Genomic DNA, 141748 nt, shown 5'->3' with positions numbered 1-141748 from the left:
CTACACATGGTCCCTGCATTCCTATTGCTTCTCCTTGATTCCATCTGCTTTAGCCTCACAAATCTTTCTGTTTCTTGAACAGCCAAGCCCTATCCCACTTGCTGTTCCCTTTGCCTGGAATGTTCCCCGCCCCCCCCCCCCACCTGAGTGCCTTATTCTCATCCTTTAAGTCTTTGTTCAAATATCCTTCCTCAGAGGTGTCTTTCCTGACCACTCTCCCAGTACCTTCCTATCTTATCCCTTGTTTATTTCCTACAGAGTGCCTATCACAATTTGTAATGATCTATCTTACACACTTACTTGTTTATTGTTGCTAGAATGTAAGCTGCTCGTGAGGACCCTGTCTTGTTTAAACTGTGTCCCGGCTTATAATTAGGCTCAATAAACATTTGTTCAATCAACACCCAAGAGCTGCTCAGCAACCTGAAACCCTTAGGGACGTATTGCCAGAGCGCCACCCAGTGGTGGGATGAGGTCTGGCATGGAGGTCAGTGGATCTCCACAGTCACTGGCATGCCTTTCAACATGGGTCTCAATCATCCACCCCAGTCAGCTACTGGGAAGGGAAGGCCAGGCAGTTGGGATCATGTTATCGTGCTCTGCTCTGGCCAAACACAGCACAGCTTCAGTAGCAACAGCTTCACTTGAGAGCTTGTTAGAAATGCAGAATCTTGGCCCCACCCCAGACCTCCTCAACCAGTCTGCACTTAACAAGATTCCAGGTGGTGGTTTGCACCTTATGGTTTCAGAAACCAGGCTCTCTACCACCTTGACATGCACTGCCAGCACTGAAATCTGAAAGTCTCTGATCCAGGAAGCTTCCTCATGCACTGTATGAATTTAAGCAGTTTGTTTAACCTTTTTATGCCTTAGTTTCTCAATTACTTATAAGACCTGACCCTATTATCTTATAAACGAGATCATGGTAATAAAACAAAAAGCCTTGGGCTGAGGATCTCCTGCTGAGGTCTATGATCTTTGGCATTTGGGGAATTAGTAACAGAAAGATGAGAGCAAGCTATAGGACAAGATGGAGGTGAAGGAAAAAAAATGTGTGTGAATGTGTGTATGTATTAATATACATCTGTGCACATATATCAATATGCATGTGTATATATTACATATGCACATGTGTGTATGGTAATATGCATATGTCATGTACATGTGTGTATATATTATATGCATATTTGTATATATGTGTGTATATATACTAATATGCCTATGTGTGTAGTATGTTATGTGTGCACATATAACAGGAGAGAATGGCCTCAGAGATGACTCAGAGTAAATCTCAGCTAAATCACTCTTTGTAAAATGGGATATCCATAACACCCTCCCCCGTCAATGGTTCTTAATCTTGGTTGCGCATTAGGATCACCTGGGAGCTTTTAAAAGTCTCAAGACCAGCCAGTTCTTCAGACCGATTACATCATTGTCTCTGTGGGAGAGACCCAGACATCCGCAGTCTGTAAAGCTCCACCATGCTTCCCAAGCTCTAAGTGCACACAAATTACACTTGGTGGGGGGGGTTGTTGAAAAGCATATTTGGATTCAGGAGGTCTGGGGTGGGGCCTGAGAGTCTACATTTCTAACAAGCACTTGGGTAAAACTGATGTCTCTGATCCAGGGACCACACTTTGATGAATCACCAAGCCCCAGATGATTCAAATGTGCAGACAAGTGTGAGACCTATGTTTCTGAGGATGTGTGGGAAATTAAATGAGGTAGTAGGTTTGATTCATGTTGCATATAATCGTCGCACAGTCATCATAATTTTCCTGAGTGTACCCCTTTGTTGAGTGACTAATAAGAAAAATCAGGGGATAGCAGGGAATAGCTGAAAGGTCCCTGACAGAGGGAATCTAATATTTGTTGACCATCCACTGCGTGCCATGTGCTTTAAATTATGCCACCCTGGTGAGTCCATTTTGGTGGAAGTGGAACAATTTAGCGATAAGAACCTTGATCCAACTTGGTCACACACTGAATAAAAGGCAAATCCTGGATTCATGCCTAGGTCTCTCCAATACTCAAACTTTACTGCTTTTCAAGCTGCCTTGCTGCCTCGCACCTAGAAGAGCAAAGGACTTGCATGCGTTTCAACAGCTGCAGAGGGAAGGGCAGCTGGGCTGAGGAGCCCTTGCAGGGAGACAATGGAGGCCATTGTAGGAGCAGCTGGATGGATGGAGGAAAGAACAGGTGGACAGTGTCGGGGCCAGGGAACAGCTTAAGGGGGAAACAGCAAATTACCTCAACCCAGAGGAGAGAGAACATTTAGGGATTGTGGTTTTGGCCTTCACGCAAGGCTTTTCCAGCACTCGTTACCTTAGAAACATTACCATCACCAATTGCCATTTACAGCACATTTGCTGAGGCCTGAGCTGCTTCTCTGGGCATAGAAATTGTGAGTTATTGTGAGAAATTATGATAAGACAGAGGCAAAACCTCGAGCGAGACCTCTTAACCAAATCCTATGTGCAGGAAGACTTTGGAGGTCTACATTTGCTAGACTCCCAGTCACTGTTCTGTAAGCAAAGAAAAGGGGAATTCTGCTAGGGCCATCTGGGCGCGCTCTGGCCAACAGGCATGAAATTTCTTTTCCTTCAAGGAGAGATGTGGAATCATATCATCATTTGAGGTAGAAAACAGCTACACATCAGGCTTCGGTACCAAGAGCAGAAAAGGAAGCTTGCCTGAGATCCTGCAGGAATCAAGAATTCACCCACGTGGCCTCACCAGGAAACTCCCAGGCTCTTCAGAAAGGCACCTCCAGGGCTGCCGGGCAGGATCAATTTATCATTGAGTTAGCACTGCCACCTTGTGGTAGAAGCTAAGCACTGCGCTGTCCTAACCTGCCCAGGATTTATGCATATCAGATCTTTGCTTTTTTTCCCCGCCCTCCTTTTCCTTTCATTTAGCTTATATGACAGGACAGATAGTAATGATATTTACAGAGATAGGGAAAATAATACTGGAGGCAGTTTGGTGGGAGGGAGAGTAAGCTTGTATTTGAGCAAATTGAACTAGGAGTGTCTCTAACAGGGAAAACAACAGAAATCCTATCGATTCCATGGCAAGGAGAAAGATATACATAAACTAGGCCTGTTACCTTGCTATTGAATTTATTTCTCTTTGTAGAAAATTTGCAAAAATCCCCTTACTTTTGAGCAAAAATATAGACCATAGTTTAGGCTATAATCATATTTCCTTTTTTACTAATCAAATCAGGCACACAGTCCCTCTCCTCCCCAGAAAAAAAAATGGTCCCAGTGAGGACTTTGAGGGAGGAGACCAGAGACTGTACATTCCTATACCTCAGAGATAACTTGCTATTTTGTTTGTGACTTTAATGTAAGTCCATTTGTCAGGAGGCAGAGCCATCTTTCCCAGATGGGGTGGGTTGGGGGATATTATTCTACTGTACTTATATTCCTTTGCAAAAATAAACTCAAATAAATGGATCTGAGAATGGAGATGATCTTAGAAAACAAATTTTGTGCCTTATAAATTGAGTTTCATACAATTCCAGGTTCTGCAGAAGTGAGACTGGGTGAGTACTCTGGGTGTTGGGGAGCAGTGGCACCAGCCAGGCACTCCATCCCCTCTGCTGTCATCTGTTTCCAACAATGAGCTTTCTTGCAACATTGTATTAGTCTGCTATAGCTGCTGTAACAAAATACCACTGGCCGAGAGGCTTAAGCAACAGCAATTTATTGTCTCATAGTTCTGGAGGTAGAAGTCCAAGGTCAAAGTGTCATCAGGGCTGGTGTCTGGTGAGAGCTCCCCACTAGCCATGCGGACCTCCATCTTCTCACTGTGTCCTCACACGGCCTCTCCTTGATGCATGTGCTCAGAGGAGAGAGGAGAGAGAAAAATCTCTGGTATCTCTTCTTACAAAGACACTAGTCCTGTTAGATCAGGGCCCCACCCTTATGACCTCAGTTAATCATGTCTGTGAAGACTATCTCCAGATATAGTCACGTTGGGGGCTAGGGGCGGCTTCAACATATGAATTTTAGGGAGGACCAAAAACATAGGATCCTTAACACGATCTTGTTTGAAAAAGAGACTTTGGACAGTGTCTGAAAATATTCTGCCCTTGTCAGAGCCTGCTCAAATTGAGAAGATTGGAACGGATAGGCCAGAGAGGGCTCGTGATTGACCCAGGGCCACCCAGGGAGGGGATGGCAGGGCTGGAGCCTTGTCACCACACACGAGGGCACGCATGTGGCTCTCCTCCCCTGTAGGTTACATTTTAAAAATAATGGTGGCACGTGGGTTACCAAGTCAAGCCACAGAAACTTAGAAAATACGGAATGCGGCTGAAATGCTCCCCATTTCAATTCTGTTGAAACACATGATTAAACCACGTGTACAGTGACACTCAGAGGACATGTTTAATTTGTCTAGAATGAGGGAAAAGAGTTTAGTTTTGACATAGAGACTTGCAGAGATTCTGAGAAAAACTTCTGGGTGATGTTGGGAATGCTTATTACTGTGTCTGATTCCACTTACTTGGACACAGCGGGGCCCTAATCTCTACTTTGACATCTTAGCCACATTAGCACAGGTTTTACTCACAAAGGCCAGGAAGAGATATGAGGGCTGAGGTGACTGGAAAGGATCTCAGGCCCAAATCACTCCATTAGCACAGTGTCTGACTCATACACAATGTCTCCTTGCCCTTGTTTCCCTTGCCACCATGGGGTCCGGTTCCCCTGGTATGCGGGAACTTGGGGACAGCATGATGGCACCAGTGGTGGATGGTGTGGGTTGGGGGACCAGGCTGGCATGTCCCGCAAAGCCCATGGTGTCTGTGTGGGGGGAGCAGGGCACTGTCCCTACGAGTGGCAACAGGGGCCACATAAGTGAACAGAGGAAAGAGACCTGGGGTAGACACTGCTCAACGGAGCCTGAGGGGGCAGGAGAGCGAAGGGGGTGGGGAAGGACTCTCACCAAAATCAACGACCGGAAGGGGCCAGGAAACAAACACTTCAAGGAGACAAAAGTAACTGCTTTCTTCGTATGTTTTCCTGATAGTAAAAGTGACACATGGTCACCCTAGAAAATCAGCAGACAGTCTGGGGGCTGTGAATGGGCCTGGGTGGGGGCCAGGCAGAGTGAAAGGAGCCTCGGGAGGTTCCAGGGCGTTAGGGGCTGTGCTCTAACATTTTTAAGGCGCTGACCGCCTTCTGGGCCTGGCTCTGATTCCTCTCCCAGTGGCGGTGCCAGGGGCTTGCAGGGAAATGGGCGTGAGGCAGGACCTACCTCCCTTGTCCTTCTGGTCCCTGAGGGCAGGATGCTGGAGGGTGGTGGCAAGGAGGGCAGAGGACAGGCTCTGCACGCAGGGTCCACCAGGACTCGAGACCCTGAAAGTGCTCTGGGACATGGGCAAAAAAGCTCAAAGGTGACAAAGCTCCCTAAACCCATTCCGTGAGTGAGAGGCTCGGGTGTGGGTGGACTTGGGGCTTTGGTCATTCCCCATGGGTTGCTGCTTCAGCCCTGCCATCTCCCGCCAGCCCAGTGCAGGGTGGAGAGGCCCTGAGCCCACCTTTCCCCCTCTACACAGGCTCGGGATGCAGGGTTTGAGCTACAGGTGTCCTTGACTGTGCCCATCCAACCTGCATTCCTCCCCTGCTCTTTGAGCACAGGTGGGACAGGATCTGTTTGGGGACACTGGCCAGTCTTGCTGGGCACCCTCAGCCTCTTTGTCTTCCTTCTCTCTCTGAATCTGGGAGTCACCTCCCTTCTCTTCTGTGTTCCCTTGTCCCACCTTACAAGGTGTGGAGTGAAGAGCGGGTCCCCAGTAAAGACAATTTAAGGATCCATGGGCTGTGGGGGCAGGGTCAGAATCTCTGGGCTCTGGACACGATCACTTTTGCGGCCACCCGCTCAGCCTGTGTGTGAGCACAGCTCAGGCCCCAGGATTTCCCCTGTCAGTCCCCACTCTGGGGCCGATGACAGGGATCCCGACTGGTCGCTGGAATGAGGCTGAGTGGCATCTTGTCTCTACAGCACTGGGCACAGGGCGTGGTCTAGGAAACAGTGCTGTGGGCAGGCTGCTTCCCTCCCCACTCCACCTGGTTTCACAACAGACCGAACTGGCCTCCGTTTGGAGCAGACTTCTTGTGAGTTATGTTTATGTGGTCTGATCTCCTGCATCTGCAGAGCTGAGAGGCACGTCCTGGTGCACAGGGACCCCAGATGTTGTTCTCATGACCACTCTATCCCCCACCCCTCCACCCCCACCCCGGGAACCTGTCCCTTCCCTGCTCAGCATCCGGAGGTGGAGCTTTCGTCCTTCCTGCATCCGAGGCGCCTGGGGCAGCTGGCTCTCCATCATCAGACCTTCTGTAGAGCCCACCGTCGCCCTGCCAACCTTCTCCACTTCCCTCTAAGACAACGGGTTCCACCTGGGTCTGCGCACCTGCCACACCTTGTCCCTGAAATGCTGACTCTGCTGGAGGTGCAGATGTACATCCACGGAGGGGACCCCGGCATCACTGTCACAGGCCCAGATGCCTGCAGGCTCTGCAGGGAATATAAAGCTACAGTTGGTGGAAGGGAACGAACCCTGGGCACCGGGACAGAGCTGCCCTGAGCTCTACAAACTGTCACCATGGAGCCTCCTCCAGGTTGGTGGGGCCTCATCTTCGGACATCTGGACTTTTAAATGAATTGTCTTGAATTGTAATGTTGGCAACTAAGTAACCTGCAGCTAGCTGTCTCTGACTGGCAGGTGCTGGTGGCTAACTCTCAGCGAGCCCTGAATGTGCCAGGTAACATTCCGGTGCTTTCTGCATGGTGAAGTCACCATTTCTGTCATCACATCTTACAAGTTGGGAAGCAGATGCACAGACAGACTCAGTCACTGGCACCAGATCTCAATTTAATAAGCAGCATTTGAACGCAGACAGCCTGGGTTGCCCTCCCACAAGCGACTTGGCGCTCTCACCCCTTTCTATGTAAGACTCTGAGCCCCGACAGCTGTTTCGATGAGCTTCTGTGTGCATGGTGAGTACACATTATCTTGCTTAAGCCTCACAGCAGCCCCATGGAGGCCTTATGTTCTAGGTCAGGAAGCTCAGTTCAGAGGAAGTGACTTTCCCAAGGTCTCTCGGCCTCTGTCTCAAGGGCTGTGACGGAAACTCGGGTCTGGCTGGCTCCGAAGTCCCAGCTCCTCCCACGCGGCCTGGTTGCTCTCTGAATCCCTGGTGTCCGACCTAGGGCCAGGCCCAACAGAGCCGTCGGGGCAGTCAGCAGGCAAGTGTGTGGAGCTTAGCTTCTGAGGCTACCGGGCAGGATCCCAGGGCAGCCTTGTCACACCGGGCTCAGTCCGGGGTGTCAGGGGTGGGCCTGGGTCTGAGCAGCTCCATGGAGAACCTCACCGGGCTCGGTCCAGCCCACTTCCCTGAGGTGAGAGGCACTGCCAAATCCCCCTGTGGACCATCTCGCCGCCCAGGGCATAGTTGATAGCATTGATCGTGGGCACCGTTTTGGCAACAAGGGCCGGCACCTGCGTGACAGAAAAGTTCAGGGAAGAAGCTTCACAGCCTCGGCTCCTCTCCCTGGTCCCACGTGGCGACCCTGGCCCTGCCCCGCCCTTCCCCCCACCCCCACTCCACTGCAGCCACCGGTCCTCTGTCCATGGCTTGATTCTGCAATTCCTAAGGCTTCCTTGACCAGAGGGCGGGTGGTGCATGCAAACGCCCTCCTTCCCGAGCACCGGTCTCAGCCTTGGTCCCAGAGTCTGGCTGCCCCCGTCATCTCACATGAGGCCTAAGCAATGTCAAGCAGCAGCCCCGTGTGACCCAGGAGACAAGCAAATTCCCGATGCATTATGAGTGTTCAAAGGAAGAGAGAAAGAGACTAGCGGAAGGCCATAAAGCAGGAGGGAGAGATGGAGCATGACAGAGACACAGACATGGAGAGAGTTCTAACTTGGGGTGTGGGAGGTGTCTGTACCATTTGCAGCTTGGGGGAGATGGAGCTCACATCCGCGATGGTGGCATATAGGTACAGGAGGGCATAGGGGCCCCAACCAAACAGCAGTGTCCTGGCCGGCAGAGTGGTGTTCACCTGGGGAGAGAGTGTCATGGGAGGGAGGCATTGACTTGCTTCAGGCGACTGCAGCCCCACACGCCTAGGGACCAGGCGGGCACTCAGCAGGGCGGGGCCGTGTGATCAGGCTGTGGGGCCACATGGACCTCTCTGGCGTGCAAGCTGTGGGACCCTAAGCCTGTCATCTAAGCAAGTAAGCTTTGACCTCATTTGCCTTTTCTGTAAAATGGCTTGATCATGCTTGACTTACCTGGAGGCAGGGGACTAGGGGACAGATAATGAGTTTCCTTTCTGGTCTGCACTCCTTCTGAGGAACCCCGGGCTCTGGGAGTGTGGATGTGTGAAGGAGGCTCCCCATATGAGCTGCCCCCATACCTCAGTCCCAGAACCACCTCCCATCAGCCATCAGCAGCTGCAGCCACCTGGTGTGCCAACCTGTCCTGGGTTCAAAGCGGCTTTCCAAGGTGTGAGACACAACCAGGGAGCAGGGCCTGTGTTGCCACCTCTGGCCACAGGGAGGCGCACGACTTGCGATCGAACTTCAGGAGGAAAGTTGCGTGCTTCCCACATACACTCAGGTGTTAAAAAGCTGAAGCTCAAAATCAGTGCCTATTTTCTCTTTGACCGTGTCTCCCTTTAAGAAAGGAGGTGACTTAAGTTGAAAGAGGACACTTTTTTTCATGGAATAAAAATATGTTAGTTGGGAGACATTTTTTCTCTTGAATTGCCCCCCATTAAAAAAAAGGGGGGGAAGGGAAGGAAAGGAAACGAAAGGAAAGGAACGAAAGGAAAGGAAAAAAGAAAAGAGAAACAGTCCTCCTGGGGCGGGGCCGAGGCGGAGACAGTGTCACTTGGAAACTGCTCTGCTCTTGGCTGAAGTCCCTGGGCCCATGCACAGAGACCTCTGCTGATGCTTCCTGAACTGATGGTTTCAAGTCAAGCCAGAAAAAAGAAAATGGGTGTGGCAGCCCTGTCTCTTGGCCCATTGAACCTCGGATAAACGTGGCAACTTTGAGCACCCAGGCAAGGCTTGGGCGGGCAGTGTGAAGGATAGCCTGGAGGAGGTGAGGGCAGGGGAGCAACAGCCCAGAGCCAGAATCCTGGTCCCCCCTCAGTCCTCCTCCTCCTCCTGCTGACTGGGGGCAACTTAGATCTCTGGCTAAAATCGATTTGTACAGTCCTTTTCCAATTCACAGGGGGAAAAAAAATCAGGGCAGATTGAGTGTCTCAACAAAGATTGAGTGTTTCTTGTGCACTCTATGACCACTTGGATCATGGAGTCCCAGACCCGGGTTTGATCCAACTCTGTTATTACTAGTTACGGAGCTTGTGGCTACTTACTTAACAGACTCTCACAGCCTCAATTTTCCACCCTGTGACATAGTGATAACAAAACCTTCCTTTGAGAGTGGTTGCAAAGATGGAATGGCAGAATGCACAGAAAAATAGTATTAGTATCTGATTTTTTTCTGAAATTTCAGTGCTTGTTAAGGCTCATCTGCTAGAGGTTGTCCAGGTGACAAAAGAAAATTGTGGAAAGGGAATATTAATGCAGAGATTCAGAAATGGCCAGGAGAGCTTATTTTGAAGAATTATTTTTCTTGGAAAAATGTGCTTGCAGGTGTGATTTTATGTTGTGGGTAAATTAGACATCTTGGGAGCAATTTAAAAGAAGCTTTTGAAAAACATGTAACTTTGTGCCAACCCTCAAATCCTTGGAAAGAACAAAAGGTGACAGCATGGATGGTGTCCAACAGGGTGACCCGGTTCAAGGTTATGGGGTCTGGTGAGTCCAAGCAGTCCTGACCCTTCCTCCCAGGTTTTGACGATGCCCAGCAATGGGGAGGGTACATTCCTGCTCTAACCCCCGCAAAGCTCTGAGAAAGCTGAATTTTCTCCTGATCACTGAAAACACAGAAAAGCCCTCACTACTGTCTCTCACATCACTCATGTTCCCTGAGAGAGACAAAGAGATTTCTTTTGCTCTGGGAATTGGTCCTTACCTGGAGGTGGCCAGTCTTCCTGAGTTTCTGTTCCATGAGCCGATAGGATATGAATGTGATGAAGAGAGGCACAAAGAAGTTGAAAAAGGCCATGGTAAAGAGGAAGCTGGTGAAGTTTCTGCAGGCAGAGTAGGTAGAGGAGTCAGGACCATCTCTCAGGGAAGGCTCATCAGTGTTTGTGCTAGACAGTCACAGGTAGGGAACTGCTCTCATCAGACAAGTGCTCAGAGTATGGTTGTTCCCGGGTCCCAGGTTGACTCCCCTTAGAGACAGGGAGCCACTGGGCCCTCCTTGAACTTGCCTCTAGGAGCTAGAGAGCTGAAATGAGGGAGAGTCCTCCTTCAACTTGCTGTTGGGCAGTTCAAGTGCTCAGTCGTGTTCACATTATGTGCCCCAAGCATGGAAAATGGAAAATGTGTTTACCAAATGGAAGATACGTCAATGGACCAAGAGGAAGGATCATTCAAAGAGTGTTCCTGGCAGAGGGATTTGAAAGGGGTCTACAAATAAGAAAGAGACTGGATGCTGTGTCATTGAAGAAAACATTGAAGGATTGCCAGGAGAGCCTGGTGTCCTAGGTAGGGTCATGGGGAGGTGGGAGGGCTGACCAGGAACAGGTGGGAGTCACAAGGAGGTAGATTCCCATTCTGTGAAGGGGAGAAATGTTACCCATTCTGTGTGCTGCCCACTAAGGAGGGGTAGGAGGAAAGGCTGCCAGAGGACTGGATACTGGCTGGGGAGATATCTGTAGGGAGCACCCTGGAGAGACACTTGGGCCAGACCTAGGGTCCTCAAGTACATTTCACCTGGAAAGACTGTCACCAGGGGCAGATGCTTCATGAGTAAACATAGTAAACGTGGAAAGCAGATGAATGCGACATGACCCTAGTAGAAGCAAGAGGGGGGCTGGAGCCCACTGGACCCTTCCCCAAGTTGTCCCCTAAAGGGTGTAAGCCCTGGTGTCCCCAGAGCCTTGTGGATGGGGCAGTACTAGACGTATGCTCCATGATGGTGGAGGCCATCGTGCATCAATTTTGTCTCCTAGGACTAGGTCCAAGGTTTTGTTCACAGTAGATGCTCAGGAAATTCCAAGAACTGAGCTCTATGCCAAGGAGGTCCCTCCCAATGCAAAGACATTTTTGAATCTATTGAACAAAGGACATGGCGGGGCGCCTGGGTGGCTTGGTCGGTTAAGCGTCCAACTTCGGCTCAGGTCATGAGCTCACTGTCCGTGAGTTCGAGCCCCGCGTCGGGCTCTGTGCTGACAGCTCAGAGCCTGGAGCCTGTTTCAGATTCTGTGTCTCCCTCTCTCTCTGCTCCTCCCCTGTTCATGCTCTGTCTCTCTCTGTCTCAAAAATAAATAAACATTAAAAAAAAAAAATTAAAAAAAAAAAAAAAAAGGACATGGCTCACCCTAGAAACTGATCAGGTCAGAGCTGGGACAACTAACCATGAAGAAGATGGCAAAGGGGTCACGGGCTCAGTTGCTGTTGTAACTGACACAGGTCAACAGCTCACTGGGTAATGCCCCTTCTTGGGACAACTCTACACCCCAGCTTGTATAACATGCCCATCACTTGGTCAGTCTTCAGAATGCACTTTCCCCAGTCCCATTGTCCACTTGCAAGTGGATGTCATAACTAAGGAGTTGAGATTGACTGGCAAATGTTGACATTTCCCCACTTGGATTTTCAGCTGTGACACTGTTGTTGAAAGGACTCACAGAAAGGTTCCCAAGGAAGGGAGATTTGTAGCTGCTCCTCCCACCTCACCTGTCCCCCCTGGAGTAGTCCAGGGTGCAGCACGTCCCCAGCGGCTCATAGTCATAGTGGCCCCAGCCCAGGAGGGGCAGTGCTGCCCAGAAGGCAGAAGACAGCCACACACAGATCACCAAGGAGATGGCAGTATTCCAGGCCAGTTGGCTGCCTGAATGGGAGAGAGGAGGAGGGTTGAGAGGAGGTAATAGCTAGGCAAAATGAAAAACAATGGACTTCATGATCACACAGAATATTCCTAAATCCTGGCTCTGAAGGTCGATAGCTTAGTGCCTCGGGCAAGTTAAAAGTTTCTCTGAGCCTCCATTTGCTCCTCCACAAAATGGGAATGATAATCCCCTACCTCAGAGGATTGTTATGGAGAATAAAAGAGATAATGGGTGGTGAAGATCTCCTGGCAGACTCTCTTTTCCATCTTTTTTGGGGACAGAAAAGGAGGGAGTAGCAAAGAAGTAGGTGTGTTTTCCAAAACCAACTTAGTAAAGAAGCATAGGTAGTGGTTCAGATGAGGGTTATGAGGGAGGGAGGCAGAAGGCTGGATGTATCACCGTGCTTAGCTGTTACTCAGAAGCAGGCTACTGTCTCTGCTTCCAAGATACCCTAAGAGGGCTCTTGACCTGGGCCTTAGGGTCCTATCTCAGTGCCAATAACTGCACTTGGTCCTGGCAGCATATTTTGCCATGACCAGTCCCACTGACCTGACCTCCTCCATGTCCCTTCTCTGTGGCAGCCTGATCCAGCCCTTCCCATCCAGTGCTTCCTCCTGGACCTAGCTTCAGAATGCCTTCCCCAGGTGCCTCCTTATATGGCTTATTTGTCATGTTCTTTTGTAGACAAGACCCCAGGGCAGAAGGCAGGACTCCAGGTGGGGTTTGATCAGCAGAGAACAGATCTACAACCACCCTCATCTTGACACTTCACTTCCATTGATACAGCCCCAGATGCAATGTGCTTGAGTGTCATCCCCTGCTGTGGACTGAATGTTCCCACCAAATTCATATGGGGGAAGCCCTCATCCCCGGGAGATGGTATTTGGAGGTGGAGCCTTTGGAAGGTAATTAGGTCATGAGGGTGGAGCCCCCATGATGGGATTATTTCCCTTAAGAGAGAAGACAAAGAGAGATGATCTCTCTTCTCCATGTGATGACTCACCAAGAAGGCAACTGTCTGCAAGCCGGGAAGATGGCTCTCACTGGAACCCAACTGTGCTGGCGCCCTGATCTCTGACTCCCAGCATCCAGAAATGGTGAGAAATATACTTCTGTTGTTTAAGCATCCAGTATATGGTATTTTGTCATGGCAGCCTGAGCTAAAACGCCACTCCCCTTAACTGTGGACATAATAATTAATATCTACCATGACCCATGTGTCACTTTTTTGGCTTTGGAAACAGATGACCAAGGTGACGTGCCCAGGGTCACCCAGTATGGAGTAGGTAAATTCCAACACCCTCCTTTCCCCTTCCCTATTTCCATAGTGCTCCAGGGTGCCCTCCAGCACAGGAAAGGCTTTTCTCTAGGGACCCCTGGATAGGGACTAACTGCTCTATGTTGGGGTGGAGAAGCCTGTTGCTGTCTGAGAAGGTACGCATTGTGTATGTGCACATGTGTGAGTGCATGTATGTGTATGCATGTGCACACATGATGGCCCGAGGGAGCTTTGGGGGCTGGGCTGGGATAGGAGTGGTCCTGGAGGAGCTCCATGGTCAGCTGGGGCAGGTGGGGCTAACCTGCCACTAGAAATGATAAGAACAAAGGCAGTTTTTTGGCCTGGAGAGAGGTGTGTGACTTTGCCAAGGGCAGGGGGCTATGTGTGTGTGGCGAGAGCAGATCTGCAGATTCCAAAGGGGCCATGCCCCATGCTTCGGGCCATGCTGGCCACGGACACCACAGTAGCCCCCATGCCAGTCAGAGCTACAGCTCAGAACTTGGGGCCCAGGAGACAAAGGGTGTGACCCCCCCTGGGAGGCATCCAGGCCATACCCAATCCCAGCTCGGCCTCTACTAGCTGTGTGACTTTGGGAAAGCTACTTAACTTCCCTGAGCCTCCGCTTCCCAGTCTGCAAGTTGGGGGTTTACAACGAGGGTTAGCTGAGTCACAGCTCCCCAAAGTATGTTCACATATCCCTGGAGGTGAGTGGGATTCTAGATGGTCTGTGGGTGAACATGTTTTTTGTGTGCTAAAATTATAAGAACATCAAAGTTGTCATTTCACAGATATTGTTGAGGATGAAACTAAAGCAGGTGTTTAAATTTTTCAAAGTGAATCACTTTTAAGAAAAAAAAATTGAGTTAATAACAGAGCAGGTGGTACATGGATGTGGCCAATTATGAAGGTGGTATTTGACAATACAGCTTGGGAAATCCAGAGCCAGACTAGGCTTCATGACGCCCTGGCATGGCAGAGGCCCTAGGGAAGTGTGAGGTGCAGGGACACATGCCCAGCTACACACACACACACACACACACACACACACACACACACTGCCTCTCTGCCCCCAACAGGGCCTGTCTGCAAGAGCATTTTCTGTATCCATGATCTCATCTGATATCCAAAAACTGGGAGGTTGGTTACAAAAATCTGCTCTTAGAGGAGACTAAGGTTCAGAGAGGACTCCTGACTTGCCTGAGGCTGCATTGAGGGCACAGGCAGCTTTTCCGGCAGGTGCCTCAGCTCCTTTCAAGTCCACTCTCCCAGCCTCCCTCCTTTCCTGAATGCCCACACCACACACTCACAGACAGACACCCACCCACACTCCCCTGGACTGGGTAACACAGTGTAGACCTTTGTCCTGACCACCCTCACTGTGTAGATGTCCCTTCAGTCCAGGAACCCAAAGACGTACGCGAGCAGTAGTGGTGATAGCGCCCCCAGGCGATGGCTGCGCTGCTGCAGATGCTGGCCAACGCCGTCATGAAGCCCTGGAAGCCATGAGCCTGGCAGCCGTTGGAGCCATAGGGCCAGCGCCTGTGGGAGACACTGGGACCAGTGACCCCTTCCCTCTGTCCCTGCCCTTCTCCCACTCCTGCCCCTCAGAAGCTTGGAGGGCACCTTCCTGAATGTTGGCTCAGCTCCCCAGAAGAGGGCTTCATGATCTGTTTTTCCTAGAGGAAACAGCAGCCTCAGAGGTCAAGTCCCCAAGGTGAATGGGTGGAGCCCAGTGCAAATACCCTGGGCTCAGTGTCTTTTGCTGCTCCTCAGTAGGACCCAAGGGTCTCTCTGTGTGGCCAGAAGCCTCCAGCATGGGAAATGGAACATCGTAGTCAGGAGGAAAGCCCATGCCTTTATTCTATAGATAGGAAAACTGAGGCTCAGAGAGGAAAAGGTACTGAACCAAGGTCAGACAGCAGATGAAGACTAAGCCAGAGGGTAGACCCGAGGGCTCCAGCTCTTAGCTCCATGGGCCAAGCAACCAAAACAGCTTCTGTTGCTCTCCTCCCTAAGCCTGGGAAGGGGCAGGCGGAGATCAGGATAAGGAATTGTCACTGATTCAGACCCCACAGACTGGTCAGCCCTGAGCGTCACACTCAGGTGTGCTCCAGCCTCTATTTGAATGCCTGAAACCAGAGCAGAAATGTTCAGTTCGCTTAAGAAAACAATCTTGGAAACACCTGACACCATACTGAAAGATCATGGTTTGCACATAAGGTTTTAGACACTTGTCAAAATCCTGTTTGCTTTTACGAACACTTAGGTAGGGCTTCCTAGGTGCCACGCATCATTTAAGTTACTTCCACATAATAACAAGTTAATACTTCCAGCCGCTGTACGAGTTAGGCAATAATATTCAACTTCTAGAAGAAGCCAAGAGATAGAAACACTGAAGCCAGGACTCAAATCTGGGCAGCCTGGTTATAGGGCCCATGCTCTTAATCCCGACAGTCATCCAGCTCTGTTGGTGGGGTTTGAGCAACTCTAGAAATCAGCCCTGGTTCTTCAGGGATAGTCTGGAACTCGGATTTAGCCTTGTGCTGCCTGCCCACCCTTTCCCCTACAGTGTTCTATAGATGGGAAAAATGCCTCTGTCCTGGCTGTCCGACACCCAGCTCAGGCTGGGCCCCTGAGCTCAGAGACTGGGGTGGGGGTGGGGGCTGGTACCGGAGGAGGCTGGATGTGGCTGCCACGAGAGCATTCAGGCTGATCCCACTGTCCGCCAGAGCCAGGCTCAGCACCAGCAGGTGGGTGGGGGTCCGCAGCTCCGGGGTCTTGCAGAAAGACAGGATGGTGAGGCTATTGAGGCAGAGGCCGGTGAGAGCTGAAAAGAAGGGATGGCTGACGTCAGGGCTGGAGAGGCTGCCTGGGGTCAGAACAGGGGGCCTGGGGTGGGTGGAGCCTCAGCAACCTTACTGGTGCAGCTTGTCAGACATCGCTGGCTCTCGGACCCTAAAGGCCATAAGATGTACATCCTGCCCCACCCCAACTCAAAGATAAGGAAGAAACCAATAAGGTACAGCATGATTCATGCTGGAACAGTCACAGTTACCAACAGCTGCTGACACTTGTAGGCTGGGCATGAGGCCGAGCACTTTCTGTGGATCCTCCCATTCAGTCTTCACCTGGATGCTGTCCTCCCCGTGTACAGCTGGGAAGCAAGCTTAGGGACACTAACTAACCTGCCCTAAGCACACAGCTGGAGTGGCAGAGCCGGACTCAGACTCAGGTCTGTTTTTTTTTTTTTTTTTTAATTTTTTTTTTCAACGTTTTTTATTTATTTTTGGGACAGAGAGAGACAGAGCATGAACGGGGGAGGGGCAGAGAGAGAGGGAGACACAGAATCTGAAGCAGGCTCCAGGCTCCGAGCCGTCAGCCCAGAGCCTGACGTGGGGCTCGAACTCACGGACCGCGAGATCGTGACCTGGCTGAAGTCGGACGCTTAACCGACTGCGCCACCCAGGCGCCCCTCAGGTCTGTTTAATTCCAAAATGCCACTCTGAGGCTGTTCAGCAATGTCAGGGAGAGCCTGGGAGAGGTGGGTTGAGGGGAGATCTGGGAGCTTCCTGGAGGAGCAGGCAATGAGGTGAGTCTGAGAGGGTGACCTCAGGCAGACCAGATCTCTAGTTTTAGCCTGGTCACCCACTTGCTGCTCTCTGAACCCTGCCTCCCCACTGAAAGGGAGGAGTTGGGGAGAATCCTGTCTTCAAAATTGCAAGTGTTTACTAGGAGAGCAGGGTGTGGAAGAACATTCTAGAAAAAGGGAACAGCATGTGCAAAGATTTAATGTGGTAAAATTTCCAGGTCCATTTAAGGACTGAGAGGCATGCTAGATTGTAGGGTTCCCAGAAGAGAGGAAAAGGGGCAGGGTCCCCAGCCAATGGTGTCCCAAACTTCCAGGACCAGCCTGGTGGCTGCCCCTCCCTCTCCATCATCAGCTCTCATTGGGTGAGGAAATGGGCTGATTATTTCTCTGGATCTGCTGTGAAAAGGGCCGCATTCCCTAATAACTTAGTCGTGGACTGACCCAGCACCATGGTCTCCAGTCCTAACTCTGGCCTCAGGGAGCATCTCAGGGATTCTGGGCTGAGGCAGGCACCTTGTGGCCCCTGGAATGGAAATGCGTAGGGCTGGGAACAGAGATGGCAGGAGTACTGTGGAGCTGGAGAGGATGGGGGCAAATGAACTTAAATCCTGAGTGTCTATCTAGGCCAGCGCTTCACACCCATGGCCCCATCTAACCTTCACCACCACCCACTTGGGGTCAGAGAACCCAGCTGAATTGGGTTATAGTCACACAAAGAGGAGGTGACAGAGCTGTCTGTCTCCAGAGCCTACCAGAGGCCTGAGCTTATATGAGATTCTTAGCAGGATTTCTGGGGAGTGGATTAAATTTTTTCCCGGCCGGTGGGACATGAAAAGGCCTGAATTCTGGTTCTTGGTCATGTTCTGGGCAGATGTCCCTCACTCCCTGGGCCTTGCTCTCTCTCATCTCCCAGACCGCGGCCTGCATCCTACAGGTGCACCCATCAGAAGCCCCATGGGTGGAGGCACAGAGGAGCAGGGTTTGGGGACCTCTCCTTGTCAGCTCCATGGCTGTGACCTGAGTTCTGGGAGCCCACTGGGTGCCCGCTCCACCCCAGGTCCTTCCTGGCTCACCTTCTACCAGCAGCACCATCCCCACAGCCAGCACCTCCAGCTCCCCGAAGCCGGTGGGCAAGGACCCAGATTCTGCCATGCTCGGCCCTTCTCCCTGCCAGCCTGGCTCTTCTCTGGTGCACCAAAACCAAGCTCCACCTTTTAAAGGGCCATTTCACGTGCTGGCACAAGCAGGTGATTATGCTAGACCTTGGGCTCCTTCTTGCCGCCCCCTGCCCTAAACTGTGCTTTTGGCCCCAAAAGAAGGAACCCATTCACCAGTTGGACAGTGCAGCCTTTGTGAAGCAGGAATGGAAGCCTGTCTCATTCATTTCAGCCCCATCAGGCAGGATTAAAGTCCTGGAATCCAAATGGTGTGTGGCTGAGAGCCAAATTAGAAAAGAGTTGCATAACCAAGGGAAGGGTGGGGAGCAGAAAAAGGGATTTGAGTGGCAGCTGTGCTTGAGACTGGGTCAGGAGCCAGGTCCTTCCATGCGTGTGCTCACAAGCGACTGGGAAAAGGATGATGCTTGGCAGGTCAGCTGTTGTCACAGAAAGAATCCCAACTGGGACTAGAGACTGAGGTCGTGTTTCAGAACCTGACATTAACCAGCTATCAGGACTGGGGTGGGACCATTGGGGTCTTCTCAGTTTCCTTCTTTGCAATGGAAATATCCTTTCTAAGTCTCAGAAAAATACATCATGGATATGGCCTCCAGGCTGCACTGCCCAACTCCCACAGGGCATTTAAGCTATAGGAGCATAAAAATCTCCCAAAGGCATTAGCTTGGGACAGAGGGACTGCTGTCTTTGTGGCCCAGGACCCCGCTAAGAGCTTTGGCTTCTACAATGAGGTCCTGTTATCAAGTTACACTGGCCAATGGTGTAACATTTGGAAACACTAGTCTAGAGTGATTTAACTCCTTTTCTGATAAAGAAACCAAGGCCCAGAGCTCTATCAGCAATATAGTTAATGTTAAGACCCCACTAAGAGCCAGGCACTATGCTAACTGACCTTATGACGACTCCTACAGCAATTCCATGAACTAGATACCATCATCCTTTGCATTTCGTGTGAGGGAACAGGCTCAAAGCAGTTTAGAATTGACCTGAGGTCATGTAGTAATTTGTGAGTTCAGCTGAAAGAGAAGCCTGGTCTCCTGTCCCCTGGGATCCGGTCAAGCGGCTCATTCTATTCCGTAAATGTTAATTTCCCATGCCTTTCCTCCGTTGGACCCCACCCCCATCTAATCAAGCCTAACCACCTCACAGTGCTTGCCCACATCCTCTTGGAAAACTTTCTTGATAAACGGTTACCCCTTTTCCTAATTTCTACCTTGCATTACTGGTTCATACATGTGTCAAGTTTTTTTCATGCCTGCAAGACTGCAGAAGACTTCAAGGGAGACAGGAAAGCAGGAATCAAGCAGGGCCAGGAATCAAGACCAGAGCTCGGTTAGGCCAAACAGAGATGAGAAGGCATCTCCAACAGAAGGAGGAAAAGGCAGAGATGTGGGAATGGTCGCCCTTTTTGGCTTGGGGAGGAGAAGGGACAGGTGGCAAGCATTGAGAAAACCAATGGATTGGAAGAGAGGAAGAGATGGGAACCAACATTTCCTAGAAGCCAAGATTGTCAAAACTGGCCTGGCACAGAGCTAGGCATTTCATGTGTGCGCTGGGGCCCTAGGTATCTGCCTTGGTCACTGAAAGGGCGGGCCTACGCCGGCCGACTCCATCTTGTTCTGTGTCCTTCACCTAGACCATGCCTCCTCCCCTTGAGTAACCTCCCCCTCACCAGTTCAAACTTCCTGATCAAAACACGCCCAGCGACCTGCGTAACAGGACTCCGACCCTTCCCCAGCCAATCAGCTGAGGCCACAGCCATTACCTCACCAACTGCCCCTAGACCCCTATAAAACCTTTGTGCTTTTGAAACTCACTCTCTCTCCCTGGTATCTCACTGCTGCGTCGGTGCAGGTAGGGGATTGAACTCCAGCTAGCTCGAATAAAGGCTCTTTTGCTTTTGCATCGGACTCGGCTCCCTGGCGGTATTTGGGGATCACGAATTCTGGGCATAACAGTCACACCTCACTGGTCTAGGTCTGCCTACGTCTATAAGCACCAGGCACTAGGGAACCTTCTAGAAAAGCTGAAGGAGCTAGGTAGGGCATGCTGGACAAGAGAGCAGAGGCTGGGGGTCAAACGTATCAAGTATCCGAATCTTTCCAGTTCCTTTAAGAGCATGTGACTTTAAGTGCCAGTGAAATTGTGCGCTTACTACTTAGGAGGGAGCTTCTATTACCACAGGCCATCAACAACTGGGAAACTTGGGTGGTTTAATTTTCATAAACACCCTGATTACAGTAATATTACTTCCCTTTTCAAATGAGGAGGATACATAGTCCAAGAGAGACCGTGTAACTTATTCAGGGTCACAGCCTATAAATGGAAGAGCTGGGATTTGAACCCAGGCTGGCCTGGTCCTTGAGCTTGGTCTCTTTCTAGTGTCTTTATCACCTTCATCTCATTGCTTTTCCCCTATAAAACAGTGTCACAGGAGACAATTTCCAATGGCCTTCATCAGAGGCCAGGTCTGTCTTCATCCTCTCTGAGCCCAGGCACCCTGGCAGGGTCCATGTAGCCCACAGCCTAGCTGGCATGAGGTGACTTCGCAGGTGGACAGCCAAGCTGGCCAGTGCAGGAGCCACTTGCCCCTCACCTCACCACACCTTGCCACACCCTGGCCTCACCTTGCCACACCCTGGCCTCTCTGGGTCTGGGGCTGTTGCCACGGAAGAGGATCCTCCACCCTCTCCCTTAGGACTGGGTGATTCCAGGAGTAATAAGCGGCTGAGTGCTGTGGCCAGGGCTCCCCTCCCTAATCCCCAGTCTGTCTGTGTTTATCCCATGGCCTCAGGTGGGGGCGGGGGGAGCTGATGAGCCAGTGGGCAGCTGCTGGGCTTCCTGAGCTGGGATGACAGAGCAGTCCAGGGACAGGCCCCTGCCTGGGCTACAGAGGAGCCAGGAGCCATGAGGGTGGCAGTGGGCATGCTCTGGCTCCTGGCCCTCTGGGGGCATCCCCCAGCCCACGGCTCCTGCCCATCTCAATGCAGCTGCAGCCTCCACATCCTGGGTGATGGCAGCAAGGCCAGGTATGTCACCAGGTGTGTGGGATGGGTAGCCCGCCGCTTCCCTCTAGCAGCTTGGCTGGGTTGGGAGGGCTGTATGCAGGGCCCTCAGAACATGGCTGGGTGAGACCTCTATCTTCCAGGCCCTTGAGGCCCAAGTGTCCTAGGGGGCTGGTCTGCTTTGCATTGTCTTCCAGCCAGCAGGGCATGAGAAGTACCAAGTCCCTTTCTTTACACGTGGGGGCAGGGGTGGGACAGTGTGCCCACTCCAGGAGATCCATCCTGAGTCCTCCTCCAGGATCCTGGTGGAGGGAAACCCTCCAAAGGGCATGAGAAGTCTCTCTGTTACCTCTTTCTTTTCCTCTCCTTTCTTCCTTCCTTCCTTCCTTCCTTTCTTCCTTCCTTCCTTCCTTCCGTTCTATTCCACCATTCTCTCTATATCTCCCTAGCCCCTTTTCTCCCAGGCCTCTTCCATTCTCTTGCCTCAGCTTCTGGGGTTACCCAGTACAGCCCAGGTATTTCTTACCACCCCACCCAGAATGTGACCACCTGCCTCCTCATGTTTTTCCCACTTTGGGGCACCTCTGGCCCATCCCCCAGGAGCCTCGGCCTCAACATATTTCTATGGGTTTTCCAAAAGCCCAGGAGTGCCCATTCCATTGCAAGCAAGCACCCCTATATCCTCAGCCTTTTCTTTGACTTTCCCCAAGCCCTACCTGAGCTCTGAGAGCACCTCCATCCTCTCCTCCTCCCTTCCATGGGATGTTCCAAAGCCACTGTGATTTGTGGACCCTTGCTCTCCCACCATGGCCCCCTCTCCTTTTCTCTTTGGCAGTCTTTAGACTATCTTTTCTCTGACATCTTCAACTTATCCACTAGTGACCATTGCATTTCCCAACTTGCTTAGGAATTTCAGTCCTTGGCTCAGGGCCTTTCCTACCATCTTTTTAACATTTTAGAATTCCATTCTCCCTTTCTCCCTTGTCTTAGATGGGTGCTGGGAGCCACTGATGATTTCTGATCAGGGCAGCAGTGTTATCAGTGTGACACTTACAATGATCCTGGCAATGGGTGTTGGGTTGATCGGGTGTGAGGGGATGCAAAGAATGGAGAGTCACCCCCCACGAAAGGATACCCTGTGTGGTCTGGAAAACAAGAACTCCGTTTTTGACCCAAGTCTCTGATGGTCCAATTCATATGGATCATCAGAGGTAAGGATTCTCTCCTCAAGAAAAGCCAGGGCTAAGCCCTGAGCCAGCCAGGAAATAGCCTCTGGCCAAGGACAGTGTGACTAGGGTGATGAAGAGCCTCTCCTGCTACTTACAGAAAGCACAGGGCTGAGAGTCACACAGCATCAGTGACAGACCTGGTCCTAGAACCCACGGCTTTAGTTCCATTTCCAGATTTCTTCTCAACTGGTAATTCTGTCATGGGCAGGGACCAGGGGAGGGCTTGTGATACCAGGTTAGCCTTAAGATAGAAAATAAAATTCCAAGGTCAGTTTCCAGGGCTCTAATGTCAGCCAGTAGCCATCTTTCCTCTGAAGCCAGAGCTCTTACCATCAGTTCCACCTGCCTGACAGTCCCATGACTGATAGGCACCAGCCCATCTGCATGGAGCGTCCTATGAGGGCAACGATGCCAGGAAAGGCTATAGGAGGCCCTGAGGTCCCCAATGGCCACAAGCAGATAGCAAAGTCAGACGGAGGCTTCCTCCTCATCCCAGATGCCTTCCTCAGCCCACCTCCAACCAGGGACTGTCAGAGGGTTCCATCCTTACATCTGGATAGCCTGGGTGACCTGCCTATGCTCCATGCTCCCATAATCATGAACTTGTGGGTACTTGTGGATACTGGGGTTTCCTTGGGGGGCCCAGTCTGGGCACCTGGACAGAAGTGTTCCCATGTTCTTTATGCCCAGTTTGCCCCACCAGATGTGCTGTTGGCTCCTGCTGGCTTCTTAGTGGTTTCTTTGATCCCTCCCTTGGTGAATTTCAGGGCATGTTTCTGGTCAACTGCCTTCCTCCCTCCTACATCCAGACCTTCCTCTTTGCAACAGTCAAACTTCCATTATCATTGAAAATATCACTGCCCCCAGTGATATCTTCCTTAGCTGGATTGTAAGCTATTGTATAGGGACAGGGGCTATGAGTCTGATATTCTTCTGAATCTCCACAGCACCCATCCCTCAGTAGGGGCGTCCATGTATACCTGAAGAATGTGAGTGGGTGGGAGCCCCTGTGCCACTGACAAGGAAAAGCAAGTCAAGTTCAGCCAGTCAACTCTGAATAGAGTATTCAGGCTGAACTGATGGAGGCTGTCAGAGTGTGTGTTACATCAGGAAGGCCTGATATGAGCAGTACAAAAAGAACAAGGTCCCCTAGCAAAGCAAAACGTGACCACTGCCCCCACCTGCTCCAGTGTGAGCAGAGAAGCCCTCTAGATGAAATAGGCTGCACAAGGGCTGGGTCCCTCTGGTCTAGCCTCCAAGTTTTATCTTCTTGAGAATCTTTCCCTTTTTACCTTATGTGAGTGTGCTGCTCTCTCCGAGATGGCACGTGACACAGCCTTGAACTGTAGGTTCTTGGACGGCAAGGCCTGCTTCTTTTTATCTCTCTATCCTCTGTTTTAGTGCCAAACTTAATAGAACAAAGTTTAGGAGGTCACTGTCTGGGCAGAGGGATCACTGCAAGGAGCTTTGCAGCGCTGGGATGCAGGAATTTTTGATAGTGGTCAATAAATAGCATTGCACACCTCCAGATGACAGGTCTGCAGAACTGGTACACAGCAGGACCTCACCTAAACCCTGAAACCACCCCGGGGAGGTGGAGTCTGTTGTGGGAAACTGAGGACAATAGAAGTTATATAATATACTCAAGGACACACAACCAGCAAGCAGAGAGCCCAGATATGAATCCAACTGCAGGGGCCAAGTCCTAGCTCTTAAACACCTTAATCACCTCATGGTCCCTCCGGGTCAGGGGAGGCTTGAGGCACCCAGTGAGTGTATGGCTTCGTTTCTGATGCCCAAGTTATATATATAATTGTATGATATGATATTACATATATTATATGTCATATAAGTAATATCACAAAAACTGAGGTATAATTTAACAAAGGAACACTTTTAACACATATATGCAGTGCTGCAGTGCTCAAAATGATCTCAAGATTTATGAATACCATTCATTCTTAATGCACTGTAGGTGGTGTGAGTTGTAAGGGGACACAGAGGTCCTTCAGCCAGGGACAGGACCAAATGGCCCTCTGGGACCCCTGCGAAAGGCTCTCAAAGCAAGAACCCCTCAAAGGGAAATCCGGGGTCTGCTCGTCTGCGGCGCCACTCCAGGGCCCACCTCAGCCTGGAGCCTGGATTTGGCGGTCCCGGTTCCCGTGCAGACCGGGAGGCCTCCTGAAGGAAGGTCCGGGAGGGAGCGGGGTAGGATCGCGGACCCGACAGGACCCTCGCTCAAATGTCCCCCATTTCTGTGACCAGGACGGTGGTGTGCAGCGACCCCGACATGACCCTGCCCCCCGCGTCCGTCCCTCCGGACACCTCCAGACTGCGCCTGGAGCGGACGGCCATTCGCAAGGTGCCCGGAGAGGCCTTCAGGCCGCTGGGCCGCCTGGAGCAGCTGTGGCTGCCCTACAACGCCCTCAGCGAGCTCAGCGGCCTCATGCTGAGGGGCCTGCGCCGCCTGCGCGAGCTGCGCCTGCCCGGGAACCGCTTGGCCGCCTTCCCCTGGGCGGCGCTCAGGGACGCCCCCCAGCTGCGGCTGCTGGACCTGCAGGCCAACCGCCTTTCGGCCGTGCCGCCCGAGGCCGCGCGCTTCCTGGGGAACCTCACCTTCCTCGACCTCTCCAGCAACCAGCTGCTGAGGCTCCCGCAGGAGCTGCTGGCCACCTGGGCTCACCTGCAGACCGGGCCCTTCCTTCCCGGCCACCACACCAGGCTGGTGCTAGGTAAGGGGTGGTATCCTTCACTTGGAGCCAGCTTGGGGAGCTTGGGGGTCTTAGGCAAGTTATTGATCCTCTCTGAGTCTTGATTCTTTACCCGAAAAATAGAAATCACGCCTGCCTTCTGGATCTGAGTGAAGACTGAGAGGCACACACTGGCAGGTTTGGAGCTCAAGCTGCTGCCAGTTCAAATCCCAGCGCTGCTTCTTACTAGCTGTGTGTCCCCGGGGTAAATTGCTTAGCTTCTCTGTGCCTTGGTTCCCCTTCTGTAAAGAGAGAATGGCAATAACATCTATCTCAAAAGGTTGGAGTTGCAAGTAAAAGACAGTTCTTAGGACACAGTAGGTACATGTGGCAGGCACAGTGGTGTGCCACCTGGGTCCCTGTCAAAGTAGAGCTGGCTGCCCAGGTTTTGAGGGCACTGTCAGCAGTGGCCTTCAGCTGCCAGCCCTGTCAGGGACAACCTTAGCTGCAGAGCAGCCTTGCCCAAAGCCACCCATCCTTTCCGGACACAGCCCCTATCCAAAGACCTGTCAGGTGGGAGTCTAAGGACCCAGCTGCTTGGCATGACTCTGATGGGTTATTTCAGCTCCCGAGTCCCCCAGGGATTCACCAGGCCCACTTCTCAGCTCTGTGTCTCCCCCTTCCTTCCTTCCTTCCTTCCTTCCTTCCTTCCTTTCCTCCTTAATGAACATGCTGCACATGTTCATCTCAGAGTCTGCTTCCGGGAAACCCAACTTCCAACAATCTTCAAAACATGTGAACACCCCCACCCCCTTGACAGTCTCCTCTAAGCACTAGGTACTCATACATGGATGGAAGGTGGTCCTAACTCTTTGCTAACTGGTCAGTCCTTACTGGCCATCTGCATTAGTGTGGCACTGAAGCTTCCCTAAGTTTCTTGCTCCCTCACAGAACTTGACCCTCACCATATCCCAGGGGGTAGATAGTGCAAGTATAATGTCCTTTGTTTTACAGATGAACAAACACAACCTGAGGTTTAGTAAGTAGTGGTTTGGGCCCAAGGCTCATGTCAGATAGACTGATTCTCTTTCCTCTGTCCTGTGAGGGGATGGGGAGTTGTGGCAGAGGGTGGGTAGTGGGGAGTGGGTGGATAGTATCAGAAGAGAGCCCTCCTAGCAGCATGTGCCTAGAACATACCTTGGCTCATATAGGGTCCAGCACCAGGGGCTGGAGCAGTCTCAGAATGGTTTGGGGCAGCTCCTGCCCTAAGGCCCGGGAAAGTCTCTCAAGGAGGGAATATTTAGAAGCCTCACTGCCTGCAAACAGGGCAGGGAACAGCAAGCCCCATTCCAGCTCTCTGCAGACTTTCTCATCTGATAAAGGATAATATATAGGATAGTACTCACAGGGAAAAAAATTGTTTATTTGAAAATAACATTTAACTGAATGCCCTTTTCAATATATGTATGCTATATAAATTTCATATATATATATGAAATATCTGATAACTTTACTGCAATGACCATGTCAGGCAGCCAGGGCAAGGAGTGTTCACCCAGTATTACAAATAAGGAAAATGAAGTACAAGCGATCTTCCAGGTCATGCAGCCAGGAAAAGGCCCCCTGTGACTCAGTTTCCCAAAGCAGAGTTGAATGGTTATACTAGCTGACCCCCTCTCTTTGATTCCTTCTTGTTTGTAATAAACCAATGTCTTAACAGGTGAACCATCTCTTTTCCTGCCTAAAACTCATACCTAGCCGTGAGGGTGACAGGTGGCATAATTCATTACAGAAAATTAATATTAATTTTAATTACATAACTCACACATGATTATATGTAAACATTTAAAATATTACAGAAAAAGCTGGGGTGCCTGGGTGGCTCAGTCAGTTAAGCGTCAAACTTCAGCTCAGGTCATGATCTCACAGTCCTGGAGCCTCAGAGCTTGGAGCCTGCTTCGGATTCTGTGTCTCCCTCTCTCTCTGCCCCTCCTCTGCTCATGCTCTCTTTCTGTCTCAAAAATAAATAAAAACATTACAAAAAATTAAAATATTATAGAAAAAGCTAAAGACCCTTTTGTTCCCTCTTCTGATCCCGAATCCTTCTCCCCCTTCTAACAGGTAGCCACTGTTACGTTCATTTGCATGTTCTCTTTTTGAATGCATTTGCAGGGGTGCCTGTGTGGCTCAGTCAGTTACGCGTCCAACTCTTGATCTCAACTCAGGTCTTGATCTCAGGGTTGTGAGTTCAAGCCCTGCGCTGGGCTCTGCACTGGGTGTGAAGCCTCCTTAAAAATAATACATTTATGGGGCTCCTGGGTGGCTCAGTCTGTTGAGCATCCGACTTTGGCTCAGGTCATGATCTCGCGGTTTGTGAGTTCAAGCCCCACGTCGGGCCCTGGTGCTGACAGCTCAGAGCCTGGAGCCTGCTTTGGATTCTGTGTCCCCCTTTCTCACCACCCCACCCCTGCTTGTGCTCTGTCTCTCTCTGTCTTTCAAAAATGAATATACATTAAAAAAATTTTTTTTAATAAAAAAATAAAAAATAAAATTAAAAAATGCATTTACATACACATACATATATAAACATACATACACATAGAAATTTTATCTGTGTTTTACATAAAGTTTCATATTGTATATATCATATTGTTTATATCAACCAGCACTAACTTCTTCACTCAACAATAGGTCTTGGAAGTCTTTGTAAGTTGCTACAAATGGATCAGCTTCATTATTTATAAACTACTGTATAATTTTTAATAGTATCGTTATACTACAGTTAATTTAGCCATTCTCCCTTTACTGGCCCCTTAGATCATTTCCATTATTTTATTAACAGCTATGATGATACAGAGAACATTCTTGACAATGCATTCTTGTGCATGTAGACAAATGTTTCTCTAGGATAGGAACTGAAAAATGGAATAGGTCATGGAGTGTGCACATTAGACAGTTTAATATCAGTCTAATAGTCTCCAAGTGGCTGGGCCAATTCTCACCTCACACCTGTGCTGTGTGAGACCACAAATGCAGGTGTTCACTCTGCAAGTTTATTTGAGTGCCTATCAGTGTGGAAGCTTGGTTCTAGGTGCTGGGGATATAGCAGGGAAGAAGAGAGATGAAAATCTATTCCCTCATGAGGCTAATAATTTAAATGGTTGGAAGATTTAACTTCTGCCAGTCTTAGGGGTAAAAGTTTCCCTGTCATTTAACTTTGCTATTTGCATTCATTCTTTGGGGGCTCAATTGTAAGAAGTGAAAGCCAGGCAGCTCACCACCAGAGCTGGGCGCTCATGATTCTTGGGGTGCAGATGTATCATTAAATGCATTTAACCAGTGACACAGGGTAGCGGTTATGAGAGGGATGGAGTGAAGATGGATGGAAGAAGGTACTGGTATCCTCCCAACTGGTGTTCAGAAGGACCTGAGAGTCACGTGTTACAAGCAGATGTATATGCAACCTCCTCAAACCTTACATTTCCCCTTCCAAATATATCAAATATATGCATGCAAATAAATAATCAAATATATCAAATATATGCATGCAAATAAATAATATGCCATTGATTATTAGACATACTATCAAATTTAATAACAATCTTTGGGGGTAAAAAGACACCACATGAAATGAATTCATTCCATATTTCAGAAATGCAAACATGTAAAAAGGAATTGTGCTTTAGGAATGAACACACATGATACGCCTGTATCTGTAGAAGGTTCTTGGATGTAGAAGGGTGGGTGCAGTGACCTACTGTCATCTTTATAAATAAGTCCAATTTTAAAGTAAAGAGGGCTGGGGATATGACATAGGATTTGATTTCCTGGCCTCCTCACTCCTCCCCTTTTGAGCTTGTATCAAAGGGACCAATGTCAGAGCCACCCTCCTTACTGGGGTGATGCTGAGAGTTCCACACTGAACTGAGAGGACAGGGATCAAGAGTCAGGGGTCACAAAGAATTTTGAGAAATTTATTTTGGCATATTGCAGGTATTGCTGAAATCCTTGCTGCCTGACCAGTAGCCTGAAAGGGTCAGTCCAGGAATGGCAGCAGTAATTGCCAATTTTGTCAGTATGCTGTATGGCTTACCCAAATGCTTAACAGGATTTGTTTTTATTTATGCCTATAGCAACGCTGAAAGGGAAGTACTGCTATCATTCAAGTTGAAGAACCAGCCTTAAAATTGCACAGCTAGAGAGGCAAGGAGCTGGACCTGGAGGCCAGGTCTGCTGACTCTGAGCTCAGGATATGCCTTGTCCTCCCTGACGGGGCAGGGGGGCTGGGCATGGGGATATGAATATCGGGGGCTCACCTCTTACTTGCCCTCTCATCCCTGCAGGGCTGCAGGACAACCCCTGGGTATGTGACTGCCGCCTCTATGACCTAGCCCGTTTCCTGGAAGGCTGGGCCCCAAACCTGGCTTTCATAGAGGCCAGGCTGAAGTGTGCCAGCCCGCGCAGCCTGGCCGGAGTAGCCCTCAGCCAGCTGGAACTGAGGAAGTGCCAGAGTCCGGAGATCCGTCCAGGGGTAGCCAGCCTCAGGTCCCCTCTGGGCAGTGCAGTATTGCTACGTTGTGGGGCCACCGGGGTCCCTGGGCCGGAGATGAGCTGGAGGAGAGCCAACGGGTATGCGCTCAACGGCACAGGTTTGTGAGCTACAGGGACTGTGGTGCTGAGATTGCAGACTGGGTGCGGGGGCGGGGAGTGGGGGGTGGGGGAGGGTGGGGATGTCAGCATCTTTGGTGGGAGGTCAGGTCTGCCGAGGAGAGGGAGGTCAGCTGAGCGAGGCTGTTTACTCCTGTTGTGGCTGAGTGGAGGTAGACAGGCTCTGCCCAGACAGAACATGGGACAGTGGCTTCCATGATGACAATAGCTGTCAACCTGCCCTACATATTCCAGAAGACACTCTGATCAGGGCCCACCCTGGGAGGAACAAAATGCTGCCATTTTGGTGGAAGATACTCTTAGTGTATTGATATTTATAGTAAGTTTCCAAGTTGTGAATGTTAAGCCAGTTTCACTAGGAGTGATTAACAATATGAGTTACCATCTATTGAGCTCCTCAGGTGTTGAGTACATTATGTGCATAATGTCACTGAACTTTAAAGAACAACCTGATTATCCTTTTTGTTTTGTAAGTCAACCGACTCTGAGAGGCTAAAAGCTTGGCCTACAGCACACAGCCTCCCATGTTATTTTTGCTGTGTAGACAGAGATGGTTTATCTCTGGCACAGGATGGTGGGGTTTACCAGAGTCACAGCCTACCTGCGTGCAGACAAGGGGTTGAGGAGGGATCGTTTCTTAGTGCATGACCAGAAAACCGCATGTCCTCGCAGCTCTCTTCGGGGTCTCCTTCAACTAGGCTGGCGAGTGTTGCTCTGGGATTGTGGGTTTGAAATCAATTGACAAACAAACATTGTATAAGGAGCTTCATTATGTAAAACACAAAGTCGAAGACGCTCTGATGGAGGTGGCAGTGTGTCTGGGCAGGGTGGCAGTGTGCTTCCGGCTAGGCCTCTGTCTCGTGTTCACCCTGACCCACCTTCCCCCACAGAGCACAGCCTGCTTCCCTAAGGAGTCCGTTCTATAGGATTCCAGGGCCCTGAAGAATACAGATTTAGAAGGCAGATCATCCTGAGACTCAGCCTGAGCCTAGGTCTCCCCAAATTTGAGCCCAGGTGATCTTGATCCCCTTGGCTAGTCTAAGAAAAGTTGAGTAACTCCCAGTGGTTTCTCAGGATGAAAAGGTCTCCTATGTATACAAGAGCATACACAGTCCAGGGGCCGTGAACTTGACCCTAGGAGGAAGTTTGGGGCAGATGGGCCCACTCATTTTCCTGCTTTATGCCTCTTTCCCCTCAGTGCACCAGGAAGTTGCCAGCGATGGCAAGAGTTGGACGCTGCTGGGCCTGCCTGCTGTGTCCCACCTTGACTCAGGAGACTACATATGCCAGGCCAAGAACTTCCTGGGAGTCTCTGAGACTGTCATCTCCCTGGCCATCACTGAGCCCCAGGCTTCCACAGAACATGGTGGGAGCCCAGGGGCACTGTGGGCAAGGACAGGTGAGGGGGCAGAAGCTGCCGCGTACAACAAGATGGTGGCCAGGCATGTCCCTGACATTCCTGGGCCTGCTGTCCTGGCCACTGGGCCCCCTGTGTCCAACATGAAGGAGGAGCTGACCCTCCAGCACTTCCAGATGGGGATCCCAGGAGAACGCTCAAACGGGCAGGCGGGACGCCAGGAGACCCAGATGGTGAGGTCTCTCAAGGTGGTGGGAGACACTTACCAGAGTGTGACCTTGGTGTGGAAGGCCCCCCAGGCTGGGAGCATAACTACCTTCAGTGTCCTCTATGCTGTCTTTGGGCAGCGCAGCATGCGGAGGGTGGTTGTGCCGCCTGGAAAGACCAGCATCACCATCCGTGGGCTGGTGCCCAAGACCAAGTACGTGGCATGTGTCTGTGTGCGGGACCTGCTGCCCCAGAAGGAGCAGTGTGTCATCTTCTCCACGGACAAGGTGGTAGACGCCGAGGCCACCCAGCGGCTCATCAATGTGGTGGTGATCAGCGTGGCTGTTGTCATCGCCCTGCCCCTCACCCTGCTTGTCTGCTGCGGTGCTCTGCGAAGGCGCTGCCGGAAGTGCCGTTCTGGGGGCTCCGCCGAGGCCTACGTCAACCTGGAGAGGCTGGGCCACAGCGAGGATGGCTCTGAGGAGCTGTCCCAGCACAGCCTCAGTGAGGCCGACAGGCTCCTCTCGGCCCGTTCCAGCCTGGACTCTCAGGTCTTGGTGGGCAGGGGGGGCAGACGGATCAATGAGTACTTCTGCTGAGGGGGGTGCTCCCCTCCAGGTGCCCACACACCTGCCACGTCCACTTTCTGTCTTCTACTCTCACCTGCTTACTCTGACACCTGAGCCCACACTCACCCACTCTTGCCCACTTGGGTTCCTGCTTACTCATACGTGTGCACACAGTGACAGCAGCTAACACTTATTAAGCACTTACTATGTGCCAGGAAGTGTTCTAAGTGCTTTACATACACTGACTTGTTTAATTCTTATAACAACCCTTTGCAGAAGGCCTTCCCATTTTCCTGGAGAAGAAACGGGGATTGACTGACTTGCTTGTATCAGTCAGTTTTTCCCATGTAACAAATAAAAGCAAAATCTCAGGGGTATGTAGCAACAGGCACTATTTTCACCCAACCTACAGGTCTGTGGGTTGACCAGGGTGTCTCTGCTTCATGAGTTCTATTTGGGGCCCAGGATGAAGAGTCAGTGGCTACTTGGGGCAGTCTTTCTAGGAGAGGTCAGATGATATCAGAGGAATGAACAAAGATAGGCAATGTCTCTTAAGTGCTTGGCTTTAGAGCTGGCACATTGCCATTTCTGCCCATATTCTCTCTGCCAAAGCCAAGTCCCATGGCCAAACCCAACTTTCACGTGGCATCAAAGGACAGCTCTGCCAGGGAGGTGATGGGGGGCAGGAAATAGTTTGCTGAGCAGTGATCTAATTCACTCTATTGCCCACAATGTATACACAACTAGAAGGTGGCAGTTCTGGAGTCAGGATCAGGCAGTTGGTTCCAGGGTTGACAGTCCTTACCATGCCCCTCTTCTGCATCTTGATTACATTTATGCTAACTCATAGGCACTCACACATGCAGTCCCTTGATGCATTAGCCAAATTTGTATAGTCACACACACACACACACACACACAGACCCACGCTGTGCCCTCACTGTGTACACTTACGGGTTCTAACCTTTTTTTTATGGGTGCCATTCTGCCTAGAGATAATCGTTCAATTTCAATAAATTCAGTGAATTTCAATAAATTTGGTTTGGATGATGCTCAAGAGACCACTGCTTATTTACTCTCAGATGTCAGGCTGGAGGAATCTGAGAGACCCTCCGTGGTAGGCGACACAGTGCACCCAATGCTGTCTGGCACACAGCTCACCTCTGTTTCCACGTAGCAGTCTTTGTTAGGATTACTGACATTACCTGCATTCCTGAGGGTGTCTCAGGGCTTTCCCAGTTACTCAGTGAGCCACTTCAAGGTGGGATTCCTGTTCCATTTGCCTCAAGTTGGGAAGCCTCTGAGACACCTCTGTGAACAGGTGAAGATGAATGTTTCCAGCAGAAGGGTCAATGTCTTGTACACAAGTCCGGGCTTTCATAAGGGGAGAATTCAGGGTGTTTGGTACCAAGGCCTTTAGACAACAACGGAGAAAATTTGGGTACAGCAAGCAATCCCAGGGAACTATCCTGCTGGTATCGCCTAAAGTTACTGTACTCCCTCTCACATTTACAAAAGACCTTACAACATCTGACCTTACAACATATTTCCTTGCTTTCTCTTATTTGATTTTTACAACAACCCATTATGGAGGATGAGCTGCTTGATTTTACAGATGAAAAAAACTGAAGCCCAAAGAGTTGACTGATTTGTAGAGGGTAGTGATCAATTTTCTTGGAGGATCTAAGTCTTTGATAACTTTCTGGCCAAGCTGAAGGTCACTATTCAGTGTTGATCTCTACAACGTGATCTACAGCAAGTTCATTATGGGAATGGATTTTTTCAAGTCATTGAAAACTGTAGGAACCATAAGACCACCAGTACACATGAGTATGGAATTTCCATATGTGGATATTTTCTGCCCATCTACTCAGAGGGTACATCTGACTATAACTTATGGGCCATAGCCATTGGTAAGAGAAATTATTTGGTTGGAAGATGACAAAACCATTGTCTACAGCATGGGTCAACAAACATATTCTGTAAAGAAAGCCAGATAGTAAATATTTTAGGCTCTGTCACTACTACTCAGCTCTTCTGATGGAGTGTGAAAGCAGCCACAGACAATATGTAAGTTATGGGCATGGATGTGTTCCAATAAAATGTTATTTACAAAAACAAGTGGCAGGTTGGATTTGGCTCTCAGGCTGTAGCTTTCCAAACCCCAACGTAGATTCATTAAGACATTTCTGCTATTGAGACCCAAGACTCAATTCTGATTGTTTGATATATGAGACTGATAGGCACTCCCCAAATCAGAACAAATTAAGTGGATGAAAGCAGCCATCTACTGAAATGATTAAGATGTTTTCTCTAAATGATTGGCTGAGCCAATTAAGATTGAACAATTATTGGCCCAAAGACAATAAACATCCAGTCAGTTTTATTAAACCTTGTTTGAAGAAAATTCAGGAACTTGAAAGCAAGAATTTGTTAGTATTTATTCAACATCATGTGAATGTGTGTGTGTGTGTGTGTGTGTGTGTGTGTGTGTGAGAGAGAGAGAGAGAGAGAGAGAGAGAGAGAGAGAATTCAAACTTATCAATAATTCATTAAGACCTGCTTTAGTGGGTCTGGAAGGAATGACTCCAAAGATAGTCAGCCGCCAATTTCCATCTTGTCAGTCTTCCTTTGTGTGTTCTGTCTTCCCTGGTTTGTTCTTGTAGAGGGGAACCATCCTGGATTATGTTCATAAATATTCACGTAACTGGAAAAAAATTAATTCCCGCTCTAAAAAATAAACTGATGTCTGGTTTATATATTGATCTTTTGGTATATGAGTCTGATTAGTATAAGTTGGTCCCTGAAAACCTTTTAGAGGGCAGGGAAAATAATTTCTTGTCTCCCAGTGATGAAGACCAACCTACACCAGGGTGGTCCCACAGCATGGTATCCTTGGAAGCCTTGTTTGGAGGTTGAATGAGATTGTGGCATCTCCATCATGTCTTTTTCTAACTACAACATAATTATTTCTTTTAACCTAAGCAGGGCGTATGTCCAATGTCACTTATCTCAAGTAGCATGTGTAAGTTGCAAGGTATAAAAGGCAAGTAACAGAAAATGTATCCTAGAAAGTTGATGTAGGGTATTGAAATTACTCAGTGACCAGTGCCTTTAAAGATCCTAGAGCTGGAAATGTTTGCTTTAACTATCATATAATCCAGTGGAGACAAAAACAAACTTAAGAGTACTTGAACATGTTATTTGATTGCAAAGGTATTGTAGTCAGGATAGGTTAGGCTTATGCTATGCTAACAATTCCCAAATTTCAGTGGCTTAATATAGAAAGGTTTATCCCTGCCTTTACAGAGTCTCTTGAGTCTGTGGTAAATGTGGATGGAGGGTAGGCTCTGCTCCATTTATTCACTCAGGGGCCCGGGCTAATGAAGACTCCACCACCTGGAATGTTAACACTTGCTGTACCAAGGGAGAAGAGAACCTGGAGAGTCATGTAGGGGCTTTTAAAACATTATTTCCTCTAAAATTCCATTAGCCAGAATTTTAGTTGGATAGCCCACCTATTCAAGGGAGCTTGGGAATGTAGTCATTTGTATGTCCATCACAGGCATGCCATTAGCATGGGTAGCCAGGAAGACATCTCAGATGGGGTTGGCAGCAGATGGAAGACTGAGAGCACTAGGTTGAAAAGAGGGAAAACAGCATGCCTGCTTCTGGATATGTCACCTAGTTCTCTGTCTGAGCCATCCCAAAGTTCTACTAACATCAGGGTGCCATTTTCCAAATGAATAGATAGAAAACTCTCTTATTAAGGTTCTATTAAGACTGGCCAGGGAGCCACCACACAGAGGCTATTTATATCTAATTATTTCATAAACAGAATGTCTCTTCTCTCATGACTATCTCTACTAATAATTCTAACAGCCAAGTTCCTGAACACATCCTACTGGAAGGGAGATGAGGGTGTCATATTCTCAAACTCCTTCCCCTTGTGGTTAATTCTCTTGAGTTTTAGGGACACCACTTAACCACTAGTAATTTAAGGTAAATGACATAACCCAGCTTTAATTGCCCCAGTCTCTTGCCTTAACTGAAAACATAGGTGTTCCCTGTGCCCATATGCCAAATAAGGAAACCAGGAGATGAAGGGGTCAGGAGAGGAGAAGGAGCAGTGCAGAAGTGGCCTGCATGAATCCAGAAATGACATGCCAGGGGATACTCTTCTCAAGCTTTCATCAAACCACTAAAAAGTTAGGTTCAGCTGGATTCATTTGAAGAGGATAGCATGGGATGAACAGGGAAGAAATTGTGGGGGATGAAGATTTCTTTAGGCCCTTACATTTTGAGGTGAGAAAAGAATTCACTAGTGGGTTGTGATGCAGTGAATTGAATCACATTTTTTTTTTCAAAAAACAAGCTTGAAAAAATTTTGGCCAGCCTGGTACAAGTTCTCTGGAGTGAGAATCAGAATTGTCTGCCATCAGGCCAAACTGGCTGGGCCCTTGGGCACCCCACCCTCAGTTGCTATATGTGGTTTTCTTTGGGAAGGGCATGACCTCATGCAAGCAATCCTTGCAGCTGAGCATCAACTTATTCCTTGAAGGGGCTCTAGGCAGCACATCTCCATGTCTAGCACAAGTTTTGCACCCATTTCACTCTCTTTGTTTTGATTTCTACCTTGAGAGGAACTTCAGAGATCTATCCAGATTGTAGAGCTAGACAAAAAACTCAAGCAAATATATCTGGCTTGGATAGAAAGCCTGGAGTGTAATCAGCTTAGTTGGTGACCCATTTCCCCCCTCACTGGTTAACTGCTAAGCGGATTTTCTTCCTTGAGGCCTTTTGTAGGGTACAATGTATATCATGAGTCTTAAGGGAACTCATGGAATTTCAATATTCACCAGAAAATACCCCAAGTAATAGGAAAGTAGACTTTTCTGCTTTTCAAGAGTCTGTTGGTGTGGGAAGGGAATCAATATATCTACTGTATGTTAGGTACTTTATTCTATATAACCTCAAATTTTCCTAGAAATGTTATGACGTGTTTATTAATTTCCCTATTTTTCAGAGGAGAAACTGAGATTCATGGAGCTTAGTGACTTTCCAAAGATCTCAAGACAAGGAAGCATAAGCTAGAGAGAAGATCCCACAGGGTCTATGAAGTTTTGTCCACCAGTGAATTCCTGACACCTAGAAATTGTGTGGTTTAGAGCACATGGCCAATGTTTGTTGAATGATTACTGAGTAACGAAGTACCCCAAATCACACATATCTCACCTTAAAATGTAAGCCTTTATCATGTGACACACACAGCATTCAGGATCCAGGATAAGAAACACACTTTGGTTTAATCAGAAAACACAATCTTGTGGTTTAACCTCTGCATCATGATGCTTCTCTGACTCTGGTCATCCAAGTGGTAAGAACAGCTGCCTTAATACAGTAGAGGAATGAATCCATCACACCAGGTGTGGAGAGAAAGCCAGAGATGGGAGTGGTCACATCTTTGTTACCCACCATGCATTCACTTCTAGAGAGTTGTTGAAAATTCTAGCTTTCAGGAGCCAATTGTGATGAAGTATTGGATGGATTCTGGCCAAATAACTTGAACCATAGTGCTCAGGATAGTATTACTTGCTGGTTTCTTGGATCTTTTTGTAAGAAACTGAGGAAAGACAGTATCAGTGCTGAATAGGACAACTGGCTTAGAGTTTGCTTTCTAGACTTGAGAACTAGAAAAAGGATAAATTTTGTGACCTTAGTTAAGACACATAGCTCTCTCTTCATGAGTTCTTATTGAGCTTGTGATCTGGGCCATAACAGACCTCAGAGCATCCAGGGACTTTGCCACTGCTGTGCTGACCTACATCACCATGGATTACCGATAATAGGATTTGCCACTCGGAAGCTTGGACTATACTTGCTCAAAACTTGCAAGGTAGTTTCTTACAGAGGAATATGGCTTCAGTTTCTCACTATTGCCTGCTAGTTCTGGTCTTTCTGGATTCACATGCAGCTCAGCCATCCTGTCTACCAGGATGTACCTGCTCAGAGGACAGTTTCGGCAGGTGCGCTGTGCTAACAAGATGCCAGAAGGTTGTAGGGGATGGGTTTTATTTGGGGAAGTTGTGGAGTGGGAACAGGCCTAGATTTGGCAGGAAATCAGCAAATCTCTAGTTGGTGCTGAACTTTGGAGAATTGTGCACTTTTACCAAAATGGGTCTCTTTTATTTCAAGTGAATGGCATATATATTTTTTCTTCTAATTCATACATCTAATGCCAGAATAAACCTGATCTCACTTCCCTGATGTTCGTCTTAAAGATATTGTGGTTTCTTGTACAGGGCTCTGCAGTGCATGTCTACCTCTTTGGGAATGATCCCAAGGAAACTTCCTGAAGAGTTAAAGCGGTTGAGAATTGAAAATTCACCCTTATTCGAACTGCCCCAAGGGTCCTTCATCAACATGAGCACGTTGGAATACCTTTGGCTTAATTTTAACAACATCACTGTGATACACCTAGGAGCCCTGGAGCACCTGTCAGAACTGAAAGAGCTGAGACTGGAGGGGAACAAACTTCGTTCAGTGCCATGGACAGCATTCCAAGCCACCCCTCTTCTGAGGGTCTTAGATCTCAAACACAACAGGATTGATGTGCTCCCTGAGCTGGCTCTTCAGTTCTTGGTCAATCTGACCTACCTTGACCTATCCTCCAATAGGCTTACAGTTGTATCCAAGGGCATCTTCTCGAACTGGCTGGCCTACCAGAAACCCCATCAGCCTGGCTGCGGAGCCAGGATTCACTCCGGTTTGGTGCTGGCACTGCACGACAACCCCTGGCTATGTGACTGTCGCCTGAGGGGACTTGTCCAATTTGTAAAGTCCAACAGCATTCCGGTCATCCTGGTGAATTCCTACCTGGTGTGCCAACACCCTCTCTCCAAAGCAGGGCAGCTTTTTCATGAAACTGAGCTCAGTGTTTGCATGAAGCCACAGATCTCAACCTCCAATGCCAGTGTCACCATCCAGATGGGACAGAATGTGACCCTGAGATGCCTGGCACAGGCCAGTCCCTCACCAACCATTGTATGGACTTATCCTCTGAGCGTGTGGAGAGAATTTGATGGTAAGCCACATGGACCCTCTCAATGTGTCTTGGGAAAGACTGAGGTCTACAGCAACCCTATCCTCAGTAGAGAGGTTCTAAACTGGGTCAATCATGAAATAAGGGTGTGGGGAAGATTGGGATAGCCTTAAATTATACTCACCACAACAGGAAAGTTTCCAAGATATAGTTCCGCTATTGGCATGATTTTAAGTGATTGCATACAGATCCCTATAGGATATACATGTATATATGTAACTATATGTATTGGAGCTGGCTTAACATATTATATAAATATTATAAAATTATACATGAACAAATATATTCTCTGAGAGTCTTCTAGATGCAAAATATGATGCTATGTATTTTTAAATCATAGAATTTCTGACTAGGACTCATTCTAGAGACTATTACTTATTTCTTAAATTTGCTGGAGCAGACTTATCTGGGGTATTTGTTTGAAATAAGATTTCCAGGCTCCTGCCCTGGAGATTCAGATTTACTGTGTCCAGGGGAGGACCTAAGAATAATGTAAATTAACAAGAGTTCCCTCTTCTCCCCTCTTTCTTTCCCCAACTAATTCTTACCATTTGGCAAGGTTGGAAATTCCTACATATAGACTGAATTTTACACTTCCCACCACTGTGTTGTTCAGACCTTATCGGCTTAAAGTTGTACTACTGGGACCCTGGATGAGGAAGTGACCTCCATGGGCCTCACAACTGGGATTCAAACCTGCCTCTCATTTTCTGAAATTATATGGTCTGCTTTCATACATTAGATGGAATCACCTTTAATGCTACCCTGCATCACTGGGACATATCACAGGCCAGAGGTGGCTTCCCTACGGATATCCTGAAGTCTAGAAGACAACTAGAAATATCTGAGTAAAACTTGAGAAATATAGTCAGTTATCCAGATATTTGTTATGCATAGTGAAAAACCACTGGAAGATTAAAAAATACCTAACTAACTGAACGGTTGATTTTTTCCCATCATTTTGATCACATCTTATTGGCTTGAGGTTAAATACCAATGAAGGAGAAATGTAGGGTTTATTGTTGTAGCCTTTTTAAGAGCCGTGAGATGCATGCATGTCGTTTTTAATGCTTTGAAGTCAGTTTCTTTGGTACCATATTATACGTATCCTCTCAGTAATAACAACAGCTAGCACTAAGCACTTAGTATCAAACCTACATAAAGGATACTATTATCATCCCGTTTTACTGATGAGAAAATTGAAGGCAAGAGAATCTTAGCAACTTGTCCAAGACCATATACTTATTAAGGGATAGAACCCAGGCATTTGGCTCCAGACTCTGAGCCTCTCTATACCTGGCAGGCAAAAAAGACCCTTCTTGAAGCTCACAGTATCACATGGTGGCAAGAGATCTCCCAGAAACCATGCTGTTGGCTCAGTGAGGCTTCTAGTAGTTTGGTGGGAGCAGCTAGTGAAGTTGACAATGTGGTTTCCGTAGGCAGAAGAGCAAGGTTCCAGATCAGTCACTACCTCTGATCATTTCTCACAAGGGGCAAGTTGCTTAATCACTCCAATCCTCAACTTCTTATGTGTAAAAATGGGGTACTTACCTTACAGGGGTGCTGAGAGGCAAACACCTGGCACCAAACATATGCTTAATAAATCATCACCTTCAGCTCAGAAAAATAATAATAATTAGCATTGCTGAACGCTGTCCAGCTTTCTATCAGAGAAATATTTATTGGAACTGTTTTGCTCTCTCCCCACCCAGTGTTGACCTCATCTACTGCAGAAGATACTGCTCTGTCGGAGCTGGTCATACCTGCTGCCCACCTGGTGGACAGGGGTAATTATACCTGTGTGGCCTCCAACTCCATCGGCAGGAGCACCCTTGTCATCTCCCTCCAAGTCCAGCCTGCCCAGACCCTGTCTGTGCCCCATTCTGCCTTTTTCCCCTCAGATGGCAATGCCTATGTTGACCTGAGGGTCGTCAAGCAGACAGTGCATGGGATTCTGCTGGAGTGGTTTGCAGTGGCTGACACCCCTGAGGAGAAATGGTTCACCCTCTACATTGCATCAGATGAAACACTCAAGAAGGAGGTGGTCCACATCGGCCCCGGGATCAACACGTACGCCGTGGATGACCTCCTTCCCAGCACAAAGTATGAGGCATGCCTCAGCCTGGGGGGCCAGCCCCCACGCAGGGGCCGGTGTGTGGTTTTTGTGACAGGCAGAGACCATGGCGAGCTGGAGGGACGGGAGCGCCTCCTGCACATTACAGTGGTCCTGTGCGCTGTGTTGCTGGCGGTGCCTGTGGGCGCCTACGTCTGGGCAGCCCAGGCCCCCTGCAGCTGCAGGGAGTGGGGGCTGCACTGCTGTCCTCACCGCAGGAAGGCTCCCAGGTGCCCCCGTGCTGTGCCACAGCACAGGGACTGCTCCTATAGAGAGCACATAGCTGTCTGTGAGGACCGCCTGGGGCACAGAGACGATGAAGGGGATGAAGAGAAAGATGAAAAGGAAGACAGGGGCTGAACAGCTCAGGCTGGGGGCAGGGGGTGGGGGGAAGCATGGTCCTTTAATCCCTAAACCCACCCTCTGTGGCAACTCTACTTGGCTTGACCCATTCATTCAATAGTATTTATTGAGCACCTACTCTGTTCCAGGCACCAAACTTGACACAATTCTTCACAGAAGGGATGGCAATGGAGCTTTGTCCTGTCCAAATAGTTATCTTATTATACATGGTGACTGGAAATCAATAAATGTTACTCTTTCCATATATATAGCTCCGTAACATTTACACATAACATTTCACATGTGTTATCCTACTGGAGAAAGGTAGAATTCTACCCCCCCTTTTTTTTCACAGGTGAAGAAGCTGAAGCCCAGAAAGTTACTTGTGTACCATCACCCATCTAGCTGCTGGTGGAGGCACCCCCTGACGGGAGCTCGAATGCCATTGTTTCCTCTAAATGTCTATTTTGCAATATTCTTGTGTCTTCCATTGTTCAGAAAGTATTATTCTTCCTCTTACTGGAAAACTCCCAATGAGATCACATAGGTTTGATATTCCAAAGATCTGCCCTTTGGGGCAGTGAGAGCCCGGTGGGTGATGTGACTCTCTATTTGTGGGTGCCTGTGCTCCTGTGACCAGTCCTTTGGTGTTCGTGAGAGCCTGGGGCCATCAGCACTGAGGAACAGGAAACTGGCTGTAGCCCAAGGCTCATGCTCCAGTGATTGTTAGAAAGTAGAGTTGTAGTCCCAGAAGGAATAGAACCTATGTAAAAATCATATGACTATATAATTATTATTATTGTCATCATTTACAAAGGGAGGCTACAGACTCCCGATTTGTACCTAGTCTGTGACATCCTGAGTTTCAGGCTTGTTTTTTTAGCCCCGTGTCCCTAGCATCTCAGCGCTGAGCACAACAAATGTTTGCTACATGAGTGATGACATAACCCCCACTCCCTTCCCCTATTGTTTCAAGCTCTCCTGTTAAAGCCCTGAGAGCTGATTGTCTCCTCTTATCTGGGTGTACGTGGGGTAGAGGGTTCCCCGTGAACCCCAGAGATAGCTCATTGTCCCTCTGGGCAGCCCTGCTGTTGCTAATCTTTCCCAGGGTTTGAACCCACATCTGTCTTTTGCAGCTTTTCCACTAGCCACAGGAAAATCCCCTGGAGCCTGTTGAGTATAAACTGGCCTCCCTGTGACATCCCTAGAAATATTTCCTCCCTCCTTCCCACCTTCCTCACCAATTCTTACTCTTTCTTCCAGGTCCATTTCGAGTATCACTTCCTCCAAGCCTTCAAAAAACATAACTACAAAGACATTATCACACCTAAGAACATATATTTTAAAATTATATATGTGCATATATAGTTATATATACATAGGTATATAAACAACACATTCATACATGTAATGCAGAAGAGAATTTGTTCATGAGAAATTTCCCGTGATAAATTTTGAAGAAAAGTGGTTAGAGCAAAAGGCAAGAGCTTGTACTTCTGTTGGCCTCTGTGTGTTTTCTTCCAACAGCATCAGAGGCTGTCCACAGGTCTGGAGGGTACAGCAATTATGAAGGAGCCTGGGGCTACCATGAAGGCAGCAGTAGGTGTTCTGGCCTCCACTCCTAGCAAAGAAAGCTTCATGGCAGGCACAGGACAGAAGGGAGAGGAAGGGGGAAGGGGCCATGGAGGACAAGTATAATACAGCAGTGAGAATCAGGAGTACCTCAGTGAGCAGGGCCAGTGTTCATTCAGCCACTCCTATGAACATGGAAATTTAGGGAGAGGGAACAAGGTCTAGAGAGGATTTCTGGGAATCTGATTAGTTTAACAGCCTTAGAGAGACCTTTTAAAAATTCCGAGGGTAAAGATGCATATTATTCAGATCAATCAGGCGATGTGACAGCGGAAGGGGGACACGTTAAGGCACAGACCATGGAACTCAGTTTCCTGGGCTTAAATTCTTACCGGCTTTGTGATGTTACGCAAGTTACTCTCTTTTTCTGTGCGTTACTGTCCTCATTTGTAAATTGGGAATAATAATACTACCTACCTCATAGGGGTAGTATTTCCCAATGATTAATGACTTTTCACATGGAAAGCTCTCAGAACAATGTCTGGCACACAATAAATGTCATCACAATAAACATTAACACCATTGAAAGCATCCGTGTCCGTCTGTGTTCTCTTTCAATGTGACTCAATATACAGACTGGGCCATTTGGAACATCAGATCTTACTAGGATTATGTGTGTGTGTATATGTATAAATATATATGTAATAATACGATATCTATGCTAATACCCTTCACATTCTGTTCAATTAATGTTTAACTAGTGTTCTTTTCTGTTTAATGTTTAAAAGATGCTATCGTTTCAGATTCATTTGTTATGCTCTTGGGAATATTATCTATTTAGAGCTTAGGCCAAATAATTTTAAGGTGAGTGCCTTTGGATCAGAAGTCATTTGTAAGCAGGGTGACTTACTTTTAGAATGAAGCCTTTGCTCGCCCCAGGCATCTGCTATTGTCAACCTGAGGAAGGGATTTTGTCCTTTTTCTTGTTTCTTCCTTTCTTCTGGTATGTTGGAGCCTGTACACCTAACACCCGGCCTGGCACCGACAGTATGCTCAGAACAAGTGTTATTAAAAGAATGATTGAGTAAATTATTGATAAGTAAATAAATGGCTGGACCTCGTTCAGCTAAAAACATGCATTTGCACAATTTCATAATGTCACACAGATGACCCCAACATCACCAGCCTGTTGCTACAAAATAAAGTTGCTTACTTTATTAATCAATTTATGGTTGGTGAAGTCAACCACTTTATTCTGGAAACTAGGCCCTTCACAGCACCACCCCCCCAACCCCACCCCACCCAGTTATTTCTGTGAATCTCCTAAGGGACCCTCCCTGTGTCCACATGGCAGCCTGGCAGCTTTACTCCTCGATGGCATCTTCCCCATGCTCCCCATCCATCCTCCCATGGCCAGGGCCCTTGAAGACTATCAGAGAAGCATTACCATTGCCAACAGATGCCAACATCCATGCTAGGTGGGCTGACCCCGGCTTCTTTCAAAGCTTCCAGGCTTCAGAATAGCAGAATTGCAGAAATCCTTATAGAAGCAGGAGACTCTCGCTGTGCCCCAGCTCTTGCCACATTTTACCAGCTGGGTTCTGAGGGACAGCTGTTCAGTACAGAGTCCCCCGGGTTCTCTTAGGGACAGTCTTATCAGTTCCTAACTCCTTCAGAACGCAGATGCTCAGCTGCACAGGTCACAGAGCTATTGCGTCTGCCCTGCCATCCTCCACTTCTCTCCAAGTCCACTCTCCTCTCTTCTCCTAGTGTGGAGGAGAGGCTCCCACGCCTAGCAGTGGGCAGAAGCAACCTGGGGGTAAGCATGCGCAGGAGTCCTCGCCTCCAGGATATGGTGTTCTAGCATGTGGACATCCTCCAACGTCCTCTAGTACCTCTAGGACAGAGTCTATCTTCTGAGCTCGTATCAGCGCATACAAAGCTGGTGCGAGGTGCTTTACATAGATTAGCCCTTGGCAACTTCATAGCAATCATTTTTCACACCATGTATTGATGAGGGAAGTGAGGCCCAGGGAGGCTTGGTCTCTTGCCCAAAGTCACACTTAAGTGGCAGAGCCAGGATTCAGACTCAGGGCTGTCAGATTGTAAAGCGCCATGTTATTTCGTACAATTAAAAAGTCTGACCTCAACCATAGGAAAAACACACGCTGTTCTGAAGATTCCTTGGAGACACATCTGCTGAACGTCCACTCCGTTTTTTAGGGCCCAGAAGTGGGAAGGCCTGCCTAATCTGTCACCCCTTGCCTCCCAGTTCATTAGCTGGAGGCTTAAAATTGTGCCGGCTTGTAGTCCAGGTCTGTCCCCTGTGGCTGGGCAGGCAATCCCTTGGCCCCCATCACTCCCTAATGCAGTAGAACTTGGCCCAGCTCACTCCCACTGGCTGGGGGTCACTTCCAGTATCTCCACATTTGCTGGAACCTTAGGTTTAGCCACACCTTCCTATTCATTCTCAGTATGGCTCTTGCCAGCAACTAGGTACTTTCCCCATACTTCCCAGTGCAGGAGGTTGCCCACAGGTGCAGTTTCCAAGAGTGCCTCTACCTTGGTTCAAGCTTTGGATTTGTCCAGGAGCCCATGGCCTCCCAGAGCCTGAATGCTGGCCTGACCTTCTAGCCCAGAGGCTTTCCTGACTGTTGTCCCAGAGACTATACTTCTTCCCAGGCCTTCACATCCACACCAGGCCCAATCCCTGCCTTCTCTGGGCTGGACTGAGGGATAAATTAGTTCTAGCTCCAGAGCCCATTCCTTTCCAAGCAGCCCTGCTGGGGCTTTTGCTGCTCAGGAGAAAAGCCCATTCCAGGCCCATGATGGGGCATGATTAGATAGACAAACCCTGTAAATGTATTACCACTAGAGGTATATGCATGGCCATTTGGACAAACTTTTGCAGCCCCCCAGAGAGTCAGATCTGGGGGTTAGAGGCTGGATGGATTCACCCACTGAAGGAGCCAGGAGGCAGGCCGAGCTAGGCTGCCAGGGAGACTGGTCTCTATGAGTCAGCTAATGTCCATGTAAGCAGGGAACAGGAGGTCAGCTGGGCCCTTGCTTAACAGACTTTATTCACCATTTACAAAAGAGGTTGATTGCATGCAAAATGTAAAGATGGTGTATTCCCTGTGGAGAGAAAACATAAGCCAGCACAGCCCTCTCCTGAAATATAGGCTGCAAAATGCTTGTTGGTTCAGTCTGGGCTCCCAGCTTGTTAGCAATCACCTCTTAATACACTCTGGGTTGGGGACTGCAGAAAGCCCAGCAAGGAGCTTACACACCAGCGTAACTGAGTAACACCTCAAAACACAGACTCAGAAATCAAGAAAACCACATGTGCATATAGTCTGTTTAAATAAAATCACTGACGATACTCTAGAGCGGTTGTTAGTGAGGGGAGCAAGATGCAAAGAATCGCTCTACTTCCCCCTCCCTGCACACGTCTAGATTCCTCATAGAGCAGCTTTCCTTAAAGTTGGGCGGAACTTCTCTGCATTAAACATAGAGGCTTGCATGTCTTCTCTCCTGGGGGAGGTTGTCACAAGTTGACGAGGTGTGCCTGGCCAAAGGAAAATGTCAAGGAGTCAGGAGCCCTCAGACCAGGTCTCTGCTACTAACCAGCTGTGTGGCCTCCAGCACTGCTCCTGTCATGGAAGCTCATTTTTGTCATTTTGGCAAAATGGATGTACCGCCCGGCTTTGGTCCTTTCTGACTGGCTGGCTAGGGCTGCATGGGGTGTGGTGGGGCATAACTGGACGGGAGGAGCCTGAGTCAAGGGCAATGACATCATCCAGCTCTGGCTGCCACAGGTCAGGGGCTGTACTCAAACCCTGCACAGGACCTCCTGGGGGTGCTTGGCAGAATGGCGTGAAGGGCTCCTAATACTTTCTGGAGGAGCTGCAGCCCAGAGAACTGGCCTGCAGAAAAATACTCTGCATTTGTGCTGCTTTGCACTTGTTTAAAGCCCTTGTCACCACATATTTATTTCAGTCCTCATCTTGGACTTGTGAGTGAGTCAGCCAGGACTTGATTTCTTCATTTTACAAATGAGGAAGGAAGTGATCAGGGAATTTAAACAGCTTTCCCAAGGTTATACCACATGAGCAAAAGAGCTGGATAAAAACAAAAGTCTCTCCAGATCTCAGCTCTGCACTGTCTCTTCAAGGGCTCCTGGGTGGTGGGGGGCAGGGGCAGCACCTTGAGGAGGGGTCTTGAGGCTCTTCCAGATGCCTCTAGGACTACCACCGTGGTGCCAGCTTGGACATTTCTGGGCCTGCCTGGGACAGCTCTGGCTGGGGCCATCCCATACCTTTGTGTCTCTGGTCCCACACATGTATAGCAGGGGCCCACGGTCTTTACTCAGACACCTTCCTACATCTTTCCAATGACTTTGAGGAATAGCCCCACAGTCAGCATCAGTTTTCAGTGCATCACCACTCTGCCCTGAGGCATTTGCTCTCCTACAGCCTGCAAGGGTCAACTGATCACAACCTTAGCCAGAACTGAACCTCCTTTTCCTGCTCCTGTTCTTAGCTGGGGGCTTCAGGATCCAGATTCTGGTTGGCCTTGTCACATGTGGCCAGGGCCCTCTTCCTCAACTGAGGATGCTAATGCCCCAGGAGGACCTGAGGGACTGTGAGGTCTGAGGTTGGTGAGTAGTAGACACCTTAGAGTTGGCTCTTTGTCTATTCCCAGTCTCTGTGGAATGGGGAGCATCATAGCTGTGCCAACAATCTGGGTGATGAGGAAGTATTTGCCAGTTGCATCCCATAAACAGAGAAATCCCTTGTCCAAAGCATGTCCAGAGCCGTGGATATGGGGCTTACATCATTGTACAAAACACAGGTGACCCTAGGGAGCAGATAGTGGGGAGCATGGCCCAAGTAGTGGGATAGTTGGGGTTGGGAAATTAGGGCCCACAAGACACATGCTAGAAGTAAGCCTTATTACCCACACTCTTCTTCTCAAACTTTTGCCTGAGCTCAGAGACCAGAGCTGATTGGATGGGGCTTCCCACTTTGGGTTTTGGTGACCGTTGGGGTTGCTGAGGGGTGAGTGAGCCGGAGACTGTAGGCACAGTCCAGTGGGCTGTGCCCATGTTGGGCGCCATTGTGGGTGGTGGAGGGGGAGCTGGGGCTTTGGGGGGCAGTGTGTTTCCTAGGCTGTTGTTGTTGCAGTTCTCATTGGGAGGATCCTCTTTGAGCACAAACTTGGCAGCAGCCTTGGTCCTTCTGAACTTGAGCCATTCGATGCGGATGGCACGGGGTGCTGGGCTGGGCCGCTTACGGAGCACGCGCCGCACTGGCAGGACCTTGTTAGACTTCTTATTGCGCCAGAAGGTGGCGGTGGAGATGAGAACGGTTATGGCCACAATGATGGCCATGATGCCAGCCAGGACACCCACAGCCTTCATGGGGTTGTCTTTGGTCTGCATCAGGAAGGCGGCCATGGGGCTCCGGGACAGCATCTGGAAGAGAGAAGCCCCCCTAACTGCATTCTGCTGTTCCTTCCTGGTCCCTGGAGGACAGAGCAAGGGTCATGAGCTCCCTTAAGCCTGATGGTGTGTAAACTTTCTGGGGTCAAGCATCTCTTGAGAATCTGATGAACACCATGGGTTTCATTCCAGAAAAAATGCACCCAGAGAAAATGCGATGCATACAGCTCTCCAGAAAAATGCACAGAGAGAGAGCATAATGCAAACAACCTCTTTCAGATTTAAAACTCCTACATTAGCTGGACTCTGTACTTGAGAGATTAGGGTATGGCTTACCTTTAGTTATGGAGGGCTTCATCTGCCCAAATATATCAGGAACCCCTTAATGATGACTTTCTGCCAGATACTGAGCTGAGAACTACACATAATGATTTTACTTATGCCTTTTAACCCCTATGTGAAGGAACCATCACTCTTCCCATTTTGTAGGAAAGGAAGTGGAGGCTTGGCAAAGCCCAAAGTCACACTGTTAATAAGTGTTGAAACTAGGCTTTCAACTTGATTCCAAAGCTTATGTGCCTGATGGCACAGGCAGCCTTTGCTAGCGTTGAGTGCATTTTGGAGGAAGGCTGCAGATGGTCCCTTCTTCCTCTAACCATGTTTCAGCAAGGCCTGAGCTGGTCTTCTGACCCTCTTCTGACCCAGACTTGGTACTCACCTCTGTGTCTGTGATGTCAATCTTGAGTAAGGCCGTGGTGCTGAAGGATGGGGAGCCACGGTCCTTGGCCTGCACCTCTAGGGACCACGTGAAGTCCCCACCAGGTGTAATGTTGTGCAGGGCATCAAGGGAACGGATGGAGTTCTTGAGACGGATCTCCCCTGTGTGCGTGTCAATGTCGAACACGTTGGTTGGCTCCGCGTGGGTGATGGAATAGTCCACCAAGTTGTTGGGCTCGTCTGCATCCTGGTCCGTGGCCTGCATGTGAGGAGGGACAGACAGAGTTGGGACTCGAGAATGATACTTGTGTGCCATGGTTAACCCAGTGTGTCTTATTTGGCTTGCTGGGTTGATGGGAAATGGTCCTAACCCTACTGTGAGTGGACTGGAGTTGGGGGAAGTACTGAATGACCCAGGGTCTGTGCCGGGCCCTCTACATGCATTAGTACATTCCACTCTCAGATCAAGCCTGGGCAGTAGGTATTGTTAAAAAACAAAAGCTTGAATGATAGGTGACCTGTCTAAGGATGGATACATCAAAGGAGGGGAAGCTCAAAGTCAAGTATGTTGGGTTTCAGAGTTCAAGTTTTTTCCATACTGGGAAGACAGTGCAGCATAGCACTGCTTTGAAAGCAGGCTGACCAGCTGTGTGAACAAAGGCAAGCCAAACAGTTAAGCTGCCTGAGCCTTGGGGCACCTGGGTGGCTCAGTAAGTTAAGTGTCTGACTATGGATTTTGGCTCAGGTCATGATCTCACTGTATATGAGTGCAAGCCCCGTGTCTGGCTCTGAGCTGACAGTATGGAGCCTGCTTGGGATTCTCTCTCTCTCTCTCTCTCTCTCTCTCTCTCTCTGCCTCTCCCCAATCATGCTCACATGCTCTCTCTCTTTCAAAATAAATAAATAAACTTAAAAAAAAACCTGCCTGAGCCTCAATTATTTCTTTTGTAAAGTGGCAATAATATCTTTTTTCTTAGAGGTTATTTCTGGATTGAGGTGGGGATGGGGATATATAAGGTACCTTAATATCCCCTGCTCACAGGGGGAAGCCAATTAAGTTTATTTTACTTTTTAAACTTTACTCTTGAGACAGAGAGAGAGAGAGAGTAAGGGAGGGGCAGAGACAGAGGGAGACACAGAATCCGAAGCAGGTTCCAGACTCTCAGCTGTCAGTGCAGAGCCCAATGCAGAGCTTGAACTCATGAACCATGAGATCATGACCTGAGCCAAAGTCGGACACTTAACCAACTGAGCTACCCAGGTGCCCCTAAAGTTTATTTAAATTAAATAAATTAAAATAAATTCTTACACCACAGTGTCTCTTGCAACAGCTAGAACAAGGCTTTTAGGGAAGCTTAGTTGCCTTCAAAGCTCACCTCAATTTTCACTGGGGTCCCCAGCACCATGGTCTTCTCCTGGAAACTCTTTCCAAACTGAGGGTAGTGGTCATTGACATCCAGCAGAGTGACAAACACCTCGGCCAGACTGTATTTGCCCTCCATGTCCTCTGCCTTCACATAAAAGTTGTACCTGGCAGTGGCCTCAGCATCCAGGCTGGCCCAGGGCTGGGTGTAGATGATCCCGGTGGATGGGTGGATCAGGAAGCTGCAGGGCATAGGGAGCTCGGCGTGAGTATGCATAAGCGCGCGCACACACACACACACACACACACACACAGAGTGGACTGCAGGAATGAGCTGCCTTCGATGCACTATGCAGCTTCTCCAAGGTGGCCCACCTGTTCCTCTCCTCCACCTTGCCTTCTGACTGAGGGTGCTGACCCACCCATCTACTCATCCACCTATTAACCCTGAACTTAACCCGACTCACAGCCCTTCCCTCTCCTCCCAGGGCCTGCCCTCCCTAGCTCCAGGCCATCATGATGACCCTTTTTCTCTCAGATCCCAGAACTTCTGCCCCAGGCTCTCCACTGCTTCCCTTCACCCATGGCCCTCCTGCTCATTTCTCCAACCCAGGTCCTGTCCTTTCCTGCCTTCCACACAGATCCCCTCTGCCCCCCCTGCCTCCCAAATCCCTTGCCCGAGGCCCTGTTCAGCATTCTGGATGTACTTACGGGTCTGCCCCGGACCCATAAATGGAGTATTTGACTTCACCCCACGGACCTGTGTCTGGATCTACAGCCTGGAAGAGAGAGAGCTCCAAGTGGCACCTGCTCTTTGTCAGGGCATATTGGCAGCTCATGTGCCTGAGGGTTGCTTTCAATGGCAACACAAGGGAACTGGGGTTTATCCAGCTGGGGAGAAACTGATCTGGAGGTCTGCTCTGGAGCCCTAGTTATCTGCCCAGGAAATCAACTATTGAAGGAAACAAAAGGTTTAGATCTGGAAGACATGTATCCCTTCTTTGTAAATGAGGATAGAGAAGGAGATGAATCCTGTGCCCTGAGCTGGGGGTTTATGCCTATGTCCTCCTTATAATCCTGGGTATTGTTGTCCCCATTGTACAGGAGTGGAAACTGAGCCTCAGAGAGTTCAGGTAGCTTGTCCAAGGACACAGTTAATGAGTTTGGGCTTTGCGATTCAAACTGGAACCCAGGTTTGTCTGATTTCATCAGGCCCCCTTCAGTGGGGACTCCCCACCCCAGACCCAATCCCTGGGCCAGTCCCCAACCCACTGTGACAGCCACCACGTTGGAGCCCCCTGGGGCATTCTCAGGGATCCTGGCAATGTAGTAGTGGGAGGTAAACTTGGGGACATTGTCGTTGGTGTCCAGGAGCTGGATCACAACATCTGCTGTAGAGCTGAATTTCTCCGGAGTGTTCACTTCAATGGCCAGGAGCTGGGAAAGGAAGGAAAACAAGGACCTGTCTGGGTGGCAGTCAGTGGGCAGAAAGCCTTCCCACTTCCTGTCTCAGCACTGGTCCTGCACCCACCTGCCTGGCCCTGCCTTACTCTCAGCCGCCAGCCTGCGACGCCTGACATCACCTGTAGGGGCGCCTCTAAGGACCACTGTCTTGAAAAGCCTGCTTTCTTGAAGTTCTTATAGTTGTATTTGGGCCAATTTCTTTTGTCCCATTGATTTGCATATTCCTTTTTAGTTTCAAGTTCAAAAATTACTTTGTTTTATAATATAATTTAATATTTGTTAGGGAAGTTCCTGCCTCATATTCTTTCTTTCTGTTTTCCTGATTATTCTTAGAAATTTATTCCTCCAGATAAAAACCCATGTAATTATATCAAACCTTCTCGCCACCTGAAAGGAAATTCCAGGTAAGACTTAGTTGGAACGACATTGGATTCTTTATTCACTTGATGAGAATTTGCATTTTTTAAACAGGGTGCACCTTTACATATCTTGCCTTCTTTATATCCCTTTGTTTAATTCTTGTGTTCATTATCATTTAGGTGCTGTGTATTTCCTGTTTGCCTAATTCCTAGGAATTTTATCTTTTCGTTGTTATTATAAAGGAGAAACTTATATTCCATTATTCTCTTTGCTATTATTCATATGTAGGAACACTCTTCAATTTTGTGTATTAAGTTTGTAATCAATCACATTAGCAGCTTTGATGTTTTCTGTTTTTCAAACATTTCTTAGATTTGTTTAAGCAAACAATAACACCACCTACAAATAATGATAATTTTGTCCCTTCCTTTCTAATACTCACACCTTTTATTTCCTTTCTTTATTCAGGAATAATATTACTCCAGGAATAGTACTAAATAATGGTGGTGGTAGCAGGCATCCATGTTTTGTTTCTGACTTCACACACTGGTTTTAGAACATAAAGCATCATGTTGGCTATAGAGTTATGTGTGTATAATTATAAGTAATTATAACAGTTTAGATATCAAAGAGGTATCTGTTTTTCATTTTTATTAATATATATTATTTATATAGTTATATATAATATGCATTAGTTATATATGTGTATCATTTTAAATAATCACAGATACAAAGGAGGCTTTTTTTCATCTGCTAAAATGTTTATCAGAGTTGGTGACAGATGTTCAATGCATATGAGGAATATGTTTATCTTGATAATCAAATAGTTTTTCTCTCTCAATCTATGAACAGGACACATTGAACACCTTTGCATTCCTTTGGACAGTCGTAATTTAGAACCAGGAACGCGGTGAGTCTGTGTGAGCAGTGGGAGCAGTGTCTTGCACCTTCTTCTCCCACACTCCTGCTCCCTCAGTCAGCAAGAAGGGCAGAGGGGCTGAGGGAAACTGGAGGGCCAGGAAGGGCAGGGGGTGACAGGGACCCCTCAGGAATGAATCCAGGAGCTGCTATGAGCTCCTAGGACCACCCCCTGCCCCCCATTCAGGACAGTACAAAGTATCACCTACCTTGAAGGTTAGCACTTTGAACTTTTCATAGTCAATGGCAGCTGAGTTCTCCACAATGATAGTGACTTGGGCTTCATTCAGGACTGTCAGTGGGACCACTCGGAAGATGCCCCCAGGTCCCACCAGCCGCAGGTTGAATTTGGCATTGGCTCCCTGGGCAATAGTGTTTGGAGAGAGGAAACAGGGAAGATGAATGAGAATAGAAACTCATTAGATAGTCATGTTAAGCAAGAAACCTTCATATGCCCTTAGCCCTGGGAGGTGAGTATTATTATTTCTTTCTATAGGTCAGGCCATTAAGGATCAGAAGGATTTAGCAGACTATGAGAACTAAGCAAGGTCCCAAACACTGACAGCCTGGCCCTCTGCTGCGCATAGGAGGTGACAGGATGCATTCACAAATGCCTTTCTACAAGATCAGATATAGAGGGGCTTTTATATGACTGGTTTTACTTTTTAATTGATTATAAATGTCTTTAGGCTAACCTAAAGGTCTTTGGTTAGCTACTCTCCCACATCTCTTTCTTGGTTACACCATCATTTCATTCATTTTAACACCTGCAAGGCCCCTGGGACATAAGCGGTGAAGACTGGTGCACTCTCTCAGCTTTGGCTTCTTGGAAGACAGGGTGGAGGGCAGGACCACACACCTGGTCTGAGTCGTTGACAGTGATCTTAAGGCCCCGCAGGATCTCTCCCTGAGGTGGGTGTTCATACATAGACAGCTCAAATCTGTTCTGGGGTCCACTCTCTCCATAGAACGTAGGCGGATGGTTGTTGAGGTCCACGATCCTGATGGTGACTGGGACCATGGCCTGGGCAGCTGGGATCCCTGCAGAGCTGACCTCAGTCACCTGGGGTAGGGACAGGTGGCTATTGCTGTGTGGCAGGCAACTCCAAATGGCCCCATGGATTCGCAGCTTGAGGTATTCATGCCTTTGTGTAATTCCCTCTCATTAAGTATGGCCTGCCCTAGCAACTTGCTTCTGATATCACATGGCAAAGGTGATGAGATATACTTGGTGATTAGACCACAAAGACTGTAACTTCTGTTTTCTAGCAGACTCTCTCCCTTGCTGGCTCTGATTAAACAAGCAGCTATGTTGTAGAGGCTCATGTTTCAAGGAGCTAATCATCACCTCTAGCCAACAGCCCACTAGGAACTCCATCCTGCCAATAACCATGTAAGCCTGGAAGACAATCCTACCCCAGTCAAGCCTTCAGATGAGAATCCAGTCCCAGCTGACAGTTTGATGGCAGCTACAACGAGAGACCTTGAATCTGAGGACCCAACTACGCCGAGCCTGGAATCCTGACCCACAGCAATTGTGAGATATGAATGTGTGTTGTTTTAAGACACTAAGCTTGTGGTAATGTTACAACAGCCATAGGCAACAATATAGTGCTGTTACTAATCCTATTTCGCAGATGAGGCACAGAGGGGTGAAGCAGTCACCTGGGGCCACACACTAGTGAGTGGCAGAACTGGACTAGGAAGAACTCAGGTGTGTCTGATTTCTTAATCAGCAGTCTCTCCATCTCACCATAGTGGCCCTTCTTTATAGCCAGACAGATCTGGGTTCAAACCCCAGTTCTGCCACATTCTGTCCTGGTGTCCATTTGGCCAGAGGTGGAGGCTGCAAAGAGGGGAGGTTTGGAGATGTAGCAACAGATAACTAATACAGGCTGCAAAGCCAGGGCTGAGAATCCACAGGCTCTGTGTGAACCACTCCATGTGACAGAGACAATCAAGAACCTCCCTTCCCTTGTTCTAGAAGCATGCTCTGGTCTCACTATGCTCCCCGGACACCACTCATCACACCCCAGCTGCTACCATGACTCCCTTCTCAGAAGCCTACACCTGCTGTCTCCATTTCCTAATTCCCACTCAGCTCTCAGCCCATCCCCAACGGAGACACTTCACACTAATTTCCATGCTGCGTGTAGCACTGTCACTTTCTTTTGCCTTCCTGAGTGTTCTAGCCCTCTGCTAATGGGACTCTGCTTTCTGCAGGCTCCCCTCCACCTCTCTGATCTCTCCTAGGTTTCTTTCACCTGCTCCTGCCTCACTCAGCCTCTGATGCTCCCACAGCTATGTTCTTGGCCAGTGATTCCTCTGTCCCCACAGCCATCCATTCCCCAATTCCCCCTAGGTGATTCCATCCCCCAAACCCATTCTTCCACAGCTACCTGTATGCAGACACTGTCTCCCCAGGTTCCACACCTGTATACACAAGTTTGTGTGTTTCAATCTGAGCATCCCAGAGACAGCAGAATGCCCCATGTCTGTCCGACCCAACTTGCCTCCTTTCCTGCACCCCTGATAGCACGGTACCACCCCAGATCCCTCATCCTTCTCCTTTCCTGACAGTCACTACAGTCACTCCTTTTCCTTACAGTCACATTCTGTGGAGTCTGCCTCCTCCATATTTTGCAGTTTGTCTCCTTATGCCACTCCACCTCCCCTCATCTGCACAGGTCCCCCCATTTATCACCTTGACGAATGGCTCTGCCTCCCTGCCTCTCACCCAGTTCCCTCCAAACTCAAGTTGGGAGCAGTGTTCTCAAACCCTCTCCTGGGACTGTACCAGAATCACCTGGGGGCTCACAACATGCAGAGTCTTGCATTTCTCCAGGACACACCAATTTCCCGTTGCCAGGACTAGGTCCTGGAAATCTTTGTTTGCCAAACTCTCTAAATCTGAGAATCATCCTGGTCTAAAGAAGCCAGAGTGAGCTTTTCTCTGATCCTGCTCAAAACCCTTCAATGGCTCTTTACTGCTCTTGGGCAGGACCAGCTACATAACGTGCAGTGAAAAATGAAAATATGGGGCCCCTTGTTAAAAAATTATTAAGAATTTCAAGACAGCAAGAGGAGAGCCTTACACCCAGCATGGAACTCTTCTAACGGTGGTCCCTGTGTAACTGCACAGGCCACATGCCCACAAAGCTGGCTCTGTTCTGGGGAGAAACCTATATTTCGTATCTGGGGCCTTTGCTCCTCCAGTCCCAGCCTGGGATCCAACCATTTTCTCTGTCTACATGTAGTCTAAACACTTTGCCGCCGTCCCATGACTCCTTGCTGCTTCCCCAGTACATCATGTGCACATCACCTTCAGCCTCATCTCACAGGGCTTCCTAGTCCACAGTGCCTGCACTCTGCCCCCATTCCCACCAGCGATGCCCTCCTCCAGTGTCCACTGCTGGGTCTTACCCATACTCAAGGCATTGCTGCTTCAGTCCTACTTCCTTGTGAATTCATGTCTCCCCTTTCCAGAGACTTTGTGTGTGTCCGCTGCAGCCTTCACGCAGGCTATGTGACGTGGGTGCTCTTTGGAGCAACATCTAGCTCCCTCCCTGGGTGGAGGGTGGGCTGGTGGTGGGGATACTGGTTCGCATCATCATGGCCGGAGGGCAGGAGGAAAGGCCAAGCTAGAGGGAGGGTACCTGTACATGCAGCTCATACACCTCCCTCCTGAGCTGGGCAGGACTCTGCATGACGGAGATCACTCCAGACGTCTCATTAATTTCAAAGGCTCCGTCACTCCCTGTCAAGGAGGAAAGATGTGTCCTGCAGTTCCACACATGGCCAGGGAAGGCGCAGGGGAGCCATGCCAGGCAGCCGGCCCTGTGCTCCTCGGGCATTACCTCACTGAAGTCTCTATAGGACGTAATTCTATCATCTGTATTTTGCCAATGAGGAAACTGAATCTCAGAAGGGCTAAGTAACTTGTCTAAGATTACACAGCGAGTGTAGATCTGGGACTTAAACTCACTTCTGAGTCTGGTTTCAGGTTCCATAGAACTTTCCTTCTCTTCTGTGCTGTGTGTTTGCACATGTGTGTGTATGTGATAGAAAGAGAAAGGGAGAAACGGATACAGAGTAAGGGAAATAAGGAAGGGGAGAGAGAGGAGAGAAAGGGAGGGATGGAAGAAAGAGGCCAGAGGCTACAGGATAAAGAGCAGAAGAGGGAGAGAAGAGAAGAGATGGGGGTGGGGGTGGGGGGTGCTTGGTAATTGTGTAAAGGCTGCAGAAGTGGAGGGGAGGGGGCAGAAGGCAGTCAAGGGTCCACGTGCCTGGGGAAAGGAGACTGTGTATGATGGTGGCATGTTCAGGCATGCTGGAGGGAGTGTGTGCACCAGGCATATCCTAAGGGAAAGGGTTGGGAAGGCAATGGTGTCTGAGTGAGAACAGAGAGACATATGCATGTCTGCAATCAGGCACCAGGCATGATGATCCCACCAAGGGGCCTGGTGCTGCAGGGACCAGCTACCAGGGGCTATAGAGCCCACCTGGGCCGGCTTGACCTGTTCCGTTGCTGCTCAGTTGTGCAAAGAGCACAGACTTGGAGCCAGAAGACTTAGGTTCAAGTCCAGTGGGAATGTGGGATGGCCCTTTAGCTTCTCTGAGCCTCAATCTGCTCATCCATATACAGAGCTAGTTAGTAGGAAATACCATATCATCGTTGCATTTAATTCTTTTAATTCAACTATATGCTCTAGGCCAGAAGTTTTAAAGTATGACAATAAAAAACACAGTAACTTAAAAGTGTAAGAAATGTTGCCACTCCCCCTTGTTAATCAGCATGTGCTTAGGATGAAGGGACATGAGTTGGTACCTCACAGTGTTGCTCTCAGTCCCCCAATCCAACCCCATGTTTCTCCTTGTTGCTGGACAGAGTGATAAGGCAGGGTCTGGAGCACATGCCCAAGGAGACTCATCACCTCCTAGATGGACCCAGCCCGTCTCATGCATCTTGAACTTCTGGTTCTATAGATGAGGAAACAGGGACCAGAGAGGTCTGGAAAGCTCACTCTGGTCGCCCAGGGAGTAGAAGCCACAGCCCAGTGATGGGCCTGTCCCCAAAGCTTCCCCAGACTCACCATTCAAGAGGCTGTAAAGAATTTGGTTGGGTTTGCCCCGATCTCCATCCATGGCAACCACCATCAGTACCTCCGAGCCCTTGAGGGAACAGAAGCAGCTGCCTGAGGTCGCTGGGTGATGATAGGGCTCCCCCCTCCCCAGATACTTGCCCCCATAAGAGAGGAGGCCCCACTGCCACCCAAGAAAAGGGCCAGGCCTCTGTGTGGCCCCACACCTGCTCTGCAGAGAGATCATAGCACCCACTGACCTCCCCAGGCTGGAGGGAGAGACAGCCCAAGCCCTGTTTCTCCCCTCCACATAGGGTAGCACACGGCTGCCCAGGGATACTCAGGCCTCCTGAGTGGGCCTCCTCCTCATACCCTTTCTTTCCTACATGCCACACTCAAGTCTGGTTTCTACTGTCCTACCTTTGAGCCTCACCCTCCCTGCCTCCTTCACTTTTTGCCTGCAGAGGTACATGGTGGGGAGAGGTCAGAGACAGGTGAGAGAGGAGCCGGGCACAGAGGGGTCCAATGCAAAGCCCCCAGAAACCAGGATGCTCTCCTGTGGCCCTGGCTGGAGTGCCATTTGCCAGATTTGGGCAGCGATGCCACAGCCAGCAAGCCTATTCCATCTCAGCCAGCCGCCCCCTTCTAAGCCTCCTCCTCAGGCACTTCTCCTCGGCCTGTCCACACTCATGGCTGCTTCCTGACTGCCACATGCCGCCTGCTCTCCCTGAGCAATGCTGTCCACCCTTAGATTCCAGCAGGACAGCTGGCCTCCCCCTGGCCTGTCTTCGGCGCCCCCCTAGAGGAGCCCGGCATTTCTCCCTCCACTCTGTGCTCATCTCTACTACTCGGCTGCCAGCTTCGGGAGCAGCGGTATCCTAGCTTGGGCCCAGTGCGTGAGGGGTCCTCAGTGAGCATCTGCATTGTCTCATAGATCCTAGAATACTCAGAGCCTGGGGAGGAAAAATTCAGACTGCAATTCAGTTCCAGAGTCCTTGAGCTGCGGTTGTATGGGGTTTAGCCCCAACCTGGTCTCTGCCTACAGGTAGCTCATGGTCTGGCTGAGCTGAGGGGGCATGTAAATACATGCAGGTACCCCAAGGAGGGGTGTGCATCCCCCAGAGAAGGGGAGCTCCCATCTCGACCAAAGATGTCAGGGAAAGCAGCGCCTGGGCTGACCTGAGAAAGGCGGGGTGTATTGGGTCTGCAGGCACATTTCAGGCAGAGGGCTAAGGGCACAGTGGGGAGATGGGCTGGGTGCTGGGGGGCTGGTGAGGGCTCAGGGGTGGAGGGGATGCCGGGCATCAGGTGCCAGGCCCAGGGGGAGTGCCATTCCTAAGAGACCCAAAGACAAGCATAGTAGCCCAAACACCAGGGACAAAGACTGCACTGAGGGGGAGGAAGCTGAGGCTGGCCTTGGAGCCTGGCTTGCGGGACAAGCCACACCTGTGGATGACATTTGACAAGGGTTGTGGGAGCTCGGCATCAAACTGTGGGAGAACTACTGGTCTGAGGGACCCGAAGCTATGGGCTTTGAGTTGGGGAGGCACAAAGGAATCTCACCCCCCCCCCCACTGCCCCTACAAGGTGTAGAAAAGGCTCCACCCAAACCACAGCCATGGGCCACCTGTCAGCCTCTCTTCTCAGCCTTTTTGAGGGGCTGAACCTTTGCAGCCGGGTTTGAGTAAGTTTGAATGAGTGAAGAAATGGCGTGGCACAGTTTTGGCTCCTGGCAGGTGCTCTACACACTGCCCCTGCTTCTTCCCCCCTACACTCCCACAGGCAAAAGGACATGTTCATGGGCTGAGCTTGAGTCAGTCCAGAGCCATCCATGTGAAGAGGGTGACCCAGGGCCAAGCCACAGGGGATCCACGGGTAGTGGCATCTGGAGGGGACACTGGGATGAGGGGACAGCCACCCACCGGAAGGGTGTCCTCATACACATAGCCATAGTAGGGTGTGCCCACGAAGACAGGGGCCATGTCCTGCACGTCCTCCACATTGACTGTGACCGTGGTGGTGGCTGAGAACACCACATCAGCCCCTCGAAGCCTCCCTCCACCATCCTGGGAAAGAAGCAGAGAGTGAAGAGAGGTTGGGCTCTGGACTCCTGGTACAATCTGGTTTCTGTCTCTTACTGGCCTCCGGACCAGCTGCCCTCTCTGATTTCTGTTTGCTCCTGTATCACCTGGAGACAATTCCCCCTCATAAGGGGATCATTTAAATCAGATGATGCATGGAGGTCTTTAGTCAGTGCCTGGTATGCACTAGGCACTCAAAAGTGTTCCTTTGGAAAAGAGAGTTCTTTCTCCAGGGAAATCATGTCCGACAAATGGCAGAAGAGGAGGGGGGTCAGAGCCAAATTCCCCCTCCCACCAGGAACCAAGCCTCCAACACCTAAGGACCTACTAAGACACGATTTGGGCCCGTGCCTGAGTCTACATGATGAAGGTGTGTGCCCAGTGAGCCCAGCCCTCGGTGGAGTATTGGGCAGGTGGTGCAGGCTGCAGTGGGATGGCCTGTAGCCAATATGTGACCAGCAGGGGCCTTTCCTTTCCTGGAAAAGAAAATGCTGGGTCTAGAGGGACAGCTAGGGTTTCCTGCTCTCAGGGGACAGAGCAGCCACTTTGGCTGAGCACCTGCCGACTTGCAGGTCCCACACCATGCACTTTAGAAGTATGAGAAACTCAGTTAAGCCTCATGGGTGGGCAGATGAGGAAACCGAGGCTCATGAAGGGTCACTGATCACACAAAGAGGAACAGGTGAGGTGAGCAAGCCCAGGCAGAGAGAGGGAAGTGCCTAGAGGCCAGGTCATGGGAGATGTGAGGGAGCATGGGTGTCCAGGCCATGGCCACCTAGTCCTCCAGAGGGGACCCTGGCTCGTCAGTCCTGATGGGGCATACACCCTCTTCCAGGAGGGAATATGCCCTCTGCAACCCGAAGACTCCAGCCTCCCTGGAGACTATGTCCCTGTCTGGGCAGGGTCCACTCAACAGAGGCTTTGAGCAGCCGCACCCCTACCCCATCCCCATCCTACCTTCAGCCCTCCAAACCTCCCCCACTCCCTCATAGGACCCAACTCTTCCAATCCAAGGGCAGCTTCCTCTGACAAAGGTTGAAGAAAAACCAGATGCTCCCTAGTCCGCCCTGTTACCTTGGCAACCACTGTGACAAAATGGGCCTGGGCCTTCTCGTAGTCCAGGGTGGCCCCAGCCCGGAGGCGCAGCACACCGCTGTGGCGGTCCATGGCAAATTTGGTGGCGTGCATATTCTGTAAGAGTGAAGGGAAGGCTGGTCCTCGGAGAGGGACCCAGGCCGCCCCAGAAGTGCCTGTTTTGCTTTACCGAAAGGGTGTCTTCATTGGCCTTCGTCACAGGAACTCTGGCCTTGGGGCTGAGGTTAACCTCCAGGGTACTCAGCCTTTCTGGCCCCTAGGGTCCCCCTCCTGCCCCTCAGCATGCTTCCAGCAGCACCTTAGCACTTCTTGCTGCTCAGCTTCCAGCTAGGCTCTGGCCTGGAGGTTCCAGCAGGTAGAAATGGCCAGCAGAGTGCTGTAACCTAGAGGAAGTGGGGCTCAGAAGCCACCGTGATGGAGAGGGCCTTCAGGATCTTTCAACCCCAGCAAATAAGTGACAATGGGCCAGTTCCAGGAAGCTTGGGGTGGGGGTGGGGTGGGGGTTGAAGGTGGGTGGGGACAAGAGATGATCCTCACTCTGGAAAAGGGTTACTGTGTGTCAAAGGCTATTTATCAGAGCTGTGCGCGTATTTAGTCCTCACAAGAATCCACGAAGATGTGCTTTCGTCTTTCGAATTCTACACATGAGGAAAGTGAGCTCGGAGGGTTAGATAACAGGCTGAAGAGCCCATGAGGAGGCAGTGGGATCTCTCCAGTACATGTGGAGCCCAGGGGATTTCTCAAGTACCCGTGTTGTTAGCCACCAAGGTGTACTGCCTTGACAATTGTGAGAGCAAGTGACTAAATGTGGAAAGAAGAGGAACAGTTACAGAAGGAGCGGCTGTGTGGAGGACAGCTGGTTCCTGTGGAACCCAGGGAGAAGGAGGAGGTTCAGGAAGGGGTCTCTGCCTTTGGTGGGGTGGAGGGGTGATGGATAGAGGTGGGATGGGGGGGGTCACAGCTCAGATTTCCACAGTTCTAGGCCCAGGCAGGTTTCTTCCACCCCGTGTGGGTGCAGTGTGCCCAGTGCCTCTCCTGGGGAAGAGGTTGAGGGTGGAGAGCTGAGGGTCCCGGAGGTCCCTCAGGGACAGGGTGGCAGGGGAACTCAGAGGGAGCCAGCGTGGGCCGGTCAGGGGAAGATGGCTCCCACTCAGGCCCCTCTCATGTCCTTGTGAGTCTGATGTGACTTCTCTGACAATCTTTGGGGAATAGTGGAGACCCGGACCTAAGTGCTTTGGTGAGAGAGGCAGTGGCCATCCAGGTGTCCCCCTCTAGTCCAGGCCTCTGGTTATGACCAGTATGCCCCTCCTTACCTGCAAGAAGTAGGTGACACTCCCTCCAGAACCTGTGTCCTTGTCTACCGCATGGACCTTAATGATACTGCTCCCAGTAGGTATGTCCTGAGGGGTCACAGTGATTGGGGGGGGGGGGGGGGGTCAGTCCCGAGGCAGTGACAGAATGCTCAGGGGACTGAGGGTAAAGGAGCCATGGAAAGGTGCAATTAGGGCATGAAGGGCTAAAAAGAGGTGAAAAGGTGATGATTAACCAGAGAGCACCCATGGAGAAGACAGGCCAAAGTCCAAGTGAGTGCAGGAAAGAAGGAAGGGGAGAAGGCAAGCAAACATCGTCCAAAACTAAGACTCCAAACAGACAAAGGGCTTAAATACAAAATGGGGAAATGGTTAATAGAGACATTCAGCATTACCAGGGATCACATATATATCATTTAGAGCCAAAATGAAATATCTTCCTCCTACTGAATTAGCAAACATTAAAAAAATTGGAGAATCCCCAGTGTTGGTGAGGGATGGGGAGACAAACCCTCTCCCACAGCCTAGGGGAGAGAGAGCAAATACATGCCATTCTGGAAAGGCAATCTGGCAGCCAGAACTTCCCAGGTTCTCCTGCTTTCAACCTAGGCATTTCAAATCTTGGGCCATTTCTTAAGGAAATCATTCTAATTATCTATATGGACGTTTTATGTTCAGAATTTGATGTTTCTTATGACAACAAAACTTTAAAGCATCTTAAATATCCAAACATAAAGGAATACTTTGGTAAACGATGGAATGTGCACTAAATGGAAACTATTAAAATGATAGTTACCTACACTTTACAATTACTGAGGAAAGGCTTATGTTGTAAATTAAGTGAGAAACAGTATACAGAAAGCGTATGTTTAATAGAGTCACAGTGATGTAAATAAAGCAAACAAAATAAATCCAATAAGCACAAAATGACTAGGAAGAACTGCACCAAAATTTAACAATGTTGTCTCAAGCTAGAGGGATTGAGGGTGATTTCTGAGACTTTGTTTTCTACTTTTCTACATATTTCACATTCCTACAATAAATGTACGTTATGATTATAATGGAAAATGGTTAATGGACATTCCTTGGGATAAAAATAAATGTGGGAGGGATGGCAACAGAGGTGGGGGGACATGTAGAGGAAGTGTTCTCCAGAAGGTAGGGAGCAATGGGTGCTCTTCACTCGGGGGCCGGGTCCCCCTGGTCAGGTCACAGGGCAGCCCAAAGGGCAGGCCACGGATCTGGGGTGGGAGTGCATTGGCCTTGCCTCGGGGCCCCTTGCTTACCTCAGGAACCTGGACAACATAGGGCTCCTGGATGAAACTGGGGGCCTCGTCATTGGCATCAGTCACCAGGATGGTGACTTTTTCTGCCACCTGAGAAGAGACAAAAGGGACAGGAACTGGGGCAGTTGAGACTTTCTGGGCAATAAAGGGACAGTGGCCTCTAATGCCCCAGGTGTATGTCTCTGCCCGTTGTCTCTCCTTCACCTCCCCCTCTCTCCCTTCCTCCCCTTCTTCCTCCCCTCCTTCCTTCCTGCTTTTATTCATTCTTGTAACAAATATTATTAAGCAACCACGTGGTCCCAAGCACTGTGTTCCATCCCAGAGGGAGAAGACACAGTCTGATGGTGTGTGTTTTGCAGGATGTGATGGCAGGGCAAAATTCATATTAAAAAGAAAGGTGGTGATCTTGTTCAGGGTGATAACAGTGGCATGCCAGGTACTGTAGGCAGGGCCCATGCATTATGTGACTCTGGAGGCAACATGTACACCATGGCCTAGGTAAATGCCCCCCCCCCTTTTTTGTGGGGTTGTGGGTGCATGGTATAGGAGGGTGACCCCAGAGGCCCTGAAAAGAGGGCATCTAGCTCAGCCTGTGGTAGGGGACAGCAGGGAGGCTTCACTTCACGTCAGCAGGAGTGAGATTTAAACTCTGCAACAGTTTGTCAGGTGAGAGGGAAAGAGGTGGAAAAGTATGTCAGGAAGAAGGAACAACACATACAAAGGCAAAGAGTTCAGAGAATATAAGCAGATTTATGGCTAGATGGTTGGGAGGGTGAATGTGGTAGAGAAGGTGGGCGAGGCAGACAGTGCCTGATGGAGAGACCCTGCATGCGAGACTGGGGCTTGGATTTCATCCTGAGGGTAGTGGCCTACTGTTAGTGCTTCCCGAGTGGGGCTGTGGCCAGGTCTAACATTTCACAGTGATAGCTCTGGCTGAAATTCAGACATGGACTGGGGTCAGGTAGCCTGGAAGCTGAGAAACCCCTGTGATCATCTTGGCAGGCACTGGTGAGGGCTGGGCAAAAGTGACGGCTGAGGGGAAGGAGGTGAGTGAGAAGCTAGAGTCTGGGTACCCAGGTGTTAATCCTGGGTGAATGGGCAGGAGCTGGTTGGAAGAGGCAGATGGGAAAGCCTCCCCACTGGCCTCACTCGGTGAAGCCCTGTCTTGTGGGCTTGGGATTGCCAGAGAGCCCTTAGGAGACTGGAGGGGGGAACGGTGGTCAAGCCCAGGGTGCTAGTGCTGATGGGGGTGGGGGTGGGGCAGCTCGGGGGCACCTACCAGATTCAGACCGTCAGAAATGCTGATGATGGCTTCAATCTCATCCTGTCTCTGTAAAGCATAGAGATTAAGTGAGTGTATGGGAATCTGATGTATCTGGGGACCCTGAGGCTGGGGGGAGCTCTCCCTGCCCCCACTGAGCCAACCAGAGCAGACCTGGGCATTTCAAGGGAGTCCTGGTGCAAGGCAGGGTGGCCAAAAGCTGCCTCTGGCCATGCTTGAGACCTTGTTTCAGGTCTTGGCACATCAGGGGTTCTCCTAAACCCTCAGTATTATTGAGGCACCAAGAGAGAATGCTCCCCTGCTAGACTGAGGACAGATGCTAGTGTGCTGGAAGTTCCAGGGAGCTGATGTTTCCATTTTCTTTTCTTTCTTCCCCTTATCTTCTACACCTCTCCATATTCTACAGCCCAGGTCTGCAGTGTCTCAAGCACTCCTGAGTCCATGGTGGGACCTGAGTGAGGAAGAATGTTGAGGTCACTAGGTCCCCAGGGATGCAAGGGAGGGGTGCACTGTCATACCTCCACCTCTGTGTCCCTGCAGAAGTCTCTGAGACCAACCTTTCTGTTCTCTACCCTGGCCTGTGGCTGGTGGAGTCTGCCATTGGACCGCAGCTGGCAGTAACCCCACGGTGGAGGTCCAGTTATGTGGTCAGCTAGGCCCACCAGCCAGGTGAGGGGTCTCAAAAGAGAAAGGGAGGTCATGCCCTGGCACCTGTAGGTTCAGAACGATGCAGAGGGGTGGAGGGGTAGAGTTTTACCCAACTCAGACCCACTCTCTAAACCACTCTTTCCAGGCTGGTTCAGTCAGTAGTGCATGCGACTCTTGATTTCAGGGTCATGCCCATGTTGGGCATAAAGTTTACACTAAAAACCAAACCAAAACACTCTTTCCAGTCCTGATGTGCTGTCAATTTTCTGCGGCTTACAAGACCGCTCCAGGAATGAGCTCAAGGGAACCTTCTAGCCCACAGAGGTTTGTCTGCACACCTGGCAGGCATCACTTCTCACACCTCCCCATACCTCTCTGTCCAGCTCTTCAACCAAGGTGATATTTCCAAAATTGGGGTCAACAGAAAAGACGCTTCTAGCGCTGGGGTCAAAGCTGATGTGGTAGGAGATGGGGTCTCCCTCAGGGTCTGTCCCGTTTAGGGTGTATACATGAGAACCTGGAAAGAGACACAGAAGAGGAGACTAGAATCTGGGACCCAACTCTTGCTAAAAGCGGCATCTATTCAGGCCCAAGGATTCAACTGTTTATAAAGTGGATATTCAATTCAGTGCCAAAGGTACTGCCCTGAAGTGAGCATTTGCTGCAGGCCTCACCCCTGCTGGCTGCTTCCCACTCTTTATGATAATTCTTTATAACTGTCGGTGAGTATCAGCCACTGTGCAGGTTGTAATCTATAATACAGATGACACAGGAGCTTCAGGTCTGCTGTGCCTAACTCCAGGGCCTCTGCCTGGTAGTGATGACTGGGCCAGCAGCCAAGATTGGGGTTCCCTGGGTATGGCGAATGGGAGAAAAGGGAGAAGCCATTAAGGCAGGACTGTGCAGCACTGTGCCCCCACGCCTGGATTAGCTCTTCGGGGATTTCTGAATAGGTGCCTCTTTCACACTGCTATCCTTTTGCTCAGAGTTCTCGGCCCTGACAGAGAGAGAGAGAGAGAAGGGAGAATCTCCTCTTTCCGCTTTTCCCCCTTTCCCATGAGTATCCCAGCAAGTTGGATGTTCTTAGGCCTCTTTAAAGCCTAAAGATCTGAGGCTCGGGGAGGTAAGTATATTTGCTCAAGGTCACGCAGTGAGTCAGGGGCAGTGCTGTGGCCAACCCCAGGGGTTATCATCACGCTACCAACTACTGCCTGCTGTCTGGGGCAGCCCTGTCTCTGGGCCTGCAGCCGGGCCTCTAGGACTGGACTGGCTTAGGTCTCCATGACAGCCGTGACCTCCTTTCCTGCAACTGCCCTGGGGAGTTCGGAGCACAAACAGGGTGCCCCAGGAGGGCCCACAGCCTGGCACTGGGTGTCTCCACAGGCACAGAGGAATCATGGGTTCAGTCCTTGTGTCCAGGGGAACGCGGGCCACCCTCCGGGAGACCAACAGGGGGCTGGCGCCAGGGCTCCTCACCTACAGGGGTGTCCTCCGGGAGGCTGAACAGGGCCATGTTTCCGTTGGTGCTGCCCACCCCGTTGTCGAAGAAGTGCGGGGCAAAATTGGCCTGGGCTAGGAAGACAACAGACAGGAGAACAGACACACGGAAGGGAGGGTTCGCACCAGTGTGGTCACCCGTCTGGTCCCAGTCTGGGCAGGCTGGTAGTCTTTTCCCCAATGGCAGCACGCCTACAGACTGGGGCTGGGGAGCTCCGGAGAGCGCCACCGCCACCTCCCTCCCGCCCAGGGTTTGCTCTGGCTTGTCAGGGACGCGCACCATCGCGGGCACTTAGAACCCAGGCAGCGGCCAATCTCAACCCATCAAGGGACAGACGGGGAACCCGCGCCCAGAGAGGAACGGTGCCCTGGCCAAGGTCACACTGGGAGCTGGGACACCTTCCCCTGCCCCAGCAGCCTTCAGAGAAGCCGCCAAACCTCCCACCCTGCTCTGAAAAAGCCGAGGGCAGCGGGGGTCCTTGCCCCAAGTCTGCGTTCTCCAGACGACCTGCCGAGCCCGGGCAGCTGGAAGGATCATCCCACCCCACCGGGTCCCGTAGCCCGAGTCCCACTGTGGAAGTGAGCGGCCCGGAGCTCGGTCTCGGCGCCCACCCGGGCAGTGCCAGTACCCACGCCTCGCCCCCCACCCCGGGCGCGGGGCCCCGAGCCCACTCACCCAGCCAGAGGCGCAGCAGCCCCAGCGCCAGGGCGGCCCGCGGGCCGCGCCTCATGTTTCCGCGGGCAGAGAGTGTCGCGAGCCGCAGCCGGGCCGGGCGCGGGAGCGCGGAGCATTCCCCCGGCCGCGCGGAGTGCAGAGACGACGGTGGGGGCGGCGGCGGGAGGGGCGCGGGGCGGGCGCGCTGGGTGGCGCGAGGGCGCTAAGCGGATGACACCGCTCGGCCCCGCGCAGCTGGAGCGCTCCCGCCGCCGCCAGAAGAGACCAATTAGTGCGCGCTAAGCTCAGGGTACCGGTTTCCAGCCGCCGGCGGGCCGGGAGGGGTTACTGCCAACTCCTCTTCCTACCACGCCCCCCTCGCCCAGGTCTGGAGCGCAGGCGCCAAGGGGTCCCCAGCTCTGTAGCTAGGAGTACTGGGGAAGGGGCCAGGTCTTTGCCCTGAGCACGGCACTGGAAGCTGGGGCTTCTCGCGGTCCCCAAGTTCTGGAGGGCCTGGGCTCTGTTGGAGTTATCCCTTTTCCTGAACTTGCACTGTGACTTTGAGGAGGTTTGCCACTCTCTGAACCTGAGCGTTCCAGGCTGTAGAACAGCGGCGGGCAAGGAACAGCCCAGCCTGAGACCAGAGGGTTCCCTCCCAAGAGGAGGAAGGAGCAGGGAAGAAAAGGTGGTGTATCGGCTAGGGGGCAGGTTTGCCCTCCAGGGGCAAACGGATTCCTAGGATGGTGCCCCTGAAGACTTGGGGTGGGGTGAGATGAAAAACAAAGAGGAGGGTTGTGGTAGGGAGGGGAGGCAGATGCGGAGGGGTTATCAGCCCCACCTTTCTGGGATCTCAAATCTTTCCTGCCCTCTCCCCCAGGCCAGGCCAGGCCAGCTGTCCCAGCGGGTGGGGTCACTAGTGTGAACACTAGTGGGGGTCCGTATATGTGGTAAGCAGCACGGAGGGCATACAAGTCTCCACTAAGGTGGGAGGCAGAAGTTACCAGATAGCAGGCTGGCCTCACTCCCTGTCCCCATGGGTGACCATGGAGAAACGGCAGACCCATTCAAGCCTTGTAAGGAAGGGTGGACAGCTTGAAGACAGAATCAAGCCCCATCCTGGACAGACTTGCTAACACAGCTGGCCAGCACAGGTATGGACGGCCCCAGGAGTAGCAAGCCCCGTATCCCTGAAGGACATTTAGACAAAGCAGGGCACTGCTATGAGGGCCCTGGATGCTGATAAGTAGGAAAAGCAGGGAAACTCAGGAGCCTTCTTGTTGGGAGATTTCCCTAGGCTGGACCCTCATTCTCTTGCTCTGACATTGGACTTCAGTTAGAGAAGGTGCCTGTCCCCCTTCTATTCATGGGGGGTACAGGGAGGTCACGTTAGACCCAAGCTTCGTCACTCCCCAGGATGGCCTTGGAGGGGTATATCTACAGAAATAGGAGACCCCTTTGTGTGCTTCCTGGAGAGGCCTCCATGGCTGGGGTCTCAATATTTCTCCCCAGGGACCTTCATAGGAGCAGAACATCCCCCACCTCCAAGGCCAGACCTCCTTGATCCACAGGTAGCAAGAGTTAGGGATTCAGGACAAGAAGATAAATCAGTAGTCCCAGAGTATTGGGCTATTTTCAGGCCCAGTTAACCAGAACTCCTCTTGTTGAATTCCCTCAGGCTTGGCCCTTGGCTGGAAAATGCACTTTAAATTTCACAGGTATTTCTGCATCTTTCTGTCTCAAAATGCTGGGACAAGGCCAAGGTGGGCCATTCTACAAATCCTACATACAGATGAGGGGACTGGGGCTTTTTTTAGATCACCTAGTGTGCTGGAGGCAGAGCCAGGGTTTCCTGGGGCAAACATCTTGCCAGTGTGCTGAGAAAAACCAGCTTTCCGTGTCCTGTCTGCCTATCTCCTCATCACGTGGTTCTGGTGCCTTGACTTCTTTCTCCTCAGTTCACTCAGTCAACAGACTTGCACCGGAGAGGGATAGTGAAGGAATCCCCTCCTATGCTGTAGTGTGTGTGCGTGTGTGTGTGTGTGGTCACCCATATTATCTTGTGTAACCAACACAACTTCTGGTGTGATTGTCCCTGCTTTAGAAAGGAAGAAGTAAAGCACAGAGAGGGCAAGTCACTTGCCCAACCTCACACAGCCAGGGAAGGACAGGGCCTAGAGTCACATCCAGTTTCGGCTGGCTCCAAAAAAAGCTGAAACATTCTGTAACAGAGGAAGATGACCTTGAAGCTACTGACGCTTCAGCTCCGGGCCCCTTGCTCACATGTCCCTTCCGTAGCCTTAATTTTGTGTTTGTAGTTTACATATATATATTTTTTTCCTTAAAGAGGCCACCCCCCCTCTTCAGTTATACAGGCTCAGATCTGCTAGAATGACTAGCTGTCCTGGTTTGCCTGGGACTGAGGGGGTTTCCAGGGATGTGGGACATTCAGTGGTAAAACTAAGAAGGTCTGGGATGAACTGGGACAAGCTGGTCGCATTAGATCTGCCCTTGTCCTCAAAGCATTTGAGAACTTGGGAAAAGAACAGTTCCTCATGGAGGTTCTCACCATGGACCCTGATCTTGACCTTTAGTATGGAGGAATGGGAGGCTATGTGAAAGGCTCAGTTTATCATAGCTGGGAAGGGCTCGCCTGCTGTGAGACAGAGGGGTTGACCCTCACCTGCAGACCCTGGGCAGCCCCGGACACACGTCACCTTGTCTTCCACATGTCTATCACCCCTGCAGGGTGATGAGCTCCCTCTCTTCTAGAGCCTCCTCACCATGGCACCTGCTGTGAAATACCAAATCCGTTTCATCTCAAGGTTAAGTCCTGACAGCATTTCCTCAGGTAGATGTACAGCAGCTGGTCCAGCTGTCAGTAAATGCGGATTCAGGTGTTAGCTGCCTTCCTGGGCATGCAAGTATGTTCTAGCTCTCTGCCAGCACACCAACCCAGGCTTTTGTAACCTCTTTGCCCCCATCTGATATACCTGAATGGGCTAACCCACGGTGCCTTGTTTCCATGCACACATGTTTACACAGATGCCCCCCCCAACCAAGTTCTGTTCCCATTTGCATACACATGCATGTGTACCCTGTATGTGTGAATCCATTCCCATCTCCTTGTATAAACACACATGCCCAACACATGCACACCTACACCGAGAGAGGTTGGGCAAGCAGCTCTCCAGGCTCCTCCCAGGGCTGAGGGTGCGGTGAAGAGCAGTTGTCTGCTATTCGGGCTCACCTTCCTAAGGACCCTGACCTAGGAGGGGGGAAAGGACTGGTCCTAGCACCCTGCTTCCACCCTAGCTGTCTGTGATAAGACCATCTTGCAGACTGACCTCTGCCCACCTATTGGGCATCCTGAGCTGTTCGGTCCTATTGCTGAATTCCAGAACAATGACTGTTCATGATAGGGAAGCCCTTGTCCAGGGCAGAATTTGGTACTGAGCATGAAGGCATAGGGCCCAGGGATCCTAGTAGGCCTGGATGTACTCTCTCTGGACATGACTGTGAGGCCCTATTTATCCCAGCCCAGGGGAGGTCCTGATGACTGTCCTCTGTGGTTGTGGGCCAGGGTGGACCCACCTGGCTGGAAGTTGGGAGTCCGTTCCCACAGCAGCGGGCTCTGGGGTTAGCAGGCTTGGGGAGCCCGGGACACCACCTACTCTGAAATGTGTCCCCTTCACTTGTCCCCTTGCTGTGTCCAGGCCATGTGTAAGATGGCTGTCTCTGTCTCCTCTGATATGGATCTGGGATTCCTCCCCTGTCTGTCTAAGGCCCTGCCTGTCCCCCTAACTGAGGTACTATGCAGGAGTCTGGGGCTGTCACCTGTTCCCCAGTACCCATCTAGTTGGTACTAGTACCCACTGAATCAACCTCCTGGGTTGCAATGCTGGCTCTTGGTCACTGCGGCACCCACACAAGTGGGCAGAAGCTCTAACCCTGATGTTGCCTGTTTTTCACCCTGCAGTGCTCTCCTTTGCTATCCAGCCTGCCTCATGGTTGAGTCTAGGTAGATGACACAGCAATAATATCTTCTCCTCCGGAATGTTTTCCTTTTTTTTTTTCTGGCATCTTCTGCCCCCAGGCAGAATTGGTCCCTACTTGAGACCTTGACAGGATCCTTAAAAGACTTTAGTACTATAATCTGTCTGCTTTGGTGTCTCCCCCAGAGTGCTGTGAACCACTTAAGGAAGAGACCATTTCATGCATAGGTTTCTTCAGTATTTACACAGGACCAGTCACATAGAAGGTCCTCAATGGGTAGTTGTTGACCAGCTGAATGGATGAATGAATGAAGAGGTACCTGATGATGACATAAGTCTTGGTTCCTGGTCATGGTCAACAACTAATCCTCTTCATGCCTTGACATGTGCTTCCCCACTCCATCCATCCTTAAGTTGATAGACTGGAGTAGCCCGGGGGTATAAGCTGAAATGCCCGCTGAGCCAGGTGGCAGGCTGATTTGAACAAACAAAATGGCTGCATTTTGATGTGAAAGAGAACTTTTTTTTCTGTTTCGATATCTTGTAATTTGACACTTCCCACCTTTTGGTTCACACTTTGCAAATCCTGAGGGGCAGTGCAGTTTGACAGATTAAACAGCAGACGAGTCAAAGACTATTTCCAGAGATGGGGCTGTTGATAACAAGTCTGCCGGTTGCCTCTGGACCTGTCCGCCTGTTACAAGGCTGCTAGTAAACAGACAAGGTGCAGCCACTGCTTGGGAGACCAGGTCAGAGCCCTGGACACATTCACACCCTAGAAGTTTTATGACGCGTCCAAGGCAGGGAAAATGGCTGCGGAGCCAGTCAGGGGAGTCATGTGTGGGATCCTGTGTGAACTAACCAGTTAGGGCATGGCCCTGTAAGGCTCCAGAAAGTGGTCTACTCTGGACAGTTTACCCAAAAATAAGCTCAGAGACGAATCAGCAGAATGGGTGAGTCCACGAGGCTGTAAAGTGCTTGTGGTGCCCAACTGGAGGTTCGATGATAGCTGGAGATGAAATGGGTCCAGGGGGACCTAATCTTGAGTGGGGTTGGGGAGCGGGGAGACACCTGGATCTGTCTAATGTGCTGGAAACAGACCTGTGACCACCATTTGACTTCTATTTCAGAGCCAGGCCCTTCTCATTGTCTCATTTAGTCTCCCTAATAGCCCTCTGTGACAGCCTCATTTTACAGGTGGGGAATCTGGGGCTCTGAGAGGTCACCTGACCTCCCTAATGTCACACAACAGGCATATGACAGAACCCTCATTTGAACCCAAATCTGTGAAGCTTGTGCACTGTCAATGATACCACATGTCCCACCTAGTCAGAGTGTGAGCCCCTTTAGTTGCCATGGGGACTGCACACTTTCTCTAATGACACTAGTGTAAACTGTCAATCAGTCTAGGTTCTTAAGGAGTCAAGTAAGGGCAAAATAAGAATTAAAGTTTTATAAATTGAAGTCCCTTGTGGATGTTTGGAATCCTCATGGGATCCCCGGTAGCCTTGAATCACCTTATTTGTCAGACTTTCCCTGAAGGCTCAGTCTACCCTTTGAGAGTGAAGTTCTTCCACCAAATTTAAAATCTTATGTTGCAACTTCTGGAGGTGACATCCCACAGGTGAGTGGGAAGGAAAGAGTTTGGCCTTTGACCAGCCTCTAGCTCTGCACAGGAATCTCTGGGAACCAGTCTCAGGCTTTCCCTTACTTCCCCTTACTTTCCAGAGTCAGGGAGGGTGGGAACAGAGTCCTCAGCTCCCTTTTGTGCCTCCCACCTTTGGTCTGGGCTGCTCTGAGGGGCTGGCATCCCTGGAAGGTCCCATGGGGTCACTGCCCTACCTACCCAAGGCTGGTCTCCTGCACGCCAGTGGCTCAGAGCCATGGGCACTGCATTCCTGCCCCACAGAGACAGCCTCCTCTTTCTCCCAACATTCTACTGTGTCCTTTTAATTGTGTACATTAAGTGACTGGTCTTTCCTACCTGAAAAAGAAGCTGAGGCTCCTGGCATTTGTGCTTTCCTGAGCAGAAGGCTAGACTTGGTTCAGTGGCCAGACACATGGCCTCTGAATTGTTTTTCCTGTTGACTTTCAAGTACATGTGTTTAGTTATATGTCAGTGTTTTCTTTACCTTGTGTGTGTGTGTGTGTGTGTGTGTGTGTGTGTGTGTGTGTGTTAGGGGGCAGGAGTTTGGTGGTGATGGAGAGGGGTAGGATTGGGAACAAGGATGTTGAATGGTCAGCTGTCACAGTGCTAGTAGCTGAGTGGTTCACCTCGCCAAGGGCGTTCCCAGTGAGGGTCTGACATAGCACAGGAATGTCCACCGTGGACTTGTCTCCATAGCCCCAGCTACCGAGTCTATAAGGCCACACCACTGCTGCTCAGAAACCCCTCAAATTCCTCTTCTGTGCCTTGCCCTCGGCCCTGCCTTAGTTCCGGCTCATTCCACCTCCTCCTAATAGCCCTTCCTCCCTGCATTCCCTGCAGGGGAAACCCTCAAGTCTTCTGCCTGGCCTTCGCTGCTCCTTTTCTTCATCCAGACACACACACACATGCATGTACGCACGCACACATATGCTTGCACGCTCACACACATATCCCTTCTCCAGCTGGAATGCTCCCATAATTCAGCCCAGGCATCAGCTCATCTTTTCCCTCCTGTGCCCGGACCTCTGTTTATGCCCCGGGGCTCACACCCTGCTGCTTCTCAGCCCTCAAGGACTGCATTTGTTCATGTCTGAGCCTCAGAAGCTGGCATGATGGGACGACTGCCTACCCTGGGAACGGGTGAGTGAGTGAAGGGACCAGCCCATGAATGCAGCCTCTGTATGGAATTGAAAGGTCTGGCCCAGGACAAGGTAAGGACTCTGGCTTGCCCTGGGACCACTGTCCCCAGAGCCCTGTGCCAGAGAACTCCTACCCATCGATCCTAGAAGCTGTGGGCCTGGCGCTTTCAGACACAGACTGTGGGGTGGCATGGGGAGGGCTTCTCACCTTCCTGGGAGAATCAGATTAGAAGGGAGCTTTACCAGAGAGATGAGCCTCTTAGACCTGGCCATCTGTTCCTTCTGAGTCACAACCCCGGTTCATTGTGGGTAGAAGCATAGCCCCCAGCGAGGACAGGGAAGGCAGGGACTTCCCTGAACCATTTTCCTCTGTGTGCCATGCCCTCTGTGGGTACTTTCCATCACCCACCGTGCCCTTTCAGTCCTCTGGATGGGTGCTGGGGTCTCCATTTTACAGAAAAGGGAACCAACTTGCCCAGGTCACACAGACAATTCTGGGTAGTCCTGGGGTTTGAGTCCTGGTGTTTCAGACCAAGAGCGTTGTTATTGTCAGTAGTCCTCACCCCCCTTCTTCTAGTTAGATTTTCTCATGATGAAGGAATGGCCTTCAGGAGAGGCTTTGGGGCACAGGTTTCCTCTAGCAGAAAGCTGTGGCTCAGGCCCAATCACTGACTTCTTTTTTTTTTTTTTTTTTTTTAACGTTTATTTATTTATTTTGAGAAAGAGAGTGCATGTGAGCAGGGGAGGGGCAGAGAGAGAGAGAATCCCAAGCAGGCTGCACACTGACAGAGCAGAGCCTGATTCTGGGCTCAATCTCATGAACCATGAGATCATGATATGAGCTGAAACCAAGAGTGGATGCTTAACCAACTGAGCCACCCGGGGACACCAATCACTGACTTTTTTTTTTGTCGTTGTTGTTGCTTTAAATGTTTATTTATTTTTGAGAGAGAGAAAGAGAGAGAGGGAGAGGGGCAGAAGAGAGGGAGACAGAAGATCCGAAGCAGGCCCCGGTGCTGATAGCAGAGAGCTCAATGCGGGGCTCCAACTCACAAACACTGAGATCATGACCTGAGCCCAAGTCGGACGCTTAACCGACTGAGCCACCCAGTGCCTCCCAATCACTGACTTTCTTAAACATGGATGTTGCATGTGCATTTTGTGTATTTATTTATTTATTTATTTATTTATTTATTTATTATTTGGGGTTTTTTGTTTGTTTTGTTTCAATGTTCTTTCCAGCAGATTCACATCAGGAAGTTAGGAAGGGGTTCCTTCAGAGGCCATCGGATGTGGGACGGTTAGGGGCTGTGTGTACCTTAGGATGCAGTCTTGGTCACTGCTCCCTAGCAGGATCAGAATTGTCTGAGTTTGTAGCTGTCAAAAGTCACAGTGGAATCTTGACTGTCAACACTGTAGAGGCCAGGAGGGGACTGAGGCCAGGTGGGCTGAGCCTGAATAACTCGGAAAGTGGGGGGCATGAGTGGGACTAGCATCTAGAATTCCGGAACTTTCTCAGGGCCCTTGCTGACCAAGGTGAAGCCCCACAACATCCCAGCTCACTGCCGGGAAGGTTGAAAAGCATAGTGAAACCCATTGGTGCCAGTGACTGATGGTTTTCCTTAGAGGGTTTTTCGGTCTCTGAACTTTACATCTCTGAAGCCAACATGCACCCAGAGAGGCTAAGTTACTTGTCCAAGGCCACACAGCAAGACAGGCATTCCAGCGTTTTGACCTTTGTATCCAGGTTGTGGTTTTCAGAAAATTCTGGTTCAGGCTTTTGTAAAAAGGCAGCGTGAGCACATTCCAACATAGCAGGGAAGAAATGTTGTGTCTTTAAGAGAAGAGGCTTATGGTTCATGGGCAGAAGCTTCCCTGGGCCAAGGCTCTTGGCATCTCTGCCCTCAGCCCCAGCTTCAAGAGGAGCATCCTGAGAGAACCTGAGACTTCTGGGTGCCTCAGGCACTGGGCATGAGGGTCTCAACTTGCGTGCAGACTTGTTTGGGCAGCATTACACTTGCGGGAGAGCCCCAGGTACTACCCAAGTGCGGGACCCTGGCTTGACTTTGCACTGTCTGCAGATCCTCACGTGGCGCCCTGGGAAGGAGCAATGGGCAGGTAAGACAAGACAAGAGCCAAGCAGAGTGGGGGAGGAGAAAGGGGAGAACACAATTAACATTCATTTCCAGACGCAAAGTGTTTTCAAAAATCAAGGCAAGAATCAGATCTTATCTCCTTCCTGGAGACCCAGAAGGAAGGCCTTTCATGGCAAATATGACCAGCTCAGGTTATTTCAGTCCTGTCAGGGAGAAATCTGATTTACTGGCATCAGATGGAGAGAAGGAGGCTTATGAGCCAAACTGGCTTTGTCAACAAGAGTCCACTAAAGTTGAAGGGTCTGGTTTCTGATGGCCACAGTAGGAGGGTCTGCCCACGTCACTTGCAGGCCCTCAGACTCCTTGGGCTATTTCCTTCTGGACTGCGAGTTGCAGGCAATGTGTGTCTCAAAGCTATGTTTGCATCTTGACAAACCAGTCCCACTTATGGGAGGAATAATCCACAAGAAAAAAGAACCGGCATGCATTAAACTGTTCTTCATAGTTTTGTTTTTAATACCAGAAAAACAATTTCTGGAAACAATCTGAATATTCTCTGGTAGAGAAATGGTAAGTTAGGTATGGTATCTTATGGTATCTCATCATGATGGAAATGTTTAATGTGAGAAAATTCTGTGATTATGAAGACTGTAGCAAGAGGAAAGAAAATACTCACAATGTAACATTAATTTTAAAAGTAAGAAAATGAGGTACAATAAAAATAAAACTGGATAAACATGGTTGCCTGAAAAAAAAATAAAAGAAACACAAATGAATGTGAAGATTACTAAATTGTTGTGATGAGACTATTCTTTTTTTTTCCCCCTTCTGTTTCCAGATTATTACTATATGCAAGGTGGTATGATAGTTAAGAACATAGAATCTGGGGGCGCCTGGCTGGCTCAGTTGGATAAGTGTCCAACTGGCTCAGGTCATGATCTCACGGTTCGTGGGTTCGAGTCCCGCTCTGTGCTGTCAGCACTGGATCCCCTGGATCCTGCTTCCGATTCTGTGTATCCCTCTCTCTCTCTCTCTCTGCCCCTCTCCCACTCGTACTCTGTCTTTCTCTCTCAGAAATAAATAAGCATTAAAAAAATAAAATAAAATAAAATAAAATAAAATAAAATAAAATAAGAACATAGAATCTGGAGCCAGAGTGTTCGGATTCAAAGCCCCAGCTCTACCACTTACTTACTAGCTGTGTGCCCTTCAACAAGTTACTTAACCTCTCTGTGCTTTGGCTCCTCATCTGTAAAAATGGGGGTAGTAATGTTATCTAACTCTTAAGATTGTGAGGATTAAATGAGTTACCAGATGCAAGTGTTAGACAATAATTGCTATATAACCACCAGCTATAAAAATAAATTTAATTATAATTTATCCATAGCCTCATTTCTCAATCATAAATAAGTGCTAACATTGGTATAGTTGTCCTTGTATTTTGTCTTCCTATTTGAAAGTGCTTTCATCTTCCAACAGTGATAGTCATGGTACTATCATGGTACAGTGTAAAGTACTTTTTTCTAGTAATATAATGTCATGAGAATTTTCCACTAGAATTTCTGATGGGGGACCATGGTTTCCTGAACACTGCTTGCAACTTCTGTCCACCCTCCTCAGATCCCCAGGACTCTCTTCTCTGGCTCCTACAATAAATACTGTGGTTGACTTATTGCACACATAGTCACAATTCTCCACCCTGTTTTTGCAATGTGACTTTGTAGCTCCTCCCACCAAAATATGGGGTCTGCTTCTCCTTTCCTTCAATCTGAGCTGCCCTGGTGAGTTCCTTTGGCCAGCTGAATGCAGCGGAGGTAAAGGTGGGCCAGTTCTGAGGTACTTAGGTGCTTTCACTCACATAGGTGGAACCCTGCAGCTTCTGTGAAGAAGTTTGGGCTGGCCTGTTGGAGGATGAGAGACCGTGTGGAAGAAGGTCAGGTTGCCTAACTGAGACCCTCCAAGACTTACAGACCACTGGCCCCCAAACATGTGAGACAGCCCAGCCAAGGTCAGCAGGATGGTGTATCCAACCCTTGGAAGAATAAATGAGCCTGTTCAGCTGACCTGCAGATTCATGGAAAATGAGAATACATGTAGTTTGGGCCACTGAAGTTGGGAGTGTTTAGTTACGCAGCTACGGCTAATGGATATAACCCTGGAGGAGAAAGGCTACAGATATGAGACCCTCTGATTGGTCCACTGGATAGGATGGGTGGGGCACCCTCTTCACCTCTTCCCTTCCAGGGTCCATTGTACTGGCTCTTGTCTCAACCCAGCTGTCATGCAAATTTGCCAAAACCCTCAAGTAATCATGCTGGTGGTCCTCAATGGGTAGTCTTTTTCTCTGTAGTCTGGGCCCCTTTCTGAAGACAAGGATAACCCCATGGTGGGGGAGGAATCTCTCTGGGCCCCTTCTCCCCCACCTCCCACTGTGGGTCAAGTAATTTTGCTTGTCTTCAAAACAGGGAGGGTGGGACAGAGCTCTCAGGTCCCAGGTAGTCTGTGGGAGGGGCGGGCACACTCTCAGGCTCCAGGGGTCTTCAAACAAGACCTCCCCAGTCTTGCCCAGGAGCTTCCTCACCGACAACCTCAGGACACCTGGAAGGAGGATGGCCTGACAGAAGTCCTAGGTGGGGTCTGTCATTCTGCCCCCCGCCTAAGCGTGATGCCTGTCCAGCACTAAGAGTTAACGAACTGAACACTCCACGAAAAAAATGTTGCTATGACACGCTGCTACACAGATTGACACAAACTTTTCAAATACTTTGGAGAAAGCTTTGTTTAGCAAATCAGTAAACGTGGTAAATTCAGCCCACTGACTTTTGGTGATGGTTTTGTCGAACCGACCCAAGATCCTGTACCTGCCACGTCCTGTCATCCCCACAGGCCTGGCACTGCACTTATGTGTGAACCAAGGCTCAGGAAAGACACTTTACATTGAAGAGTCCCACACTGGCATGTGTATGTCTAACTGGTATTGTCAGCCCAGGGACATCCTCCAGACACCGTTGGTTATTTTCTCTTTGGACAGGTAGGCAGACACTCTTATACACCGGGGGCCCAGAGTACAGAGACCACATTCCCAGAGTTTGGCACGCTCAGCAGCTCTGTTGTTGATGACCCAGCCCCAGGATCAGGCCCAGAAAATGGTGGGTGGAACCACCAAGCCTGGGCAAGAAGGCACGGACCTTGGTTTTCAGTGTTGAAATTTCTGGCCTCCTGCTTCAGGCGCCCTGGCAGGGCTCTGACTTCCCCAGCAGGCATGTTTATGGGGGTAATGCCTGGCTATAGTCATGACTTCACTGTCTTCTTACCATAGCCTGGCAAGGTAGAGTCTGGGATCGTACCCTTTCACAGGTGAGGAGATTGAGGCTTAGCAGAGCTGGGCGACCTGCTCAAGGGCACACAGCTAGCAGGTGGTGGAGCTGGGATTCCAACCCAGATGGCGCTTTGCTTTGGGGAAGTCTAAGGTCTTGGGAATGCGCTTGTCTTCACAAGCATGCTGCAGGACCTGCTCTCTATGGAGGAGGCAGTTTGTTGTAGTGGAAAGAGGTAGACACATCCGGGCTCCTGGCTCTGCCTCAGATTCTTTCTGAGCCTCAGTTTCCCAAAGTGTAAAATGGTGACAATGTTTCCCTGATGTGGTTCCAAAGATTTAAATGAGATTGTACAATAAGGACCTGATAAAAATGTTTGTTTTTCTCTTTTTGTTCTAAGTTGTTTGCAAATTTCTGCAACGGAATTAAAAATATGTACGTACACTGAAAGAAATCCAGAGTCAACATGGAATCCGTGCACCTCGATTATTCTAAAGTGTTGAGTGAGTAACAAAACAGCTGCCCTGTGCTGGGCACAAGGAGTTAACTGGCTGTGTTTCCTAGGATCTGTGTGTGCGTGTGTGCATGTGTGTGTATGTGCACGCACATCCCTAACGTCGTTTTACTTCCTGTGAGTGCATCCATCCTGGGGAAGGGTTTGGGGATGGACTTATTCAGTAGGGAGGGACTCTTACCTCTCCCTTCCCTTGGCTTTGCCTTATTTCTTTCATGGAAACACTCCTCCTTCACCAGGCTGGGGCCTCAGAGGAGAGCAGAGCTGCAGTCAGCCTGTCAGTGCACTTCCTCTCACCTTTCCTGGGCGGGTGCTTCACACTTGGGTGCAGGGTGTGAGAACGGGTTATTTTTACCGCAGCTGGATGTGATGCCAGTCTGGAGGGAGGGGCTGTCAGCCTCTCTGGAGAGGTGGCAAGAGGCTAAGGAGTGCTGTCTCTCTCTCTCTCCCTGTCCTTCATACCCAAGCTCCCGCTTTGTGCACAGGACTCTTGGTAGTTGGTGGGATTGGGGGATGGGTGGGAGGACCTGGCTCTGGTCATGGGCTCCCTGGGCCATGGTCTCAGAGGTGCCAGCAGGACTGGGGCCTTCTCAGACCTTAGCTGCGGAGAATCGGGGGCAGGACCCTTGGATTAGTGTCAGGCCTGGCTGGCTCTAGGCTCTGCAGCTTTCCCTGGGGGGCTGCCTGCACCAGGCTGTGGGGCCCTCCTACCCAAGGCCAGCAGAAGTCTCCTAGTGCTAACTTCACACCCAGGCCACTCCCATGCACCAGCTGGCCCTCAGCCTGGGCCGGTGCTGGGAGCTGGGTACCTGCAGCCTCCTTCGGGGCTGTCTCCCTCATCAGCCGGGGCCCCCGGGGGCCTTGTGGGAGAGGGCAGTCTTGTTCCTCCAGGCCTCACCCTGGCTCTGCACCTCCAGCCTGGTTCCTGGGACGCATGCTGCCTGCCCTCATCTCTGGGATGTTCTGAGCCTGGGAGTCCCATCCACCCACTGGTCACCTTTCCTCATGTGGCAGCTCACGAGGCCAGCCCTACCTTGGGTAGTAGCTTCCATGAACACCTTGCAACTCACCAGCCTCTCTGTCTTCCGTGGCTCCCTCCTGCCCATCTCAGGCCTCCATGCCTGCTGCTTCCCCTGCCTGAACCCTCCCCTCTGTCTCCCTGCCTTTCTTCAGGTCTCAAATGAGGCCTCCTCTGATGCCTCCCACCCAGGCCGGGGGTGTTCCCAGTACCGTTTTCTAATTGCATGTTGTTCTTCTCTTGACAGAACGTATTCAGTTCAAAATGATTAATTTTGCATTTTTCCACACTAGAGCGGAAGCTCCATGAGGCCAAGATCGCATCTGCTGTGGCCCCTCTGTGCCAGGCACAGGTGAGGGCTGATCCACATATACGGCCTGTCCCATGGCCTCCCCAGAGCCTCTTACCATCTGGACAGGGTGCTTACCTTTCTGGGCCGTCGGGACAGGACTAGGAACTCGGGAACAGCAAAGCTTGCCTTTCCGGGGCTTGGCAAGATGCCTAGAATGCCTTCTCCCTGAGGGTAGACACAGAGGGGCAGAGACCCTTCCTTAGTGTGTTGGGGACACCATGAGGTTGGATCTGTGTACAAATGACTTGAGTCAGCCTCCGCTCCCAAGGTACAAAGGTCAGGGATATTTATTGAAGGAAACTCAGGAAGAGCCAGGCTGTGGGAGGGCCTGGGGAAAGGGTGGGCCTGGAGGTGATTTATTTTTCAGAAATAACAAAGTCATTGTGGGCAGATACTCTCTTCCTCATGTCCCTGTCCAAAACACAGCATCCTCACTCAAAGTATCTATGCCCTTTGACCTGATATTCTCCCTTTGGCAATCTAGCCTAAGAAAATAATCTTAAATACAAGGAATGTTTTACATACGCATATGCTCTTACCACATACTTAAAATAGTGCAAAATTATGAACCATCTACATGTCTAAGCATGAAATTCATCATAGCACACTTGATGGCAAGTTATACCTAAAAATATTACTTAAATAATACTATTTGGAGAATATGCCAGAAATACTCCTAAATGTTTTAGAAACTTTATGGGGAAAGGTATTCATATTCACTGAATTGTCATTAAGGTAACAGTGGCAACGTCTAGCATGCCCCCAAATAGAGGTCTGATAAACTGCATTGCTTTGGACTGTGTTTATGAGGAATTCTAATCACTGTTTTCTGTATTACATATGCAGCAATGTTTACTGCAGAAAGTTCAGAAAACAAATACTTCCTATCATCCTACTGCTCAGAGATGACTACTGTTGACATTTTGGTGTAAATGCTTCCAGAATAATTTTAACAGTAAATATTTTTGGTGATTATATAATAATATAGTGATTTTAAAAAGATATAATGTTTAATATATAGAGATATATCAATTACCAAAAATGCTTGTCTGCAATATTGAAAAGAAATAAAATGTTAAACATGGCTATATTCCTGAGTCATGAAGATATGGGTGTTTTTCAACCCTATCTATTTATTTGTCTATGCTCCCAACTCCAATAAATGTTAAAATAACCATAATTGCTTTTTTTTTTTGATAGGGATGGTACTTTTTTATTTTTTAATTTTTTTTAACATATAATTTATTGTCAAATTGGTTTCCATACAACACCCAGTGCTCATCCCAAGGGGTGCCCTCCTCAATTCCCATCACCTACTTTCCCCTCTCCCCCACCCCCCATCAACCCTCAGTTTGTTCTCAGTATTTAAGAGTCTCTTAACCATAATTGCCTTAAAAAAATAATAAAAGTAGGCAGTGTCTAGAGAGTTAGGCAAGAGAAAAAGCTCAAAATAGCTAACCTGAATGAAACAAAGGCAGGAGTGCTAAACATTCATATCCACTGAGGTACAGGGAACATCTCCCCCACTTCTAAACACATACAAACATGCCTCCCCCACCCCCCCAACCACCACCACACTGTACTCATATCATCTGTTGCAGCTGTTTTCTGGGATGCTCAGACTCACACAGTCTCCACAAAATTCACCGTACTACAGGCATGGTACGAGTACAAGAGAGTGGCTCTAGAATTTCTAGCTAGGTAGGATTTAGGTGCAAGAATCTTGCCAGGAGGTTGCATGTTTGCATGGTAAACATCACCTTCACATAGCTGGTGTGTGGGTTTGGGGGAACTGGAGCTACGGATGGAGATCGTGGGGTCTAAAGTTCCCAGGCCACCCCTTGGTGCCGCCACTGTATACAGAGGTGCTACAGATTCAGGAGTGAGAGCCTGTCTTCCCAGGCCCAGGACTGCCTGCTGGGGGCCTGCCCCCCAACATTTTCTGATTCCAACCTTCCCAGGCCCTGCATTCCCTGCTTGGGAACCAGCACTTTGGGGGACAGCCCTACCTTCCACGGAGAAGATGGAGAAGCAGAGGAGCAAGATGCAGAGCAATCTGGAGAGGACTAGAAACCTCATGGTGGGGTGGTGGGAACTTCACGTCCTGGGGAGACAGCGGTGCCGCACAAGTCCTCCCTTGGGGCCACCTCAGACATTTATAGAGTGACAGAGTGAGGTGTTTCCCAATGGGCAGGGCACCAGCAGGCTTGCAATTCTCATAAAGGGTAGAGTCAGCCGCTCCCAAGAGGAAAAAACCAGCTTTTCGAGAAGTTGAGAGTATTTAGTGAACTGTAACACACAGAGCTATAAATGCCCGGCCACGGGAGCTCCCAGAGCTGGCTTCAGTGGTCAGAGTGGCAAACCCCTGCCAGGGAAGGGCCACTTCCCAGTGTTGAACGTTAACTTTTAGTGTCAGTAATAATTCCATCACACACAGATCTTCCTGCTCATTCCTAAGATGGGGCAGGAGGACCATAAAACTCTGCAAACCTCAGGGAGGACTTCTAAGCAATTGGTGAAATGTAGGGAGCAGAGACCCTGGAATCAGATGACGTGGGTTTGAGCTCTTGCTTTGCACAGGATTTATCAGCAGTGTGACCCTGGAACTTGCCACTGAATGCTTCTGAGTCTGCTTCCCATCCATGAAATGGGCACAAGCATGAGCGAGGGCATGTGTGAGAGGCCATGTGCGACGTGGTGGATATCGATATAGCTGTTAAGGGGGTGGGGCTGCAGCTGGACCTTGATGGATGTTTATGATGAAGTGAAAGGGCACTTCAGGTAGAAGATCAGCCTGAGGAAATGTGTGGAGAAGCAAACATCTTACAAGGGTGGCCATAGGGAAGAGTCTGCCAGTGGGTGCAGAAGGCTGCTTGTCACCTATTCACTGAACGTATTCTGTGGGCTAGGCCATGCACTTGGCCCGGGAGACATGGAAGATGCTGGGCCTGACCTCAGGGAGCTTCTGTTGGTGGAGGCAAGCCATGCAGATACTCAGAATTTGTGTTTGCCCTTGTGGTATCATGGCCATCTGTCCTTTGCCTTAATGAGTGTGCCCTTCTAGACAACTGGCTGTCTGGTTTCCAGCTTTGAAGGGCACATGGGAAGATGCCAGTGTCTGGTTCAGCTCCCCCAGGATCTTGCTGGTTCCTGGCAGCCAATCGAGACATTCCCTGCTGCCTGAGACTGGCTAACAGTTGCGCTCCACTGGCCCTCCTCTCTTGCTAGAGATTGGAGATACAATTTAGACCATGTGTTGGGACAGTTTGGTGAGCAAATCAGTAGTTGGGGATATCTTTTTAAAGTCAGCTTTTATGCATTCACATCCACACAAAGAAACTGGTTGGGCTGCTGGGCTTAAGAACCACATGTCATATCATGTTAGGCACCTGCCCAGCCCCTGCCTGATTCCCTTTCCAAGCTGTGCTCTGAATCCTGAAGGCTGTGCTGAGCATGCAGTGGCCATAGCAGAGGGTACGGTCAGGGAGACCCAGTGGGGCCTACCAGGGACAACTCCAGGTGCCTTAGGAGAGCCTTTGGAGCAGCCACTTTTGGAAAGGGCCAGGAAGAGGGTGGGACTTGTCCTCAGCCTGCATTTGACAGCCAGCACACTGTTCTCAAAGGCCATGGTACAGGTCCATAAAGTCAGCGGTTTCCCAACGATGCTTCCTGTAATCAGGATTGTATCCATGGTCTACATCAAGGACTAATGCCACTGTTTTATTTTTATGTGAGGTCATTTGGGGGGTCACCACCAAGTTGGTCAACAGCTTACGTTTGGCTACCACTCACCCGTTACCTGTTGTAATAGGTAGTCTCTGCATTGGCATGGTTCCTGTTTGCTTTTGGCAGTGTCATCAGAGGAGAAAAGAGCAACCTATCTGCCAAAGGGGACAGGGATTAGGCCAAATCTGAACTCTAACTGCTTAGCAGTGGTGCAGAAATCAGACTCTCAGGCTAGTGAAGAGGGAGGTTTGTTTGGATTTCTCAGGACCCTCTGCCACTCGGCCGCGGAGTCAGAGAAAGACGTTAGGTTCTCAACACAGCTTTTTTCTCACCACAGATCAGAGCTGTAAGGGTACCTACCACACAGCTAAGGGCCAGCAAAACTGGCTGTCTCCAGGGCTCTGTTCCTTAGCCACTCACACATAGGATTCAGAGATTTGCAGCTATTCCTGGGAACATATGTTTAAACGGGAAGAATAGATTCAGATGTCAGAATTCCACCCTGATTTTTGAATGCTTATGAAAAATTGCCGAAGCAATCTATCTATGCCCGCACTAATTTAGATAACACCGGGTATAAAGTATCAGTTTCCCCCCAAACCCCACTCCCCAGAGACCATCACTGTACGCAAATTTTCAGCTGCTGTTTTTTTTTTTTTTTTTTTTTTTTTTAACATTTCAAGGATAGTTGTCAACTTCTTACTTTAAAAAAGGAAGAAACACCTCTGGCTCTTTAGAATATTTGAAATCTCATGTTGGGTTGTGAGAAGTGAAAATGAGAAGCATTTTAACAGGAACACCTGTTAGTTTTAAGCATATGCAGTTTGGGTACAAAAAATAATATTTGAGGCTTTGAATAAATTACCTAAAGATGATTTTGAAACACTTGGAAGCCTTCCTGAGAAGTCTCCGGAGACATATCCGACACTCAGGGAAATTTACAAGGAAGAAAAAATTTTCAAGTCAAATTTGTGATTTCTAAGGTCAATTAGGAAAATGCCTGGCGCGTCCCCACCCTTTACAGGTAGAACATTTTTGGCCTGTGTCCCACACTTTACTCTTGGTTGCCACACTTTTTTTCCAAACGTGTTTTATGAATCCTGTAATTGATCAGAAATGACTCTCCCTCCTTTATTTGCTTAGCAAATTGCAGATCAGTTTACAATAGAGGAAGGAGCCAGACACTGTTGTGATCCTCAGCTGTCTTATTTAATCCTCCCACCCACCAACCCCAGGGAGGCAGGCACTGAATTTTCATCTTGCAACAAGGGAAAGTGAGGTTTTCTTTCCCCTCACAAAAACACCCATGGCAACTTCTTACCTGGAACCAGCTCGGCCTGACTCCAAAGCTGAGGTTTTTTTCCTAACGTTGGTTCCGTGAGAGCTCACAAGTAGTCGAAAATAACCCACGTTGCTATTTAGCTTACCTGCCGCCCGCAAATTGTACAAGAAACCAATAGCTCCCTCTATTTTTTACAATTAACCCGAACTTCCTCATAAGCCTCCAGCTCACTGCCTCTTGCTACTGGAATAAGACTGGTAAATGCAGGCAGTGTTCCTTCTACCTCTGCCCTCACTGGTCCTCTGGGTTCTCACCAATGCTGTGCATCCTCCCACCGTCCTTTCTCTGGGGGTGGGCTATCTCCCTGTAGCCAGGACTGTGGGCTACCCTACCTCACCACGGTGGCTGTCAGCAGGCCTCGGGCCCTTCCATGGGAGTTATGCTGGAACGTCACCTTTTCCACACCACAAAGGCACCTTGGGGAGACTAGAAGGCAAGGTCTTTTTTATCCTGTGGCCACTCATGTGGGTACAGGAATAACTGTGAGGCCACTACCTGATAGGAATAATCCCTTGGCTGCTTTCCTGTCTCTGTCTCTGTGTGTCTGGAGTTCCGGGCCCTTTGCCCCCATCACCTCACACCTGCCCCGTGGTTTCAGCCTGGAGCCGGGGACTCAGAACCCCTGTCCACAATTTCTGTCTTCCTACCTCCTCTATACTCTAGAGCCTCGGGGTCCAAGCTCTAACCAGAGCTCTGCCATGTCTTAGCCTGTGCAAACCTGGACAAATTGCTCAACTTCTCTGTTTCTCAGTAAAAGAGTAGCTGAAGCTGGAGAGAAACAGATTCTTTGGATGAGAGGGTAATGCTAAAGTGTCGTTCTACATGAAAATAATTGTTAGATTAGGTGGACCATTACCAGAAGACAGGTACATAGCTTTCCTTCCCTTTGTCAACAGCATCCGGTGTCCAAAACAATACCAGCCTCCCACTTGTGTTCAAGGATGTATGACGCTTTTTTAACGCGGAACAATGGTTGTCTTTTCTTGCCTCGATTCAGGTAAAATAAAAAAAAAAAAAAAAGACACTGAAATTCAGGTCTAAATGACTGAGAGCAGGCCCATTACAAACGTGAAATTTGACCAAGAGGGTGAGGACCGGGAAAACAATTGTGAGAGAACTGGGCGGCAGGAGGGAGGGCAATGCCAGGGTTGTCCACTTTTGTCAGTGCTTAAAGCCGAGAGAACCGCAGAGTTGGGATGAATCCTGTTTGTCAGCGTCTGTTCTGCGCCTTGCAGGTTTGGCAGCAGGCTTCCCAGAAGAGAGGTGTCACCTTTCTGTATTCTCACCCCCCCATCTAGCATCACCGGGACAGGGCGGGTGTTCGAGGTGCAGCCGGAGCTGTCATCCTGGCGTCAGCTTCAAGCCTGTTGTTGTGGACGCAGCGTGTCAGGGCTACAGGGACCTCGAAGGCTCTGGGTCCAGCTTGTCTGAAAGGAGACATGCCAAAGGCCGCAGTGTGGAGACATGTTCTGCTTTCTGGGTCTTTCCACTAAGTTCCTAAAATCTGAGAAGCTTCTTTTAGGGTTTTCCAATGTACTTTCTTTCCAGAAGTACTTTCCTTTTGAAAAAAAATTGCTTAGGGGCAGCTATAATATATTGGCAAAGATACACAACACCCCATTTTCCTACCAAATGCCATTTTTTTCCTACTCAGAATTAACAACTGTGAAAATCTTGTCATGATTTCCCCAACTTCTTTGTACATGACTCTTCTACTTCAGTGAAGTAGGTGACAATACTCCCATCTTTCCTGAGGCACCCAGTATGGTAAGGGTGACAATTTGTGAGCACACCAGCAGAGTCACAAGCACGTTTGGTTTGCAAGCAGAGAAGGCTGGGCTCCCAGCAAGTAGGGCAGGATACCTCCCATGATGCTGCATGTCGGAGCTGCCCAAACATCCCCCTTCCCTCAAGCAAGGAGCCTCCTCCAGGCACCAAGCTCTGTGCTGGTGTGTGTGGACACCTACATTCCTGTGGGCACGCACTCAACTACCCCCTTTCTCTGAACTCCTGTAGCAATTAGTCTGGATAACGTTTTTGTAGTTTCTAGATGACTTTACAATTACCTTGGGTCATTTGTCGCTATTTCTCACTTTTGACCTACATGGTACCTAATAGAGGGCTCTGTTGACTTAAGCTCCTAGAAGAGTGACTTGTGTTTGGGCCCTAAATTTCCCACTGGAGACCTTCTGTCTCCAACATTCACTGCTCAAAGGTCAGCAGGGCCAGTGGCCTTCTTTCACTCGCAGATTTCTCCTGGCTACTACCCACTGCTTCTGTCCATCAGATGCTGTTTTACAGATTTTTCAAGCCCAGCTATGACGCCAGGGCAGAAAGTTTCTCATTCATCTTTGTTCCCCCCCACAGTTGGTAGAGTTAATTCCTTCAGAATAGCAAACTGAACCTATCAAATCCCTCACTCTCCTTTATGAAGTTAGATCACATCAAACCACTAATGCTTTCTCAACTCCCACTAGTCCTGCTTTGGAAGCATTTTTGCATTGCTGGGAAATCAGTCCATTCAACCTGCATGACTTACGTAACTGGGTGGGGCTAATTTGTATCCTCTTGTGGAAGATTTCCTCTAAATCATCAGTAAAAGTCGCTACAATTATGGAAAGATAATCCTTCAGTTCCCCGTTCTTATAGGACAATGAATTATTAGAAATGGGAAAATCAACTACTGGAATGTTTTTTAATTCTAAAATGCCACTGATTTTAAGATCGTTTAGTTTTGCAAAAAATCCATATTAATTCAGAAATGAAGTATAAAAAACAAAGCTCTTGGTATTGAGGCAACATGACTAATGAGCAAATAAAAATTAAGACCTAGAACAAACACCCTTCCTATGAAATCATCACATAAATCTTGTTTCACGAAGCTCAGTGATGCTATGTAAAACCACTCTGGGGCATACAGGTGAGCAGCCCAGGTGGTTCACACACAAGGAAAGACATATGATGGTGGCTAGCTGACATATACAGGTGATTAGGCAACTTTTACAAAGTACTCAGTGGAAAGCATCTGTCTTAAATTTTCAAAAATTGTTCCTAAACTTGTGTGCTCATGTGTGAGCATGAATGTCAATTTGGTCCTGCTAGAAAATATCAATTCTCTATTTCTAGATTCAGTGAGGCTGCAATACCCCCACCACCTATGAGACTCGGTGGCCCCTTAGGAGAACACCCCACCAGTGAGGAAGCAATACAAATACAAGCTAGGAGTGAGGCAGAATGAAATGCTGAGGCAGAGGGGGACAGACTGTGCACACCTGCCCTCAGGCTAACTGGCTAGAATGGCCCATATAATCCCTCTTCCCTAATTGATTTCATCTTTGCTTCTGGCACAATATGCTGCTCCTTTTGCAATTTTCAAGTGTTATACTGGGGGAACTTTCTCCAGTTTCCTGAACTCCTTTACAAAAGGCCAAGTCTTCAAGGTGATAGCTTTCATCTTTTCCTGAAAAATGGCTTCCATTCTGACTGCTAGCTAAATTGAGTGTATTTAGGGAGAACTCCATCTTACTGATTACATTGACCTTAAAAAAATCGTTTGACCAAGCAATTGAGTAAAGGAGTTTATGGTACTAGATATAACAAATAGGATCTGGGGAAGTAAAACATGATTACCATTTATTCTTCAGATACTGGGACCAATCCCTTTTGATAAACACTAACTTTTTTTTCATTTTTTAAAAATGTTTGTTTATTTTTGAGAAAGAGATAGAGCATGAATGGGGGAGGGTCAGAGAGAGAGGGAGACACAGAATCTGAAACAGGCTCCAGGCTCTAATATGTCAGCACAGAGCCCACGAACTGTGAGATCATGACCTGAGCCGAAGTCAGACGCCTAACCGACTGAGCCACCCAGGTGCCCCCTTTTTTTTTTTAATTTTTTTTTTTTTTTTTGGATAAACACTAACATTCTAACACTCTAAGCATTTTTAGCAAAATCTCAACCTATTTAATTTGTACAGCGCTTTTGATTCTCAAACAGGATTTCAGCCCTGTGGCATCCATCGAACTTTCCAGCTTGATTGACTAAGATGTTCGACTCTACCCCTTCTTGCCAGCCATATGACCTTGTGCAAATATCGAACTTTTGTGGGCTTCAGCTTACTCCTTGGAAAATGGGGATATCAAGTACCTAGCCCAAAGTAATCTTATGATTTATGCAAAGGACTTAGCATACAATAAGTAAATAATACAACTGAATCATTGGCAATTAACAGCGTATCTGTACCCTCCTGCCATACTGGAATGATACAAACCTTGGGTATCACTCAGTTTCAAGAACTTTAACATGGACACACACCCTCTGTCCAGATGAACAATTTTAAAGGAAACACGCCTGCCTTTCTTCCCACGTTCTAATATTTTCAAGTATGTAGAAAACATTCAAGGGTTCGAGGTCCTGGCACAGAACACACACACCTGTTGTGAGCAGGAAATCAGGCTTCCAGGGAACTGCCATTTCTTGGCATCCTTCCCTGCTTTCCTACTCTTCCTCCATCATACTCAGGCTGTGTCAAACACCCTCCCTTTACTATGTGCTGAAACAATTGTTTTCTCTTGGAAGACTTCCTCCTGGCACACCTTAGAAACAAAAAGCTTTGTTCACTAATGGACCATGTTTCCCCTGGGTTCAGGCACCATGGTACCTGACACACATGATTTTTCTAAGTGTTTATTTAAAATTTATTTTGAAAGAGAGAGAGTGTACGCGCAAGTGGGAGAGGCAGACAGAGAATTCCAAGCAGGCTCCGTGCTGTCAGTAGAAAGCCCATGAACCGTGAGATCGTGACCTGAACTGAAATCAAGAGTCGGATGCTCAACCAACTGAGCTAACCAGGTACCCCACCACACTCCTGTTTTCTGACTGAATGTTTAGGATACCATTCTAAAACCAAAAGGGCCTTTATTTTTTGATTTTTTAGAGAGGGCACAAGTGACAACAGACAGAGAGAGACAGAGAGACACAGAAGCAGGGCTCATCTGAAGCAGGGCTCAAGTCCACCTGATGCGGGACTCGAACTCACAAACTGTGAGATCATGACCAGAGCTGAAGTCAGATGCCTAACGTACTTGAGTCACCCAAGTGCCTTGTGATTATTATTTTATTTTATTTTAAATATATGAAATTTATTGTCAAATTGGTTTCCATACAACACCCAGTGCTCATCCCAAAAGGTGCCCTCCTCAATACCCATCACCCACCCTCCCCTCCCTCCCACCCCCCATCAACCCTCAGTTTGTTCTCAGTTTTTAACAGTCTCTTATGCTTTGGCTCTCTCCCACTCTAACCTCTTTTTTTTTTTCCCCTTTCCCTCCCCTATGGGTTTCTGTTAAGTTTCTCAGGATCCATATAAGAGTGAAACCATATGGTATCTGTCTTTCTCTGTATGGCTTATTTCACTTAGCATCACACTCACCAGTTCCATCCACGGTGATTATTATTTTTAATGTTTATTTATTTGGAGCAGGGAGGGGCAGAGAGGGGCAGAGAGAATCCCAGGCAGGCTCCATGCTATCTCCCGCACTGTGAAATCATCATCTAAGTCAAAATCAAGAGTCAGATGCTTAACTGAGACACCCAGGTGCCACCTGTGTGATTATTTTTAAATATGTATCTCGGTTATCCTGTAACGCTTCAGGGGATGTTTTAGAACATAAAGAACAGATATTTTTCTTTTTTGCCTAAAGCCTATCCATGTGCAGGTCTTCACTCTTCCCTGTTAGGAATGTGAAGTAAAGACCTTGATGGCATGTTAATGGAGTCCAGGAACCAGTGATTTTTTTTTTTTTTTAATCACTTTAGATCTATCATAGTATTTTATTTTGTAAGTATTCACATTTTATATAACTCACTTTTTATACTGCAGTCTTCCTTGTCTTAGCAAAGTCAGAAAAAGTGCTGTGATAAACTAAACTGAAAAATAAACTAAAAACAAAAAAAAGACGTACCTTATTTTTCTAAATAAACTTCTGCCTGATACCCATTGTTGAAATTATAGCATCTTGTTTTATGTGATACCACCCTAACATAGGGATATAAACCTTGGATTCTAAAATGTGACTGAAGACAAGACCTTTAAGACCACACTGACATTGTATAGGAACTAAAGTAGAGAAGGGAAAAAACAGAATTTGGCACTTAAGATTTTTCTCAAGACAACACTCATCCTGACCCCCTAACCCGCAGCTGAAGCATTTATAGAGCTAAATGCCCACACATTTCAGAACCTCAATCCTAGGAGGGAGGTTCTGTTACCATCTTCAAAAATGGGCACAGAGAGATTAAGTAATTTGCCCAAGGTCACATAAGAAATGAGTGGAAGAAGTGGGGTTCAATTAAAGGCAGTCTGGCTGTACGTGTTGTGGTCATAATCACACTGTACTCTACATACTAGGGTAAGACAGCACATGAAACAAATCCTCTATCCAAATAGTATGTGTATGGTTCAGCTGGAAAAATTACAGACCAATCACCACCTGGCTGGAACATTTATTAATTCAGAAATAAGCATTCTATGTAATTTGAGGTGGTTAGAATAGTTACTTCTGGATTACTGTAATAAATATTCGTCAAAAACACCAATCATCTCAATAATCATACACACTTATTTCATTCATTAAGAACTTCCAAAAATAACTCTTCTGTATCAAAAAAACTTACCAATATCACAACAGTCAAGTAATCGCCCATGCAGAAGAGAAGGAAAAGTCTGCTGGGGGAAACTCTAACAAAGCACTTTGCCCATTATAGTTTTGATTGATATAGTTCATGAAGAAAGACTAGCTATGCTCTCCTGTGTTTTTAGTGCTTAGTCTGAGAGGAATGCAAGAAACCAAGTCCTGAGAGAAAAACTGCTTTCATAATCTTAAGTGTAAGCCACAAACAGGCTTTTCTAATAAAAGCTTCAAAGCCTGAAGAGATGAAGAAAAGCAAGCATATATTCTCTTAAACATTTCAATAAATATGCAAAAAAAATTCAGCAATTAGGAATACTGTGTTTGTATATTTGAAAATGCAACAGATTTCATGCTTTGAATGTTTCATCCTGAGAAGAGTTTTAAGGATATTTTGCTCCATAAGGTTTAAAAGTAAAACTTAAACATATTTAACTACATGTCAGGAATTCTCCAGATGATTAACATTCTCAACTGTCCTAACAACGTCAAACAATGAAAACTCAAACACGATCACTTCTACATTGTAAAGATAGCACTGAGAAAGAAAGGAACATTGGGAGAATGAATCACCTAGATCTTTGTTTATGCTCAATGCTTTTGATTAAGTTCAACAGATGAATGTGAAAACAGCAATGATTAATTTGTCTCCAAAGAGCCAGACCCCTCTCACTGGCTCACCACCGACACAAGTGCTAAGTATGCAAAGAAAGACTGAAGGTGATCCTTTGCTTCTCTCTGGTCCCTTTACCAAACTTCTACGTCACTTATGACATTACTTAATATTTCTGCATTTCAAAAAATGTGCAGCAAAACAAAATTTGCTAATTTTCACTTAAATAAATTTTAAAACAGAACAGTTAAATCCTCACAACACAAACCTTAGTTTTCACATTCATTAAAATGTTTTAGAATTACTCACACTTGAGAAACTGGAAATGTATGTGCTTATTTGGAAGAGAACAACTGAATTTATTCTTTAGAAGAGAAAGCAGACCTGAAGCATCAAATCACCAAACATCTGAAACCTGCTGACAAGTCTTATCTTCTACACATCAGTGAAAGCTGCTTATACAAACTATTCCGTGAACACCTGCCCCTATTAAACAAACAAGATATCCGAGGTACTGGAGAGGTCAGAAGCTGAGTTGCTTCACTTCTTTCTGTTGCTTCCAGTTGCTAGAATACTGGCAACTCGCATAAATATATTTAACGTATCCATGTAAATTCCCAGCATCCTGGAAAAGAAAATTACGGCCTATTATAGATGATGTAATTCTAATAATAACTCTAAAAGAACTATTTCTTAATCTAGAAAAGAAAAGCAATACTATTTGTCATAGGTAGAGCATATGAAATGGAAATCAGAAAAAGAAAAGATGCCAACTAAGGAAGGCTCTGAAAACAGTCAAGATTTTCCTTGGCAGATTAATCTTTGAAATGTTAAAGAGCAGTTTTAAAAATCATTATTCTACCCTCTGACCCTCTCTTATGAGTGTAGTATCTTGCAGAAACACCCTGTAAGATAGGCCAAGAAATAATTAAAACAAAACTAAAGTAGCACCTTCATAAAAATGTGTTAGACACAAGTCTGGCATTTTTAAATATAATATGCCCCCTCAAGGAAACCCCCCACCACCAACCAAAACCTGTTATATATCTGTGTTACAGCAGCATTTTTTAAAAAAAACATTAAATTTTAGCTTCAAAGAAACAAAAAACAAATTACTTGTAAAAATGTGATAGAAAACATGAAACCCAACAAAATTGTTTAAATAAAATAACCTACTTTGGTGGAGAGGCCAAGAAAAGAGAAAAAAAGTGTTGTTATATAACAACTGCACCAGAAAGCTAATTAACAAAAGTAGGTAAATATTTGGACTTAACTGAATATCTAAATTAAACTTAGTTACGATATAATCAAATGTTCTGTGGATACATAGCTTACTAAAAAGATAAAATAGACCAAACAACAACAGAGATCGTAAAATTTGACAAACCCATTACTGTGGGTTGAATTCAAGATATGTTGACATCCTAATCCCTGTACCTGTAAATGTGGCCTTATTTGGGAAGAGGGTCTTTGCCAATATAATCAAGATAGGAGGGAAGATGAGGTTAATACTGGAATGGGGTGGGCCTCCACCCAAAATGACTGGTGTCCTTATAAGAGGTGACAGAGACAGACATACGGGAAGAATGCCATGTGAAGACAGAGGGAGAGATTGGAGTGATGTACCTACAAGATAAGGAATGTCAAGGATTCCTGGCCAAAACAAGAAGCTTCTTGTAAATTTCCATGGTTTGAACCATTCGGTTTGTAATATTTGTTACGGTAGCCCTAGGAAACTAATACGACCATAAAACAAAACAGACCATAATAACACAAATGTCCTGTGTAACAGAGACAAGACACTGAAGACTACTTACGAATTGATGGGATCATATTTTTGGACTCCATATGGTGGCACTATTTCTGCACGCTTGATTACTTTCTGTGTATCATACAGAAGAAACATGCTGAAAAGAACTAATCCACCATAAATTGCCACGGAGTACAGAGTGGCACCAGCCACAGTGGTGGGTGGAAGAAACATAGATCCTGGGAGGAAAAAAAGAAAAAAGGACTCTTCTCTAACTGGATTTATGATTAACATTTCTTTAAAAAAACCTTTTAGTGTACTGCACAGATAGGAAAAAGACTGACTATATGCATCGTGTAATTTTGTGTACATTCAGTCCAAACCCATGATACTTATTCCTGTAATGGGTCACCTGCCCACATTACAGAAAGGCTCTTTCATGTTCTCCAGACCAACTTTCCCATTTTAGATGTATTGTGTAAAACCCAAAATAGTTTACCAGGATGCCAAATAATAAAATGCAGTCTAATTAGTGTTTGTCTTTTAAACTTTTTAAAATAACTCTTGGGGCACCTGTGTGGCTCAGTCAGTTGAGCATCTGACTTTGGCTCAGGTCATGATCTCACAGTTGACAAGTTCGAGCCCCATGTCAGGTTCTGTGATGATAGCTCAGAGCCTGGAGTCTGCTTCAGATCCTGTGTTTCCCTCTCTCTCTCTGCCCCTCCCTTGTTCATGCTCTCTCTCTCTCAAAAATAAATAAACATTAAAAAAAATTTTTTAATAACTCTTAATAAGTTCCCTCCATTAGGATAGCTGAGTACATCAACGGTTTTCGGATACCAAGAAGTGAATGTCAAAGCGCAGTAGCTCACCCAGTGATGACACAAAGACGACACCCAGGCCCACTCCCAGGGGCGCTCCCATGTTCAGAAACTTCTCACTAGGTGCGCACATGGCCACAGTGGAGAGGCCTCCCACGATGCCTGCTGTGTACCATGCAGCTCTGATGAGAAGAGGCCCCCCTAATATTGTCAGTGGAGCCACCACTGCACCCATTACACCTGGAGAAAGAGCAAGTAGTTAAGTATTGACTAAGTAAGAACCAGAAAGAAAACACCACTTGTAACTAACACACCATCTGAACATCACGTACCTTATGGTTAAACAACAGGACTACAACATCTCTCCCTTATTTAGGTGATACTACCCCCAAATTCCACACCCCAAACTTGTGGCTATCCAAATTCAAAATCACAACACTATACCTAGTTAAACAGTCTCAACTCAAAAACACAAACATTAATTTGGCGTTTTAGTAACTTTATCAAATTCTACGTGGCTCATTATCTGTGTGTGAGCCTACTGGTATTCTTCATAAAATTCATATATATGTAAGAATTGAGACAAAAAGGCTTAAAATGACTAACTCAAGGTCAAACCTGCTGCTGCCAAAAGGGAACAAAGTAAAATGAGAGAACGCATATATGATGCTAATCTTAAGATGCAGGAACTTCAAGGACAGACACCGTTGTTTCCTTGGGTAGAAGGGAATGTCAGCTCAGTTTGTAAACAGTAATTTTAGTTGTCAGATATTTATCAACAAGTTCAGGAAAATTACTGAAAGGCACCAATAATTTAATCAGCAAAGGTTAAAAGAACACCTTAATTAAAAAAAATAAATCTCAGATAAGGCATTATTTCAGTGCTCAGTAGAACAAGCTGCCCTCTTCTTACACATTAAATGTGCAGAGTTTAACTCAGAATAGGAGGAGCTATCTTCATCCTATAATTTTAACAGTGTGTCTCTTTTGTGAAAGTAACATTTCTAGATCAAGTAATAAGATATTATCACATGATAATGAACAATTAAAAATACCTTTTGCTGTAAGAAAAATACTGAATAAAAATTCCTCTATGACATTTCTATTAGGATTCCCATCAGTTTTGCAACTGACAGCAAAATTTTTAGCAAATTTTGTGCAGAATCCACAAAAAAACCTTTATTCTCCATCATGCTCCCCACTTTACTTGCCCCAGGTAACTAACTCCCTGTCCCCAAATTTGGATTAAGCCACAGGCAGAGGATGAAAGAGTGTCCTTCCCCCCACCCCCCTCCCTATACTGGTGCCAGCTCTCTGCTCCAGGTTCTCTTGACCCCATTAGCCACCAATGGCCAGGAATAGGAGGGGGCCAGGAGCAGGAGGTAGAGCTGGTACCAGGGAGCAAGAATGAGGCCCTGCCTCCCTCATCACGCTTTCACAGCACCCCCTTGTGGAGCCCAATCCTCCCCTGGCTCCCCAGGGTCTAGCCTGGTGGTCCTGTTTTCCATGGCCTGCCCCTCAAATGGTCCTCTCCTGTGTGGGCTGACCCTGTCAAAGACAGTTTCTCGAGTGGCCTCAACGGCAATGATACACTTCTTTGGTTTTGTCATTCTGCATGGTTAGGTTCATTGGAGGTTCTTTTCTTTTTTTTTTTTTTAATACGAAATTTATTGTCAAATTGGTTTCCATACAACACCCAGTGCTCATCCCAAAAGGTGCCCTCCTCAATACCCATCACCCACCCTCCCCTCCCCCCCACCCCCCATCAACCCTCAGTTTGTTCTCAGTTTTTAAGAGTCTCTTATGGTTTGGCTCTCTCCCTCTCCAACCTCTTTTCTTTTTTTTTCTTCCCCTCCCCCATAGACTTCTGTTAAGTTTCTCAGGATCCACCTAAGAGTGAAAACATACGGTATCTGTCTTTCTCCGTATGGCTTATTTCACTTAACATCACACTCTCCAGTTCCATCCACGTTGCTACCAAGGGCCATATTTCGTTCTTTCTCATTGCCACGTAGTATTCCATTGTGTATATAAACCACAATTTCTTTACCCATTTGTCAGCTGATGGACGTTTAGGCTCTTTCCATAATTTGGCTATTGTTGAAAATGCTGCTATAAACATTGGGGTACAAGTGCCCCCATGCATCAGCACTCCTGTATCCCTTGGGAAAATTCCTAGCAGTGCTATTGCTGGGTCATAGGGTAGATCTATTTTTAATTTTTTGAGGAACCTCCACACTGTTTTCTAGAGCAGCTGCACCAGTTTGCATTCCCACAAGTTCATTGGAGGTTCTATCTCAGGAGCTTTTATCCCTGAGGGGTCTGGCCCTTGGTGGCTTGGTCTTCCAGAGATCCTGGCCACCATGCTGTGCCAAGGTCTCATCCCAGATGCCACGGTCCTCTGAGAGATACAACTCTCGTGGCCTAGCTCTTTGGCAATCAGGCTCTTTGTGTTCTAGCCCTCTGGGAGACTTATCCTCAGGATCTGGGTCCTCAAAGAGTGTGGGCACCTGATTCTTGGCCTTTTCAGAATAGTAGCCCCTAAGTTTGAGGCCTTTGAGGGTCTGGTCCTCCAGGACTTTTTGTCAGCTTTAGGGAGGTCCCTCCAAAGGTCTGTTCCCCACGGTCTGGCTCTTTGGTGAGCCTGTTCTCTAAGGCCTGGCTATCTGATGGTGTGGGGAACTGTGGCCCAGCCTCCCTGTAGCTTTAGCAAAACTTTTAAGTTTATTCAGAGATTTTTCAATGATACTTTCTCATAAAAATCTTAAATGGTAATAGATGTCTGCTGCTTAAGGACATTATTAATTACAAAACTAACAAAGATAGCTCACCATTATTATTGTGAACAAAAACTAACATTCACCAAACTGGTACAGCCAGTTGTATGGAGGTTCCTTAAAAAATTAAAATGATAATTACCATATGATTTAGCAATCCCACTTCGGGGTTTATAACCAAAAGATATGAAACCAGGATCTTATACAGATGTCTGTACTCCCATGTTCACTGCAGCATTACTTATAATCTCCAAGATACAAAAACCAAATTGTCCTTTGATGGGTGAATGGATAAAGATGACATGGTGTATATACACAATGTAGTATTCAGCCATAAAAAAAATGAAATCTTGCCATTTTTGACAACATGAATGGACCCTGAGGGCATGATACTAAGTGAACTAAGAACAAATACCATATGATCTCACTTCTATGTGCAATCTAAAAGAGTCAAACTCAGAGAAACAGAGCATAGAGTGGTGGTTACCAGGGGTGATGGGGTAGGGGAAATGGGGTGATACTGGTAAAAGGGTACAAACTTCCAGTTGTAAGATTAACAAATCTGAGGACCTAATATACACATGGTGATTACAGCTATCACTGTATCATCTACTTGAATGTTGCTAAGAGACCAGATCTTAAATGTACTCTCACCACAAAAAAGAAGTGGTAAATATGGAATGGAGGTGTCAGCTAATGCTATGGTGGTAGTCATTATGCAATATATAAATGTATAAATCAACCAGTTGTACATCTGAAAACTTACAGTGTTACGTGGTAATTACATCCTGATAAAGCTGGGGGAAAAACACAATTAGAATAGTTTTCCAATGATCATTTCAGTAATTCCTGCATAGTATCACTTAGTCCTGATTAAGACCACAGCTGTATCTGCATAGTGCTAAACATCTGGATGAAAAATGAAAATGGAATGCACTGGGATGTTAATATTGGTCAAAAGCCAACTCTGATGTCCCTTTAATACTGCGAGGGGGTGCCCTTGGGTCACCTAAGCTTTCTTTAGTTCTCAGCTCAATCATTCCAGTGAATGAAAGAGTGGACATGGGTGTCTGCGTGGCTCAGCTGGTTAAGCATCTGACTTCAGCTCAGGTCAACATCTCATGGTTCATGAGTTCGAGCCCCACATTGGGCTCTCTGCTATCAGCACCGAGCCCGCTTCAGATCCTTTCTCTCTCCCCCTCTCTCTAGCCTTCCTCAGCTCATGCTCTCTCTTGCAAAAGAAATACACTTTAAAAAAAAAAAAAAAAAAAGTGGATACAGGGCTAGACTTGAAGAAATAATACAGCACTTCCTGGCATACTGACCTCACATAACTTAGCTTCCTCATCCACAAAACAGGAATACTAATGCCTGCCTGCATAGCTTAAAATAGGTAGGTATATATGAAGCATAAAGCAAAAATTGGCATTCATGCTGTGCAGGGAAGGTTTAGCATAGCAGGCCTAAGGTTATCTTTACAAAGACTTGCTTGCAGGGCTGGTCCTTGGCTAGAATTTAAGAACTTGGCACTTAAATCATTCTCTGGCAGGGTTACATTACTTGTGCAAACAGTTAAGAGTTATGCTGAAATTCTGTTTTCCTTCTGGAATTTGTATTTTGGTAGTTGTTAGGAGGGTGCCTACATGATTAGCCCTTATTAAAGCCCGTGGGTACCAAGTCTCTAACGGGCTTCCCTGGGCAGAAACAATGTATGTTACTGCGCGTTACACATCCTTACTATGTCCCCTCAAAGGAAGGAGGGAGCACTGACAGCCTGTGGATGGATTTCTCCAGATTCTGTCATGTGTCCTTTTGATGTCCTTAGCTCTGAGTACAACTATATGCTGAGTCCTAGGACTCCTTCTAAAAAAATACTGAACAAATGGGTAGTGTTGGGGATCCCCTCCAATACATTGAATACCTCAAGTAATTTATACACTACAGTATCAGATTAGAAGGAGTTTTCTAAGCAACCCAGATAGAAAGCCCTTAATTCTAAGCTCAAATTGAAACAACATGACTATTTTAATTCAATAAGTCACTAAATATTTACTACTTATCAGAGGTAAAAACACTGAACCAGTTTTCTCAAGGAACTCAAGTGTCTAAAATGGAAACAGGTGCAAAAGTCCATTTACTGGACAAGATACTATAATCCAGAGAATTGTAACTGTAACATAAATGCTAAACTCAGATGGTGAGGATTTTGGTGTTTTAATGAAAGGATATACACTTCATACTTAAAAACAAAAAGCTCTGTATACTACTGTGATATGCAGTTGTCCCGAAGCTGAGTAATCCTTAAATATTTACAGATAGCACTCAAGAGATATTACATTTTTAGAAGTACACATATATTTTGGATAAAATTTTTTTTAAAGCAGGTTATTGGTACTAGAAAATACTGGACCACCTCCCTCCATCACAAGGGCTTTGTCCTGTAAAACTCCATAGACAAAATCTATGGTTGAATAACCTCAGGCCTAATGGAAGAGAGTTGAAAACTGAGATTGTGAAGTCATGTGAAGTCTCATGTTTACCAAAACAAAAACAGCACATAATAATATGAATGACATAGTTCGCACCGGAAATCTGGCTCACTGGGTGCCAAAAACCTAATTTCCATTTACTGACCCACGTAAGAAACATTTCAGAGCCTGCTTCCAAGAAAGTTTCAAGGAAATGCTCATAAAACTTGTCTTAAGTGAATAAAAAAATAAAAAGGAGAAACAGATCCATAAAAACAGAGAACGGATTGTTGCCAGAGGGGAGGTGGGAGGATGGGCAAAATGGGTGAAAGGAGTGGGAGATACAGGCTTCCGGTTACAGAGTAAATCACAGGAGTAAAAGGCACAGCATAGGGAATATAGTCAGTGAGGCTGTAATAGTGCTATAAAGTGACAGATGGTAGCTGCACTGTGAGGCGTATAGCATAATGTATACAGAACTGGAAACACTATGTTGTACACTTGCCACTGTAACATTGTTTATCACCTATACTCAAAAAAATATATAGAAAAAATCTGTCTTGTTTTGAGGTAGAGAACTTGTATCTAAGACACACTTTTGCTTCTAGGTCTAGTTGGTTCTTTATTCAACCCACAGATAATGGAAACACTTTACCTAAACTTTAAAATATTTGTGTCTCCATAATTAAGGGAGATATCACAACATATACCTAAAAGGATATTAAAACTGTCCTGCAATACCAGGGAGTGGACAGCCTTTGCCCTGTCCATGGTAACTTTGCGCTAAGACCCATCTAAATAATGACCCAGTTAACCATATCAGAGACAAAGTACACTTCCAAAGGTCTTTCTTATTGTTTTCTTTCTTCCAATGCTCCATTGCAAGATCCTGTACTCCTATTCTTTCTTGTGACTTACCTCCTCCTTTCCTTCTCCACCCTCATTTTAAAATTTTTCTAAAGATACACAAGAATAATTCTCAAGTAATGTGTATCAGGTTTGAGACGCTTCCAGTATTAGGCAAAATACATAAAGGAAATCTCTACGTGTATTAGACTGTCACAGGAGGCCAAGTATAATACTGGGGATGTCCATGGTCTTAGTATCTGAATAATTATTTTTTCAGAGTAGAGATCTGGCAATAATACAACCAGTATTAAGTACAAAAAACTATAAGCGTTTTCTAAACATGAGTCTTTATTAAATTATGCACAAGTCATTCACAATTGTAAAGAACCACCAAAGAAGACAGTAATGAAGGTTATTTAATAAAAATTTAAAGTTAGAACATACCAGAATGTAGTAACCAAGCAAGATGCTTTGGGCCTGGGTTCTGGTCATATGGTATTGACTGTACCAGCATTCCAGCTCCAATCATGGCTGCAAAGGTTGCACCAATTGTCTGAAACACACGTTACTGAGAAAAATCAATCCTTATATACAACAACAAAGGGAAAACCCTCAAGTTCCAAGTTAAGCTAGTCCCTCCAATAAATTTTGTTTAAGAAGATTAAGGATAAGGGCGCCTGCGTGGCTCAGTCAGCTAACCATCCAACTTCAGCTCAGGTCATGATCTTGCAGTTTGTGTGTTCGAGCCCCATGTCAGGCTCTGTGCTGACAGCTTAGAGCCTAGGCCTGCTTCAGATTCTGTGTCTCCCTTGCTCTCTGCCCCTCCCCCACTTGTGCTCTCTCTCACTCTCTCTCAAAAATAAATGAACATTAAAAAATTAAAAAAAAAAAAAAAGATTAAGGATAATGAAAACTGATCTAGGAGGGGACAAGAGTGTCCCCTACTGTCACACAAAGTTTTGCAGACTCTTCGAGTATGTTGAGCTCTGATTGATAACATGACCTTTTAAAAATTGTATTCTTCCTAGACAGAGACCTAACAAAACCTCTTTAAGAATCCCAAAATAATTATTAATTGTATTTATTTTTGCATAGCAAACTACATTAAAAAAAACTTATCATGATACACCAATTAGAATATATACATAGCACACTGCCTTGAACTCCATCATTTGCTTAACAAAAACCTAAAAAACAGAAGCACATGGAAAAGAGAATAAGATTCTACTTCTCTATCCTCTTAGTTTTCTAGCTGACTTGGTCCTCTGTCCCTTTTATCTTACATTTCCATTGTTATGACACTTAAATACTTCTTGTGCATGTAGAAAGAAATGTACATAATAGAGAAGACTGTAGTGAATCTTTAGGAAACCTGAAACAGAAACTGCAAATTTGCTACTCTTGGACAGAAAACAGCAGATATCTGGTAGCCCAACTATTCAAAAAACAACAGATTGTGAATGCTTTTGGTTAGATGTCACTAATCCCTTGTGTGACCTAAGGCCTGCCTCCCTCCTCTGCATTATCCATCTGAACACAGGCATGTGAATGTTCAACCTCAGATGTAAAGTACAGATAAAAACAAAACAGCTGTTTTTGCTGAGAATGGCAAAGCTTTTACTCACTAACAGAAAAAAGCACAGAGTTCTACTAGATCACTTTCCAATGAAGAAATAATTACTAAAATCCACTTCATGCATTTCTTCATACAAATGCAAGGCACTTTCAGGGTATTTATCACAACTGTATTTTTTTATTTTAAGGTCCTTCATGTTCATGACCCAGTTCCATTCTTTGCCTTTCACCTTTCCATACTCTACACTCCAGCTACAATGAAACAGTAGGGATGCGAATATGACCCCATTTCGTGCCTCTTTAATTCCGTTTATTTTGCCTAATTCATTGGAGTTATTCAAGGATTATCTCGTCCCCTGGAAAGTTATTCTGGGAGGTACCCTGACTGCCATGAGCAGTGTCAGAAGCCTCTCCTCTGTTCGAAAATCACTTGGTGTCAACTTTGACATTATTTGTGTGTATGTCTGTCCCCCCCCAAAAATCTTCATCTTCCTCTCTGTAGCACCTGCCTGGCTTCCCAAATTTTTTAATCTAAGTAGTTCTAACAGCAGGTAAGAGTAATCTTATGCCGAAAGTAAGTTGAGAATATGGCCCAAGCACAAACACTTCTTTGAAGTCTTATTTTAGGGGCTAAACTCTTTGTATACTTAAATTTTTCTCTTATAACCATGTTGCTTTGTTAAAAATCATTGTTTTAAATTATTTGCCTGATTAAAATGTACATTCCTGGTGAGAATGCACCGTGCTTATTCTGTGCCTTCATGAAGTTGTAGGCTAGGAGATTCAGGACACCCATCTGAGAAGATTCTAAGAATACTGAAGTGTCCAAATGGCCACACTACCCTAAATGCTTCTTCTTTGGAAAGTACAGATTTGGAAATCTGTATGATATAAACGGTCCCATCCCCCATTCCCTTCCAGTCTCAAACTCATAGCTCACATTCTTATAATCCTCCACTTCAGATCTTGAAAAGCCCCAACTGGTATACTTGCTTCTTGTCTCTTCCATTTGACTTCTTAGAACTCAAAGACAAATCGTATTTTCTGCTGTTCCAGTATCTGTAACCGCTTCTCACTGATTAGACCCGCTCCTCAGTGTGGCAACCAGACACTGTCTGATTGTGTCTTCTTTACACTCTAGACCTCAGATACTTGAACTCCACTCTGATGTTTCCTTCTAATGTTATTTGGAGAAGAGAGAGAGAGAGAGAGAGAGAGCACGCACGCAAGCGTGCGAGCGCACGAGGGTGAGGGGCAGAGAAAGAATTCCAAGAAGGGATTCTGACGCGGGGGCTCAATCCCAAGATCAGGAGATCACGAGCTCAGCCAATACCAAGAGTCAGACACTTAACCGACTGAGCCATCCAGGCGTTGCCCTCCACCCCAATGTTTGTTTATTTGAGAGAGAGAGTGAGCACTCTGCCAGTTTTAATGACTACCTCTTCTCCTTTGCTCAAGCTGTTCTGCAAACCTAGACTACCTTTGTTCTCTCCTAAAATAAAAAATGATAGCCTCCAACAGTTCTGGTGAAATAAACGTCTCTTTCATGGAACTTCCCTACTAGTCCAAGACAAAAACAGTCTTTCAACTGATTTTACACTTTCTACTTCTCCTTGCACATCCTTTACCACTTACTCAAGTTCATCTCTTCAACCAGACAGTAGAAAAATAGCTACCACTTTTGAAATCACTATTTTTTTTTATCCAGAAAAATTAACAAATGCTCAAGAAACACTCACTGAATGTAAAACCCTACGCAGGGTCAGGAAAGTTCAGAATGTTAGCAATACATATTTTCCACTGATTTCTAAGATGGCTTTGCATTTGTCCTGTCTTTTTTTTTTTTTTTTAATAAAATTGCTATAAAATACAAGCTATTTGATAGCTGCTTCTAGGTAAGTAGGATATTCCTGTATGTTTGGTTTTCAACCCCTTTGCCAGTATTTAAATATACACTCAACTAAGAATGATAGCTGATTTATCTCAGAACGTACTTCCTACTTTGTCCCAGCTGCATTATTAATTCAGATTTGAACAATCTGTCAATACAGTAAGGGATTCTTTCCATTTAATCCACTCCCCCCCTACCCCCGGCCAGTATTTTTTGCCTAATCTTTTGGTATTTAGTGGAAAAGGAAAACAAAAACAAGCTGACTTACCACCCAAGAGCCTCTCATCATGAAGTTCATAAGCACAGGAGTTCTGCTCACTGCCAGGGCGGACAAAGCTGTTAAACCAATACTTCCTGCTAAGTACATATAGGTAGAATGAATTCTATCCTTCACATACTGAGGCCAAATTCTGTAAGAAACACAACATGGTTCATTTATAAAAGCATGGATATAAATTTTGGTACAATTATTTATTTGCTGGGCAACTTTAGGAAATATCAATTCACTGCTATCTTATTCACTTCATTTATCATGGAAATAATGATGCATGGATTGGAGCTATCATAAAAATTAAATGATATAAAACATAAGAACTTTGGGGCACCGGGGTGGCTCAGTCAGTTAAAAGCATCTGACTTTTGATTTCAGCTCAGGTCATGATCTCACGGTTTGTGAGATAGAGCCCAGTATTGGGCTCTGTGCTGACAGCGTAGAGCCTGGCTGGAATTCTCTGTCCCTCTCTTTCTGCCCTTTTCCAGCTTGTACCCTCTCCCTCTCTCAAAATAAAGTTTAAAAAATAAAAACATAAAACATAAGCACTTGGCACATCTACAAAGAAACACATTTTCTCCTTGCCTAAACACATATAACCTTGGTAAAAGATTTTTACTTAAGTTTGAACAGATGCCAAAAGATTTCATTTTTATTCATGTATATTTCTATATAGTTGGAAGACTGGATATAAAACATTCCAAAAGTGGCAAAAGGGAAGGATGAAAACCAAACTGGAATCTTTAAGATTAGAAATGTTTGGGAACAATTTACTTACACAGCCTTTTCAATAGCTCCAATCTCGTTAGACATTCCCAAGCCATAGTAGCACAATGCTCCAAGACCAACAGCAGCCCCTCCAGCAATAAACCATCTTCCCATCTGATCAACTGCAGAGCACAGAAGGAAATGCACATTAATACAGTCATATCTTCACTAAACTGAAAAGGGATGGTAAGCTCTAATATTTATACGAGGAAAATCAAACTATATACCATACTCCTTTGTAAAACCATAGTTAGAATATATAGGGGTATAGCAATGGTCTTAAAATTAGGGCACCAGTAAAAAAGGACAATGTTAAACTAAGTGTAATAATACAGAAAGGATCAGACTTGACTGGCCTTTAATTTCACTCCAATGAACTTTAAGGAGGCAGTATACCTGTGGACATGGGAATACTTCTGTAATAGTGTTTTATTCCTAAGAATCAGGGGTATGTTCTCAAGATATTCTTAGAAAGATGAAAAAGGAATGTTAATAATCATATCACGCTGTGTCTAAAGTGCTATTAACAAAGATGATGCTTTACAAAGAGAAAGAAAAAGGAACCAAAAGTGTAATCAATATTTATGCAGTGGAATCAAGGGAGAGGATGCTCTAAAACAAGAGCAAGAGAAACAAACAGCTTATCAACTCTAATTGGCTGGAAGTATTCATAAACAGCGTCTTACCCCCTTTAGTATATATATGCTAAGATTATTACTATGCTGTAGCTGTAGGATTCATACAATTTGGTTTTCAGGGCAAACTTACTTATCAGAAAGAAATGCCCTGAAGGACACTGATTACAACTCTTTCTCATTATAATATATTGACATTCTGTAAAGTTGTTAACAAGCAATAGTGTTGAGTATACGTGGCTAGATGAACAATCTGGTTAAACTTGCAAAGCTGAAATCCAAACTGACTTTGTTAGGTCTGGTTTCCAGGGAGGCCATATATGAACAACCAGTTAAGAGGACTCTTCTTGAACATTTAGGTTTTTATTAGTATCTGTTTTAGTGATTTTCTCTTGACTTGAAACATACACAAACATGATATGCTTGAAGATTCTATGCAACTTCAAATGAACTTCCTTAACAGATTATATGTTTTTATATCATGTCATACTACTAATCCTTTTTAAAAAATGGTAAAAATAACATTTTCTCTGGAAGAAATATGAACGGAAACCAATGGACCCAGTGTGAAATATTAATCTTTTCTGGGCCACAAGATCCTGAAGAATGATGGATTGCCTTTCTTCCAAGGAAATGCTCATATACGTAAGTTTGTACATATGTTTAGGAAGCTGTTCATGCATGTAAAATGTATTCACATATTCCAGCTCAAAAACTAAAGACTACTGCCTACTTTTGAATATTTTTTCCATTGATGGTTCCACTGCTGCCTCCTTAAGTTCTTGGACAGTTTTCCCACGCCGGATCCCAACTCTCGTCTTGGTGGCATATTCCTGATATACACGAAAACAAAGACACATAGCACATACACCAAAACAGAATGTTATCAGTAAAATAAAATTAAATCTCATTGCATTAGAAAACTCTATACTAATTTGGTAGTTTCTATGTATGTACTTTCACTATAAAGGTATGTTAGCCAATCTAAAAAATTCAATGTAGACCCTACCTATGGTCTATCTTTGAAGTGATTCACTTAACTCCTTAGTTCACAACTTTATTTCTTAAAGTTTCAGAATAATTGTTTATTTAAAAAACCACAGATTTATATCTCTAGAATTGTATTTCAAGGACTAACTGCTAAAAAATCTGCATTCAATACGTATTAGCTGCATTTTTTTTAAATCTGGGGAATGGGGCTCAAGAAAGTTATCTTTGCTGAACACAAAGCCAAAGAAAGGGCGGGATGACTACTACCTCTATTTTAGCTGTTTTCAACAGGGAACAGTTAACTCAAGAGGAAAACAGCTGTCTCTTTTAGCCTGTATATATTTCCTTATCTACCTCATATTTCAAAACTTACACTTCTAATGTGAACGATGAACGGTAAATCTATTATAAAAGAAAACGGGTTTCTCTCTAACCTAATGGATTTTTTAAAATGTTTATTATTGATAAACAGAGAGAGACAGAGCACGAGCAGGGGAGGGGCAGAGAGAGAGAGAGAGGGACACAGAATCTGAAGAGGCTCCAGGTTCTGAGCTGTCAGCACAGAGCTGGATGCAGGGCTCAAACTCACAAACCAGGAGATCATGACCTGAGCCGAAGTCGGACGCTTAACCCATGGAGCCACCCAGGCATCCCTAACCTAATGGATTTTACCACTCTCTAATCAAAGGTGAAATGACATTTTTAGTAACATTTCTAGCTACTGGCCAACTGGTAATATTCCTGGGTTCTTCAGCTTTTTACTACAGGCTCCACAATCTCTTGAGCCGTAAGAGCTCTCAATCTCTCACAAATCACTGTAAATTCTCTGAATGAAATTCCAAAAGCTGTAAGAGAAAGTTATAAGAGCTCTTTCATACGTGGTAAGGAGGAACAAAATGATACAAAACTAATGGGGAGAAAGAACTCATTTGGGGCATTATCAGGGCTGTTTCAGCGCATCACTAATGGTAAAATAGGGAACTTCATACTCTGTCCAAAAAAAAGAAAAAAAAAGGTCCTAGTGCACAGAGACACAACATAAAAACATTCAGATTATCTTTACCCTGCTGGGTGTTAAGAGCCATTGATGCTTCGTGATGGAACTCTTCACAACAGGCAAGGCCTTGGTGAAAGCTGGTTGGAAAACCCTGGAAGGTAGTGTCCGGAGACACACAAGTCTTGCGGCCAGCATGGTGGTGCACCAGGTTTACCGGGAAGATCTGAAATGCCAGTTAGACACAGACAAAAAATAACCCACTAACTAATTGAGGGAATTAACACAGAAGATACAGAGATAGGAAAGGACCAATCCTATTTTAGGAGAAAAATGGAAGTGACCTTTTTAAATGATAAAGATGAATTCTCTGTTTATTCCCCGTTATTTCAAGAAATCTATCCCAGAATCCAGTATGGGATGGTTCACCAAAACAGAATTAAATCCTAGGTTGAACAATAAGGTGTTTAACTCTGTAGAAGTTATGTATGTAATACAAAGTGAATGTTAATTTCTTAAGACAATTACAGGGTGTGTGATGGCTTTTATAGATATGGTTTTAAGATTTACACCAGAATTCAATGGGAAAATTTAAAACAAGACTCTGTACAACTTTTGAGCAGAACAAAAACGTCATCCAAGGAAGAGCTGAATAACTCTTCAAGGTCAGACTGCACTGTAAGGCTTCAAGACATCAACAGTAATGACGCATTATGAATTTTTTGCTAAACACGCCAAATAGTACTTTCTTTCAAAATGTGATAAAAATACCCAAGGTACTGAAACCACCTAGGATGTGTCTTAAAACGTAGATCCTGGGTCTTAACTCCGGTCCTAATAATTCAATCTCTAGGAATGGGACCCAGGAATAGGTTTTACCTAGCACACCAATAGTTAAGAATCTTTGCTAAAACTTACTTAACCGAGTGTACTTCCGGCTCTACCACTGAATCTATAAGAGGGTGGACAACACTGGGAAAACACCGAGTCCTTCTAAGACTTTCACGTCGTTACATCATCTCAGTACGTTGTTGCTGTTTATCTCCTCAGTCATCGACACATGGACTAGGAAAGAGGCCCAACCGAGTGGCCACCACGTCGCGTAACAGAACAACGGAGAAATCTTGCTTCTGCCACATGCTAGAAATGGCCTCGAAACACTGTTTGCCCTCTGAGACTCCTGTGAGTTAGCTATAAAATGGGTAAGGTATCACCGACTCCAAACCCCAAACGCTCCCGTAAGCATTGATGCAATCAAGCGCCTGGTCCCCTGAGAAAGTTCAACCAGCTCTCTAGGCTAGACTCGGCAGCAAGCCTCCAGTCTCCCAGAGTCAATGCACAATCCTTATCAAGCACCCCCTTATCTGAGAGAGCGGTGGCTGTGCGGCCCGGCCGCAGGGTGATTCAGCACCTCGCTGCCCCTGCAGAAGAGGGCAGCGGGGGGCGAGCCCCTGCCAGCCTATCTCAGGCCCTGCAGCCGTCGCCCCCATTCACCCGGTCACCCACAGGACGGTGACTCTAACGCGCCGCCAGGCTGTGACGCAGCCAGCAGTGCCGCCGCCTTCAGCTCTCCTCGGATGCACCCAGCGGCCCCGCGAAGCTAGCCATCATGACAGTGGATCTGCGGTGCCACAATCGGCCCGGAGTGGCCATACCTCAGTCCCCGGTCACCTCAACCGCGCAGTTACCCTTCCGGGCCGGCGATACGCAAACGCGCACACCTCCCTGGCCCTCCGTCCGCTCTTTACTGTCTGTGCGCGCGCAGTCTCCCCTACTCCCTGCGTGACGCAACATCCGGAGAATCGCCAAACACTAGGGACACCCAATCATGAGCAGATCTCTGACGGAAGGGCGGTCACGGTAGGGAGGAGGGGTTCCGGGCTAGAGGGGCGGGGCCAGTAGAGAATTGCCGGGAACGTCATAGTCAGCGTCCATTTTGGGTGTGGGCAGTGAAAGCATTTTGGTCATGTCAGCTTGGGTAGCGGAGCTAGTGTACGTTTCTGTCTCAACACTTTCACTAGCGGCAGTCACAAGAATTACGTAAAAATTGAAAAAGAATAGTGTGAGGGGAGGGTGGGTGATGGGTATTGAGGAGGGCACCTTTTGGAATGAGCACTGGGTGTTGTATGGAAACCAATTTGACAATAAACTTCATATATTGAAAAAAAAGAAAAAGAATAGTGTGAGAATTAAAAATTATTCCTTTGCCCGTTCTTTCCTCATGTCGCCTTTTCGCCTTCTCAAGAATGTATTTCGAGATAAATAGTGTGCCAAACGTGGTAGTTTCGAAGGGGAGCAAATTGGTTTCTTGGGTCTGACACCTAAAATTGGCTAATGAAATCGAGGAAAGGGTCTAAATCACCCAAGGTCACCGGGCCAGATTTTAGCAGGTTTTGTACCACCACTGCTCTGTGACCTCCACACGGCACGTTTTCAAGCTTCACTGTATACATACATGTACATGTAGAGTAGGGCGAGTAACGACCTCTTACCACCTCTTACCTTGTCCTGAGAACTGTGAAGATGTTTTCATTACTCGTAATTTTTGAAGTGCAAAACCATTTCTCAGCTACACGACAGAGGTTTTGTTTTGTTTTTCGTTTACTTCCTTTTATCCATTACACAAATATTTGCTGAGGCTCACTTTGTACCAAGCACTAAACTAGGGATATTTACAAATGAATAAAACACAACTAATACTGTTGTTTGGGCAAAACAAACAAAATGCCTTTACAGCATTTACTTTCTGGTGGAGACAAAAAAATAGAGAAAATGTTTGGTGGTAAGTACTATAGAGAAAAATAAAGCTGACTGAAGCCCTGGATGGGTGCTGTTTTAGATAAAATGATTAACAACATGTAAAACTCATGAGCTTTATCTCCTACGCTATTGTTAATTGTGATTTATGATAATCCGCTAAGCATGTAAATCTTGACAAACATAAAGGTTTACATTTTATGTGAGTAATAAAACGGTTTGGCAGCACACAATTTGTCTTTACTTTGGAAATGGCAGGAAAATAACTGTAGAGAAATGTGTCACTTATGACAGTGAACAGGTCAGGCAAGATCAATTTAATCTTTAGATCTTCCCCCAATTCGATTAGCTAGCAAATGGATTCTTTGTTTAGCTCCCTTAGTATGTATTTTTTCTCCCTACAGCTTCTGTTATCAGCAAAGAGAAGGGATTCACAGCTTAGTACCTAAATAAACAATATGCCTTTTTTTAAGTGATTGATAAGGTTCTTATTAATTAAAGCTTATGATCTTCATAAAGGAAAATAAATTTCTGATTGCATATTTTCTTCTCTCCAGTATGGGACTTGTATTGTTTCCACAGATGTCAAATGTTTTCAAAAAGGAGAGTTTGTCACATCATTGGGAAGATATGCTCAGTGTAGGGTGGGGAGAGATTTCATTGACTGGAAACTAATTAGGAATTTATTGCAATTGTTTAAGCAAAAGGTGTTGAAGGCTGGAATTAAGGTAGTAGAGGGACAGAGAAGGGCTTTATGACAGAGATATATGACTAAGGAGGAATTTAGAGGATTTAATGACTGATTGAATATAGCTGATAAGGATGAGGGAGGCACCCAGGTTAATCCCAGTGTTCTGAATTGAGTGAAATTGGGTGGATAATTACACCATTAATTTAGAGATAGGATACAGAAAGAGATACAGATGTGGAGGAAGTAGGTAAATAAAAGTCAGTATTGAGACAGGGACACTGAAAGACTCCATGAAAATCTGTTTTTGCTCCTTTTTCTGCTTTTATTCTTGCTAGGACCTGCACCCTCACCCCACTTTACACATGCTTCATAATGTCCTTCTTGTAAGGGGCAAGGAGTTAATGGTTTCTTCAGATAATATCTAAGGAAGGACCAGGTGAGAAAGACTGGAGAAAGCTATCATATGCATATTCCAGACCGTTGGCACTAGACATCCAGACATCAAGGCTCCCTGGCTCCAAGTAATAACACCTGGGCCCTTTTCTTTGTTCTAACCGGTTTCTGGATGCCTGAGGGGACATGTATACCAGACCATCATCCCCAAGACCTGGAACAAAGATGAGACTCATATTCCTTTCCTTTCGGAGTCTCTTAGACACTCTGTCTATATCTGCTCTCTATATCTTCCATAAACACTGCTCTCACTTCCTGCTGGTTCACATTTGATTTCCATCTTATGAAAAGCCAAGGATCTTCTTGGCTGGTTCTGCAGGACCCCCTCTCCCTCTAGGTCCCTGCACATGGCCTGCTGGCATTAATATGAGGTGTTAAATTGTAAGTTCTCTGCTTCTAAGGCCTCGGAGCATAGGACAGAAAACAGAAAAAGACATGAATCATGACTCCTAATGCTGAATGCCCACCACAATGTTTATTAAAGGCTGCTGACTCGTTCCTTATCCTCCACCTGCTGGCTAAGTGGAAAGTGCTGGGTTATAGATGAGCAAAATCAGCACCAAGGACTAAAGAAAATTATTTTATTTCTGTTTAGTTAAAATAAATTCCCTTACCTTGCCCCACTAAGCTTTTCCATCAGGAGATATGGGGTTGATGAAAGAGAGTTGAAAGGGGAGTTTGTGAGGGCTTTCCTTCTGTCCTCCCCAATGGGATCTTATGTCCTCACTGTTTCTCCCAACAAATGGAAGGTGCTCCTCCCCTCCTTGTTTTTCCTTGCATTTAAAATTTGCCGTGTCAGAGATTCCTGGAATCTCTGAGACCTGGATAAACCCAAGAATATAGCTGTGAGTGTCAGTTAGCTCGTTTGCACCCTTCAAGACATTGCCAGGTAGTGAGGGAGTCACCAGAAATATGCATGAGCAAGATACTCAGATGGGCACCAACAGACCATGGTGTGCGCTACACAACAGAGACAGCATCTGACTCTGTCTGAGTGAGAGACCAAACAGTGCCAACCTCAACTGAAGAAAAATGAAGTTATAGCCAAGAAGAAACTGCTCCCTCCTCTGGGTCTTGCTGAAGGCACTACTTGGGAGCTGGTACATTGACCAGAGTAGAGTGGAAGAATAGAAAGCAGGCCACACCTGTTTCCTCTTGTTTTACATAATGTTTCTAAGCCAGATGGGGCCCCGGAAGAGGAGAAAGGGCTTTGAACTACAAGGCAACTGTTTGTGAGAAGTCCTAAATCTGACTGATGAATTGTCAGACTGTCCTGAGCTTGCCAGAATGGAATAAACAAAGCTATGCACTTTAGGCTGACTGGGGGCTCACAGGCAACATTGATACTAGAATAAGCAAAAAGTGTAGTTCATTTTTGTACTTATTTTACTGGGAATTTTTCAATGTATACCCCTAACAGAGATGCAACCAAATGCTGTATGTGGATGTCAAAAGAGCAAGTTCATTAATGGATAGTATCTGTTAAGGGGTGGAACGTTGGAGGACTCTTGAGAATAATCTCACACTTTCTGGTCAGATTGCAAAGAAGACACTAAGACTCAAATGATAGTGGCTTAAGAAAACATAGGAAGGTAACAAGCATACTCAATGGGGACATGTCACAGAATCCAAGGGTAGAAGTATAGCTGTGTCACAGTGACTCAAGTTAAACACTGGAAAGTCACAAAACATGTAAACTGGTGGTTCCCATAACCTCCTCCTCAGGTTTGATTAATTTGCTAGAGTGGCTTATGGAACTCAGGAAAACAGTTTACTTACTGTATTACTGACTTATTGTAAAAGGATGTAATCAGGGACAGCTAGACTGAAGAGATGCATAGGGCAAGGAATGAGAGTAGGAGCATGGAACTTCCATGCTTTCTCTGGATGTACTTCCCTTTCAGCACATCCACGTGTTCACCAGCTGGGAAGCTTCCTAAACTCTGTCCTTTTGGTTTTTATGGAAGCTTCATTACATAGCACGATTGATTAAATCATTGGCCATAGCTGGTAGGTTCAACCTCCAGCCCCTGTACCCTCCCCTGGAGGACAGGGGTGGGAGGGTTAGGCTGAAAATTTTAACCCTTTCTTAAAACCAACATGGTTCTCCTGGCAACCAGTCCACATGCTTAGTTATCTAGGGGCTTTCCAAAAACCACCTCATTAACATGAACTCAGGTGTAGTTGGAAGGGGCTTGTTATGAACACCAAAAGTCACCCCTTCACCTTTATTATTTTTATCACTTAGGAAATTCCAAGGGTTTAGGAACTATGTGCCACCAAATATATATTTCTTGTTACAAATCACAATTCACAACAATCCTAACATAAAGGGGTTATATCAAGAAATCTATAATGTGGCAAGTCTTCTTAATTTTGCTTGAAGTGGTAAATATTAAGTTTGAGTCAACTGTGAAAGTTCGGTATGTATATATTGTAAACCCTAGAGCAACCACACCAAAACAAAAATAAAAATAAAACCAAAACAATACCAACAAATCATACAAGGATATATAACTGAAGAAACAAGAAATAAATTAATATGGAATGCCAAAATAGAGTCAAATATTTCAAACGAAGTCAAGGAAGGGGTAACAGGAAAAAAAAAAGAGGGACAAACAGCAAATAAAAAAAAATGATAGATCTAAATACAACCATATCAATTATTAACCTGGATATAAATGGTCTAAATACAGTAATTGAATATACAGATTTTTATATTGGATTTTAAAGAAATAACTACATGCCATGTAGAAGGAACCTATTTTAAATAAAATAATGTAGATTAGACATAAAATGATGGGAAAAGAAATACCTTGCAAACGTTAAGCAAAAGAAAGCTGAAGTAACTTTTAATTTTAGACCAAGTAGACTTCCGAATAAAGAAAATTATCAGGGATACAGAAAGAGATTACATAATGATGAAAGGTTAAATTCATCAAAAAGGCATAAGCGTTCTCAATGTGTGTGCCCCTATTACAAAACAGAGATTCAAAAATACATGCAGCAAAAAGTGATATGGAAAGACAAATCCTCAGTTATACGTAGAAACATCAAGTCTTCCCCTTCAGTAAATGATAGAAGACACAGACAGAGAATCAAGAGAAGTTATAGGAGACCCGCACAACTCTAAAATCAATTTAATCTAATTGATACTGATAGAACACTCCACCCAAGAAGAGCAGAATACACATTCCTCTCAAGCGTACAAGGAAGATTCACCAAGATATGAACCATGTTCTAAGCCATAAAATAAACCCTAACAAAGTTAGATGAGTTAAAATCATATAAAGTATATTCTGTGACCATAATGGACTTCAGTGAGGAACAGGAACAGAAGTGTATATGGAAAATATTCAAGTATTTGAAAATTAAATAATACATCTCTAAATAATTCAGGAATCAAAGAATAGTTCTCAAAGAACTATAAAAAAATATTTTTTTAACTGAATTAAAATAAAAATACAACATAGAAAATTTGTGTGATGCAGGGGTGCCCGGCTGGCTCAGTCAGAAGAACATGTGACTCTTGATGTTGGGGTTCTCAGTTTGAGCCCCGAGTTGGGTGTGGAGATTACTTTAAAATAAATAAGTGAATAGATAGATAGATAAATAGATAAATATATAAATAAAATCTTTAAAAAAAGAAAATTTGTGTGATGCAGCTGAAGCAATACTTCAGAGAGTTTTATAGCACTGAGTACTTATATTAGAAGAGAAGAAATGTCTCAAATTCATAATCAAAGCTCCCACTTTAAGAAATTAGTAAGAGATGATTAATTAAACTCCCCCCAAAACAGAGAGAAGGCAACTGTAAAGAGCAGAAATCAGTGACATTGAAACTAGAAAGGAATAGAGAAAATTGATAAAATAAGAAGTTGATTTTTCAAAAAGATCAATAAAATTGATAAAGCATTATCCAGACTGTCCAAGAAACAAGAAAAAAGAGTAGTCCCAAATTATCAATATCATAAATAAAAATGGGGATTTTGAAGATGTTAAAGAGATAATAAGGGAAAACTACAGACAACATACGCCTAAACATTTTCATGAGCAACATACCCAAATATGATATGTTGCCTCCAAATTTCAGAGGCCCACCAAGTGTTGTGCTTCTTTGTGATGGGTAGTAGAAGGTGCAGTAACTTGTCTTTCATTCTAGAGTGGGTATCTGACAAGTCCTAGTCAACCTCTGAGACTCGTAGAAATGACCAATATGGCAGCCACTGTACTCTGGCAGGTTTTATTTCTTATTCTCTGGCATCCACATATCTTACTAAGGCATCTTGGGTACTTGCTCCTCTCTGTTCACCAGGTTCAATGACCTAGTGCTGCCCAATAGAAATATACTGTGTTTTTTTAAATTCTTTTTTTATTTGAGACAGAGAGGGAGAGAGACAGAGTGAGCCAGGGAAAGGGGCAGAAGGAGAGAGAGAATCCCAAGCAAGCTTCACACTCAGCATGGAGCCTGACATGGGGCTTGATCCCATGACCCCGGGATCATGACCTGAGCCGAAATCAAGAGTCAGATGTTCAACCAACTAAGGCACCCAGGCACCCCTAGAAACATACTATGAACCACATATGTTATTGTAATTTTTCTAGTAGCCACATTAAAAAAGTAAAAAGAGACAGGTAAAATTAATTTTTATAACCTTATTTAACCAAACATACCCAAAATATCATTTCAACATACAGAATGCAAAATTATCAATGAGATATTTTACATTTTTTTGTACTAAGTCTTTGAAATCTAGTGTGTATTTTATACTTACAGCATATCTCCATTCAGAACAGCCACATTTCAAGTCCTCAACCACAAGTGGCTAATAGTTACCATATTGGACAGTGCAGCTCTGGAGTATACTACACCCAAGCAGTCAAGTTGTCATAGTACTGAGTTAAGTCAGAGATGGACTAATCACTCTACCATGAAAGGCAAATTTTGTTTGATGATCTTTATTGATGGGAATAGAAAAGGAAACATTTCCTACAGTAACTGTAACATACCAGATACCAGCGTGTTTGGTGTTTGCTCTAGTAAAGATATCATATTTGGTGGAGCTAGACAGTGTAATAAAAAGAAATAAATCAGAGAAAGACAAATACCATATGATTTCACTCGTGTGTGGAATTTAAGAAACAACAAATAAGCAAAGGGGAAAAAAAGGGAGATGCAAACCAAGAAACAGACTCTTAACTACAGAAAACAAACTAATGGTTACCAGAGGGGAGATGGATGGGGGGGGTTAAGGGAAACAGGTGATGGGAATTAAAGAGTGCACTTGTCATGATGAACCCTGGGTGATATATAGAATTGTTGAATCACTATATTGTACTCATGAAACTAATATAACATTGTACGTTGGCTATACAGGGACTAAATTTTTTTTAAAAGATACTATATTTGGAACTTCAGTTGCACTTGACATCACCACCTGATTAAATTTATGATAATTAACAGTCATCTCCAAGACCCAGAATACTGTTACACCAGCCATCTTGGCAGGTTAAATAGAAATGTGAAGAAATTACCACATTTCCATCTTTCTATTTTATTTACTTTTTAAGCTTTATTTTTTAATTTATTTTGAGAGAGAGAGATAGAGATCAACCAGGGGAGGGCAGAGAGAGAGGGAGGGAGACAGAATCCCAAGCAGGCTCCACACTGTCAGCAGAGAGCCCGTTGTGGGGCTCAAACTCACGAACTCTGGATCATGACCTGAGCTGAAGTCAAGAGTTGGACACTTAACCAACTGAGCCACCCAGGCTCCCCAACCACACTTCCATGTTTCAAGTCTTTGAAAGTGACATTAATCTTTGCAGTTCTGTGGGAATGCATATTGCTTTGTGTTTACTATTTTGGCAAGGAGTATTCCAGAGGTTTCCACTTGACCCTTCCTTCCATAATTTGCATGATCAGAAAAGCAATGTGGAGATTCTTCTGGTTATAAGTAATCTCTTCACTGTATGTTCTGGCCATAGAATGTATCTATAGATGCATTGGACTCACAGAGAGACAGACTCCTGACCTCCATAAGTCTTCATGCTTAACAGTGGATGACAACAATGTTGTGATTCTTCAAGGATTAGTGACACTTCAGGGGCATTATAATAACCCTCAGAAGGGCTGGGCATTTTTGTTTCTATACTAAATGGTCATAGATAGTTCCAAAGAAGACTTGGAAGGAGAGTCATAGTCCATGCTTATGGCTATATTTCAAGATGCTTCTTTAGAGGGACCCAGTCTCCATCTCAAGCAAAGATTTTGAATCTGTTTACTGGTTTTAGTTTGGAAACTACATAAGGAGCCATGAATCTTCACTATGGCAACTTAAATCTGGTGTCTGCTTATCAGACCAAGAAATTTTCTATTTATATATTATGGAACAGCACTTCATTAGGCTACTTATTTATCTCATTTCCAAGGACTGGGTGGTCCATTTAGTTAGTCATATTTGCCCATGGGGCAAAATACTCTGAGTACTACTCTGTCTTTGGGATTTATTATAGTAATCATTCCCATCTTTACCTATTCATTTATTGTTAAGGATCAAAATCTGCCCTCTAGTGCACTGGGATCTCATTATTCCCATTGAGACCAGGGAGCGCAATTCCATGTTGGCATCTCGAAATTGTCATCTTCAACCTGCAGAGGTCAGCCACCTGGAAACTGTAAGGATGTTGGTTATCCTGTTACCAATACATGCTCAGTGAGTATGGCTAAAGGGTGGTCCAGCAGTTGCACATAATGGATATACTCCAGTGTTCTTTTTCCCCTGAGTCTTCAGAGTAGTGTTTATAGTAGTCTTTATAGTAGTGTTTCTCAAAGTGTAGTCTCAGGTCTCAGGGCTGGTAGCAGTGGCATCAACCATGAGTTCATTAAAAATGCAAATTAAAGGCCACTCTCAACCTACTGTACCAGAATTTCCAGGTCTCAGGTTCAGGAAACCATTTAACCAGATATCCATGGGATATTGATGTATGTTAAAATTTAAAAATCACTGTTCTACAGTATGCCAGAGAAATTTTGGCATCTCATACTTATAGACTATAGGCTGTTGTTGAGTCTAAGCTTAAGTCAACCAACTAGAAGCCTATACAGCCACTTTCATAAGCTTACACTAACACATTTAAACCCCGAATTCCAGGTAAGTGCATCCATATTGAAAATCAAATAATGTATTTTATTTTCGATAGTGTAATACCTGTGACGACTACTTCCATGCATGCTAACTGGACTCCTGATGATACCATTTGTGAGATCCCATCACTCCTTTGGTATGTAGTATGTCTCTCTAGGAGCAGGATTTATACTGCTCTGTCTGGACTAACTCTAACTCTTAGGACCAGAGCCAACGAGGGATGGCATGGTTGATGAGGTTCTGTATCTCTAGTGAGTCAAGTGCTTTCAGTATAGTTGTTGAATCTCATTTTTTTTTAAGTGGTGCAAAGGCTGGTTTTAGATGAGGGTCAGGTATTTGTGTGTGTGTGTGAGTGTGTGTGTGTGTGTGTGTGTGTGTGTGTGTGTGTGTGTGTTTGTGGCTACTGCTACCAGTGAAAAAGATTAAGGGGCACTTGGAGTTCAAAATTCTCAGTCTCATTAGTATCTGGCCCAATGTTGCCACACCATTCTCTCTGCACCAATGCCCTTACTTGGCAGATTTTTTCAACTAATACATGCTGCTACTTCATAATCCTTCCAATCAGTCCCTGGGTTTGATCCTCAACTACATCTGTTCTGTGGTTATAGGAGATTGGAGATTCCTTTCATAGTGGTATTTTGATTTTACATCTATTACTTGAATTTGGATTTCGAAGTTTCAGTGTCCCCTTTTCTGTGTAGGATGGTCAGAAATAACCAGCTGCCCCCACAATATTTATAATGACCTCACTTACCTTAACAAATAAATGCCAAATTTTTGTCTTAACAACTAAATGCCATAACTATCTCTCAACTCCTGTCCCTGGACTCATACTCCATCCCTTGCCACTACCAGTGATAATTTGAACAATTGTGATGTCATCTTATGACTGAAAAAGAGGTTATCTGTGCTTTCATCAAATATGTGAGCCATTTCAGAATCATGTTTTGAGAGTCTGTCTCCTGGGTACCACTTACTGTGTTAGCATCCAGTAGGAGACAGATGGCACATTAAAGAGACAATTGAAGAGAGTCCAATGAAGTCACTATTTGCAAATGTGTGTACTGGGATAACATACACATGGGGATAGTAAAGCACGCTGGAATTAGCAGCATGGGAAGCTGTTATCACCTTGGGTCTGGAGGGATAAGGGGGAGGAAATGGCCATAGTGGATGGGGCAAGAATTGCTGGTATAGGAGAGGGATCACCAAACAGGAGGTGTGACTACCATTAAACCCATAGCGTGGTGGGGCAGGAGCCAGGGGGATAAATTCTCCAACCTCCCACCCTCTGATCACCTGCTGGTGCCTCCCAATGGCTGAACCCAGCTCTAAGCCAGAGGGAGCTGGGACAATGCAGTCCCAGATGTTAGCCTTCCAGGGCTCATGGTGGGGTGGAAAAGTGTGGAGAATGGGTCTTGACTTTCTCATTTGTTATAGGCTGACTTGTGTCCCCCCAAAATCATATGTTGAAGCTCTAACCCCTGAATGTGACTGTATTTAGAGATAGAGCCTTTATGGAGGTTAAGTTAAATGAGGTCATAAGTGTGTGGCCTTAACCTGATAGCACTAATGTCCTTAAAAGAAGAGGAATAGACACTTTTATTCATTCTCATCTGAAGACAAGGTGGGGAGGCAGCTGTCTATAAGCCAGGAAGAGAGGTCTCACCTAACACCAGGCCTGCTGGCTCCTTATCTTGGACATCCAGCCTCCAGAACTGTAAGAAAGTCAATGTCTGTTGTTTATGTCCTCCACTCTGTGGTAGTTTGTAATTGTAGCCCGATCAGCCAAACACATCACCTACAGGATGCAGATTGTAACGTGTCTCATGGGGTTCCTGCGAGGACTGAGTGATGTAACATGAAGTTTCTGAGCTGAATGGATGCATGATGGCTCTTTACTATTTTTATTATTGGTATTAAGAGTTAAACACTGAGAGTCTCACTTTATGATTTTTAGATGCCACTCTGTATGGTTTTTATTGAGCTTAAGTTATCTTCCTTGAGGTGAACCAAATAGGTCTTCATACATTACATATACTATGTGGTTTAGGATACCTTTTTACATTCTATTTACAATCTGCTTTTTAAAATGTATTGCTCTCTTCCTCCCACCTCTGTAGCATGTTGGATTAGTGTCTCATTTTAGTAGTTTATAATGTCTTTTTTACTGGTTTATAACAGATGGTTCTGAGCTCATTACTCTATAAATATAGATTATATATATATTTTTTTCTGTGTGAATTACTTTGTATTAGTCCCTGATGAAGCTCACCTGCCATGTCTGAAACTGTTCTTGTCAAATAGCAGACCCAACAATATTTTAATTTTTACCTTCTGTGTTTTACATTTTGCCTTGCTTGTCTTTTTAGTGCATAAATGCTTGTGGGCAGAAAGCACTCATTTTATATGTCAGTTTCAAGCATCAAACACAGTGATAGTTTTGAAAAAACAATGAAAAGACTTTCAGGTAAAAAAAATCCTATTTTAGGACTTATTTAGGTTTACTGAAATGGTGGAATACTTGTTATAAAGCACTATAATCCAAATATTTCAGTACTGGGCTATATGATCAGAAACCCACATGTGTGATGCCCACATAGATCTTTTACAAAAGGATAACTATGGTGAGATAGTTTGTTAGCTTAATATTTTATATATATATATATATATAATATATGTATAATATATATGTATTATATATATGTATAATATATATGTATTATATATGTATTATACATATGTATTATATATGTATAATACATATATATTAAAGTTTTTTAAATGTTTATTTATTTTGAGAGACAGCAAGTGCATGGAGGAGTGAGGGAGGGGCAGAGAGAGAGGGAGAGAGAGAATCCCACCCTACACGGGGTTCAATCTCACATTTGTGAGATCATGACCTGAGCCAAAATCAAGAGTTGGACACTTAACTGACTGAGTCACCCAGGTGCCCCAAGATTATACTCTTTTAACAATAATACAGAAAGTAGGCCAAAAGAATAGTTTAAAAAATTTTTAATGTTTTTATTTATTTTTGAGACAGAGCATGAGCAGGGGAGGGGCAGAGAGAGAGGGAGACACAGAATCTGAAGCAGGCTCCAGCCTCTGAGCTGTCAGCACAGAACCCAATGTGGGGCTCGAACTCACAGACTCTGAGATCATGACCTGAGCTGAAGTTGGATGCTTAACTGATTGAGCCACCCAGGCGCCCCAAGAATAGTTTAATAACAGCTATGGCTTATTGAATTCTACTGTGGGCAGACATTACTAGTTGCTGGTCCTTTATATATTTATTTTATTGTGTACTCTTGTAAGATGCTATCAGAGGCTTGCCCCTGCCCTTTCCCCTGTTATCCTACCTCTAGAAGAATTTAAATCATTTGATTCGATTTAACCAGGGGATGAAGTTTTTCAGATGAGTGTGTAGGAGGGTGAAAATGGCAAACAAATTAAGAGTTTTCAAGTGAGAGATTGTCATCATGGACCACAGGATCTAGGCTGGGTCAGAACAGATATGAGAGAAAAATGAGAGACACTAAGAAACTGGTATGGTTAATGGCTTGGAAGTTTTTGAATTTGAATAATGGTTAGAGTTGGCAATTTCACTGAAATGAGATTGTAGTAAAAAAGATTAGAAACTCAGATTTTGGAGGAAAGTGGGTTATTGGTAATGGCAAGTTCATGAGTATGAGCATGGGACAGGTGACTGAGGTGTGGTAGAAAAAAAGATGATTAAAGTGATAAGGAGCTGAGAGGTCCAGATGTTGGATGGATCTTCCAATGGATGAAGATGCCCCAAGAATGGTGATAGGACTAGGGGTGGAAGGGAAGGTGGTGTGGTAAGCACAAGAATGGCTCCCTGAAACACCCATGCTCTAATCTCTGGAGTTGTGAGCACATGTGCCACATTATGTGCCAAAAGAGACTTTGCATATATGAGTAAGTGAAAGATCTTCACATGGGGATCTTGGATTACAGAGTGAGGGACAATTTAATCACAAGCGTCCTTATAAGAGTCAGACAATAGGATCAGGAGATGTGATGATGGAGGCAGGGTTTCAAGTGATGTGAGGTCATGGGCCAAGGATGTGGGTAGCTTCTAGAAGCTAGAGAAAGGCATGGAAACAAATTTTCCCCTCTAGAAGGTAGTACCTCTAGAAGGAACATAGTCCTGCTGAAATTATTTTAGACTCCAGAACTGTAAGATAAGAAATTTCTGATGTTTTAAGCCAATGGATTTTTGGTAATTTGTTATAACAGCAATAAGACACTAAAACACTAAAAAAACCTCTAAATATTAGAGTCATTAACAAATTAAGGAGAGTGGTGGTAGTGGGTAAGAGGTAGGGTGGTAAATGAGAGAACTAAGGAGGCAATGCCTGATGCCCACGTTCAAATGTTGCTGGGGTTTCAGAAGGAGGAAGGAATTTTACAGGCTATGTGTCATGAATTCCAGTGGTCATAGTAGAAGGTTTGGGAAAGGTAGGAAATAGGATCATTTTTGGGTAGGCCCAGATGATTACACGGATATGTTGATGGAGAACCTGGGGAGTTTCAGTTTCTGGTGGCACTTGGATAAACAAGGAAGAGAAGTGAGATTCCTGAGGGTCTCTTATTTCCAGAGAGTTTAATTTATTTATTGAACACCTATGAGGAAGCTCTGACATGGTCACAAGTGGTTTGGTGGAGTAGGGGCAAGTGAATGCATCCTCCTGGGGAATCCCAGGGACTAATGCCAGGAATTTGAGTTGTTCCCAAAGCTCTTTCTTTGTTCTGGAGGCAAAGTAGTACGGCACGCTGGAAGGTTGAGGGGAGATGAGAAGGAAAAGATGTTGATGGGAGTATCTTACTTTGCACTTGATCTTAGCCAAAAGGCCGAGAAGCGATGGGAGTATCTTACTTTGAATAGGAAGCTTGAGACTTCTTTCTCTGGTGGCTTGATGGGAAGGAGAGAAGACAAGGCACATAGAATGGAAGAATCAGACTTCTTATCCACAACACTGGATGCTGGATGGCAGTGGAGTAATGTTTTCAAAACTCTGAAGGAATAGGACTGAGGACCTAGAATTTTATACCAAGGAAGAAAACAAATCAAGTGTGAGTGAGGGAGTTTGTTCTGGGATGGATTCCTGGCCTTTGCTCTGCTCTGCTCTATATTGCAAGGCACTGGCTCTGTGGGCTGGATTTCTCAAGCTCTTATTTCTTTGGCTGCTGGTGGGTTCGAGCAGTGAGAGCATAGAAGGAATGAAGAAACCAGTGTATAATTCCTACTGCCCTTATGCCTCTAGTGAAATCTGACCTTTGCTGTGTCTTCTCTGTGGCTCCAGTTTCTTCTGGGTGACCAGGCTGAGGTCTGAGATCTGCTAACACCACTTCTTGCTTTGTCCCTCCAGCCTAAGGATGGTTGTGAATGTCTACTATCTTTAATATCTGGGTTGCCTTTTCCCTTGTTTGGTTTCTCAGTTCTTCCCTTATTTATGTAACCAATTTTCTCCATTAAGTTCCCTCTGTTTAAATGCTTATAGTAGTTTCATTTTTCCTGTTAGGAATCTGAGTAATATATATAATAAGATAAAGACATTTTTGGAGTTCATGGAATCAGAAAGCTTATCACCTTCCTTCTGATGTAGGCAGGCTGGGTCCCAGGACCCAAAGGAGGATCCTGAAGGACTAGTCAAGAGGGTCCTTGGCTTCCATAGGACAGAAATCAAACTTGAGCTGGGAGGAAGTGAAAGCAGAGTTTATTGAAAATATAAAAAGAGTGCAGGTACAGATAGATCATCTGGGAGGCTTGGAAAGGAAAGTAGAATGAGTCTTGTCTTTGCTTGGGGTTTGGGGTTTTTAATGAGAATTATGGTCTGATGTATGTGTATGTATGCTCTCAGGCATCCAGGAATTGGTCAGAACAAGGGCAAGGGTCTAGGTGTCATCCATAAGTCACTTATTCCTTAAAGCCAGGGGGTCTTGGCGTTGAGATGTCTAGTGTTGGCAGTTTGTAATACTCATGGGATTGCTTCACCTGTCATTTTTGCCTGGGCATTTCTTAGTTGTTATCTATTATGGAGAAGACTCCAAAGAAATCATTAAGTCTTTGTCCCTTACAAGGAGGGCATACATTATTTGTATATATAAAGTGGAGGTGCTTGTTCTAGCAAAAATAGAATCAGTAAAAGAAGCAAAAAAGCATATTTTTATGGTATCCTTCAGTTTTCCTATCTCATTTCTTAGGAAGTTTCACCATAATACAGTTTAGAAAAACAAGGGAGGAACTCAAGAGAAAGGCTGGATCTACCTCGAGAGGGCAAGAGGGAACAGTGGTTCCAATCCAAGAAGGGAGTGAAGGCAAATCCAGGATAAGAGCTATGCCTCAGGCCTGGAGATAAACATTTCAGCTGAAAACAGGCTATGAAACGCTCCAAAAAAGGCAGTTTAAGACCCTCCCCCCGCCCCCCCCCCCAAAAAAAACCCCCAAATCACAATAAGGTCACAAGCTGTGGTGGTCCTAATTTAAATATAATATGCAAGGATTGATTTTAAACACAATTGATAGAGTGTAAGAGAACCCATTTCATCTTGATGCAAGGATCTTTCTCCTCTCCATGGCCCCAGGTGTTGTGACATTGGGCTTGTAAAAAAGAAAACATAATCCTAGCGTTACACTTGGCCTTGCAGTAAAAAATATTTAGAGTCATATTAATGTAAATGCTGTTTATTGTTTGTTTTTTTTTAGGTCTTAAAGCCAACTTAAATACAAAGAATAAAAGACTTGACTGTGGTTGCGGCAGAGAATATAAATGTTAACAGCCTTGTACTGGAAAGTGCAGTTGCCGAAGGTCAAGGGAGGCAAGTTGAAGGGATGAATGAGGCATTAATATTCTCATTTTGCAAAGAATGAACCAACTCAAGCTGATAGAATAAGCAGAGGACTACTATATTATTAAAAATGAAATGATTAAGATAACTAATAGTAGATGTAAAAGCAATATTGTAATTTTCAAACATTAGGAGAAGAGGAGTAGCGTATCTGAAGTCCATAGATATTGCTTTCAATTGTTATATCTAGAAAAAGGCTGTCTAAGGGGATGGGGGCTGGGGAGCAGGGATGGTGGGGTAGTCTGTTTCTTTTCAGCCTAAACTCTCTTATTTTTTAAATTTGTTATCAGGAGGTTTTAAAACACATGGGAATAAAATAGAATAAAATGTTAACAGTGTTTGTCTCTGGGAAGTAAAACTGTATCCCCGCCCCCCCCTTCTTTTTTCTTTGTCTTTTGAGTTCTCTATAGTGGACATTTATTTCCTTTTTTCATGAAAGCATTTATTTACTTAAAAAAAAAACAAGAACAAGAACACTGTTTCCTTTTTCTTCATCTTGCACAGAATTGAGTCCAAAGTCCTTATTATCAAGAGATAGTAGTGGGTTACGAACGTGGGTCAAACCTTACTCGCTAGCTATGTGATCTCTGTCAAGTTAGGTAGCCTCGCTGTATTTCAGTTTCTTATCTGTAAAACTGAGATATGAAATATGGTACTGATCTGTTTATGACTGTTCTGAGGATGACATGAGTTAATCTGTAGAGAGCTTCTGGACTGGTACCCAGCACATTGTAGATACTATGCAAGTGCTTACGATTTTATTACTTTGCTATTCAAAATTCTTTATGATCTGGCTCCATGGTACCCTTCCAAATGTGTCTCTCCCGCTTTCTTTCATACACAAATTGTATCTTCCCACCTTTCCCTTCTGTCCCAATCAAACTCCTCCTTCAAAGTCCAGCTCAGGCACCACTTCCCAGGCTGCTTTCTCTGATCTTCCAGTTGAAAGTAGTTCTGCCGTGCAATACAACTTTTATATGAGCCATCTTATGACACTTAAAACTTCCTATCCTGTATTCCATTATCGATGTACATATGCATATATTTTTCTATTTAGGTGTTGGAAGCACCTTGAGGGCAGAGTATTTTATTTTCAAGAGCTTGGCAGAAAGTAAATGTCCCCCTAGTACTTTTTAGTGTACATTAATGAGTCTGAAAAGAAAAGGACAAGCCATGTGGTATCTTAATTGCAATAAAAGGCTCAATATGCTTTCCCTCTCCAGTAGAATTGTTATGCTCGTTTCACTTTTGTTTTTCTCTTATAACAGGCTGGGATAAGACTTAGAGGCAGTCTTGGTAATACACCACGTTTTACATTTCCAATAAATCTTTAGTAGCTCAGTGCTGAGGCTCATTAGAGAAGTGCTCTTTGTTTACGGAACAAAGACCACAGTTTTTCACTAAAATGCTGACTCATTCCTTGCTGATGTTTGATCCAGTTCAATTGTTGCAGAAACAGGCTAGTTGCTGTTGGCACGGATTTTCATTGTTGTTTCTATAGGTGGCGCTAGCTGTGCGTGTTAAAGCCACAAATTGGGCTACAAATTAACCTTGCTCAAACATAATTGAATGTCCATTTGCTTTTCATTCTTTCTCTCAGGCATTTTGCTTCTTTGTATTTTATTTACTCTTAGAGAATTTCCCTAAGCAATATTATGGAGATACTCCTCATTAAAACCAGGTCCAGTAAACATGGGATCATGGTCAACATCTTTGAATAATTTAGGTTTTAAAGAAAATATCAATAATAAAAAAACTTACATTATTTATAGTGATTATGAATCTATTATGCTGAAGCATTAATTAAAAAATGCTATTACTAATAACACCTGGTTAAATGCAGAGTGCTAATTATTAATATTAATGAAAGTATTCGTAGCGTTTCATATTTTATAATATTTCATGCCTAACCTCCCTGTATTTTTATTATACCTCTCAGTAAAAATGCTGACATTTCTCCTTTCAATATTGTTTTTGTATTATCAATGTGAATATTTGATATTATTATGCTTAAGGCCATATTTTACATTTGAAAAATAATTTACCACAAGGATTTAAAGGTGAGCATCTTGTACTTTGGCTTAGGAGTCCAAGGCCTAAAGAAATCTAGCAGTGAGCTCAATGAGACTGAGTAAGTGAGAGTCAGTGTTTTCTGCTTCTTTTTTCAAAACGCTTTTCCTGGGGTTCTTGACACACACACAAACATATACATACGTGTGTGAACACACATTCGTCTGTATGTAGGAGAAGTTGAGAGGGGAGTAAAATCAGAGAAATCACAATGGATTCTTGGACAGAAGTATAGCCAGTAACTGGCACTGATTGCAGGAGAAGGCAGAGATATTTTCATGAGCGTGTGATGTAAGCTGTCACATAGGGCCCTCTGCTTAGAAGAATCCAGTGCTTGGTTTAATGCTCTGCTTTTGCTGTTAAAAAAATGTTCAAAAGAGGGGCCCCTGGGTGGCTCAGTCAGTTAAGCCTCCGACTTCAGCTCAGGTCATGATCTTGCAACTTGTGGGTTCGAGCCTGGCCTCAGGCTCTGTGCTGACAGCTTAGAGCCTGGAGCTGGCTAAGGATTCTGTGTCTCCCTCTCTCTCTGCCCCTCCCCTGCTCATGCTCTGTTTCTGTCTCTCTGTCTCTCTCTCTCTCAAAAATAAACAAACATTTAAAAAAACTTTTAAAAATAAAAAATGTTCAAAAGTTATTTAGAATTTCATTTTGCATTGGACCTGGCCAATCATGTATGCCGTCCTGCCTGTAGGCTTAATATGTTTAAAACCCATTGCAGGGCTAACGTACAGAAATTTGTTAATAAATGCCATGCCCTATATGACTATCTTAAAAGCTTTGAGACTGAATGAAATGGAGAATCAATAAGAAATCCCTGAAAATGGTCCCAGCCCAGGGTCATTGCCAATGGGCCACGGAAGAGCCTTCTGTGTAGAGCCTCAGTAGGTGCCTGCCAGTGTTCACTCACCCAGATTTCAAAACACACACTCAGCATCCTCATGCTGAGAACTGTTAACGATTTTTGTTGAGTTTGTTAAGGATTTTTGATACTTCTCCAGAAATTCTCATATCACCTCACATTGCATTCAGTTCCCGAATGGACCTATGAAACATTTTTTTTCTGGTAGGCGGAGCACGTTTTCTTGCCATTCCTGCTAAGTAAGACAAAAAAAGATAGAACTAAGACACTTATATATTTAGCCTAGTGCAATGGCAACAGACCTACAATTGGATTAGCAAACAGGGTGGTTTTCAACTTTGGAGCTGAAACTCATAACTATATCGCGGGCACCCTTTTGCAGGGAGAGATGGCTTTATCAGCTGTTCACATGGCTGTGCTCATCAGCAGAAAATAAGAGTCTGTGCTTAATACAATTTCTCCCTGGAGTGAATTTGCACTGGAAGTTTTAAAATTTAGATCTGGGATAAAAACCTGAGCATGCTATGGCTTTGCCTCCTGCTGTGTATTCCAGATAACTGTCCTGGTACAGTTTATAGGGTTTGGGGGCTTACCTAGTACACCTATTTGTGTTTACATTATTGTGTCTAAGAAGAGAAAGTTCTCTGTTTCAGTCTTTACAATAAATTATTAACAGGGACATATGGAGACAGAATCCATATCACCATGGACTTGGGAGCACAGTTCCTGGGAATACTCTTGGATATTTAGCATGCTGGGGTTCCTGAGCCTTGTTCTCAGGAGAAACCAGAGGATATTTAGATACAAACCCTTCTTAGATAGAAGCACTTATGTTTGTCATCCATTCATACATTTATCGCTATTTACTATTTTATTTTTGTTTTTTGCTTTAGAAGTGAATAGGAATTTGTCACTTCCAGGTTTACACTGGGCAAAGACTCTAATGTTGGGGTCCCCGAGCTCAAGAGACCTTTAATATTCTGTTATGTGACCGTTCCAGAAACAGGAAGGGATTTCTTCAAAGCTATCAGTTTGTTAGTATCCACTTGAAATATGTAACCTCCTTTGAGGCTAATTTCAAGGAAATAAGTCATCATATATATCAGTTCCTTATATATAAGTTCCTTCTAGCAGATGGGAGCCAAACCGTTAGCACATTTGCCACAAAATTTGAATTCTTAAGATCATGGGAATGTAGCCTTCATTTCCCATTGCCAGGTTATGGGTACTCATGAGCCTTTGCCTCTGGATGGTAGAGATAGGCTTTTTGTTCAGAATCTCAAGTGACACGTACTATTTGTGAGGAATGACACACACTGTTTGTGGGGAATCGGATCTCTGAATAAATTGACCATAAAGCAATTCTTTATTTTACCTTTTCTACAAGAGATCATGGTACTTAATTATACATTTTTTAGAATTTGAGGTTAGTAAAGGTAATTTGTAACAACAGTTGGTTTCACTTAATTTCAGATGTAAGTTCACAAATATCTCTAAAATAAAACTAGGGTTAATATCTTATTCCTTATTTAGAGTTCCATTAATATAAGGTATAACACTGTTCTTACAATAAAGCAATTCATTTGTAATTTTTATAGTCTCATTTAAAAGAGTGATTAAAATAATAAAGGAAGTCCATATGTAAATATTTGGAAGGTAATTGTCAAATAAAATTAGTATTTCTATAGAAATACATGCTCAAAGCTTATTCTTCTTTTCAATAAAAGTACTTCGCAAGGTACACAGATCCCTGTTTGATTTTCTTTGTTCCCTCTTTAGTTCTCTGTAACAAAATCCTAGATGCAGGAGAAACATTTCATCATGTGATATCATCTTTTTCCTAGAAAAGATGCTTCCAAGAGTTTCCAATGACTGGCCAATGTTATCTGAGAGACATGTAAAAAATGCTTGACAGAATAAAAAATAATTAAAACAAAGCAATCCGTAATTCCAGTGGTCAGAGATGAGCACTGTTAATACAATAGTTATAGAAGTCTAGAACCTTCCTATGAATGAGATTAGTTGGTCTTTCCATCTGTCGCCTTTTTTTCCCTTAGGTTTTATTGATTTATTTTTGAGAAAGAGAGAGAGAGAAAGAGAGCACACATAGAGAGCAGGGGAGGGTCCAGAGAGAGAGGGAGAGAAAGAGAGAATCCTAAGCAGGCTCCTCTCTGTCAGTGCAGAGCCCAGATGAGGGGCTTGATCTCACAAATTGTGAGATCATGACTTGAGCCCCAAATCAAGAGTTGGACACTTAATCAACTGAGCCACCAGCTGCCCACATCTATCTCTTTCATTGATTTATCTTCATGTTCCCCCAATATGTGTGTGTCCATAATCTCACTTTACTACTTTTAGGACAGTTGCTGTTTTCATGTACTCTTGCTGTCCTCTCCATCAGAGAGGGGATTTGTTGGGGGTGGGGCTTCCTTAAATCTTCCCCTCACACCAACTCTACTATCTCTGATGTTTTTGTCCATGAATGTGAGCCTACCTGGGAACTGCCAGCCCCTTGCATCCAGATCTACAAATCGACTTCAGACCTTGGGGAGACAGAAAAGTAGCTCTACTTCAAAAGGCTGGAATCTTCAGACATGGGACTCTCAAGGAAAAGGCTGTTTACCTGATTGTGAGCAAATTCTAGAAAAGAGTCCATCACAAGCCTTGTGTGTAGTTGCTGTGATTCTTTCTGGCCAGGCAATGTTGCATCTGGTTTTGCCTGTGAATTGCAGAGCATTCCATGCCTCTCTCCAGCACCCCATGAAGAAAAGCTTTTGACATGACTGTGGTCCTTTTTTGTCCTGCTATGATTGCCTGTCTATTCCTGTGGCTTCTAGTAACTTTTTTCCTCACTTGAGTAAGAAATTTCCCCTTCTGCTACATTAAGTTGCTATTCTTAAAAAAAAAAAAAAAAGACGTTGGTCAGTCTTTATCTCCATAACCAAGAGAGAAAGGAAAAAAGAGAGAGATTGGCAACCCAGAGTTTTATTTAGCATCTTCATTTTTTTTATTTCAGAATCCTTCAGTTTCCTCAAGCCCATCTGCCTGTACTTTCTGCTCTTTCTATTAAAGCATCAGCTTTGAAAGATTTCAGGAAAGGATTTGGGGACCCAAAAAGTTAATACACACTTATGTACCAATCTAACCAATCTCAATCAACCTTAGATGAGCAGGGCTGACAATTGTCTATGAAGGAAGAGCTATTTCAACTGTTTGCCTAAGCATAGATCTACGAGCCATTTTATTTGCCATCTTTATAGACACTGTGTTATTAGAGTCATTCACCTACGGGGAATATTTTCAAAAAAATTCATTCCCCCATGGGAAATTACGAAAAATTTAGAATGGCACATTTTAACTACTGAATATTAATGCAACCTTTCCTAACTACTAATAAAAGAACGAAATCCCTGTTTATGAATATATTAAAAAGTTAGATCAGGCTGTTTTATATGCACCGGTAATTTTTTCACTGCGATGTTCATTTTTACTTTAGGGTTTAGACAGGACTGTGATGGGATTGATAAAAGCAGAACTACGCACTTTGTAAATGTGTGTAATTGTGCCCATTTTTGCCTGCATGGAATTGATTGCAGTGTTTGCATTTGAGATGAATGAGTTCAAAGTCCTTAATTCCATGCATGACATACATGGAATTACTCCCCATCAAAGGGTTCAATTAAACTGATAGAAAAATTAAGTTGACTATCTTGACTGAGCTATGACATGTCCTATGTCATAACTTGGGTGTCCCACTGAGCGGACTAGAATTATATTCATTTAATAAAGACTAGCAGTGTAGGAATCAGGGAACCTGAATTTTAGCCCTATGTCCATTAATGACAAAATTGGACAATTGCCTGTGGGCTTCATGTGTGCTGAGAGAGTATATATGTGTATGTGTGTATGTGTGTGTGCTTATTAAAAGTGGTACAAGGTAAGAAGTGTAGTAGAGCTGAAATGTTGGGTGTGTTATGAACAGTGGTAGGAAATAGAGGTGACAAGTAGGTCAGACCATGAGGGACATTAAATGTCATGCTAAAGAAATTAAAGTTTATTATAAGAGTACTTGGGAAACACTCTTCTAACTTTCTAATTATAATTCATTTAAGACTTACATAAGAGCTGCAAAAATAGTGTAAAGTCCAACATGCTATTTACCAAGCTTCCTCTAATGTCAACAATTTGTATATTTATCAAAACTAAGAAATTGACATTGGTTCAATCGCAATAATTATAGACTTTATTCAGATTTTTACCAGTTTTCCCACTAAATGAAAAAAAAATCTCTTCCAAGATCCCAAAGATTCTATCTACACTGCATGCACCTAGCTGTCATGTCTCCAGTATTTTATAATCTGTGATAGTTTCAGCCTTTGTCTTTCCTGACCTTCACATGTTTCAAAAGTACAGGTCAGTTATTTTGTAGAATATCTCTCGATTTGGGTTTGTCTGAAGTTTCCTCATGATCAGATTGAGATTATGGTGTTTTGGCAAGAACACTACAGAAGTGATTTGACCTTCTCAGTGTATTATATCAGGTGGTACTTGGTGCCGACATGCTTATTATTGGTGATGTTAACCTCTTTCATGTGGCTTAAGGGGGTATATGCCAGGCTTATCCACTGGGAAGTTATTATTTTCCCTTTGTGATTATTAAGTATTTTGGAGGGACATTCTTTGACACTATACAAATGTCTTCTTCTCCTTAATTTTCTGCCCACTAATTTTAGCATATACCCATGGATTTGCCTGGATCCATTACTACTGTGGTGTTCAAATGGTGATTTTTTTATTTCCATCACTTCTTCTACTCTTATTAATTTGAGTTCTTTTGTAAGGAAGAGTCACCGAATTATTTTCAGGAATGACAGGATTACCATGGTATTAATATATGGATAAGAGATGGGAAGAAAGCAAGACTGGAGGAAGGGAGACTAGAAGCTAGGTGACTGTTGAAATAATTTAGGAGCAATGACCAGGGCCTGAACTTAGGCAAGGACAAAGCAGATAAGCAATTGATATGAGGGATATTTAAGAGGCAGAATGGAGAGAGCATGGTGAGTTCTTAGATGTGAACCAGCAAGGAAGGCGTCAAGCATTGTACCAGGCATCTGTCTTGGAGATCAGGAATATTGGAGGGATAAATGGTTTTGGAAGAAGAGAGCCAAGACAAATTCAGGGATGGACATGCAGAGTTGAGGTATCCCCAGGGAACATCCATGGGGCATTGTCTAAGAAGTTAGTCATACAAAAGCCAGGATTTTAGAAGAGAGGTCTGCCATAGAAGCATAGATCTCTAAGTCCTCAGTAAGTAGGTCAGAGTTGCATTCCTGGACGTTGCAGCCTGAAGCTGCCTAGGAGAAGTAAGTGAAGACAGAGAAGTCATGGTGAGCTAAGGAACACCAACATAAAGGCAGGAAGGGGAAAAGGAACTCATACATAGAGAATGAAAATGTGTACCTGGAACAGTAGGAGGAAAATCCACACAGTGGGAAAACTTAGGTAAAGTGAGAAAAGGTCTCATGGAGGAGGGAATGTTCACTGGCTTGCAGGTTATAGAAAAGTTAAGTAAGGAAAAGGCTGAAACAGTATGACAGCTACAAGTTAATTTGTAACCTTAATCAGAGCGATTTCCCCATAGTGATGAGGGCAGGCCCTTCAGATTCCTATGGGAAGTGGAGAAGGAGAGACTGTGTGTATAGACTATCCTATCCGTGGGTTTGAAGGAGCTGGGAAAGAGACAGGATGGTAGGAGGAGAGGGGGAACTAATTTAGATTATTATTAGATATGCTCCCCTTCTCATAATCATAGACTATGGTTTTAAGTATAATATTTATTCTTTGTACATTATGATAAGCAATTCCCCTTATTTCTCTAGTGCTTTATATTAAAACACACACACACACACACACACACACACACACACAGAAAATGTTATCTGGTGGTATCCAAGACAATGCATCAATCCATTGTCAAAGAATGTGCTTCACCTCGCTAGAACAGAATCACCTAAAAACATTTCATTATTATATCTCAGTTCAGCTCATTTGGATTGAGTATCTGGCCAAGATCTCAGTGTGCTCAGTGGACATGTCAATTTGCTTTGCTTGGCCAGGTTCCCGAGTGTCCCCAGTCCCCAGCCTTACAAATGCTTCATCATCAGCTGAATGGAAAGCAAGGTGAAAGGAGACAGAATGGTTCAGCTCAAATCTATCCCCATGAGGGAAAAACAATTGAAAACACATGCCCTACTCACAGAGGAGCAACAGCATTATCTTTGTATAACATTAATTCAACATAGAGGTCAAATTTTCCTCAGTAAACCAAATTACTTCCTTTATTCTGTCTGGAAAGAATAATATTTGCCTCTAGAATATCCTCTGAGCATGAGAAATTAAGCCTGGAATATGAGTCATTTGAGCTAAAAGTACAAGATATTCTGGAAACTGAGTTTGGCCTTGTAACTATTTATTTATATTTTATAAGGAACTTCTTTTCATTTTAAAAACAATGTAATAATATTACAGAAGGGGAAAAAACAGAAAAGAGAACCATCACTAATCTCATTAACATAGTTACTCTGCTTTTTGAGTATTTCCTCATTTCTTTCTATATGCACCCAAAGTTTTTACATAATTGCAATCATACAGAATATATAGTTTTATGCCTGGCTTTTTCACTTGACTCATAGCATTACTCTGAGTCGTTTTTTACTCTTTCTAATTATTCTTTTTTAATGACCATATAATATTCCGTGGAGTGTCTGTGCCATAAGTTAATTAAGCATTCCTCTTCTGCAGGACATTTTGTTTCTAATTTATCACTTTAATACATAAGGCTGTATTGAAAAATGTTGTGCGCCATGGTTTTATCCCTATGTTTTGTATTATTTTCTTGGGATAGATTTTCTAAACCAAGATTACTAAGCCTGAGGGATGAATATTTAAGCTCTCCATATGTACTTTCATATTGTTTTTTTAAAAGAATTTACAGATTACATGTCACCAACTGAGGTTTGCCACGTGGGTGGGAGATCCAAAGGCCAGAGCCAGGTCAGGTGGACTGGGTTTCCCGTTGGGAAAGACGTGGAAGGCCAACACACATTCTGTCTAGAGATCTGCTGATAATAAACGTTAGGGAAGCTGACATTCTTTTGTCAAGTTCCAACTGGAGGTGGAATTCTAATATCTGCTTTTGGGAGAGAGAGAGAGAGAGAGAAAGAGAGAGAGAGAGAGAGAGAGCACACATGAGTAGGGGAGGGGCAGAGAGAGAGGGAGACACAGTACTACTTCTAGGGAAGTAGGCTTCAGGCTCCACACTGTCAGCACAGAGCCTGATGTGGGGCTCGAATTCATGAAGTGTAAGATCATGACCTGCGCCAAAGTCAGAGGCCCAACCAACTGAGCCACCCAGGTGCCCCAGGAGGTAGAATTCTAAGTAGGAGAAACAAAACAGGAATTAAAAAAAAAAAAGGGTCAAAATCTGGTAGACAGTTCAAGGACTGAAGAAGTTGTGGGGTGGGAAAAGCCAAAAGGGGCATAAAGTACAAGGCAATTTGAGAACTTAGGTTTGGAGCCTGTATTAGAGGCTGTACGTGTGCAGAACTGACGCATTAGGAGTGTGTCAGACATGCACAATGACACGGGACTTGGCAATAATGAAAACTGATTTAGTTTTCAATGTCTTACATTTTTCACGGACTCCTTGATTCAGTCTCCATTACAACCGGTGAATCTGCAATAACAGGTACTATATTATTGCTCCCAATTTCAGGCAAGGATGCTAAAACTTTGAGAAGAGCAGATGAGGGACTTTCCTAAGATGACACAGTGGCAGCTGTGTCAGGTGACCAGATGCCTGGGCTCTGCCTTGCCATGCTCTCCACTCCACTGGCTTCTAATTTTGTGAACACAGTGTGAGCACAAATATGCCATACTCTATTTAATTTCCGCTTCTAGTTTCTAATCATGTTTAGTATTTGATTAAGACACTTAATATAAGAACAGGGAAGTGGACAACAGGATCATTTACAGATTTGAAAAATGTGCCCATAGACAAGGAGGTGAGCATATTCCATATTAGTACTGAGTCAGCACAAAACTAAGTGAAGGCATTGAATTAAAAAAAAATTTTTAACATTTATTTATTTTTGAGACAGAGAGAGACAGCGCATGAACGGGGGAGGGTCAGAGAGAGAGGGAGAGACAGAATCCGAAACAGGCTCCAGGCTCTGAGCTGTCAGCACAGAGCCCGACGCGGGGCTCAAACCCACGGACCGCGAGATCATGACCTGAGCCGAAGTCGGCCGCTCAACCGACTGAGCCACCCAGGCGCCCCCAATTAAAATTTTTTTTAATGTTGACCTATTTATTTATTTATTTTTTTGAGAACGAGAGAGACAGAGTGTGAGTTGGGGGCGGTGGGGGGTGGGCAGACAGAGAAGGAGACACAGAATCTGAAGCAGGCTCCAGGCTCTGAGCTGTCAGCACAGAGCCTGACATAGGGCTCGAACTCATGACCTGTGAGATCATGATGTGAGCCAAAGTCAGATGCTTAACTGACTGAGCCACCCAGGTGCCCCTCCATTTTTAAATTTAAGAATGTTTGTTTAACACTAAATCTCTTTAGATGTGGCTATTATTTATTGTAGATATTCCTTCCTTACAAATTAAAGGGAACATGGCCATGACTTATTATTGCAGTGTGCTGGCCACATTGGGCTAAAGTCAAGAAGGGAGACAACAATAAGGATGTGAGAGGAATTTGAGGTCTCTGGCACCTATAGCTACAGCAAACATTAAACATAACCTGACTCCTACGCAGTGACCATAAATCTTCACACTAACAGCCTACTTACCTCTGTTCTTAGGATCTGATACAACAAGTCTAGCTTTCAACAGAAAATTACAAGGCTTACTGAAAGTCAAAACAAAACACATACACTGAAGAGAAAATGGCATTCTCAGAACCAGACTCAAATATGATACAAATTTTGGATTTACAGACATGGAATTTAAAAAAAAATTTTTTTTAATGTTTATTTATTTTTGAGACAGAGAGAAGCAGAGCATGAACGGGGGAGGGTCAGAGAGAGGGAGACACAGAATCTGAAACAGGCTCCAGGCTCTGAGCTGTCAGCACAGAGCCCGACGCACGGCTCGAACTCACGGACCGCGAGATCATGACCTGAGCTGAAGTCGGATGCTTAACTGACTAAGCCACCCAGGCGCCCCAAGACATGGAATTTAAAGTAGTTATGATTACTATGCTAAGCGCTCCAATATAAAAAGTGGACAACATTCAAGAACAGAGAAGTGATGTAAGCAGAGGGTTGGAAACTCTAAGAAAGAATTAAAAGGAAATGCTAGAAAACCAAAAGCACTGTAATAGAGAGGAGGAATGCCTCTGACAGGCGCATCGGCAGGCTAGAAATAGCCAAAGGAAGAATCAATGGGCTTAAACATGGGTCAATAGCAACTTCCCCAACTGAAATGCAGAGAAAAAGTATGAAAACAAAACACATCAAAACAAAAAACCCAAACAGAACGGAACACTGAAGAACTAAGGGATAATTTCAAAAGGTTGAATGCAGGCAAAATTGGAATATCAGAAGGAAAGAAAGAGAATGGAATAGAATAAATATTTGAGGTACTAATGGCTGATAACATTCTATTTAATGTTCCAAAACAAAAGACTCCAAACCACAGATCCAGGAACAGAGAACATCAAGCAGGTTAAATGAGCAACTTCCTCCTGACCCCAAACAAAAAAAACTGAAAGGGCGGGCCTACGCCGGCCGACTCCATCTTGTTCTGTGTTCTCCACCTTGAGTGACTATGTCCCCAACATGACCCCTTTTCCGGGAAAATCACAGAAACCTCAGACCGCGCCTCCTCCCCTTGAGTAACCTCCCGCTCACCCGTTCAAACTTCCTGATCAAAACACGCCCAGCGACCTGCGTAACAGGACTCGGACCCTTCCCCAGCCAATCGGCCGAGGCCACGACCCTTCCCCAGCCAATCGGCTGAGGCCACAGCCATTACCTCACCAACTGCCCCTAGACCCCTATAAAACCTTTGTGCTTTTGAAACTCGCTCTCTCCCTGGTATCTCACCGCTGCGTCGGTGCAGGTAGGGGATTGAGCTCGAGCTAGCTTGAATAAAGGTTCTTTTGCTTTTGCATCCGACTCGGCTCCCTAGTGGTCTTTGGGGATCACGAATTCTGGGCATAACAAAACCTTCCCCAAACAACAACAACAACAACAACAACAACAAAAACAAAACAACTTTCATCTAGGCATATCTTAAGTTCTAGACAAAAAAAAAAAAAAAAAAAAAAAAATCTTGAAAGAAACTAGTGAGTGGGCAGTGATTGTGGGAAATAATATACCTCCAGAGAGATAAGGATAAGAATTTTGCTACATTCCTAATCAGAAACTATTCAAGTAAGAAAAGGATGGAATGAAATACTTAAAGTGTTGATCAAAACACCCTCCCACTAAGAATTCTATATCCAGTAAAATGTTACTTCATAAGTGAAGAAGAAATCCTTTTTCAGGATAGCAAAAATTGA

General features: G+C 45.9%; 6 protein-coding genes across 8 annotated transcripts; 2 read left to right on the top strand and 4 right to left on the bottom strand.

Moving 5' to 3' along the window:
• Positions 1–6868: 6868 nt before the first annotated feature.
• On the bottom strand, positions 6869–18094 carry RGR (retinal G protein coupled receptor). Its single transcript, XM_049645323.1, has 7 exons — positions 17930–18094; positions 15938–16094; positions 14685–14818; positions 11837–11990; positions 10065–10182; positions 7966–8079; positions 6869–7516 (listed from the first exon to the last, which is right to left on the bottom strand). Exons 1-7 carry the CDS (start codon positions 18006–18008, stop codon positions 7385–7387), a joined length of 888 nt encoding a protein of 295 aa, XP_049501280.1. The 5' UTR covers positions 18009–18094; the 3' UTR covers positions 6869–7384.
• A 2844-nt stretch (positions 18095–20938) lies between these two features.
• On the top strand, positions 20939–32745 carry LRIT1 (leucine rich repeat, Ig-like and transmembrane domains 1). Its single transcript, XM_049645322.1, has 4 exons — positions 20939–21060; positions 24531–24997; positions 29299–29604; positions 30822–32745. Exons 1-4 carry the CDS (start codon positions 20939–20941, stop codon positions 31784–31786), a joined length of 1860 nt encoding a protein of 619 aa, XP_049501279.1. The 3' UTR covers positions 31787–32745.
• A 4927-nt stretch (positions 32746–37672) lies between these two features.
• On the top strand, positions 37673–41331 carry LRIT2 (leucine rich repeat, Ig-like and transmembrane domains 2). The gene is made up of 3 exons (XM_049646645.1): positions 37673–37782; positions 38059–38840; positions 40571–41331. Exons 1-3 carry the CDS (start codon positions 37673–37675, stop codon positions 41329–41331), a joined length of 1653 nt encoding a protein of 550 aa, XP_049502602.1.
• A 4615-nt stretch (positions 41332–45946) lies between these two features.
• On the bottom strand, positions 45947–68262 carry CDHR1 (cadherin related family member 1). Of its 2 annotated transcripts, XM_049645321.1 has the most exons (17): positions 68107–68262; positions 67410–67505; positions 66305–66450; positions 65283–65333; positions 64004–64093; positions 62721–62807; positions 61387–61503; positions 60154–60297; positions 58244–58322; positions 56807–56907; positions 54010–54213; positions 53360–53512; positions 51681–51845; positions 51120–51187; positions 50422–50650; positions 49047–49304; positions 45947–48361 (listed from the first exon to the last, which is right to left on the bottom strand). In XM_049645321.1, the coding sequence occupies exons 1-17, from the start codon at positions 68159–68161 to the stop codon at positions 47825–47827; spliced, it is 2580 nt and encodes an 859-aa protein (XP_049501278.1). In that variant the 5' UTR covers positions 68162–68262; the 3' UTR covers positions 45947–47824. The 2 variants fall into 2 exon arrangements, with proteins under 2 accessions (XP_049501278.1, XP_049501277.1); XM_049645320.1 differs by lacking the exons at positions 65283–65333; positions 66305–66450; positions 67410–67505; positions 68107–68262 and having other exon boundaries at positions 64004–65232.
• Positions 68263–75601: 7339 nt separating this feature from the next.
• GPR15LG (G protein-coupled receptor 15 ligand) lies at positions 75602–84362 on the bottom strand. The gene is made up of 3 exons (XM_049645319.1): positions 84171–84362; positions 82237–82326; positions 75602–76961 (listed from the first exon to the last, which is right to left on the bottom strand). The coding sequence occupies exons 1-3, from the start codon at positions 84238–84240 to the stop codon at positions 76876–76878; spliced, it is 246 nt and encodes an 81-aa protein (XP_049501276.1). The 5' UTR covers positions 84241–84362; the 3' UTR covers positions 75602–76875.
• Positions 84363–94867: 10505 nt separating this feature from the next.
• GHITM (growth hormone inducible transmembrane protein) lies at positions 94868–112127 on the bottom strand. 2 transcript variants are annotated; one of them, XM_049645317.1, is made up of 9 exons: positions 111977–112127; positions 110391–110547; positions 109071–109170; positions 107713–107824; positions 106932–107073; positions 103642–103750; positions 97155–97343; positions 96350–96521; positions 94868–95157 (listed from the first exon to the last, which is right to left on the bottom strand). In XM_049645317.1, exons 2-9 carry the CDS (start codon positions 110517–110519, stop codon positions 95073–95075), a joined length of 1038 nt encoding a protein of 345 aa, XP_049501274.1. In that variant the 5' UTR covers positions 110520–110547; positions 111977–112127; the 3' UTR covers positions 94868–95072. The 2 variants fall into 2 exon arrangements, with proteins under 2 accessions (XP_049501274.1, XP_049501275.1); XM_049645318.1 differs by lacking the exon at positions 111977–112127 and adding an exon at positions 111240–111793.
• Positions 112128–141748: the final 29621 nt, after the last annotated feature.

This window comes from Panthera uncia, chromosome D2, assembly GCF_023721935.1.
Source record: "Panthera uncia isolate 11264 chromosome D2, Puncia_PCG_1.0, whole genome shotgun sequence".
Lineage (NCBI taxonomy): Eukaryota > Metazoa > Chordata > Mammalia > Carnivora > Felidae > Panthera > Panthera uncia.
The sequence above is the reverse complement of the archived record's forward strand: the minus strand, read 5'-3'. Positions and strand labels throughout refer to the sequence as shown.

Excerpts from the sequence above, each read along its gene's own strand:
- GPR15LG (XM_049645319.1), bottom strand. The coding sequence starts at position 84,240 with ATGAGGTTTCTAGTCCTCTCCAGATTGCTCTGCATCTTGCTCCTCTGC. Across the intron at positions 82,327-84,170 it reads CTCCATCTTCTCCGTGGAAG|GGAGAAGGCATTCTAGGCAT; the intron begins GTAGGGCTGTCC and ends GTCTACCCTCAG. Across the intron at positions 76,962-82,236 it reads TGTCCCGACGGCCCAGAAAG|GGCGCCACGTGAGGATCTGC; the intron begins GTAAGCACCCTG and ends GCTCCTTCCCAG.
- CDHR1 (XM_049645320.1), bottom strand. The coding sequence starts at position 64,459 with ATGGGCCCTGCCTACAGTACCTGGCATGCCACTGTTATCACCCTGAAC. Across the intron at positions 61,504-62,720 it reads GTGTCACCTACTTCTTGCAG|AATATGCACGCCACCAAATT; the intron begins GTAAGGAGGGGC and ends TCACTCTTACAG. Across the intron at positions 51,188-51,680 it reads CCAACGTGGTGGCTGTCACA|GCTGTAGATCCAGACACAGG; the intron begins GTGGGTTGGGGA and ends TCTCTCTTCCAG.
- LRIT2 (XM_049646645.1), top strand. The coding sequence starts at position 37,673 with ATGGCTTCAGTTTCTCACTATTGCCTGCTAGTTCTGGTCTTTCTGGAT. Across the intron at positions 37,783-38,058 it reads TCAGAGGACAGTTTCGGCAG|GGCTCTGCAGTGCATGTCTA; the intron begins GTGCGCTGTGCT and ends TTTCTTGTACAG. Across the intron at positions 38,841-40,570 it reads CGTGTGGAGAGAATTTGATG|TGTTGACCTCATCTACTGCA; the intron begins GTAAGCCACATG and ends CTCCCCACCCAG.
- RGR (XM_049645323.1), bottom strand. The coding sequence starts at position 18,008 with ATGGCAGAATCTGGGTCCTTGCCCACCGGCTTCGGGGAGCTGGAGGTG. Across the intron at positions 16,095-17,929 it reads GATGGTGCTGCTGGTAGAAG|CTCTCACCGGCCTCTGCCTC; the intron begins GTGAGCCAGGAA and ends CCTTCTTTTCAG. Across the intron at positions 11,991-14,684 it reads CTATCACCACTACTGCTCGC|GCAGCCAACTGGCCTGGAAT; the intron begins GTACGTCTTTGG and ends TCTCCCATTCAG.
- LRIT1 (XM_049645322.1), top strand. The coding sequence starts at position 20,939 with ATGAGGGTGGCAGTGGGCATGCTCTGGCTCCTGGCCCTCTGGGGGCAT. Across the intron at positions 21,061-24,530 it reads GGTGATGGCAGCAAGGCCAG|GACGGTGGTGTGCAGCGACC; the intron begins GTATGTCACCAG and ends TTCTGTGACCAG. Across the intron at positions 29,605-30,821 it reads GTATGCGCTCAACGGCACAG|TGCACCAGGAAGTTGCCAGC; the intron begins GTTTGTGAGCTA and ends CTTTCCCCTCAG.
- GHITM (XM_049645317.1), bottom strand. The coding sequence starts at position 110,519 with ATGCTGGCCGCAAGACTTGTGTGTCTCCGGACACTACCTTCCAGGGTT. Across the intron at positions 109,171-110,390 it reads GGCTCTTAACACCCAGCAGG|GAATATGCCACCAAGACGAG; the intron begins GTAAAGATAATC and ends CGTGTATATCAG. Across the intron at positions 103,751-106,931 it reads TGATGAGAGGCTCTTGGGTG|ACAATTGGTGCAACCTTTGC; the intron begins GTAAGTCAGCTT and ends CGTGTGTTTCAG.